This window comes from Notamacropus eugenii, chromosome 4 (genome assembly GCF_028372415.1).
Source record: "Notamacropus eugenii isolate mMacEug1 chromosome 4, mMacEug1.pri_v2, whole genome shotgun sequence".
Classification (NCBI taxonomy): Eukaryota; Metazoa; Chordata; class Mammalia; order Diprotodontia; family Macropodidae; genus Notamacropus; species Notamacropus eugenii.
Genome location: NC_092875.1, coordinates 63,623,012 through 63,726,767, shown reverse-complemented (window position 1 = coordinate 63,726,767; position 103,756 = coordinate 63,623,012). Strand labels below are relative to the sequence as shown.

The 103,756-nt window shown below is 43.4% G+C and overlaps 2 protein-coding genes across 2 annotated transcripts; one reads left to right on the top strand and one right to left on the bottom strand.

Annotated features, from left to right (window-relative positions):
• The first annotated feature begins 36,651 nt into the window (after positions 1-36,651).
• On the top strand, positions 36,652-97,088 carry TMPRSS9 (transmembrane serine protease 9). Its single transcript, XM_072606526.1, is given in 19 exon segments — positions 36,652-36,736; positions 36,909-36,971; positions 45,797-45,952; positions 47,365-47,492; positions 55,456-55,523; positions 55,651-55,826; positions 56,329-56,373; positions 61,892-62,005; positions 66,013-66,184; positions 70,179-70,453; positions 70,562-70,698; positions 75,424-75,751; positions 77,114-77,285; positions 79,851-80,122; positions 80,699-80,835; positions 85,035-85,521; positions 89,109-89,280; positions 95,010-95,275; positions 96,718-97,088. Coding segments are annotated over 19 exon segments (3,624 nt in total).
• A 1,832-nt stretch (positions 97,089-98,920) lies between these two features.
• On the bottom strand, positions 98,921-103,019 carry TIMM13 (translocase of inner mitochondrial membrane 13). The gene is made up of 3 exons (XM_072601454.1): positions 101,633-103,019; positions 101,461-101,529; positions 98,921-99,528 (listed from the first exon to the last, which is right to left on the bottom strand). The coding sequence occupies exons 1-3, from the start codon at positions 101,759-101,761 to the stop codon at positions 99,430-99,432; spliced, it is 297 nt and encodes a 98-aa protein (XP_072457555.1). The 5' UTR covers positions 101,762-103,019; the 3' UTR covers positions 98,921-99,429.
• Positions 103,020-103,756: the final 737 nt, after the last annotated feature.

Below are 103,756 nucleotides of genomic sequence, written 5' to 3'. Positions count from 1 at the left end.
AAAGAAGGTGGGATTTAAGCTGGGACATGGTCAGTGGGGACCTTGTTTTGCATGTTGTTGTAGGCCAGACTTCATTAATTTTGAAAAATGAGTATTTAATAGGTTGGTATGTGAGGGCAGTTGTTGCAAAACATGCCCCCAAAAGTCTTATGTTTTCTCACCAATACAAAAAGAGTCCATAGAAAATGGGTTCAAGCTTAGATAGCACATGTGGCACTCTTGGACATATTTTTGTTAAGTCTTCAAGCTGTTCTCCATAGGGATGGGGTCTCTTTTCTGCTGGGATCCTTGTAGAACCTTGAATCTGCCTTCATCACATAAAGTCTGTACTTGGCTCCCAATACCAATACCTATTGACCACCAACCACTATTGTCCCGGGGAGCTCTGCTAGGATGTTGATGGAAGAGTCAGTATCCTCCGGACCTCCAAAGTTTCCACAGTCCTTTTCTGGCCAAGGAAGTAGGGAGGAAGCTGAGACCAAAGCACTGCTCTCTCTTTCTTGCCCTAGGTGATTCCTTCTGAGGCTTTGCTGGAAATCTTCCACCCTAAGCTTCCAGATACTGTAATTTCTGATTCTAAAATAGCTCCTGGTTTTATATAAGCCTCATGAGATCTACCAGGTCCATCCACCAGTCCTATCATCCATGACTCTCCAGTTCATTTGTGTAAATAGCTTTCCAGGGTTTTTCACACTTGTCTGATACCTTGCTAAGGTTATTTAGGTTAAACCTTAAGTGGTTTGGGGTCATTCAATTCAACCAACTCATTGACTTCCACTCTTACACAGGCAAAGAGGTGACAAGGGCTTGAGCCAGGATGGTGGACTTTTGGGTGGCAAGATGAGGACAGATACAAGATAAAGATGGAAACAGAATCAATAAGATCTCCCCAAGTGAGGAAGAGGGGAAGATTTGAAGGGAACAGAGAAAAAGCACTGCTTTGTGGATGGTGAACTCTCCCCATCACCAGCAGGTTGGATGACCATTTGTTACATATCAGAGTTGCTGCACAGCAATGTTTCCCAAGCAAACTTGGTCCTCAAACATGATTAGACTTGAAATATGTGGACAAGAACTATAAATCCTGACCTGAGAAGTCTGGGAATTTGGAATGCCTCTGGTATAATGTAAGGTTAGAGAGGATTAGAGGCCTTAGAATTAAAATATAAATTATATTTTATTATACATTTTGAATCTAAATTGTGTTGTGAGATTTAGAATTAAAATTATCTAGTCAACCCCTCCTTTTAGAGATGGAGAAATTGAGACTCAGAAAGGGGAAGTGAATTGTCATGGAAATTCAGTCTCTTCTCATACAGAAAAATTACAGCCCATATTGAGTTGATGGCCTATACAATTTCATATTTAATTTTAGAAGAACAGATTATAACAAATCTCAAAATGTTCTCATGGAATCCTGTTCATATTGCATGAAACACAGAGGGTGGGTGGCACCAGAATACAGTTTGGGAAACATGATAGAGGAGGATTCTGGCATGGGGGTGAGGGGAGGGTGCATTTGATGCCCTTGGAAGCTACTACTTTCTTTGAGGTTCTAGAATTCTATCATTTTTACACTTTTTTGGTTGAAAAATCGGTTGAGGGGGTTGAGTGCTGACCTGAGGCAAGGAGTATTGGCCTTTGGTCTGACAATTATTATAATAATTATTGAGAACCCAGGGCTACTTCCATTCCATAATGAATCAAGGGCTTTATGGGAATATAGGGGGAAAAAGCATCAAATCAATTTGTAAGTACTTAAAATGATAGTAATTTCTCAATATGTAGCCCCATAAAAAGCTTCAGGAACCTGATTGTGAATTCATTTGTTTTGTCCTACTGACCTCCCTGTCTTTCTTTAGGTCCTACGTAAAATTCTGTCTTCTGCAGGAAGTGTTTCCCCATCCCTCTTAATTCTGGTGACATCCTTCTGTTAATTATTTCCTCTTTATCCTGTGTATACTTTGTTTGCATATATCCATTTTTTGTCTCCCACTTTAGAATATAAACTCCTTAAGGTCAGGGACTTTCTTTTTGTCTCTTTTTGTATCCCACTCTGCCCTTAGCACTGGGTGCTTAATAAATGTTTACTGATTGACTAAAGATGTAGTTGTTCAGTTGTGTCTGCGCATGGACCATAGCATGCCAATACTCATCCATGGACAGTTCTTGATAAAGATACTGGCAAAGATATGGAGTTTGCCATTTCCTTCTCCAGTGCACCAAGACAAACAGAGGTTACTTGGCCAGGGTCACATTCAGGTCTTTCTGACTCCAAGCCCCAGTGCTCTCCGCATTGAGCTACCTAGTTGCCTTGGTAAAGACATATACAGATAAATAAAATGAAAGCTGTAACTAGGAAGGAGCAAATAGGGAATCTCTCCCAGGGTGTTGACATTTAGGGGAAAGGCTTCCATCACAGTGTCACCATAGTCCTCTATGGTGGCCCAGGATGCCAACCTGGTATATATGCCATCCCCCACGTTCCCCTCTCACAATTTCCATATTCTATTAGTTCTAGAGGGGATGGGGGCTGGATCCCCCGAACTCACTTACCTTTGTCTTCTATGATTCTATGCTCCCCCAACTGCTTTTGTCCTCGGTGAAAAAACTTCTCCTTATAGTTCTACATAGATTTTGTTGTTGTTCAGTCATTTTGTAATCATGTACAACTCTTTGTGACCCTATCTGGGATTTTCTTGGCAAAGATACTGGAGTGCTTTGCCATTTCCTTCTAGCTTATTTTACAAATAAGCAAAAAGAGTTAAATGACTTGCCCAGGCTCACACATCTAGGAAGTGTCTGAGGCCAGATTTAAACTCAGGAAGATGAGACTTTCTGACTTCAGGACCAATATGCTATCCACTGCACCACCTAGCTGCCCCTCTAAATAGAATACAAGTTTAAAATGATATTTGCATAAAAGAAATACAAAGTACTTTGAAGCCAGCTGAGAGTCACGATCGTTTCTGGCTGGGGGCAAGTCGGGGATTGGTTCTTGGATCATAGATTTAGAGTTGGAAGAAACCTTAAAAGCCACTTAGTACAAACCCCCTCATTTGACAGAAAAGGAAACTGAGGCCCAAGAGGTAAAATGACTTGTCCAATAAGGCTAATAAAGTGTCTGAGTCCTCATTTGAACTCTGGTCTTCCCAATTTCAGGCCCAGTACTCCATCTCCTGTGCCTCCTAGCTGCCTTCTATAGAGGGCAATGCATTTCTACATAGAATAATGATGTTGACATACAATTGTATGAGTACTTTATTTTTTTATAGATCTATGTTTTTTAAATTTTATTTTATTATTATTATTTTTTAATGTTTTACAATCACTGCCAAAAAATTAAGGTTTTATCCCCCCCACACCTACCCCTCTCCCTCCCCACGACTGCATACAGTTCTGTATAGGTTCTACATATACTTTCCTATTGAGTACATTTTCACTATAGTCATGCTATGTAGTCGGACTAAAATAAATGGAAGAAATCATATAACAAATCAGAACATGATACACAAAAACACACACACACACACATGATCTGCTACATTATGTGAATGACTTCCATGTATGAGTACTTCAAAGAAAATGTAAAAGCTCTGAGTAGTTTCTTTGGCTTCACTCACAGTGGACATTATTCCTTGGCCCTTCCTACCCTAAATACATCATGGAGCTGAAAGGACCCAAGGCTCTAATGACTACAAATACCATTTCCCCACAAAACCACATTCCCATGAAAATCTAACAATCGGTTATAGAAAAGAGAGCTCAGGCTTCTTCCAGTTCCATTAGGCTTGTTGATTGATTTATTTCATGGAGTTGAGGCAAAGAGAGAGAGAAGGTTTTCACAGCTAGATTATAGCATGATGGGAGAGGAGAAGGGAAGAAACTGGAGAGGCAGATGCTGCAACCTGTACAAAAGACAACTGTTTCCTAAATAGGTTTTGGTTGTGGTGGAATTGAAAGAGTGGAGACAAGTAGGGTAAGTGAAAGAGAAAAAAACAGAAATAGAGAGGAGACACAGGAAAAGGGAGAGAGACAGGAAAAGGAGACAAAGAAAGAGGGAGGAGAAGACAGATCGATGGAGGAAAGGGAGAGAGATGAGAGATAAAAGAGAAATATAAGAGAGAGGGCAAGAGAGAGAGGGAGAGAGAGAGACAGAATCAGAGAGAGGAAGGCACAGAAAGAGGGAGAGAGAGGAGAAGGAGACAAAGAAAGAGGGAGGGAAAGGAAAGAGATTAATGAAGGGGAGGGAGAGAGATGAGAGAGAGAGAGAAATATAAGAGAGAGGGGGAGAGAGAGAAGTGTGTGTGTGTGTGTGTGTGTGTGTGTGAGAGAGAGAGAGAGAGAGAGAGAGAGAGAGAGAGAGAGGAGAGAGAGAGAAAGAGAGAGAGATAGAGACAAACAGATAGACAGACAGACAGAGACAGAACAGAATCCCAGAATCTGAGTTAGAAGGGACCTCAGAGGCCAATTAGTTCAATCTATTACATTTAGAAGGTAACTTCTTTAAGGGCATGTACCATTTTTGTTTTTGATTTGTGTTCCCAGTGCTTAGCAGAGTGCCTGGCACATAGTAGGCACTTAAATGCCTATTCTTAAAGGTAATCCTTGGTCCTATAGGTAAAAGGGAGGCATTGAGGCTTACTGAATAGGGTTCAGACTTGTGCTTTAGGAAGAGTACTTTGGCAACTTCGCAGAGGATGCTTTGGAGCAGGAAGAGATTCCAGTGGAGGGACAAAGGATGTTATAATAGACTAGAGATGAGGGTATGAACTAGGGTGGGGGCTGTGTGAGTGAAGAGAAGGCAGCAGATGTGAGAGAGGCAGAGAGAGAATCAATAAGACTTAGTAATGAATTGTCATGGGAGGGGAGAAAAATTGAGGAGTAGCTGGTGATTTACTGGGAGGGTAGTAGTGCCCTCTACAGAAATAAAGAAGCTTGGAAGAGGGGACAGTCTGGGGAAGGGGGAGGAAGGGGAAGATAACAAGTACAGTGTTGGACATGATGAGTTTGGGATGTCTATGAGTCATCCAGTTTGAGATGTCCAATAAGCAGTTAGTGACGTGGGACAGGAGCTGATGATTTCCAGGTTTATTTGTCCAACCCTAGAGACCCCGAGCTTCAATTCTGCATCATCACCTACCTATTAGACATCTCAAAGTGTATGTCCTTTAAGCATCTCAAACTCAACAAGTCCAAACCAGAACACATTCTCTTCCCCTCGCCCCTAAACCAACCCCTTTTCCAAAGTTCCTTATTCCTATGGAGAGTGCCACCAACCTCCTGGTCACCCAAGTTGTCAACCCCTTTAACTCCTCCCTCTCACACATCCCTAGATTTCCCATCAGTAGCCAAATCTCCTAAATATCACTGCTGTATGTTCCCTTCTTTCTACTCCTAGCCTCAGTCCAGGCCTCCATCAACCCTTGCCTGGATTCTTACAGAACCCTAGTTCTAACTGGTTTCTTTGTCCCAAGTCTATCTCCATGTCAGTCCATCCTCCATGCATAGATCTGACCATGCCACCTTCCTACTCAGTAATCTCTTGGCTCCCTAATACTTGTATGATCAAATTTAAACTCTGTGGTTTGGCATTCAAAGTTTTTCTTCTATGGTTCCATTTGATGTTTCTGGTGTTCTTACCCATTACTTCCCTTGATACATTCAGCCCAGTCCTACTGGCTAACTTACTACTCCTCGCATTGATCTACTGGCTCCTTGCTTTTGTATTGGTTTCTTCTACTATATTTTGTTGCCTTAAATGTCTCTCATCAGGAAATAGGACAGTTTGGTCACCTTTGGTCACCTTCCATCCATTGGCATAAAGATGGTGACATAGGTGACCATCAGTGCTGTCATTTGGACAGAGTGATTAGGGTTTTGCCATAGTGGACAAAATCAGACCTAAGGAGTCAAAGGTACAGAAAGGCAAATTTCAGTCTGATAACGGAAAAACCTTCCCCCAAAATTTTGTTATTGTTGTTCCGTCATTTCTGACTCTTTGTGACCCCATCTGGGATTTTCTTGGCGAAGATACTTGTTTTGTCATTTCCAGGTCATTTTACAGATGAAGAAACTGAGGCAAGCAACATGATGTGACTTGCCCAGGGTCACACAACTAGTGTCTGAGATCAGATTTGAATTCAGGTCCTTCTGACTCTAGGACTGGCACTCTATCCACTGAGCCACTTAGCTACCTAAAAGAGGATGCCTCTGGAGGCAGTGAGCTCCCTATCACTGAAAGCCTTCAAGCAGAGGTTGGCTGACCATTTCTCAGGGATGGACTAAATGGCCTCTTGAGGTCCCTTCCAATTCTGAAATTTCATGATTCTGCATCAATAAGCAGCATTTAGGAAATCTTACCCCCTCATCCCCATTCCCCAATGTGAGCTGAGATATCTAGTTATCCAGTCTTTCAGTGGGGATGTAGCTCAAACACTCAGGTGCTTCATCAGCCACCATCACACCATTCATACCTAAAACCAGTAGTTACAGCAAATGGAGAAGTTTTGAATGCTATGAATAAGTTCACTTACCTTGGCAGTGTACTTTCCAGGGATGTACACATTGATAATGAGGTTGATGCCCGCATTTTTGGGAGGCTCCGAAGGAAGGGTGTGGGAGAGAAGAGATATTAGACTGCCTACCAAACTGAAGGTCTACAGAGCTGTTGTACTGACATCATTGTTGTATGCCTGTGAAACCTGGATAGTCTACCAGAGCCATGCCAGGAAACTGAATCGCTTCCATTTGAATTGTCTTAGGAAGATTCTGAAGATCACCTGGCAGGATAAGGTACCAGACACTGAGGTTCTTACTTGAACTAAACTGTTAAGCATTCACACTCTTCTTCAGAGAGCGCAGTTCCAATGGGTAAGGGCTCACATGGTGGTCAGAAGAAGCGATACAAGGACACTCTCAAAGTCTCTCTTAAGAACTTTGGAATTGATTGTGTGACATGAGAGACACTGGCACAGGACCATAGCGTGCCCGCATCAAAAAAGGTGCTGTGCTCTATGAACAAAGCAGAATTGGAATAGTTCAAAGGAAACATAGGATGCACAAGTCTAGAGAATCCCCCCCCAATGTTCACATGGACCATTTGTGCCCAATCTGTGGTAGAGCATTCTGAGCTTGTATTGATCTGATCAGCCACAATTGGACACATTGAAACTTGACTCTAGCATAGTGATGTCATTTTGGTCCTCTTACAGAAAGAAGGACAACAACCAACCAATCCGCTCAAACACTCAGCAATTCAGCCAGAGATTCCCTGATGGACAGAGAGTGAGTCTATGAGGGTCAGTATTCTCACTAGGCACTGAAGTCTCAGATGGATCAACCTCACTTTGGCCAGGGGTGCTCAGGTGAGGAAGATGTCATTCTCAGAGGGACGAGAGAATGGGAACAGCGAGATGAGACATGGTACCAGGGGTGTTTGCAATCAGGGGACTGGGAACTTTGTAAATAGATCATTGAGTTCAGAAAGCAACCCATGTTGCCTGTTTAACTTTCTTTTATACTCACTTTCGATTTCAGTTGGTTGAAGGAACTGGCGATGTTTTGGTTGGAGAAAAGAACACTTGAAGGAGGGTCATAGTAGTTCTCCAAGTATTTTACTAGTTGTTGGGTGGGAAAATGGTGAGATTTATTCTGTTTGATCCCAGAAGGCAGAACTTGTTGCAAAGGATGGAAGATATAATGCCTGTTGATTGCCTGAAGTTATAACAGGGCTTATGATCCACATTCATAGACTGAGGGAGTTCCCACAGTGATGAAATCCCAGGTTCATAGTGCATCTCTGTTCTGGTCTCAAGTCTGAGGTTTCATGCCTTCTCAGTCGTCTGTTGACTGAACAATGCAAAGGCCAGTGTCTTCTCCTCCCCTTTAAATAAGAGCTCATTCATTTTGAGCACTAATGGTATCCTCCATGGTTTTCTATAAGGAAACATGCTTCATCCTGCCAGGTGCCATCTCTGAGTCCAAGTACTCTGGAAACCAACAATCTGCTATTTCTCATAATGGAGCTAAACAATGAATGATTCCCACTTTTTTTTGTAGTTACTGGCTTCATGTATTATCTTATCCTGTCATCAAAATCTTTGCAACAAAATTCTGGAAAATGTTTTGCTATTGAGTTGTATATCAATAACTCACATTTCTCTAGTGCTGTAAAATTTACAAAATATTTTCTTCAGCGCTGTAGGAAACTGAGTTGCATCCTGAAGGAAACTGGGAATTCTTAGAAGTCGGCTGGGTCCAGTGATCCAGTACAGAGTTGAATAAATGATTTATTTATTTATGGAACTTCACAACCTGGCCTCAGCCTATCTTTCTAAGCTTATTAATGATTTTCTTTCACCTAGCCTAGGTTCTAGCCGAACTATCCTACTCACTCTTCCCCAAAATTGTTACTCCATCTCCTACCTTTGCATAAACTGTTTCCTGTGACTGGCATGCACTCTTAGGCTCACAGAGCACCATCCTCATCTTCTCCTAGAAACCCTCATTCCTTTCAAGGCTCAGCTCATGTTCTGTCTCCTATTGGAAGGCTTTCCCCAACTTTTGGTGTTTAGGGCTCACTCTTCATCTTCAAATGATGCACATCTTCTTCTTATAAATTTCATCCCCCTGTACCCATCAATCGAGGAATGCCTGAACGAGTTGTGGTATATAATTGTAATGGAATATCACTGTGCTATAAAAAATGATGAGCAAGCTGATCTCAGAAAAACCTGGAAAGACTTATATGAACTGATGCAAAGTGAAGTGAGCAGAACCAGGAGAACATTGTTCACAGTAACATCAATACTACATAATGATCAACTGTGAATGCCTTAGCTCTTCTCAGCATTACAATGATCCAAGACAATTCCAAAGGACTCATGATGAAAAAATGCTATCCACCTGCAAAGAAAAAACTGATAGAGTCTGAATGCAGATCAAAGTACACTATTTTTCACTTTCTGTATTTTTTTATGTCTTCCCCTTTTTGGGGGAAATGTCTCTTTTTTGTTTTACAACATGACTAATATGGTAAAATGTTTTGCATGATTGAACATGTATAACCTTTATCAAATTGCTTATTGTCTCAAGAAGGGGGGTGGTGAAGAAGGGAGAGAGAAAATTTGAAACTCAAAAAAACACCCCATTTTAAATTGTTTTTACATGTACCTAGGGAAAAAATAAAATATTATTTTAAAGAACTCCACAAACAAACTGCACTCCCCAATAGAATATAATCTTTCTAAAGGCAAGAGCTATATGTCATTTTATCTTTCTATCCCCCAGATACTAACATAGTCTCCTGAATACAGTAGGTTCTTAATAAATGCATAATGGATTAGGTTAGAAGTACAATTGCTGCAGACATTTTACACATGAGGAAACTGAGGTTGAAAGAAATTAAATGAGTTACCCAAGGTCACATAGCTAGTAAGTTTGGGAAACAGAATTCAAAACTAGGTTCCCAAATTATCCATCAAGCGCTCATTCCACCATGGCACACCACCTCCTGTTATTCTTATAACAGCTCCTAATCACTCATGTTATTTCTGTAGCATGTTATGGTTAACCGAGTACTTTACCCTCGGTTAAGCCTATCTGGGTAGAATACAAATAGGAATATTTCTATTTGTCAGATGAGGAAACTGAGGTACTCTCTTTGCCCATTCCTTAAAGTTCAACTCAATGAATCTCCTACACAAAATCTTTTCTAATATCTAATATTTCTAATATCTCTAATATCTCCAGGTGGTAATAACCTTTCCCCTCTGCCCTCCCATCTCACTGCTTTGTAACTATTATCGTGTAATATTGTGCACTGTATTCTAGTTATCTGAATTAGTGTCTTGATTCTCTATTAAAGACTATGAGATGCACAAGTTTAAAGACAATGTGGCTTATCTTTATGTATCCCACTAACTTCTAGTAGGCAGTTAGGTGGTGCAGTGGCTAGTGCACTGGGTTTGGAATCAGAAAGACTCATCTTCATGAATTCAAATCTGACCTCAGACACTTAATAACTGTGTGATCCTGGGCAAGTCACTTCACCTTGTTCCCTCATCTGTAAAATGAGCTGGAGAGGGAAATGGCAGACCATTCCAGTGTCTTTGCCAAGGAAACCCCCAATGCGGCCTTGGAAAGTCGGATGTGACTGAACAACAACAACAAAAAACTTGTAGCAGAGTGTTTTGCATGCACTAGGTTCCACTGTTTTTTGTATTGTATTACATTGCTGATTCAGCCAAGGTCATATGACAGTAAAAGGCTGAATAAACGAAGGTCATCTGACTCTAAAACCTATACACTGCATGTCACTTACCTCCAATAGAGTTTGTGATGGAACGTTCAATTCCATTCCAGTGGACCAGTGTTTTGTCTGGTTTTGGGTTTTTTTGTCTCTGCAACAACACCTGTTTGGCCAGTTTTAGATCTATAGGGACTCTTCTCTTTGTTTTTCAGAAACTGTGGGAAAGCCCTATAGTCACCCTGGTAAGCTGTAAGACAAACTGTATTTTGGAGATTAGAGATGTACTGCTATAGAATTAGTAAGATGAACTAGTAAGAGCTTTGGGAGGCAGAAAAAGAAGTCGAGTCAAGCCAACAAGCATTTATTAAGCACCTGCTAAGGGTCTGGTACAGTGAGCTGCACTGTTCTCAGTATTACAAATTACAAATACAAGCAAATACAACTCCTTGCCCTCAAGGGGTTTATATTCCAATGAGGGAAGATAACATCAAAAAGGGAGCTGAATTGGGGGGGCAAGGCTGGGAAAGGAAAAAGTACCATAAGAAGGAGAAAAATGTCCAGAGAATCAGGAGCAGAGATTCCAGGGGAATGAAACATGAAGTGATTTCAAAATGGAGGTTCTAGGATGAACTAAACAATCAAAGGGAGGGGAGAGGGAGGGAGGCATCTTCCAGGACAAGGCTTCTGGGGCAATGTTGGAGAGAAAAGTCCAGAGACCTAGGAGCTGGTCCTGGAGAGGGATGAAGGAGGAACATGAGTCCTCCCTCAAAATGGAGGTTACAAGAACTGACCAATTCCAGAATTTGCCAGAATAAGGACTAGACATGTGAGTTCATTATTTTACAAATACGATCTCATTATGTTCCCACAAGAACCCTGGGAGGTAGGTAATATTATTACCCTTATTTTACAGATGAGAAATTAAGTGACTTCCCTAGGGTCACATAGTCAGGATTTGTTGGGAGGGGGCAGGGATTTGAACTCAGATCTTCATGGTTTTTAAGGACCAGGTTCCTAACCACAATACAAAGCTCTGCTAGTTATTATCTGTGTGACTTTGGGCAAGTCTTTGCTCTTTTAGGATGCTGTTTTCTTATCCATAAAATGAGGGATTTGGATTTCCTCCACTAAATTCTAACAAGCAAGAAGCTTATTTATATCAAACCACATTTTACCTTTGACTTTATATTACAGTTTCACAGATGCTTTACTTTCATTTTGTCTGAAAATTAGCCAGTGACTCCTAACACTTTCTTTTTTCTATCCCCGGGTCATTAGTGTAGTTAAGTCAGAACTCCAAACATCCCTCTCGCTCCACCACCTACTACCTCAGCCAACAACTCCCCTCTAGGCTTGGGAGAGGTGCGAGTAACAGGACTTTCCCTAGGAGTACCTCTCTCCGCCTCCTCTCTTTGTATTCACTACATTCACCACATCCGATTACACTGTAGGTAGGGAAGCAGTTGAGACTGGCTTCCTCCTCCCCTTCCAGAGCCACTGTAGAGAGCTAGACTTGGCTTCAGGAAGACCTGAGTTTGAATTCTGCCTCGGACCTTTCCTAGCTGTGTGGCCTTGGGTAAGTCGCTTAACATCTCTATGTCTGTTTCCTCATCTGTAAAATGGGGATAACAATAGCACCTACTTTACAGGGTAGTTGTGAGCCCAGAATGAAATAGTATATGTAAAGCACTTTGAAAACAATATAAATACAAGCTATTAAAATTATTATTCCAAACCAGACCACAGTGGGAACAGAGGGAGGGAAAAAACACTTATATAGCACCTACTATATTCTAGGCACTGGAGTCTTGTAAAGGAGGTGCTATTATTATTCTTATTGTACAGTTGGGGAAATTGAGGCAAACAGGTTAACTAAACACATCTGAGGCTGGATTCGAACTCTGGTCCTCCTGACTCCAGACCCAGCACTTTATCCACCATGCCCCCAAGAATGACAGCTACCTATCTCAATAACAGCCTAGCCAGTCCACCCTTGTAAATGGGAGAAAGCATCTCTTTGCTTTAGAGCTTTGTAAAAAATGAGCCAGTGACTCATTTACAGTTCAGAGCCCCAAGCTAGAATTTATTTAACACAGTATCTAGTTTTAAATCCATCTCCCTTTGCTCCCCTGCATTACCTCTCTACACTGCATTCAGTCCTACCACATACAATGTAGCTATGTGGTTAGAAGCAACTTTATCACTACCACTGGCTTGAGACAAAGTGAAATATTAAACACAAAAGGGTAAACATTTTAAAGTAAAGGACTTGTCCCCTTTCAGACATGCAAAACTGTAGGTCTGTTATACTGTAGGGGCTAGTTATACAAAGAAATGTCTGGGTGAATCCCCCCTCAGATTGCATTTGCCCTTTATAGAAAGCAAACCTATTTTCAGATGTGAGTAGATCATTCTAGCCTCATAAAGAATGTGCAGCTTTGAGTGGATTGTTTGCATATGAAAAAGTCTGCTGAGATTGTTAACTTGCTCCCCAGACATATATTGTTTCCTCCCTTTTTTCCAATCACTCATTTGCACAGATGAATGGGAGAATCTTCTAGTTTAAAACAACTACAACAATGAACTTTGAACCCTAGAGCTATTTGGTGATTATTGGGAAAATGACCATTGCCCGGTGATGGTTTAGTGAAGATTGAGGAAATGCAATCATGGTCACCAAAAATTAGGGAGAAGTCTTTTCCCCAGGGGGAAACCTTGAGCCTGGAAGAGCTGTTCAAAGGAAAGGTTTTGTGATTGGGTACTTTGCCTTCCTACCTCTTTATAGGAGATGGCAAGACTCAGTGCCTGGCCCTGAGGGAGAAAAACTGGGGAGGCCTGGGTAATACCCCAGTACAAGATTGGAACTGAGCGCCAGCCTAAGGTTAGAGATGCTGCCCACTAAGCAGCAAGCTGGGCATCCAACGCAATGCAGAAGCTCAGTAATTAATTTCCTGAGGGTTCTGTGAAGAAAGATACCAATAGAGTTGTTGGTGTTCTTAACTATATGTATTCTTCACTACTATTTCACTTCAAGTTTGTGCTTACTCCCTCTATAGACAGTGTGAATTTGTGGCTGAGTATATCCCAGATTTAGATGGAGAGATGCTTTTGCTATGCCGGTTGAGTGAATGCCTTTGCTAAGAGCTAATTGAGTCTACTGACTGGTTATTACAAGGAAGAACATTGGTGGGGGCTTTTGAGTTATAATTTTAGAAGACAGGTACTACAGGATGCACCCTTGTACTGTGAGTCACTCCTCTGGGGACCCAAACTGCAAACTGTAGGAACATCCCAGGGGGATGAGAAATAAGGATCTGGCATAAGAGAAACATCATATCAGCATCACACATGGGAATGCACCCTGTCAGGAAAAGAGTATTAAAGAAGAATCACTGCCATTGATCTGCCATCTGAATAATTTGCAGTGATGTAGTATCCCCTCTCATAAACACTGGATGTGATTCATCCACACTGCTTTGGCTCTGCCATCCAATATTTGGGACCTTGTGGCTCTAGTTTCTGCTGTCATTTCCATTTCAGTAGTGCCTACATGGGTTCTGCCTCTCTTTTTTCCCATAATTCCAAAGAAGGGCAGTGGGAAGGCAAGTTTATTGGTCAAACTCAGAGCAAGTCTCAAGATCAAGGCAAAAGGTATGGGAGAAGAAGGAGCTGAGGAGGAGGAAAATTCTGGGAGATTTCTGCTAAATATCAACAATGTCTCTAGCATACTGGTGATGTCTTAGGGGGCATTGCCAACTTAGTGGGCATGGTTGTTATAAAACCAGTAAAAGATTAAATGTTTAACTGTGGGGGCAATTGTGCTGTAGGCTGCTGGGAGATTTCAGAAAGAAATTTCTGGCCGAACAGCTTGGTTTAGTCACAAGTATCTATCCGCTTGAAAGAGGTAGGATTTTATTTGGGGCTGGAATTGCAGGTGAAAGGTTGTACCAGGTGCATAAACAATGGTGTGCAAAGAGTCATGGTTTAGGAAAGCAGCATCTTGCAGTGGAAGAGATTACTGAATTTGGAGTCAGAGCCCCTCAGTTGGCAACCCACCTCTGCTTCTAACTATATGATCTGGCTCCTCCCCCTCAGCCCTAGCTTTATATCATCACCTGCAAATCTGCAAGTCAAGTCAAGTAGTGGGAGGGAGGGTGAGGCAATGTGCTTGCTAGGGGGGAAGAGGAGGGGAGGGAAATACACCCACCCCTAACTCCCCTTACTGGAAGTCCAAGACAGAGCTGGTACAGTCCTAGAGTGGACTTCTATTTGAGGAGGAAGAGGGAGTTAGAGATAGTGACGTATATAGAAAAAAAAAGAACAGCAGTAAAGCATTTTTAAATGCCTAAAAGAAAATAGACACTGGGTAATGTTGTTGTGTGTGTATGTGTGGGGGACATATGTTCATATATACACATAGACATGTTGGATACATGTTCACATGATTTGTCTGCTATGAAACTCTAGAATCTTGTTCAACTCTCTCCAAAGGAGAGAGAGATTCATGCCTTTGGGGGAACAAAAATGGGCCATGAAGGTGGCCACTCTTTCTTCTGAGAGGGGTATAGAACGAAAATTTTATCTACTTGCCCCACTACATACTATTGATTCAGGGAAATGATTTTGGTTTAAAACAAAAAGCTACTTTCCCCGATCATTGGTCCTTAGCTAGCACTTTCCAGTTTGACTCCTCATTGGATGCTAATTATACGAAAGCTTGTAAATGGTGAATAGGGAGTCTTGGCTTTAGCGAAGCAAATAAGAAACAGAAATCAGAGAAATTATACATATTAGAATATACCAGAAATCAGAGAAATTATACAGATTAGAACATATCAGAAATATACAGAGTGAATGAGTGAGAGCTGAGATCTCAGCCCAAGAGGCTCTGGTGTCACCCACACAGTAATTCTCCAGGAAGGTAAGTTAGAAATCAAGCACATATTGAGAAGCCTGCTTCCCTTACAAGCCTACGGCTTCTAAAGTCTTTCTTTCCCTCTACAAAGATCCCGAGTCAGTCCTGAATACAGTCTGGCAGCATGTTTGTCCTTTAGAAGGAAAAAAAAAGTCTCTTCTCTTCAAAGAGTCCTCAGGCAGACATGCAGCCTTGTGTCAGAATTCTCTCTTCCAATCTAGAGTCACACCTAAACAATAGTACAGAAAATATACAAGCACAGGCTTGTCTGGCTGGATGGACAGACAGACAGACAGACAGATAGACTGCAGATAGACTTCCCTGCCTTCCTTTAAGTCCCAACTCAAATTCCACCTTCTACAAGAAGCCTTCCCCAATGCCTCTTAATTCCAGCACCTTCGCTTTGTTGATCATTTCCTCTTTATCTAGTATATAGAACTTGCTTTGTATAGATTTGTTTGCATGTTGTCTCCCCCCATTAGCTTGTAAACTCCTCTTTCTGTATCCTTAGCACAGTTCCCAGCACTTAATAAAAACACTTGATAGATAAATTGATGATAGATAGATAGATATCTTTAAAACTATACATAACAGTTTTAAATAATTATTTCATTCATTCTTCATTCTCAGCGTTCTTTTGGTTTAGTCTTAATCTGGGCATCTTACCTTTTGTTATTGTTCAACCATCTTTCAGTCATGTCTGACTCCATTTGGAGTTTTCTTGGCAAAGATACTAGAGTGGTTTGCCATTTCTTTCTCTAGCTCATTTGACAGATGAGGAAACTGAGGCCAGCAGGGCTAAGTGATCTGCGCAGGGTCACACAACTAGTATCTGAGTCTGGATTTGAACTCATGAGGAAGAGTCTTTCTGATTCTAAGACCAATGCTCTATCCACTGCACCTGTAGCACACAGCAAGCATTTCATAACTGACCAGCCACACATCATGAATACCTGCCTTGATTTTTGAACCTATAAAAACAAAGTCTTCAGGCAATCAGATCAGATATTAAGAGACTGTGACATTAAATTTTATAGATGAGATTTTGAAGGTTTTGATTATTATCTCAGGAAGGGAATCATGGAAGGGAATGTCAAGCCACATCATGTCATGATGACGCAACAGCATAGAAAGCTGTGAGTAACAGGAGGCAGCTGGGGAGTGCAGTGGGGAGAGCACTGGACTTAGAGTCAGGAAGACCAGAGTTCAAATCCTACTTCCAACACTTACCCTCTATATGACCCAAGATAAGTCACTTTCCCTCTGTAGACCTCAGTTTCCTCATCTGTAAAACAAAGGGCTTGGACTCAATGGCCTCTAAGGTCCTTCCTAGTTCCAGATTTCTGATCCTATGACACACTGGGGCGTGGGCAGAGTTCTGTTATTCTGGGTGGAAGTGTCAAGCCCAAGCAGCCCCACAATCTTCAGAGGTCCTGAGCCTCTTGTGTGATGAGAAATTACAGTTTGTGATTGTGGAGTTTGGGCCAAATATTGGCCAGTCACTCTTACTTCACCTTTCTGAGCCTCAGTTTCCTTATCTGCAAGATAAAGGGTTTGACTCAATGGCCTCCAGATCCAAACCTACAATCCAATGACTTAGAAGCACTCTAGTGGAGTCCCCTCTTTCTCTCGTGGCAATGTGGTCGGTGCCTGACACGTGAGGGAATGGAACATTTCAGAAGTAGCTCATTTGCATAGTTGCTTATGGACTTATAGAAATTCACAGATTTACAAAAAGAAAATTATTCTGATGAGGAAAAAAACCAGCAGTTGCCTGAAAATAGCCGTGTGGAAGCACTCACAAGTCGACTTTGATTTTTAAAAGCTAGACCAAAAAAGGGCTAGTAAGAAAGGATGACTACAAAAGTATGACATGGTCTTGTAATAGCATCAGAAGGCTAAAGATCAGAATGAGCTTTTCTGGCAAGGAAAGCTAAGGATAAGGAAAAATATTTTTTTCAGCTATATTGAGAAAATGGGTTCAAAAGAAGAGTAGACTGACTGCATGGGATTGGATGGGACAGGGATACCTAAAAACAGAAAGAAAACTAAATCAATCAGTTATTAATTTTGCTGCTGCTTTTTCTGCCAAGGAGACTAGTCAGTGGGCAAAATAAAAATTAGATAATAAGAGAGTTGATATCCCAGAGAAGATAAAGTAAGGAGAAAAAACAGGCAAATATGATTGCTGAACCAACGTCAGTGATATATGAACAACCATGAAGAGTAGGATGGGTATTGCAGGACTGGAGAGAGACAAATATTCTGGTTTCTAAAGAATGAAGTCTTCAAATTAGAAGCCAGTAAGCTCAACTTTGATTTCTGGGGAAATTCTGGAATGGATTTTTTTTTAATTAATTAATTTATTTTTTTGTTTTCAATATTCAGTTGCACAAGATTTTGAGATCCAAATTTTCTTCCCATCTCTCCCTTTTCCCCACCACAAGATAGCAGGTAATTTGAAATAGGTTCTACATATACATTCATATTATTTAAGAAATAGCCCCAGGCTGCTTCTTAAACAGGCCTATTCACTGAATGGGCATTATCTCATCCTAAGTGAATATCCGAATAGACCTTAGCCTAAAGGGCCCAAGGTCTCCCAGGGCATCCTGGGCCATCTCCAGTCATCCTGATGAATATCTGGTCACTGCATTCAGATGGCTCTGGAGGAGAAAGTGAGGCTGGTGACCTGCACAGCCCTCCCTCACTCAAAACGAAGTCAAGTGCAAGTCATGTCATCATTTCTCTGATGGCGTAGTCTTCTTCGGCAACGAAGGACGAACCCAACAATGATTTTCCAATTAGTCATGTTGTAAGGAAGAATTAGAACCAATGGGAGAGACCATGAGAAAGAAGAAACAAACAAAAAAATAAAAACAAAGAGAGAAAATAATGTGCTTCAATATGCATTCAGATGTTTTTGTTTTTTTTTCTGAATGTGGACAGTATTTTCCATCATGAGTCCTTTGGAGTTGTCTTTGATCCTTGTGTTGCTAAAAAGAGATAAATCTATCAAAGTAATCGCACATGGTGACTGTTACTGTGTACAATTTTCTCCTGGTTCTGCTCACTTCACTCACATCAGTTCATTCAAGTCTTTTCAGGTTTTTCTAAAGAAATAGTAAACATCTGGAAAAAATAAAGGAAGAAATTATTACAAAGAGGCAACTTGACTTCATCAACTGTAACAGATCACACCTGGCTAGCCAGATTTCCTTTTTTGATAGGTTTATCAAACAGATCAGAAGCATAGTGTAGCTATCATTTACCTATATTTTAGCCCCCCCAAAACAATTAATATCTCATATTTTTTAAACAAAGTTCATTTCTCTCCCTTCAATCTTCTGCCAATCCCCTCTCCCCAATCCCACCCCCCCAACTAAGCAACACAAATAAAATCCCCTGTTACAAATATGTATAGTTAAACAAAATAAATTCTCATGTTGGTCATGTTAAAAAAATGTTTTCACCTGCACTCTGAGTCTGTCACTTCTCTAAGAGGAAGTAAGCAGGATGTTTCATCATGAGTCTTCAGTAACTGTGACTAGTCATGGTGTTGATCAATATCTTATATTATTCTTGTAGAAGAGATGGAGAGATGTGGACTAAAGAGTATTGTCAGATGAACTTGGAATTAATTGAACGGCCAGACTCAAACAGTAGTGGTAATGTCAATTTGTCAGGAAGTCTTCAGTGGAGTGTGCCCTTAACACTTTTATTGATGATTTGAATTAAGACATCGAAGATACATTGGTACTCTTTACCCAGTGACTTAATTTATGTATGTATGTATAGCATTTTATAAGCCTTAAAGAGCTATATAAATTATATTATTATTATCATTACCATGATTTTGATGCTGAAAGCAAAAAAGGGCCCCCAGCATGGTGGGTAAACCCCTTATGGTATACTTACGGGAGAATTTAGACAAAACAGTCTCACTAGATGTCTGGCCAAGGATGGGTTTCTCTCTGCATTGTTGGACCCAACTTCCACATTGAGAAGATCATAGATCCACCTAAGTAAGTAGGAAGAACTTTCTGACAATTAGGGCTCTATCCCATGGTGGAATGGGCTGTCTGGCGAGTCAGTGAATGAGCCCTCGCTGGAAACTGCTGAATAGCTGTTTGAATAGCCTTCATGACCACTTCTCTGCTCTGCTGTGGCAGGGATTCATTTGGGGCATGGATCAGACTAGGCAACTGCTGAGGACCTTTCAATCCCTCAAACTCTGCAGTTCTGTAAATGAATAAATTACCTTCCATTCACATAATATTTTCAAGTATATAAGTCACTTGACAACAACCCTGTGGGGGCTAAGTAACATAAATATTATAATCCCCATTTCGCAGAGGAGGAAAGTGAGCCTCAGAGAAGGGAGATGACTTTCCCGGAGTCACACAGCTAGTAAGTGACATCTGAGAGGTCTTGTGCCTCTACTTATGTTCCTTGTTCTTTCCATTAGATCACAGCTTAAAGATGCTTAAAGTCATAAAGATCAAGAGCCTGGCATGGATTCTATTTTCACTCTCCATCCATCAATCAACATGTCTTTATTAGCTGCATTAAGTAGGTGCTTAGTAAATGTTTGTCAACTTGATTTATTAAGGGTTTGCTGTGTACCATGGGATGCAAGTACAAAAAAATTAAACTATCTTGACTCACAGTGAGATTAGATTTATGTTATATTACGTTATATTTATTGTATTATATTATATTCTAACGGGAAGACAAGTTTATACTAAAGTATATTCAGAGTAAATAAAAAGTGAATGCATACATATATGTGTGTATTTATGTACATATGTACACGTATGCACATACATACACACAAAGTACTTAAATACAAGGGTATTTTTTTTTGAGACTCGGAGATTTGGGCATGTTCAAAGGCAGTGGAGAAGGAACCAGTTGATTATGGAGATTGTAGATTGGGGCGGGGGAATGATTGAAGATGCAATGTGCCAGAGAAGCTGAGAAGGGATAGGATTGGCAAAGAGAAGGACCACCTCCTTATCAGAGATGGGCTAAAGTAGGAGAGATAGTAGGAGAGGAGGATGGTGAGCTGGAAAGGAGCAAGAGAAGGAGAACTGAGCTTTGATATGCATTTAGGCCATGGAGACAACTTGGAAATAGTCCCTTCGCTTTATCTGTTTCTGAAGACACCTCAAGATATCAGCCAATAAAAGACCCATATGAAAGAAGACTGAAGGTCATTGTCTTTCCTTGGAAGGGAGTTCACAACAAATGAAATCCCCAGTGAAGAGCCTTGTTAGAGGAGCTCGGGTTGTGATCATAGAAGCAATCTCAGGCTGCTTTGATAGAGGAGCATCGTGTCCAGAATGAGGGAGGTGGCAGTCTCACTGTCCTTTGCCCTGCCCAGCTATATCGGCAGTATCAAATTCGGCTCTGGATGTCCCATTTGAGGAAGGGCGCTGACAAGTTGGAGCAGGTCCAGAGGATGGTGGCTGTGTTAGGTGAAAAGGCTGGACACCAGGCCAGATGAAGATTGTTTGGAAGCACCAAGAAAGCTTTGCCCAAAAAAGGGAAGATTCAGGGGAGACATAGCGGTCACCTTTTAATGTAAACATTATTTAATGTAGACATTGTTAACAGTTCATCTCATGGAATATGGATGCCGCTTGTTCTGCGTGGCCTCAGAGGACAGAACTGGGGGCAGTGTGCGTGCATGTGTGTGTGCATGTGTGTGTGTGTGTGTGTGTGTGTGTGTGTGTGTGTGTATGTGGTGGGGAGTTGGTCATTTAACGTTAGAACAAATTTCTTCACTTTCTTGACACTATAGAATTTGATCTAGAAAGGCTCTTGTCCCTCATTTATTAAATTAGGAAACTGAAGCTCAAGGGAGCAAAGTGACCGATTCCAGGTTAAATATCAAACAATCAATTAATAAGCATTTATTAAGCATTTCCATGGGTCTGGTGCTGTGCTAAGCACTTTACAAATATTAACTTGTTGGTCCTGGAAACAACCCTGCAAGGCAGATGCTATTATTATCCTCATTTTACAGTTGAGTAAATAGAGGCAGAAGCCATGAAATGACTTGCCCAGGGTCACACAGCTCATAAGTGTCTGAGGTTAGGTTTGAATTCAAACCTTTCTGATCCCATGTCTAGATCCCTATGCACTGCACCACCCAGCGGCTTCTGATGGCGAACTAGGCTTGGCTGGCTACAGGCTGGTATAAATACTGGCTCTTAGACCTCTGATGGCTCACAGTTCTGACCTTTAGAGGCTCACAAGGTTGTAGATGTCTTCAGAGCTCTTTCAACTAAACGCTTTTGCTGTTCAGTTGAGTCTGGTTTTTTGTGACCCCATTTGGGGTTTTTTTGGCAGAGATACTGTAGTGGTTTGTTATTTCCTTCTCCAGCTCATTTTACAGATGAAGAAACTGAGGCAAACAGGGTTAAGTGACTTGTCCAGGGTCCCATAGCTGCTAAGTTCTAGGTCTAGCATGCTATTAACTACTCCACCTAGCTGAAGCAAGAAAGGACAAATGCAAAGATACTCACATTCATAGGCTGCTAAGTAACAGAGTGGATGAGAGCCCCAGGCCTGGAATCAGAAAGGCCTGAGTTTAAATCCAGTCTCAGTCACTTTCTAGCTGTCTGACCCTGCACTCATCATCCAGCTGAAAAGAATTTTCTGCAAGTAAGCAGACCAGAAACACTCTGAGTACCTGCTTTTTGCCTCTGTCTGCCTCAGTTTCCTCATCTGTAAAATGGGGATAATAGCACCTACCTTCCAAGGTTGTTGTGAGGATCAGTGAGATACTCATTCAAAACATGCCTACCAGGAGTAGGGCCCTACCATTACACATCACAGTTCTTATACAGATGGGCTGACAGCAGGAGGAGCAAACTGGGCAGGTTTGGAGTGTGGGGTTTCATTGGCCAGGCCCCCATTATACCTTAGGTAGAAATTCTAAATTAGAACATTAATTCCTTGAGGGTAGAGCCTGTTTCATTTTTGTCTTTGTAGCTCTAGGGCTTAGCACAGTGCCTGACTCACAGAAAACACCTAATGGATTGATTGATTACCTATTATTAGTCAGGCTAGAGCTTACTAAGTAGCACAGTGGACAGAGTACTGAGCATGGAGTCAGGAAGACTCTGAATTCAAACCCACCCTCACACACTTACTAGCTGTAGGACCCTAGGCAAGTCACTTAACCTCTGTCTGCCTAAGTTTTCTCGTCTGTAAAATGGAATGACAATAGCCCCTACCTCCTGACTAGCAATATAACCCTGGTTAAGTCACTTAACCTCTCTCTGCCTCAGTTTTCTCATCTGTAAAATGGGATGATAACAATAGGCCCCCCCCCCCCCCAGGTTGTCATGAGGATCAAACGAGATATTTGTAAATTTGCTTTGCAAATCTAAAAGTGTTACATAAATGCTACCTATAATTGTTGCTGCTAGAATCTTTAAAAGTACCAAAACTGTAGACCCTTGGTATGCGACCTTGGAGGTCTAAAGCTAAAAGGCTGAGCTGCAGCAAAGAAGCCTGGGCAGGAGGAAGTGGGCAACAATTTCCTGATGACTGACAGGAGCAGAGATTGTCCAGGCAGAGCTGGCTGGGATGTTAAATGTAGAGGAAGAACAAACAGTAGGGAGGTGGGAGGTTCCAGGAATTGTGTGTGATTGACAGTGGTGGAAATGGAAATTTGCTAATGACGGCCAAGGAGACAAGGAGCTGCCCAGAGTGCTAGTCTAACCAGGGGAACAACCAGTCCACTCCAGTTGAAAAAGAGAGCAGGTGAAGAGCCTTAAACCCAAGCTAAGGAATCTGTATTTTGGCTTACAGGTGATTTTTTGTTATTCAGTCATTTCAGCTGTGTCTGACTCTTCCTGAGCCCATTTGGGATTTTCTTGGCAAAGATACTAGAGTGGTCTGCCATCTCCTTCTCTGGCTCATTTTACAAGGGCGGAAACTGAGGCAAACAGGGTGAAGTGACTTGCCCAGGGTCACATAACTATTAAGTTCTGAGGCCAAATTTGAGCTCAGGAAAATGAGTCTTCCTGACTCTAGACCTGGCATTCTATGCACTATGGTGCCACCTAGCTGCCTCTATAGAGGCAATAGGGAGCCACTGAAGGCTTTTGGCAGGAGGGTGACATGATCAGCCCTCTGCTTTATGTATTTTTATGTTTCCCTAGGGTCTTGCATGTAGCTGCCCATAATGGACACTGAATTCAATATCCAATGATCCAAACTTGAAAATATGTATTAAATGCCTGATGCATGAAGGCACTATGCTAGGTTCTGGGGATACGATGACAAAATGAGCAACAATCTGTCTTCAAAGAGATTATTTTCTACTGGGGGTGGGGGTAAACCTAAAAATAGATTGTTTATACATGATAAATTAAAGAGGAAGAAAGCATTTACAGCATAAAAGTCAAGAAGAGTTTCCTGGAGATGGGAGGCGATGAGCTGAGCTTTGAAGAAAGCTAAGCCTTCTACGAGGTGGTGTTAAGCAGGGAGAGCATTCCAGGCATAGGGAATGGCCTATGCAAAGATCTGGAGGCAGGAGATATTTTGGAAATTAACGTTCTTTGTTAAATTGAATTCTCTCACTATATCATTACTACCTTTGTTACTCCTAAGATATCAGCTACACCAAGTCACAATGTACACTTGCCCCTTCCTTAGGTTATTGCTTTGTGCCTCTCTGGGCACCATCACCAAATAAGTACTAGATTTTGTAACTGCAACTTATTATTTTGGGCATCCTTTTCTTTTTAAATTTTGAGTTCCAAATTCTTCAAATTCTTTCCCTCCTTCCCATTACCTCCCTCACCCACCAAGAATGTATGCATGTGAAATCATGTAAAACATGCATGATTATATGTTATATAAATTATATCAGCCATGATTTTTTAAAAAGCAAGAAAAATAAAGAAAGAAAAATTGTACCTCAGTTTGCACTCAGAGTTCATCAGTAGTAGTTATGGCTTCTGTAAAAGTCATTAACCATCAATTGCCCTATGACTCAACTCACCTGTGACTCCTCAAGTCCATCCCCCCAAATTGTCTCCCATTATTAGAATATAAGGTCCTTGCCTCAGCTTTGCCTTTGTATCCCAAGTGTCTCTATGGCAACATATAGTAGGCATCTAATAAATGCTTTTAAATTAATTAAAGTGGGAGAAGCTACATGTGTAGTAAAGAAAATGTTGCATTTGCAGCCAGAGAACTTGAGTTTGCATCCTGACTTTTCTATTTACCATCTTTGTCACCTTAAGCAAGTTACTTAATCATGAGCCTCAGTTTCCTTATTTGTATACTACGGGGAATGAACCTTTTTTAGCTCTAAATCTCTGATCCTTGGAGCCTAAGGGCGTTGCAAACTTTAAATCACTCTAAAAATGGCAACAATTGTTGTTAAGTTGATCTTGGTTCTAAAGGGAAGATTAGTATGATTCAATCTTGCCAGCTCCCAGTCACGGCTCCCCAGCACTACACCCTGGGAATGACACTTCTGAGCCTTTAAGAGAATTGGTCGTGCTGTGACTTTAATGGATCTGGAACGATTTCTACTGAAAAAGCACTCACGCTCAAAGGCAAAGGAGTGGAAGTGGCCTCTCATTTCTCCTTTTGGATCTTCCTCCCTCTTGACTGAGCCTGTTTTACTCACTAATGCATCTGGTTCCCCAACTTCTCAACATTTCTGTATGGAAACATTCACAATCTGCTCAAACTGTGCTGTGAATTACACTCCAGATGGACATCATAAATCCATATGCCACTGTCAACACTTCCAAGCTCGGTTTCTAACCTCCCCTGTATTTTGATGGCACCATGATGTGCCTAGAAATGCATAGAGCTTGGAGTCAGGAGACTTGGGCTCTGTGACTGACTTCTGACTCCTGGGGTGACCTTGGGTAAATCATTCATTTTCTTTCTCTAGACTGATTTTCTCATCTGCAAAATGACAGGGTTGATCTTTTCTTCCAGTTCTCCAGTTCTGAGGTGCTCTGATCTCTCCAAAGGACTGCCCTTTGCTAGATCTTGGTGGGACTCTCCTACCCCCTACAGTGCTTACTTTGACTGATTTTTTTTAATAGCAGTGAATCTGATAACTCTAAGAAACTGTGGGGCCTATTCATTCAACAGTAACATGAAGCTTTATGGAGAAGTTTGGTACGCAGAGAACCAGATAGACCATGTCTTGGGATGCTTACTTTGGGGTTTTTCATTTTGCTTTTTATAATTATCAAATGCATTTTTTATTATCTTTATTTTATTTTCTACTTCACCAGTTAGGGAAGCCATGTAAGGAAACTTTTGGTAGCTCTGGCGGGCCACAACCAAATTCAAATTGGCCCAAATTTGAGTTCTGCTGTTTGAGATAATGATAGCCTGCATTTACATAACACATTTTACAGTCATTATCTTATAACAATCCTGGGAGGTGGGTGCTATGATTATCCCCATTTTAAAGATGGGGAAACTGAGGCTCAGAGAGGCTAAGTGCCTTGTTCAAGATGATACAGGTAGGAAGTGTCTGAGATAGGATTCAAACTTACATCTTCCTAACTCTTAGTCCAGCATTCTTTCCACTGCACCCCCTAGCTGCCTCTGGTCAGAGTGAGACTTCAATGACCAGGACTTGTAGGATTCTGAGTTTTACCCAATGGTGAGTAATTGGGAGAACATGTGAATGTGTTTGCATGTTTGTGTGCCATCCAGAATTTCTCGTATATGTCAACTTAAAATTTGTTTTTTATCACTTTAAATGCCTACTGTGTGCCAGGCATTTTGGAACCAGTTCCATACCATGCCACCTCCATTCTAGCCATCTCCACCTCCTTTCCCTAGAACCTTGGACTGTGGCCCCTGGAACCTCCCTGGTTCCTACACTCTTCTAGTTCCTCACCTACCTATCTGACTGCTTCCTTGTTGGATCATCACCAATGTCCTGCTTCCTAATGGGGTAAACCTCAAGGCTCCAACCTGGCTCCTCTTGTCTTCTCTCTCTGTACTCCCCTTTTGATTACTCTATCACCTCCCTTGGGTTTCATTATTATTACCTCTATGCAGATAAAGGTCAGACTAATGTGATCTAGTCTCTCCTAAGTGCCAGTCCCACATCACCAATAGTTGTGTGGATATTTATAACTCAATATCCCCTGGACAGCTCCTACTCAATGTGTCCAGAACTCAAGCCTCACTCCTCTTCTAAGCATCTCTTTTTCTGTTGAGGATGCCACCATTCTTCTAGTCCCCAAACTCCCAAGTCCAGTGCCATCCTGGTCTCCTCAGCCAACCTCTTCCTGCACTGCTCCACCCTCATACCCCTCCATTCCATTTCCAGTCCTCAGCCTCCTAGCTGGTATTCCTGCCTAAAGTCTTTCTCTACTTCAGTCTTTCCAACATCCAGCTGCCAACGCTCAGGTCTGAGTGCGCCACTCCTCTACTCAAAAAATTCCAGTGGCTACTTCTCACTTCTAGGATCAAATATAACATTTTCAGTTTGGCATCCAAAGCTCTTCTCAACCTGCCTTCAGTTTACCTTACTAGTGATATTACACTTTACTTCTCTTTACACATGCCAAATTGGTCTTCTTACTGTTCCTTGAATATGAAACTACATCGCTTGTCTTTACATCTTTGTACTGCTTGTCCTGTACTGCTTGGCTCAGAATTCCTTCTTTTACTTTTATTTTTACTTTTACTCATGTCTTTCTCTTAGAATCCTTAGTTCCAAAGCTTGGTTCAAGGATCACCTCCTATATGAATACTTTTCCTAATCACTGCAAGTTCTATTACTTCCCCTCCCTCCCACTCCAATTGTCTTACATTGAATTTCAATACATTTTGAAAATGCCTACATGTGCATCAGGGAGGGGGTCCCCCTTCTAACTCAGTTGATGTAGTCACAGGATCAAATCAGAGATGATGAGATATTAATGGGTTAACAATCTATAACCTCTTTATAAAGTATGAACACTGTTCTCTGAGTCAGAAAGGAGGATCTTAACTTTTTAATAAGCATTTATTAAACTCTCATTATGTGCCAAGCCCTGTGCTAAGTGATTTACAAATATTACCTTATATTTGGTCCTTACAACAACCCTGGGAGGTAGGTGCTATTATTATCCTCATTTTACAGACAAGAAAACTTAGACAGAGGTTGACTTGCTCAGGTATCTCTCTCACACACGTACTCACACACACACAGAAGGGGGGAGAGAGAGAGAGAGACAGAGAGAGACAGAGACAGAGGCAGAGAGACAAAGACAGAGACAGAGAGAGACAGAGACAGAGAAAGAGAGAGACAGAAAGAGAGAGACAGAGAGACAGAGACAGAGAGAGTATCTAAGGCTGAATTTGAACTCCCTGGACTAATAAGGATTGGCTACACCCCAGGGTTACCCTAAAAGGGCACAGTCCAGTCTATTTGCGTCACTCAGAGGCAGGAGCTGACAGCTGGACGTCCTTTGAAGGGAGGAGGGGATTTTCTCTCCTCCAGCCTCCATTGTCCATAGTGTCTAGCTTGTAGGCAGAAGGAAAAAAAGCTCTTAGAAGTGAGAGATTAAAGATCAGACAGAAGGAGGTGATGATCCTGGAGGCTATCTGTTGGGCAGCCAAAGGGAAAGGATAGTATCAAGGGCCCAAGTGAATCACAGCCAAAATAGCTAAAGTGATCATGGGCTGCACGGTATTCAGAATGAAGAGATTAAGTTCCCACTGTCCTCTGCCCTGCTCAGACTCCATCTGAAGTATCAGGTTCAGTTCTGGGAGCCACATTTGAGAAAGGACCTTGATAAGCTGGAGAGTGTCCAGAGGAAGGCAGCTAGGCTGGGGAAGGGCCCCCAGATCATGCTGTAGGAGGACTGTTTACTTAGTCCGAAAAAGAGAAACTGAGTCCCTGAGCTGGAAAGTAAATTGCTGAAGGTCAGTTAGCCAGTCAACTGGCATTTACCAAATGTCTACCATGTGCCAGGCACCATGTTAAATGCTGAGGATACAAAGAAGGCAAACCACAACAAAAAACCAGGTCACACAGATAGGGTCACCATTATTTTCTTCCTCTGTGGTATCAATGGCTACTCAAAACTAAGAAGGAAAGGAGGTCCAGGTAAGTAGGAAATGGATTCCCAGGCAGTCCCCACTCTCTGCTATGCCATAGATGTGGCTATTTGGGGCCATTTGTGCCTAAGAGGAGGATTCATATTTCTGAACTTCTACTGGAGGTGCATTTGTTCTCATTCAGTTCTATTGTTTTTGCTTTTATTACAAAATTTTTATTTCTACCTTTATTCTTTTCCAACTTGTTGTTTAGTCTTTTTCAGTCATGTCTGATACTCCATGACCCCATTTGGGTGTTTTCTTGGCAGAGATACTAGAGTGGTTTGCCCTTCCCTTCTCCCGCTCATTTTATAGTTGAGGAAACTGAGGCAAACAGAAGGGTTAAGTGATTTGCCTAAGGTCACACAGCTAGTAAGCATCTGAGACAGGATTTGAATTCAGGTCCTCCTGCCTCCAGGATCAGCACTCTATCCACTGGGCCATCTAGCTGCCCCAGTCTTTTCTGACAAACAAGCATTTATTTTGTCTCTTCTACTCTCTTATCAATTTAACAGTTTAAAAAAATCTCATTGCAAATTGAAGCACTCTTTTTAAACTTTATTTTTCTAGTTTTGTTGTTTTGGTCTATGTCTTCTTTCACAACATGACTACTACGGACATATGCTTTGTACGACTGTTCATGTATAATCTATATCAAATTGTTTGCCTCCTCAGTGAGGGGGGAGAGAATTTGGAACCCAAAAATTTTTCAAATTAATGTTTAAAATTGTTTTTACATGTACCTGGAAAAAATGTTAAAAAAGAAAAAACCCTAATAACATATATGTATAAACAAATAAAACAAATTCCCACATTGGTTATATCCAAAAATATATGTCCTCTTCCTAAATTTTAAGTCCATCACTTCTCTGACAAGAGGCAGGTCCCATATATCATCACTGGTCCTCTGGTTGGTCACTACATTGATCAGAATTCTTAAGTCTTTCAGAGTTGTTTTTATTTATAATGTTGCCATTGTATAATTTATCATCCTGGTTCTGCTCACTTCATCTCGCATCAGTTCAGAAACGTCTTCCCAGTTTCTTCTGAGCTGTCCATTTTGTCATTTTAATGACTAATAATATTTTGTTATAGTTTATATTATTATATATTGTACCATATATTTTACATACTCTAATTTTTTAGCCATTACTCCAACAAGATAGTCCCTTGATTTCCAATTTTTGGCTGCCATGGAAAGAGCCGCTTTCAATATTTTTGTAGCTGAGTCCCTTTCTTCTTTTGTTTCTTTGAGATCTAGGTCTAGTCATTTCACTCAGTTCTCACTCAAGCTTTCTCTTCCATAACTGCTCTTACCTCCTAAAACCACGCAACTTATATGTTACATGCCTAGTAAACAAGGGCAACTCCACCCATGGAAGTTTCCGGTGAAGACTTTCTCCTTGAGGCAGATCATGGAATGGTTGATGCCATACAAGAAGAGTTGAGAATCAGCAAATTGGCTGGTAATGCTTTCCTTTCCCCTTCCACCCTGTTCACTGTCCTGCCTACTGAACAATTTATTCATCTCAGATGGATTATCTATGAACTCTTTTATGCCCTATTCTAGTAAAATGACATTACCTTTACCTAACCTGTGATTCGAGCCAGGGGAATGGGCGACATTGGAGGCAGTCTTTCATATGAAAAGATGATGGTAAGAACCATGAACCACCAAGTTAGCCAACTGGAGTAAAATATAAATTAATACGACAAGTGAAAAACACCTCATTGTGACTAATTGTCAAGGTCCTATGGCCTCTGACTGCCAAGGTCTTGAGAACTTTAACACAGGCATATCTGAAAGAATAAGGAAGAGCTCAGAAGATGTATTCAATGATACATCTCTCCTGGTGACAGTTTTTGACACAGGGTCAATACTTTGGTGTGTGCTTCAGCAACTTACAGAATGCAAAATGGAGGAAAATGGAGGTGTCCTGGGAAATCCTCCCAAAGAGCCAGAGTCCCCAGAACTACACTATTCTGTCACAAAGAGGACTTCCCTAAGTTTTCTTGCTCTCTCTTTTAAAAAAAAATAAAACAACAACAAACCAAACTCGTGAATCCAATCAGATAGGAGCAAATTAACACTGCTCAGCAGCCTGGGCTAGCTCTCCTTTTAGGAGCTACTTTCAGGAATCCTTAGAGGAACTCAGAGGCAGAGGTCCTTTTTAGGGCTAATGTCCTTGGTCTTGGTGAGAATTACTGCCTTCTTGCCCCCAACAAATCACTTGTCCTGCTTTTCTGATGGTGATGACACTGGTAAAGGTTTTAAATTATACTGTTATCTATTTTTGGCCAAACCAGTGGTATTTTACCATGTAAAATACTTGAGTTTCAAGATGCCCTGCGATGATAGTGAACCCTCCTAATGAATGAAGACCTTCATTTGTAGTGAGAATTTCTACAGGAAGGCTTTCCCAATACCTCATAATGCTAGGGCCTTCCTTCAGATGATTATCTCCAATCCATCCAATTTATGGATCTTATTTGCACATAGTTGTTTGCATATTGACTCCCCCTCTAGATTGTGAGCTCTCTGGGGGCAGGGATTGCCTTTTGCCCTTCTTTGTATCCCCAGGTGAACAATGTTCAACACAAAGTGGGTACTTAGTAAATGCTTCTCCAGACATCCTGATCTCTGTCTTGCCACTGGACCCAGGTGGCTCTGAAGGAGAGAGTGAGGCTGGTGACTTTGCACAGCCCTGCCTCACTTAACTCCAACTAACTTGCAAGTCATGACATCCTCTTCCTCATGTCATCGGGCCTCTTTGAGAATGAAGAACAAACGACAATCTGTTGTCTTATTGGCTTGACTTGAGGAAGTGGATTTTCAAAGAGGTTAAATGACCACACAGCCAGTGAGTGTTGGAGCTGGGATTCTAAGCTTCACTTCTCTGTAAACCCAAAGCTCTATTTGCCATACCACTCTGCCCGTTAGCTCAGGACTCTGCACCTAGAAGGCGCTCAATAAATGTTTGATGGATGAGTGAGTGAATAAATGAGCTCGAGTCAAACTAATAACTCATCTTAATGGTTAGGCTTTAATTTTGTTTCCTGTTAGCTTTCTGTGCTTTCCCCTTCATTTTTCAAAATGAAAAACCTTGACATAAGTGTTGCTTTTGTACATTGACATCCTTATTTAAGGGGTTGAATGAGGAGAGGTGGGACAGCAAGGAGGAACAGTGGATAGAGTACTGGACATGAAGTCAGGAAGATTCATTTTCCTGAATTCAAATCTGGCTTTAGATACTTCCTAGTTGTGTGATCCTGGGCAAGTTACTTCATTCACCCTGTTTGCCTCAGTTTCCTCAAGGAGCTGGGGAAGGAAATGGCAAACCACTCTGGTATCTTTGCCAAGAAAACTTTCAACAAGATCTCAGAGTCAGATGTGACTGGAAAATAACAACAACAGCATGAAAAGAAGTTAGCCCTTCAGCCCAGTGAAGTTGTTTATTGTGTATATCACATGGAAGAATTTCACAACTTTGAGAAACACTAGAAAGCATTTTGTCCTAAGTCATCCTTTTCCAGAACAGAAAACAGACCTAGAGGGAGAGAATGACTTATACCACATCGCAGAGTGAGTTAACAGCAGAGATGGGACAGGAACCCTGGATTCTAGAACCATCATTAACCTCCTTGACTCCCTCTACACACTCATGCACATACAATGCACGTACATACTTGGGTGGGTCCAGGATTTCATTAGTGTAGATCTTCTTGTATAGACAAAAATGACAGGGCTCTTTCTCTTTCTGTTCAGTTGTTATCCGTGTCTTTCTATAAATTCTCCATAAAGAGTTCATCCAGTGCCCAAAGGGCTTCCTTTCCCTGGTTCTTTTGATGTTTCACAAATATCAGTATGGTGTTTGACTGTTCGTCTATTGCCCCTCATTCTGAGTACATGACCAGTCATACATGTCTTTGGTGACATCATACATGACATTTCTCATGCATAAGTCATCAGTAACAATATCCTCCTGACACTCTCCTCCCCCATATATCTTTGCCTTCTCTTTTGAGTCACCTGGAAAAGTGATTCCCCTAAGATCTAGTGTTCCAATATTGGCTTGAACATTGGCATGAAAGAGCAGGGTAAATAGATATTCATATTAATGAAGTTTTTAAGTCTGATAAAATGTTTTCCTTACAACAAAACTGTCACAGACATGCTTACTTAGCATGCAGCAGTCAGATAATAAATGCTTGTTGACATGATGGTAAGATAGAGAACATAAGTATTATTATCTTCCCTTTACAAATGAGGAAACTAAGGCACTAAGTTTGAACTTAGTGAACTTAATGAACTAATATCGAACTAAGAAAAGTCCAATGACTTTTGCAGAAGCGCACAGCGAATGTGTCAGAGCCAGAACCTAAACCCAGGTCTTCCCCCTCAAAAATTAGGGCTTATTCCAGTGTTGCCTTTGTTAATCTAGGGTTTTAAAAGCACAATTTGATTAACCAGTCTGAATCATCTCTTGAAATGAGAAGATAATGTTACCGAGTCACACCTCCATCTTGGCCCAAGCACAGATGCCCTTTAAAAAATAATAATAAACATGAAGAAGCAAGTGTTCCCCAGCAGCCGCTTTCTTCTGTTCCCTAGTGTATCTCTTCTTTCTGTCTCATAACCCTTTGATACCCGCATGGAGATGCAGAGAAGTCTTTATCATCCATGACACTCATCCCTGGGAGCCAGAGCCAAGAGAGTGCCCAGGCCAGGCCCCAGCCTCAGCAGCCTCTCTCATCACCTGCTCGGCCTTTAGAAGGAGCTCATCCGGAGGGACTATCTCACCAAGTGGATCTGAGTGCTTCTGCCAAACACAATCTGTGGAAACAGAAGGGAATTGTTCCCTCGCGTCATTCTCAATTTTCTTTTTTTGCAGAGAAAAATGTATCACAGGAGAAGGCATGAATCACTACGCCCACAGATTAAATGGAGCTGCCTTCAGCTGGGAACAATTGAGGTGAAGTCTCTGGTAATGAGATGCACCTTGCACAAAATATAAAAAAAGGCTGATACCCTCCCTGGGGAGCAGGACTCATCTAAAAGCTGATGACATCCATTCGAAGGGAGAAGGTTTACTTGGGGTAGAGAAGAGAAAAGGCGCCTTAAATGGTCCCATGGATGTAAAGGCCATCTCATAATCAGGAAATAAAAATGAAAGATGTTGAAACATGAATCAGAGCAGCAGAGCTAGAAGGGAACTTGGAAATCATTCTAGTTCAATTAATTTTACAAACAAAGAATTTGACATTACATAAAAAGAGATACACAGACAGACAGACAGACCGATAGAGAGAAACAGAGAGGGGGGAACCGAGAAAGACAGACAGAGAGAGAGAGAGAGAGAGAGAGAGAGAGAGAGAGAGAGAGAGAGAGAGAGAGAGAGAGAGAGAGAGAGAGAGAGAGAAAAGCCTGGCATCTCAGATGGGATGTAGTAGGAACCTCAGAGCCCTCTAACCCAACCTGCACCTGAACCCAGAATCCCCTCTGCAACATACTTAACAAATGGTCAGTTGTTCTTGAAGACCTCTGGTAATAGGGAGTCCATCACCTCCAATGCAATCTATTCCACTGTTGTTGTAATTCAGTTGTGTCCGACTCTTCATGACCCCCCAGACCATAGTACACCAGGTCTTTCTATCCTCCACTATCTCTGAAGTCTGTCCAAGTTCATACTCATTGCTTCCATGACACTACCCATCTATGTCATCCTCTGCCAACCCCTTTTCCTGTTGCCGTCAATCTTTTCCACCACAGGGTCTTTTCCAATGAGTCCACTCCACTGGGAGACAGCTTCCATTGTTAGGCATTTTTTCTCTTACATCAAGCCTAAATCCAGTTCTCTGAACTTTTTTCCCTTTGCTTCTAGTTTTAACATGTAGAAAGGGGCAGCTAGGTGGTGCAGTGGATAGAGCACCAGGGAAGGAGTCAGGAGGACCTGCATTCAAATCTCACCTCAGACACTTGACACTCAGTAGCTGTGTGACCTTGGGCAAGTCACTTAACTCCAACTGCCTCACCCTGGGTCATCTCCAGTCATCCTGATGAATATCTGGTCACTGGATTCAGATGGCTCTGGAGGAGAAGTGAGGCTGGTGACCTGCACAGCCCTCCCTCACTCAAAACAAAATCTAGTGCAAGTCATGTCATTATTTCTCTGATGGCATGGTCTTCTTCGTCAACAAAGGATGAACACACACATAACATGTAGGACCAAGGAAAACAAGTTAAAACCATCCAGGGTTGGGCTGGTAAATGTTTAACAACTAGACTCTCCAGAAAGTAGCCCACACTTTTTTAAATTTAACTTCTATTTTATTTTTTTTCAATTACATGTAAAAAACAATTTTAACGTTTAAGTTCAGAGTTCTAAATTCTCTCCTTTTCTCCCCTCCTTGCCTTGAGAAGGCAAGCAATTTGAAATAGATATTACATATAGCATACAAATTTTTTCAATTTAATCTGCATCATTAACACTTTTAAAAGTCTAGCCAATCCACAAAATAATAACTCAAACCCTGATTTGTAGCATTTGCTGATCTCTGAGAAAAAGCTGGTTAGAGCTGACTTCAGCATACCCCTTCCTGTCCTTCTCCCTTTTAATGTGTTGTCTTCCCCCATTAAAATGTCTGATCTTTTAGGGTAGGTCCTGTCTTTGTTTTTCACTATGTCAATAGAACATACACCTTGCTAGGTCCTACAGAGCAGGGAAGGCTTTGAGTATGGGCCTGGTGACTTGTTAGCCTATGACCAAGCCAGCAAAATTCAGACAAGATGATCACTCAAGAGCTGGGCACATTTCTTTTGGTCTCAGGACCTCAAGACCGTCTATTAAGGCACCAAAAAGTTGTAATCAGTATCAGTGAAGGGGTTGCAACATGTGTTAGTACTGGGAACACCAACACTCATGAAACAGATAATGTTTTTGTTTGTTTCCCTTTTAAATAGTATTTTATTTCTTCCAATTACACATAAAGACAGTTTTCAACATTCTTTTTTAAATAAAATTTTGAGTTCCAAATTTTCTCTCTCTGCCCCTTCCTCCCTCTCCTTCCTTCACTTTAAGATGGTAAACAATTTGATAGAGGTTATATACGTGTAATCATGTGAAACATATTTCCATATTAGTCATGTTGTGTAAAAAGAAACAGAACAAAATGAAAAAGCTGCAAAAAAAATAGCGTGAAGATAGTAAGCTTCTATTTACATTCAGGCTCCATCAGTTCTTTCTCTGGATGAAAACACAGATCATTTGAGGCATCAAATAATATATGAAAAATGCTTGATGCTGGTGCAAATGATCCATGGCAACAAGACAACGGAACCTGGGAGATGTTTTGCTTAGGCCTCTAGGTCTCAAGTCCGAACTTAAGAATGTGCTGGAAAACAACTGGCCTAAGAACCATTGGGACAGAACCAGGATCACCAACCAACTGCTTTGTAGAGATCATCAGAGATTCTGCAGCTGGTTGCCTTTGATAGGACAGCAGATGTACTGGCCTTTGCTCCTCTGCCAAGCTTACCCAGGGCTTAGATTAGATGACCTCCAAGGTCCCTTCCATCTCCAAGATGCCATGACTGTCCCCTGCAAACATATATCATAATAACTCATAGTTTGCATTCATATAGAACTCTCAGGTTTGCAAAGTATATGTATGTATGTGTGTATGTGTATATATGTGTATGTGTGTGCATGTGTGTATATGTATATATGTGTACGTGTGTGCATATGTGTGCGTGTGTGTGTGTGTGTGTACAAAGGCAGTGACTAGAGTGCTGGACCTAGAATGAAATAATATTCATAAAGTGTTACAAAATTGCTAGTTATTATCCTCTATTATCTCTTTAGATGCTCACTTTGATGAAATGCCTTGGAGACAAGTGCTATTATTTTTTCCATTTTCCATATGGAACAGCTAGGTGGTGCCATAGTGCACAGAGCACCAGGGACAGAGACTGGACAACTCATCTTCCTGAGTTCAAATCCAGCCTCAGACACTCACTAGCTGTGTAACCCTGGGCAAGTCACTTAATCCTGTTTGCCTCAGTTTCCTCATCTGTAAAATGAGCTGGGGAAAGAAATGACAAACCACTCCAGAATCTTTACCAAGAAAACCCCAAATGGGGTCACAAAGAGTTGGATGTGACTGAAAATGATTGGACAAGAACAATTTATAGGTGAAGAAACTGAGGTAGAGAAAGACTAAATAAATACCTTGCCCAGTGTCACACCATTAGTAAGTATCTGGGACAGGATTTGAACTTGTGGTCTTCCTGACTCTAGATCCAGCACTCTATCCACTGTGTCAACTAATGCCTCTCTCTATTAATGCAGCTCAAGATGGCATTAGCACTTGTGACTTCCACGCCACCATGTTGGCTCTCATTGAGTATACATTCCGCTATAGAAGTCCACCTGTACCTTCTCATGATGGAGAGTTCTCATCCATGGCCTCTGGTAAATCCTCCTTATCTATCTAATGCATTTGGGGCATTTTTCTATCTTTTATTATTTCATCATGGCCTCAGCAGCACTGTGGCTGTTCCCCTGTTGATAACCTCTGCTCTCACTTCCTGCCCTAGGCATACATGTCCTTGAGGACCTCTCTGAGTCTATGTCTGTCCCCCAGGTCACTGTCAGCAATCTGCTGTAGAAAACCCATACCCGCCTACCATCGTGTGGCACCTGCGCAGTCGGGTCTTCCTAGGAATACACATGTCATTCGCACGTCATCTACTTAGAGTTGTTTTGTGTTCTACTCAAGGTGTTCTCGTGTCTTTTTTGTGTAATTGCTTTTTTTTTTTTTTTTGGCCAATCAGATGTTAAGTAGGAGCCTCTTCCATCTGGCAGTTTTCTGTCTTTCTTGCCAGAAACATAAGTAAAATGTGTCACCCAGTGGTTGGTGTAGGAAAAAACCTCTTTCGATCATCTTTTTTTCTCAGTTAGGAATACTGTGTTCCTGCTAAATTCTCCTTTTTTTCTTTGCCTTTCCCTTTTTTAATTCCATTTCCATGTGCTCTACACTTAATTGACTGAATAAGTAACAAGCATTTAGTAAGACACTGTGCTGGGTACATTTTACAGATGAGGAAACTGAGGCACACAAGGTTAAGTGACTTGCCTAGGGTCACACAGCTAGTAAGTGTCTGAGGCTGGATTTTATTTCAGGTCCTCTTGACTCCAGGGTTGGTGCTTTTATCGTATGTGCCATCTAGCTGTCCATGTACATGGATAAGTCTATACAAAATAACCAAAAGGTAATGTTTGGAGGGAAGGGCATTAGTAGCTGGTGGGGGTGGTCAAATGCTAGGTAACCCAGTGGATAGAGTGCTGGGCTTGAAATCAGGAAGACCTGAGTTCACATCCAGCCTGACACTCACTAACTGTGTGACCCTGGGCATGTCACTTCATTCTGTTTGCCTCAGTTTCCTCATCTGTAAAATGAGATGGAGAAGGAAATGGCTAACCACACCAGCATCTCTGTCAAGAAAATCCCAAATGGGGTCATGACTGAAAATGACTGAACAACAACAGGGGTGGTCAAGAAGATGTAGGAAGGAGTGCTTAAGCTGTTTTGAACTCAGGGAGCATAGGGAGGAGGTAGACACTGAGGGTTCCAATGTTGAAGACTGCTTTGACTATACCTGGACTATGGCAATAACTCATTGCTTGGTCTCCCTGCTTCAAGTCTCTCCCCACTACAGCCTACCATTTTGATATTCCTAAATCTCAGGCCTGCCCATGTCACTGTCCCCCCTTCAGTAAACTCCAGGGGCTCCCTATTACCTTCAGGAGCAAATGTTGGCTTTTAAAGCCCTTCATAATCTGGCCCCTCCCTCCTTCCCAGTCTTCTTACATCTTACATACTACATACTCTCCTGTCCATCGACACCAGCTGCCTTCTTTGCCATTCTTTGCACAAGATACTCCATGTCTAGGCTCGGGACATTCTCTCTGCCCACCCCCACCCCCATTGTCGGAATGCTTTCCCTCCTTATCCTGGCTTCTGGCTTCCCTGGCTTCTTTCAAATCCCAACTAAAATCTCCCCTTCTACAAGGAGCTTTTCATAATACCCCTTAATTCTAGTGCCTTCCTTCTGTTGATAATCTCCAATTCATCATACACACACACACACACACACACACACACACACACACACACACACACACACACACATCTCTCGTTTATACATCATTGTTCACACCATATCTCTCCCAGTAGACTGTGATCTCCTGAATAGCAGAGGTTGTCTTTTGTCTTACTTTATATTCCCAGAACTTAGCACAGTGCCTTGCATACAGTAGGTGCTTAATAAATGTTTCTTGATTTGGAATTGGAAAAGTATCACACATCTTATTCTTCCATAAATAGCTTGACATTCCAAAGTATCCCAACTTTACATATAAGTTAGGGGTTGCTGAGCACAAGGAAGGCTGGTCATCAACAATATGAACTCTCCTGAGGACTGCCGGTGAATCTGAGTGAGACCCAACCGGTCAGTAAGGAGGAGTCTTGTCTCTCTCTCTGATCTTTTAGCCCTGATCCTGATAAGGAACAAAAGAGCCTCTTCCCCCTTCTTTTCCAAACCAGGAAAGTGTGCTTGGGAACCTTCTCCTATCTTCCTAGAATATCTCATCCTTCCTGCAGGTTCTCAAGTGCAACCCTTTGAATCTAAACTTAAGGACCTAGAAGGCCACGTGTGGCCTTGAGGCTGCAGGATCCCCATCTCTGTCCTATGAGGTCCTGGACAGAAGCAAGAATGACAAGGAAAGACGGTCAATCATGAATATGTTTGCTCAAGTAGAATAGACTTTTGTCTGTTTATTTCCTTTTAATTCCATGTTAAAGATAAAGCAATCATATTTTTTAAAAAATAAGGGGTGTTCTGAGGGTTCCTTTACTTGGGGTGAAAGGTCAGTTATTTTGGAACTCAGAATGACTTTTCCCCACTGAAATGATGTTTTCAGCAGGAGTTGGTTTCTTTGACTGGTGCCAAAAGGCTTAACCCCGCCCCAACAAAGTGAAATCTGATACAGTTTCCATTTCCAGAAACAGTCAAAAGTAGTACTTTGCTAGTGTTATTTATAGGTTTCTATTGCTCCCAAATGCTGGGGTTTCAGGAAAAGCAGGTTTCATTAAAGGAGAGTGGATAAAGAGACTGATGCAGACTCATGAAGATCCTCAAGGAGCCTTTGGATGCTGAGAAGACTCGAGAGGCTGATAACTCTGGTCTGGGATTACGGTCAATTTCAGTTCAAACCTTAAGGCAGTATGGTATAATGGGGAGAGTGCTGGACTTGGAGCCAGGAGACCTAGATTTAAATCCCAAATTGGAGATATTCCCATGGCTTATAAAGGAAAAGAGGAGAGGCTCTTGGTCCTCATCTGAGCCAGGGATAAAAGTTTGGGGGAGAGGAAAGATTCCTCCATCCTGGGTCCCAAAGAGGACTCAGATTCACTGGCGGTCCTCAGGAGATTTTCCATGGCTGATGGGCAGCCTTCCTTGTGCTTAGCATCCCTGGGTGCAGAGTCCAACCTGACTTATTGGTGAGGCTGGCACATCTTGCTACATCAAACTCTTTACGGAAGAATCAATATTCTGTTATTTTATTTTGACACTCAGATGACTGTTATCCTAAAATCATGGAATTTCATATTTGGGAGGGAATTTTGAGATGAGCTAGTTCCACCCACCCCCACCCATGGTCACAGCTGAGCAAACTCAAAATGATCAAGGAAAGCACAGTGTGACGCTCTTCCTAGTCCCACTCTGAACGTCAGTCTTCATAGTTGAAACAGGAGGGTAGAAATTCTTGCATTGTTTTATTTCATAAGGATGCTGTGGGAAAAGTATCTTGTAAACCTGAAAGTGCTATAGAATGGGAGCTCTTATCATTTTGTGATGGCAAAGAACTAGAAACTGAGGGGATGCTCATCAAGTGAGGGATGGCTAGACAAGCCATGGTATATGAAGGCTATTGTTCTATGAGAAATGACAAAGGGGATGGTTTCAGAGAGACCTGGGAAGACTTAGATGAACTGATGCAGAGTGAAGTGAAAAGAACGAGGAGAATAAAACCAGTGGTGGGGAAACCTGCCTTGAGGTTGCAGGTTCCACATCCCTAAAGTATAGACAACGGCACCATTGTAAAAGCGCTTAACTTTGAAAGACTTAAGAATTCTGATCGACACAATGACCAACCACAATTCTAGAGGAATGACACACTAGCATTTAGAAAGAAATCTGGGATTCCAAGACACAGAGGTGATGAGGGAGAGCATTCCAGATAAAGGCAAGAGATGAGAGATGTGTGAGGAACAGCAGGGAGGCCCGGATGGCCAGACTTTAGAGTTCATGGAGGGGATGGGTGGGGAATGTATATGGAAAAGATATTTCCTTCAAGGTCAGCTTGGCTGCTACTTTGGCCATGAAGTCTTTCCTCATCCTCCCATGTATTAGCGTCATTTCCCTTTTCAAATTCTCCTAGAGCTTTGTCTGACTCCTCTTTGCCCCTATGCTATCTCCCTGTGATGATATATGTGTGTGTATGTACATATATATGTACACAAAAATACATACTCATATACATGTGTGTATAGGCATGCATGTATACATATATCTTTACATTTACATATTTCTATATTTGTACATTTATGTGTGTACACACATATATACATATCTCTATCTATCTTTGTACATGTTGTACTCACCTCCTCTCTCCCTCCCACTTAATAGAATGTAAACTTTGTGAAGGCTTTTACGTTTGTATGCCTACTACTTTGCCCTTTGCCCCTTCTCCATCACCAGGGTTGCCCTGCCTCACTTTCCCCTTTAACCGCTAGGCCCCCTGGATCAGTGCTGCCCATAACTCATCCAGGCTACTGGACAGCTCCCATGCTCGGATGAGATGGGAGTCAGTGTCTCCTTCAGGTGAGATAAAGAAGCACCGGTCCTTATAACCTAAGCCTGCCTCTATATGCCTCAGACCCCCAGTACTGTCCCCTCACCTACTGACATAGCCTGACTATCCCCAGGCCTTGCCATCTGCCCTGTGGCTCAATTCTTGGGGCTTCTGGGTCTCTCCACCAGCCCTATAGTTGAGCTTTCTTGTATGTGGCATCTCTCCCCAGTCAGTGTTCAAGTTGTTTAAAACATGGCCTGTCTGGCTTTTTATTATTATTATTTGTATCCCTAGAGCTTAGCACAGAGCTTGGCTCATAATAAGTACTTAATAAATGCTTTTTCATTCATTCATTTGCACTTAGTAGGAGCTTACGATACACCTGTGGAATTGAGTGGACACTTCCCAGTTATTGATGTCAGCTGGCCCCATAACCACTCTAAGCTTCAGTTTTCTCACCTTGGAAATTGTGAAATAAAATTCCTTTCAGTGCCTCACTCACAGGGTTACTGTGAGGAAAACAATGTCCACCTGAAAGAGCTGTGGAAACGGGAGGTATCGTCACAAATTAGCCTGAGAGCTCTATGAAGCTGTGACTTACCGTTACTATTTCTGGGCCACAATGGATGGGTTTGTTCCACTCTCATGGAATGGAGCAGTATTATAACCTAGTAATAATAATGATAGTAATATGCATTTATATGGTGCCTACTGTGTACCAAGAACTGTGCTAAGCACTTCACAATTATCATCTCATTTAATCTTCATTACAAACCTGAGAGGTAGTTACCATTATGATTCCCCACCCTACAGGTGAGGAAACTGAGGCAAACAGGGGTTAAATGACTTTGCCCAAGGTCATACAGCTAGCAAGTATCTGAGGACAAATTTGAACTCAGGTCTTTCTGACTCCAGTGCCAGCATTATATTCACTGTACCACCTAACTGCCCCCAAAAGAATGGCAGATGAGAAAACTGAAGCTTAGAGTGGTTATGGGGCCAGCTGACATCACGTAACTGGGTCCACTTAATTCCACAGGTGTATCGTAAGCTCCTACTAAGTGCAAATGAATGAATGAAAAAGCATTTATTAAGTACTTACTATGAGCCAAGCACTGTGCTAAGCTCTAGGGATGTAAATAATAATAATAAAAAGCCAGTGAGGCTAGGGAATAAGGAGGAAGGCAGACCCTATGTGAGGGGTGCCATAGTGATGGGTGCCCTGGAGGGGTGGGGGTCACATAGAATTTGAACTCAGATCTTCTGATTTCCAAGTTCTGTTTCTTCTCAGCAATTCAGTTGAAGTAACATTTATCCAGCAAAAGGGCAGCAAGGTAGCATAGTGCATACAGTGCCAGACCTGGAATAGGGAAGACTCATCTTTGTGAGTTCAAATCTGGTTTCAGACACTTATTGGCTGTGTGACCCCGGACAAGTCACTTAACCCTTTTTACCTCACTTTCTGCTTTGGTAAAATGAGTTGGAGAAGGAGATGGCAAACCACTCCAGGATCTTTACCAAGAAAACACCAGATGGGGTCACAGAGAGTCGGACACTACTGAAACAACAACAAAATGTCCAAGAGACCCATGCTAGGTGCCGCTGAGATAAAAACAAAACAAAATTTTAAAAATAGTCTCTGCCTTTCCAGAGTTTACAGTCTAATATCCACTTAATGCTTTGCCCTCTGAGCTTTTGCTCCCTACAGCCCTAAGCTGTCTTCCAAACATGAAGCATGAATTAGCTGTGTGAGTTTGGACAAATTACTGAACCTCTCTGAGCCTCCAGTTTCCTCATATATAAAACTGGAGAATTGGGCTGAGTCAAAGTTTCTCAGTCTGGGGTCCACAGACCTCCAAGATTTCTGTGGATAAATTTCAGGGCGTTCTGGGAACTTGGATGGGGAAGAAAAAAAGCCTTTATTTCACTAACTTTGACTTCTTTTTATAATTCTATGTATTTCATTTTATTCATTTAAAAATGTGATTCTGCTAAGGGGTTCATAGACTTCAGAAGCCCGACTGGCAAAGGGATCCAGGAGATAAACAAGGTTAAAATCCCCTGGAATAGATGATCTCTCAAGTTTCTTCTATTTCTATAGTCCTATAGGAGGCAGCAAAAGGCAGTGTTGTAGAAAGGGCAGGAAACTAGGATCAGGAGTTCTGGGTTAGAGTCTTATTTCCTAGCTATGTGGTATTGTGTGGGTCTCAGTATTGCCAACAATCAAATGAGATGGCTAGACTAGATTATTTCTAATGTCCCTTCTAGCCTTAAATCTATTGTTTTAAGGTCACAAACCACTTCCCAAAACTGGAGGCTTTTCAACTGAATGGCCACTCGACAGAAGTTTCCTAGTTCATAGGTTGGACCTCAAAGGTTAGAGTCCTTGTTCAGTTACATCATTTTACAGATGAGGAAACTGAGGGTAAGGGGGAGGAAAGGAAAATGAGACTTGCTCAAGGTCATACCCATGCTTCAGACAAGGGCTGGTATGGTGACTTGCTCTAAAGCCTACAATGCTGTAATGTTGTGCTCTATGCTCCCTTTGAGATCTTTCTCAATTCTCAGATTCGGTTTTGGCTTACACACTCAGTTATGTACAAGGACAGTTGTACACACAGACAGCTAAGGATAAAAAACTAGAAATCATCTTCACTCATCTTCAACCAACCCCTGTCTACTGGCTGCTTCCCTATTGCCTACAAACATACCCAGGTCTTGCCCATCCTCAAAAAATCATCCATCCCTCAGCTATTATCCCATAGCTCTCTTCCCTTTTTTGGCCAGTCTCCTTGAGAAGACCATCTACAATAGGTGCCTTTATTTTCTTTCTTCTCATTCTCTTAACTCTTTGCAGTCTGGCTTCCAACCTTATCATTCAGTAGAAACTCCTCACTCTAAAGTTGTCAGTGATCTCTGAGCTACCCATTCCAGTGGCCTTTTCGATTCAATTTCTCTATTCCCAACCTCTCTGCAGTCTTTGATATGGCGGATCACTCTCTTCTCTTTGATACTCTCTTCCTTTAGGTGTCTGTGACATGGATCTCTGTATTCTCCTCCCATCTTTCTGACTGCTCCTCCATCTCCTTTGCTAGATCTTTATCCAGGTTACTCCCTCTAATAGTGGGGGGTCCCCCTGAGGCTACATTCTGAACCCTTTTTTTCCTCTTCTCCCACTATATTGCTTCATTTGATGATCTCTCTAGCTCCCATAGTTTCAATGATCATCCCTGCGCTGATGACTCTCAGACCTACTTGTCCTGTGCTGACATCTCTCCTGACCTGCAGTCTCACATGCTCAACTGCTTATTGGATATCTCAAGCTAGACATCCCATAGACATCTTAAACTTAGTATGTCCAAGACTGAATTTATCATCTTTGTCTCCATACTCTCTCCTCTTCCTTCCCAGGCATCCAGGTTCCCAACATAGAGGTCATTCTCAACTCACTCATCCCCCCACATCTGTTCTGCTTTTCTAACATCCCTTGGGTACACCCTTTCTGTCTCTGATGCTGCTACCATCTTGGGGGTACAGGCTCTCCTTGTCTCACATCTAGAATTGCAACAGCCTACTGGCTGTTCTGCCTGCCTCAAGTCTTCCCCCACACCAGTCCATCCTCCCACTCAGCTATCAAAATGATCTTCCTAAAATGCAAGTCTGACCCTGTCACCCCACCCCCATTCAACCAATTCCAGGAGTTCCCCATTGCCTCCAGGAGCAAATATAAACTCTTCTGTTTGACTATTCATAACCCTCCCCACCTCACTCACACCTTCCCCATCTTCTTACACCTTAGTCCCATTCATGTACTCCAGGATGCAGGGGCACTGGTCTCCTTGCTGTTCATTACCCATGACACTCCATGTCTCCTGGATTCCAGGCGTTTTCACTGGCTGTCTCCCATGCCTGGAACTCCTCTGTCTCCTCATCTCTGCTTCCAGGCTTCCTTCAGGTCCCAGCCAAAATCCCACCTTCTATGAAAAGCCTTTCTGGATCCCCCTCAGTGCTAGTGCCTTCCCTCTGTGGATTATTTATACTTTATCCCTTATAGAGCTTATTTGTACATAGCTGTTTGCATATTTTCTCGCATTAGATTGTGGGCTACATGAGAGCAGGGACTAGGTTTTGCCTTTCTTTGCATCCATTAGCACAGTGCCTGGCACATAGTAGTTACTAAATGCCAGTTGACTGACTGACTAACCAACTACAGGGACAGAGAGAGAAGAAGAGGACAAAAAATGTCTGAGAAATGAAAGTAGAATGGGAACTCAAAATAGGTCAGGCAGAACTCTTCAGGCTCCTCAGTGGTTTGAGCATATCTCTCCTCATCAGTTTATTCATGGCTATTCTCATAACTCACTGGAGCAGCAAATGGGGGCAGCTGCTTGGCCATCCCACACGGCCCCGTTGAGCATCAGCTTCTCTCTGATGAAACATCACTGACTCCTAAAGGTCCATCGGTGTGGTTGCAGCAGCTCCCAACACCCAAACAGCTCCAGCACCTGCTTGCTTGGCAGAGGCGGTCCCGATAGCATCTGTCTGATGGTCTAACCTAGTTTCCCTTTCTGTTTTTCTGTCCACACTCAGGCTGGCTCGTAGGCTGACCTTGAGTGCTTCAAAGAACCATGGAAGCAGGGGTTGCCAGCTTGGATCCCACCCCTAGTAGCACAAAGGTACAGCTGACTGCAGATACGACCTACTGGAAGGTGACCGTGGCCACCGTCCTAGCCAGTGCCATTGCTATCACTTTCTTTGGTCTCCTTCTGGGTGAGTGGGTGTGGATTTTCATGGTCTATATGATGACAGCAATGTTATAGACTGGAGAAAGGGCCAGAGTTGGACAGAGACTTGCATTCATCTTCATCCTCAGATACTTAATAGCTCTGTGACTACAGGCAAATTCCTTGACCTCCCTGTCCCTCAGTTTCCCCATGTCTGAAATGGGACTTTCACCTCCTACTCAGAAAGACATTGTGGTACAGAGGATAGAGTGATGGACCCCAGGATCAGGGAGACCTGGGCTCAAAATAGGCTGGTTTGGATCTCTGAGTAGAAAGCACACGACCTTGACATATTTACCACTGACCTTACAAGGTTGTTATGAGAAAAGTGCTTTGTAAACCTCGTTTGTTGTTGTTGTTCATTTGTTTCAGTTGTGTCTGACTCTACACGATCCCATCCAGTGCTTTCTTAGCAAAGATGCTGGAGTGGTTTGCCATTTCCTTCTCCAATCAATTAAGCCAAACAAAGGTTTAGGGACTTGTCCAGAGTCCTATAGTCAGTGAATGTCTGAGGTCGGATTTGAATTCAGGTCTTCCTGACTCCAGGTCCAGTGCTCTACCCACTGAGCCACCTAGCTGCCTTGTTGTAAAGCTTATAGGACTCAATAAGTTTCAGTTCAAGTCCTGACTCTGCTACCAATAAATTATGTGACCAAAATGCTTTATGATTTATATATAAGGCGTTTTCCTCACAACAAGCCTCTGAGGTTGGTAGTGCTGAGTACCTCCATTTTATGGAGGAAGAAACTGAGGCTTTGAGAGGTGAGTAAGTGTAGCCTCTCCCAAGATTAAACACTAGAGAGCAGGAGAACCAGGATTCCAACCCTATGTCTCTCTTGATACCAAGTGCAGCCATCTTGCCCCTATTTCACCCCACCTCTCCCACAACTCAATTCTCATCTCCAGGACTCAGTTTGCCCTTTGATAAATGAAAACCCCTTATGACTTTATAATCCTCTGGACAAGTCTCTTCACTGTTCTGGGCCCTAGTTATTTCAAATGTAAAATGTGGGGTTCAAGTAGATAAATTCTAAGGTTTTCTTCGGATCTAAATCTGATGATGTCTAAGGCTTATGAGACATTACGATTTTCTCTAACTTGAGGAAACAAAGAACCCTCTCCCAGACCATGGTACTCTTCTGAGTTTTAGTTTCTTATCTATAAAATGGGTTCATAATATGTCTATACCTGTTTCCTAGGATTGTTGGAAGGATCAATCTTTTTTAGGTAAAGGGCTTTGCAAACTTTAAAGTGTTTTATAAAAATAACTTCTTGTGTTATTATTATTAATCAAATAGGTTGTACCAAGCCTGAAATTGGGCCCAGGGTCCCAGGCTTAGCCAAGCAATGAGTCCCTAGAGTTGGGCTCTCTCATGGGGCCCTGGTCTCTGCCCACAGCCTCCCTCTACACACAGGACATCAGTTTTGAGCACTCGGCGGAACTCAAAGGAATCCTATATGACAACAGCCTGCAGCAGGAGACTTCCAGCTATTATAGGGCTTTGACTCCAGCTCTGGAAATGCTGGTAAGTTGTAGTTTTCACTCTGAGGCAGATGAGCCATGAATGGACAGGAGTATTCCAGAAAGCAGTTGGGCCCTGGGATGACGTGTCTAGGTGAAGGGACTGTGGAGACTAGGAGAAAGGAGGGGTTTTTGAGAGAGAGACGAGATGGATGGGGTTAAATCGCAGGATCCATGATCTAAGATTGAAATCTACCCTCTCTCTTCATCTCAAGATCTTGAAACTGGACAAGCAAATGACAGCACACAGTAGCATCCCCTGGTGCGTCATATTGGGCGGAAGGGAGAACTCTGGCCCTGGTCCAGACAAGGGTGGTGGTGAATTTGGGGAAGTTTGGGGGAGTATTCTTGAATCTCCATAGTAGAGGGGGAAAAGATGAGAGATCAGAGAGAAAATACTTCTTTCCCTTGTCCTCCCTCCCTCCTCTCCCCATTTCTTTCTTTTCATCCTCTTTCTTCTTCTCCTATCCTCCCTCTTGCCTCCCTCTTCCTTCCTCCAGTAGTTTCCCTCCTACCTATTTCCCATTGTCTTTTCCTTTGCCACAGTCTCAAAGGATGAGCTAACCCTTCCCTTTGCCAATGCCCTCTTCTCTACTACTCTCTACTTTGGGCTGTCCCTTCTACTCTTTCAGTCAATCACCAGCTCCTTCGTTTTCAGTCTCTGCTCATTCACTGGCCTCTTCCCTACTGCCCAGATCCCAGTCATCCTTAATGTACATCTTATGTCTCTTCTTCCTCTTACAGTCAGACTTCTCCACTCATTGTTTTGGCTTTCTCAGTTGGCGAGGGGTTGATCCTTGTAATTCGGCTTTGGTCTCCACCTTTCCATTGTAAGACCTTTCTCCAAGGTCACTGAAGAATTTTTTTTGCTAGATCCATGCCATTTGTCAATGCTTCTCCTCCTCCTCTTTCTTCTCCTTCTCCTCCTTCTCCTTCTTCTTTTTCTTCTTCTCCTTCTCCTTCTCCTCCTCCTCTTTCTTCTTCTCCATCTCCTTCTCTTTCTCTTTTTCCTTCTTCTCCTTGTCCTTCTCCTTCTTCTCCTTCTCTTTCTTTTTTGTGGCAGTTAGACATTGTTAGAATGTTAGAACAGCACTCCAAACTTAGAATTAGAAACAGATGAGTTCCTTTCTTTTGCAATATGATAATATGAAAATGTGTTTTGCATGCCTTCACATGCATGATCAATATTGCCTACTCAAGGGGGAGGGGAGAGCAGGGAGGGAGAAAATTTGGAACTCAAAACTTTTTAAAAATAAATGTTAAAAATTTTGACATGTAATTAGGAAATATTTAACAAAATAAATAAAAAAAAATTTCAAAAAGATGTGAGTTCAAATCCTACCTCAGATACTTACTTCGCTGTGTAAACCTAAGCAAACCTTTTTCAACTTTCTGAGTCTCAGTTTCCTCATCTGTAAAATGAGGGCAATAATAGCCCCTACTTTACAGGGTTATCTTGAGGATCAAATGACCTGACATATAAAACATCATTTGAATGTTGGCTTTAGCATTATTGACCTCTTTTATGAGTTTGAAACCACTGACATCTCAGCTGTGTCTGGTGAATCCTTCTCTATCTTCTCTGCACGATCATCATTCGAGTCATATACCCTATGTATGGGGATACTCCAGGGTTCTCCTCTTCTCTCTCTAGTCTCTTTCTATCAGCTCCCGTGGATCAAAAAGACAATAAGCATTCATTAAGTATCTACTAGGTGCCAGGCACTGTGCAGAGTTCTGAGGATTCAAATATAAAAATACGACCAGCCCTACTATCAAGGTGCTTATAAACTCTTAAGGGGATAGAATATATCTTAATGACCAGAGCAGGAGCCTTGGGTGAGCCCAGAGGTTCTTGCGTGTCCAGGACTCCTCTGGTGGTCTGGTGAAGTCTATGGAGCTCCTCTCAAAATGATATTTTTAAATGCACAAAATAAAATGTATAGCATTATAAAGGAAATCAATTTAACTGAAATATATAGCTATCAGAATTTTTTAAAGTCAGTTTACAGCCCCCAGATTAAGAACACTATTTGACCAATCACTGGAATTGTGAGTGAAGCCAGAGGTGCGTTCATTGTTACATCCTTTCCAGTAGCAATGGTAAAAGTGATTTGGTTATTGTTCCCTAAACAAAAGCTGAAAGGGGAGGAGGGGAGTTGGAGATGGGTATACAGGATGAAGTATGGTAAGGGAGGAAAGGGTCTGAGACTGGCTAGAAATAGAAGGTTGATGTTAGGATCAACTCCCCCACCCTCCAATGTAAAGCAGCTTTAGCTCTGGGTGATTTCCAAAACTGAATGGATTAATACCCCATGGGGTAGGAGTAGAGGAGGAGGCTGAGGGAAAGGGGTCTATGCAGATAATTCACAAATGTACTTTTCCGGCTATCTCCCTGAGCCCCAGTTCCCAATCTTCAGCTGCCTTCCAGACATCTCCATCTGGTCTCCCATAGGTATCTCAAACACAATAGGACCAAAATAGAACTCATTATCCTTCTCTCTAAACCCAGCCCTCCTCCCAACTTCCCCATTTCAATCAAAGGCACCACCATTCTTAGTCATCCAGGGTTAGACCACGACCCTTCCCACTCGCCCTGGACTTGTTTTCTTGTTCTCAGCCATCCTCGTTTCTCTACTGTCTGTATCTGTACTTTCCCCACGTGCCAAGTTAAGCATGTATTAAGTGCCTCCTATATGCCAAACACGTTGTCAAGGGCTGAGGCTATAAAGAAAGGCAAAACAAAACAAAAAATTCCCTTCTATCAATGAACTTACAGTCTAAGAAGGGGTGTGACTATAAATGACTAAGTCCAAACAAGATATATTCAGGATAAATCGGGGATAATCTCAGGGCAAGGCACAAGCATTCAGGAGGACAGGGAGCGGGTTCTTGCAGAAGGCAGGATTTCCTCTGAGACTATAAAGAAGCCAGGGAAACCAGGAGGTGGAGACAAGAAGAACCAGTTCTTTATTGTCCCTCCCAAGCCTTCTCCTCTCCATACTAAGCATTCTAGGTCTCTATCCCTGCTCCCCACATGACAAAACCTTCAGTCTTTTTGCCACCCTGGGTACATGCCAGGGGCCTTTCCCAAGTTCTTCTGCATGTATTTATGTGGAAGGGGCTAAAATTATTTGCACAGGAGTGGCAGCTTTACATGAGCTCTAGAGGTAAAGGGCCACTGGGGAGCGCACTACCAAAGCCTCTCCAGCCCTACCCCCCCACAGTGACTCTGACACGTACTGCAGGACCCTGGTTGGATCCCTACATCTTCTGGTCTGAGTCCCCTGCCTACCTTTCTGGACTTCTGAGAACAGCCTAGCTTGGGTTCCATTCAGTTCTGAGCCTCCTAGTGCCTTGAAAAAAAAACCACCTAAGGCTCTACCCTTAATCATTTCGTGTAGGGGTTGAAAACATCAAGAAAGTATGCCACAATTTTCCCCAAATGGCACAAGGAGATGGTATAGCTTGGTGGAGAGAGAGTTAGTTGGCCTTGGAGGCAGGAGGACCTGGGTTTAAATCTCCTGGTCTTGTGACCCTAGGCAAGTCATTTTTTCTTCAGCATCCCAGGAGACACTCTAACCTACCAATAAGCACTGATGAATACATAGCTAAATAAAACATTTATTAAGCACTCATCTACTTGTTCAGGGAATACAGATCAAAGCAAATAAGACAGTGCCTGGCTCCAGGGAGATTTCATTCTAATCAGGGGAATTAATATAATCACTAAAAAGAGAAAGAGGGGAGAGCAAGGGGGAGAAGAAGGCTGAAGAATCCAGTCTTAAGTGAAGTGAAGCATAGTTGAGGCCTGTCCTTGAATAGTGGTTGGACAGGCAGTCACTTGTCAGGAGAGAAAGGCCTTGGAGTGGAGGTATCGCCAGCATGGTACAAGTGTGGCATAGAGGAGTGGAAGGAGAAGGGTCTACCATATGCCAAGTGCTGTACATGTTACATACAAGGTAAATAAGGAACAGGCAAAACAGTCCCTCCACAACTTTAATTATTGGGCAAAGCAACATGTACCCATGCAAATATGCAAAAGATAAATAAACTTTTTGGAGAGAAGACACTAGCAGCTGGCAGGATCAGGAGAGACGCCATGTAGGAGGTGGCACTTGAGCTGAGCTCTGAAGGCAACTAAGGTTCTAAAAGTAGGTGATGAGAAGAAAATCATTTTGTACTGGCCAGCCAGTACAAAAGCTTGGCGATGTGACGTGGGATGCCATGTGTGAAGAAGAGTAGGCAGGTCAGTTTGGCCAGACTGTATACTGAAAAGGCAAATGGCTTACGATACACGAATAGTATATAATATAGCATAGTATACAATAGAACAAATAAATAGGATATAACAAGGCTAGAAAAGTAAGTTAGAGCCCAGGAGTAAATGACTCCAAATGCCAAAGTAATAGGGAGGTCATTGACCAGGAGAATGGTATAGCCTGACTCGTATTTAGGAGTGTCATCTCAACAGCTGTGCAGAGAATGGATTAGAAGGTTGGGAAGACTGGAAATAGGGAGACTAATTAGGAAAACTATTGCAACAATTCACTTGAGAGATTGGAAGGGTTGGCATCTGTGTGAGTAGAGAAGGGGACACATGCAAGCAGTGTCGTCGAGATAATGCCAACAAGACTTGGTAACTGTGGAGGCGTGGGGGGTGAATGAGCTTGAGGAATGAAGGATAACTCTAAGGTTGCAAACCCGGGTGATCAACAGAATGGCGGTGCCTTCAACAATAAATGAGAAATTCAGAGAAAGCAGGAGTTAGGGGAAGAAAGAATGGATTCTGCTTTGGCCATTTTGTGTCTGAGTTGCCAATGAGATGTCTAGTTGGAAATGTCTAATAGGACCTCAGGAGACAGGTTAGGGCTAAATATATAGATCTGGGACTCACCTGCACGGAGATGATATTTGAACCTTTGAGGCAAGTTGTCTTGACCTTTGTTTTGCCACAGGAATGATGAATCTGGAGGAAAGACTGAGACTGACAACTTTGTGGAGCTCGGCCTCATTTAAATATAATTCAAGCACAAGTCAAGGGTGATAATTCTCGTGATGTCACTGGTTCTCTTTGAGAAGGAAGCACAAACCTTCTGGAGTTGATGAGGACATTGAGAGTGTAGAGAAAGAAGAGAAGGCCCTAGGATGCTGGACCCTATAAGAACTGAACAAAGAAAACTGAAGCAGTGGTAAGATAGGAGTAGGAGAACCAAGAGAGATCAGTGTCAGGAAAACCTAGGGAGAAGAGAGTAGGCAAGTGGACAAGGTGGTACCCAGTGTCAAATGCTTCAATGATGTCAAAGCAGATGAAGAGCGAGAAAAAATGAGTGGATTTGGCAACAGACTGAGAGCTCCTCAAGAGCAGAAAGTAGGTCTGATGCCAAACATTTTCTCATATTTTTAAAGCACTTTGTGACTAGGGTAGGGGAGATCCCACAACATTTTAAACATTGTCAATCTTAAAACAACTTTTTTAGGCACTTTTTAAAATTTATGCTTTCTGCTTCTTACATCGCCATAGTATCCCACCTATTCCTCCCCCACCCCTCCCTGATAGCCATCTCATATGACAGTATTTTTTAGAGAGAAAAAAAGGTCAGCACAACTGATCAGTACATAGATAAAGTCTGAAAACTGCAATGTGTAAAAGCAATTTACATTTAATGGTTTTCTCTACTGCTACAGGAGCTCTTTCCTCTGTTGACCGTTTTTTTCTTTGTAGTTCATTTCCTGTGGTTTTCCATTTCCTCTTCCAATATCTTCATCAACTCCAAAAAGTTTGTTGTTGGCACATATGGGCTCCTTTCAGCTGACACTTGAAAGAGGCAGGATATGGGGATGAGAAAAGAAAGAGTAAATGAAAGGGAATCTCAGAGGCACTAGCAGTGAGGGGCACTGGGGAATGCATATGCTGGGATTTGAGCTGAGTCTTCAGGAAAGTCAACATGAGGAGGGAAAGAATTCCAGGCCTGGGAGACAGCAGAGAAAAGACCTGGCATTGAACAGGGTCTTGTGTGGGGAACTGTGAGGAGACCAGAGTCACTGGATCCCAGAGGACATGGAGGGGAGTAAGGTTAAAGAAGACTGAGAAGGCAGCTGGAATGAGGGCAGGTTGTGAAGAGTTGTTAAAAACCAAAGGATTTTTATGTTTGATCCTTGAGGTAATAGGGAGCCAGTGGAATTTATACAGGGGAGTGACATGGTCAGATCTGTATTTTTAAAAAGATCCTTTTGACAGTTGAATGAGGAATAGACTGGAGTGGGGAGAGACTTAAGGCGGGGAGACCACTCAGAAGGCTGCTGAAATAACCTAGAACCCCAATCTCCAACTCTAGCATTTTTGCTAACTACTCTACGATGCCTCAACACCTCAGCATGTTGGTTTCATCACCTAAACCACCAGTTCTCCCTAAGCCCCAGAAAGATGAATAACACAGGAGTTGGCAGAACTGACTATACCTAGGTTAGATAATCTGGTACCCAAAAACCAGGCATGGACTGATCTCTCCCATGAAATATTTTCATTCTTGTCAATGTTGATGCCAACCATCTTTTACATATTTTTAAAGAACTTTCTGAATAGGATAAGGGAGACCCTTTTAAACTCTGTCATGTTAAAGCAACTTTTTACATCACCATAGTGTCCTACCTATCCCTCCCCCACCCTTTCCTGAAAGCCATCTCATACGACAAATAGCATTTTTTTAGAGACAAAAAAACCCAGCACAACTGATCAGTACATTAATAAAGTCTGAAAACTGCAATGTGTAAAAACAACTTATATTTAATGGCTCCTCTATTGTTATAGTTTAAACCTTAGGCCTAAGGATTTTCTTCATTTCTAGAATGTGTGTCTGTATACATGAGCACATGTGTATTTTTAGGTATATGTGTTCCCTAGATGTGTTCATGTGTTATATATGTCGTGAAGTATGTATGTAAGTCTGAATTTTATATTGAGAAAGGGCTTATAAGAGAGTGGGGGTGGGGTGGGGGTGTTACACAGAATTCTTAGAATTTGCACTCATGCTAAGTAGGAACACTTCCGAGCACTCGGTGGCTTTTGGGGTCAGGGATAAACATGTTGTCTTGACCCTTGCTGCCTCTTCTACATTTGGCTCTCTGGGAAAGGTTTTTCCTACTTTTCCTTCTTCCGAGGGCAAAGAGTTTTTTGATTTGGGAGGCAGCAAATTGTAGGAGAAAGAATGCCAACATGGGAACCAAGACTCGCTGGGTTCTGGTCCTAGCTCTGACCCTACCATGTTGTGGGATTTCAGGCACATCACTTCTCTCAATATCTTCATCTATAAGAAGAAATAGTCTGTGCCTTTGATAGGTTTATGCTCAGTAATGCAACAGCCTAAAACAATTCCAAAGGACTCATGATGGAAAATGCCATCCACATCTACAGAAAGAACTATGGAGTCTGAACGCAAATCGGAGCATACTATCTTCTTTTTTGTTGCTATTTTGTTTTGTTTTTTTCTCTCTCATGGTTCTTCCCATTCATTCTAATTCTTCTATAAAACATGAGTAATCTGAAAATATATTTAATAGGAATGTATATGTAGAACCTATATCAGCTGGCATGCCATCTAGAGGAGAGTGGAGGGGAAGAAAATCTAAAACTTAAGAAAGTGAATGTTGAAAACTAAAAATAAATAAATTAAAATTTTAAAAAAGAAGAAGAAGAAATAATCTGGCGTCAGTGACAGAATAATATCTATTCCAGCTCTTCTAGTCCATGTTCTAATATTTGAAGACTTCTGAAGAAAACAATGAACTAGAAATGATGTGTTCTATTCTCCCAACTTTCAAAAGATTTAGAAAATCTCCCCAGTAGCCCTTCTATATACTATATTCATCAGGGGTGCTGCCCCCTGCTGCAGGGATGAAGGTAAAATATAGCAAGCAGAAGGAAAGTGGGACCATTCTTACAATCTTCCCATTTTTTTCTTTTGTAGTTTGTAAGTAGCTTTCAGAAGACAAAGTTAGAGGAGAGTTGTGTTGGCTGCACCGTGCTGAGTTACAGGTGAGTGTCCCCCCCCTCCCATTTCTCCTCCTCTGGCATAGATAACAGCCAGAAAAAAGGGGGTGTGGAGGCTTGGCAACATCTTCCTCTGTGTGTCTGTTTCTGATGTTTCTTTCTTTAACCTTAGGGATGGGAACTCTAGCGTCTTGGTCCGTTTCCGCCTACACTTTGTGTCCCAAGCCCTCTGGTCCCTGACCTCTGGACTGGAGGAGGAAACTCTCCGGCAAGGTCTGACCATGAGGTTCCGCGAGCATAGCATCCCCCTGCCCACCTATGGGACCATCTATTCTGCTGCACTCACAGGTGAACCCTCGTAGCCTGGGCCAAGAAGGTTGCAGGCCCAAGAAAAGCTTCAAAAGTGGGAACACTTCTAAGGACTTAGTGCTTTTGTTATGTTTTCAAGTGGAGCTTGTGCAGAGAGAGGGAATCAGCAGTTTTCTGATGTTTTAAAAAGTTTGTATTCAATTTTGCTTTTTAAATTCTATCCTCCCTGTTTGCCAAGAATAAGATAAAAGCGCTCATACACTCAAGGGAAGCTATCCTAAAAGATGACTGAATTGCTGTGGTGCTCTTCTAGGCCTCTTATATTTGAGAGCAGGATGCCATCAATACAGCCACATTGTCAAATACCACTTTTAAATGTTCCAAAACCTCCCATTATGTTCCCACATTTCCATTATTTTTTCTTCCCTAGTTAGTCTCCTTTCCGTCTCTGTGCTCTTCACTACCATACAGTGCATCATGGGCTAAGATGGATTTCATAGCTAACTGACTTTTGTTTTGTGCCCTCTCCTTGTCATTGCAGGGAGCAGGGAGCTGCCGCCTGCCCCAGAAATCGATCTGAAGTCAGGTGAGCCTCATTCCTTCAACTAGGAGCTCATTGCTCTGTGGACAGCTTTTTTCTTTGTAGTTCATTTCCTGTGGTTTTCCATTTCCTCTTCCAAATGAGCAAACTGAACTCAATGTTGTTGTTCTGTACAATTATTCATGACCCCATTGGAGGTTTTCTTGACAAAGGTATTGGAATGGATTACCATTTTCGTCTCATTTTACATGGGGTAAATGGGGTAAAGTAACTTACTCGGGGTCACATAGATAGTGTCTGAAGTCAGACTTGAATTCAGGAATATGAGCCTTCTTGACACCAGGCTTCCTCTATCCACTCCACCAACTAGCTGTCCCTGAACTCCTTAGAGCCAGGCATATGCTTCTCTTGAGGTTACCAAATCACTGAGGAAATGGATTTGCCAGGCTAGAAAAAGTGGGGGGAAGGCTAATTTAATAAGATGAACTCTAATGAGAATCAACGTAAAGTCTCACACTTGGGTTCAAAAAGTCAACTGCAAAAGTCGACATTGGAGAAGGCATAACTAACAAGTATTTGTATAAAAAAGATATAAGGGAGTTTATTGGACCAAAAACTCTGCAGTGTCCATGGCATGAAAGTGGCATCAGAGGGATGGCAGACGTCATCTAGTTCAACTCTTATTGAGTAAGCCAAGAAGGGATGGAAGGAAAGGGAATAAGCATTTATATAGCACCTACTATGTGCTATGTACAGGGCTAAACACTTTACATATATTATCTCACTGAATCTTCACAAGCCCAGCAGATGGACACTATTATTCCCATTTTGTTGTCATTTGTTCTGATGCTTCATGATACCATTTAGGATTTTTTTTTGGCAAAGATAGTAGAGTGGTTTGCCATTTCCTTCTCCAGCTCATTTTACAGATGAGGAAACTAAGGTTAAATGACTTGCCCAGGTTCACACAGCTAGTAAGTGTCTGAGGCCAGATTTGAACTCAGGAAGATGAGTCTTCTTGACTTCAGGCCCAATGCTCTATCCACTATGTCACCTAGCTGCCCCAATCCCCATTTTACAGATGAGGAAATTGAGGCAGACAAAAGTTAAATGATTTGCCCAGAATTGCATAGGTAGTAAGTATCTGGGGCTGTATTTGAACTCAGATCTTCCAGATTTCAGGCCCAGCACTCTATACACTACACCACCTAGGCTTATTCATCATCTACTATGTGCCAAGAAGAGTGGTAAACAAGAATTCTGTCTATAGCATAGCCCCCAAATTGATCTATAGCCTCTCTTCAAAAGCTCTGGAGAAGGGGAAGACCCTACCTCCCAAGGCAGACTATTTCTATTTTGGATAGCTCTCATTTTTAAGTTTGGGTTTTTTCCCCTGATGTTCGCCTCTCTGCAAATTCTACCCGTCATTTCTAGTCCTGCCCTTTGGGTCTTGGCAGAACTTCATCCTTATGACAACCTTTCAAATACTTGACTATGGTTTTCATGGTCTGCCTTGGTCAGCTCTTCTCCATTCTAAACATCCCCAGGTTCTTTAAAAGGTCCTCATATGGGCAGGACTTCAAAGCCCTTCATCATCCTAGTTGAGCGTTCTCCATTTTGTCAATGTCCTTCCTAAAATGGCCCCCAGAACAGAAACCAACTTTCTAGAGGTGGTTGGACCAGAACAGAAAAAAGCAGAACCATTACCAAGTTAACTCAGGTTGCCCTGATGCACTCACATCTAGAGTGCTACAGGCCATGTTTTAGGAAGTACGTTAACAAGATGGACCCCTTTGACAGCCAATCTGGTGAAGCCTGTAGACCCCTTCTAATAACTAAAAAAAAGATAATAACTAGCATTTATATAACACTTTAAGATGTAGATAGTGCTTTACAAATATCTTATTTTTCAGAATAATGAAGTTTTTTAAATTCATAGTTGAAACTGCTTCTAGGACTGCATCCTAAAGAGATCATAAAATTGGGGAAAAGATCCCACATGTACAAAAATATTTATAGCAGCACTCTTTGTGGTGGCCAAGAACTGGAAATTGAGGAGATGCCCATCAATTGGGGAATGGCTGAACAAGTTGTGGTAAATGAATGTAATGGAGTACTATTGTGCTATAAGAATACTATTGGGCAAGCAGATTTCAGAAAAACCTGGAAAGCTTTACATGAACTGATGCTGAGTGAAGTGAACAGAACCAGGAGAACACTGTACACAGTAACAGCCACAGTGCTGGATGACTAACTTTGATAGACTTAGCTCTTCTCAGCAATGCAGGAACCTAAAACAATTCCAAAGGACTCATGACAGAAAATGCCATCCACATCCAGAGAAAGAATGAATGAATGAATGAAATGAATGAATGAATGAAAAAATGAAATCTGAATGTTGAATGAAGCAGCCTATTTTCTTTTTTTGTTTTGTTACATTTTTTCTTTCTTGTGATTTCTCCCATTCATTATTAGTCTTCTATAGAACATGACTAATGTAAAAATATGTTTAATAGGAAAGTACATGTAAAGCCTACATCAGATTTCAGTTCATCTTGGGGAGAGAAGGGGAAAAAGTTTAAAAGTTATGCAAATAAATGTTGAAAACTAAAAAAAAAAACATAATTGAGGAAACACTAAATTTCAGAGAGAGGTTAATGAAAATAAAGTTATAATTTTTTCCCATACAACTTCACAGATCCCCAAAATCAATCCAGAGACTATGAACCATAGGTGCATAAGGACCCCTGAGTCCTTACACCTTACTCACCCTCATATCGCCTGTAGTCAACACAAGCCTCCTTGCCCTTCCTTCCGTACAACATTCCTCCCAACTCTGGGGCATTTTCACTGTCTCCCAAAGCTGGAATTTTCTCCCTCCTCATGTCTGCCTCCTGGCTTCCTGGGTTTCCTTCAAGTCAGCTAAAATCCCATCTTCTGCAAGAAGTCTTTCCCAGTCCCCCTTATTCTAGTGCCTTCCCTCTGTTCATTATCTCTAAATTTATCCTGCACAAAGCTTGATCATACATAGCTGCTTACATGTTGTGTCCCCGTTAGACTGTGAGTTTCTTGGGAACATAGATTATTTTTTTCTTTTTCTTTGTATCTCAGTGCCTGGTACATAGTTGATGCTTAACAAATGCTTGGAGATGGACTGACTGATTCAGAGATTTAGAGCATGTTCAGGGTGACACAAGGTTGGAGAGGTGAATTGGAGACTATGAGGTCCAAGTATTAGTCAAAGGAATTAGGAATGTTTATCCTATGGAAGAGAAAGTTTAGGGGAACATGACAACTGTCTTCAAGTATCTGAGGATTGTTGTATGAAATAGGGATTAGATTTGCTCTTCTAGTTTCCAGAGTGATGGATGGAATTTAGATGCATTTCAGTTAGAGAGAAGCAAAATTTCCCAAGTATGAAGCTGTGCAAAAGTGAACTGGCAGCTGGCACAGTGGATAAAGCACCAGCTCGGGAGTCAGGAGAACTTGAGTTCAAATCCAGGCTCAGACACTAAGTAGTTGTGTGTTACCCTGGGCAGGTCACTTAACCCCTATTGCCACACACACACACACACACACACACACACACACACACACGAAGTGGAATGAGTTGCCATGGGAAGGAAAGGGTTTTTCATCACTAGAGATCTTCAAATAGAGAGGCTGAAGGACTGCTTTTGGAAATTCTTCTTCAGGTGGAATTAGATGCCCTCTGAGCTCCTTTCCAACTCTGTAATCCAGAGTAATATATATTAACAAGAACAAATAATGTATAAATAAACCTCATTTCTTTCTTAGAGAATGAATGAGTAGGTACCTAAACAGTAAGACCAAATCCAACAGAGTAATAACTAAATGAAAACTTAAATGCTATGAGGGTTAGAATGGAGGAGGTCATCTTGGGAGGCCAACATTGTCATGCCAACCTCATATGGACACTGCCAGCTCCCCACCTGGGGGATGAGGCTACTGCCTCTGGATAAGAGGGAAGGCCCTAGGACGCCTACTGCTCAATGGATTTGCTTAGATACATCCAAGAGTGTATGGGATGGAAACAATGGATGTTCAGACATCTGAGTAACCCATAATATTGCCTCTGGGAAATGAAACACTCAAATGTTGTAGTATCCATCTGTGTATAAGTCATATGCATCCTGGGAAGGATATAAATTCTTTGAGGCCTGAAGAACTTGGTAATTTTTCATTTTTGTGTCTCAGCTGCATTTAATACATTTGTTGAATTGAGTTGAATTGAATTAGCTAGGGTTGGTCTTGGATAACAATCAATCAATAAACATTTATTAAATGCCTACTATATGCCAAAGCTGGAGAAGGAAATGGAAAACCAATCCATATCTCTGCCAAAAAACCAACCAAACAAAAGGGATCATGGAGTCAGACATGACTGAAAAAATGACTCAACAACAACACATGCTGGATGTTAGCTTGGTGGTGCAATGGATAGGGCACTAGGCCTGGGCTCAGGAAGACCTGAGTTTAAATCCAACCTCACACACTTACTACCTGTGTGACTCTAAGCAAGTCACTTACCCTTGTTTGCTGCAGTATCATCATCTATAAATGAGCTGGAGAAGGAAATAGAAAACCACTCCAGGATCTCTTCCAAGAAAACCCCAAATGGGGTCACAGAGAGTTGGACTTGACTGAACAACAACAGCAGTATGCCAGGCACCGTGCCAAGCACCAAGGATACAAAAAAAGACAAAAGACAGTCCTTGTCTTCAAGAAGCTCACAGTCTAATGTGGGGGAATACACCATGCAAATAACTCTAAACAAACAAGCTTATATAATAATCAACAAAGGGAAATCACTAACAGTAAGGAGGACTGGGAAAGGCTTCCTGTAGAAACTGACATTTTAGTGGGGATTTAAAGGAAACCAGAAAAGCCAGGAAGATGGAGATAATGAGGGAAAGCATTCCAAGCATGGAATGCTCTCTCTGAAAGGAGAACAGCTTAACTACATCAGAGTACATTGGGAGGGGGAAAGCATAAGGTGCAAAAAGACTGGGAAATTGGGGGTGGGGTGGGCTGCACACTTGAAAATTCCTTATCATCTCCTGGCAAAGCTTTTGGAAACTTTTGGAAACTAACTTTCACGCCATCATAAGGCATCAGTGCAGGACATTAGCGGGAAAACAACAAATTATCTCAGTAATAGCTAAAAAGAAGCAAAAAGATGTCCAAAGCATTTCATGTTTTAGGTTCAGGAAGGGTTCTAGATCCTAGAAACTGGGGTTCTAGGTTCAAGAAAGACTTAGTGTTTAAGTTCTTTGGAACAAAAAGTTCTAGGAAGTCTAATAGCACATTTTTAATTCAATTTAATTCAACAAACATTTATTAAGTACCTGGCCTACTCCTCTACTCCAGCTGTTGGTGCCCTCCCTCTCAATCTACCTTGAATTTCATTACTGTGTCTGCATTTACTCACTTTAAGTTACATCTTACAGGAAGAGAGACACCCTATGGGACAGAGTGCTCAGCAGTCCTGGATGACAGGCCAGTGATTAAAGAATGTGATGATTGAGTTCTCTATCCCCAGGGCGCTGTCCAGGGAACGCATTTGCCTGCCAGAGTAACCAATGTGTGTCCAAAGTGAACCCTGAATGTGACGGCAAAGTGGACTGTTCCGATGGTTCTGATGAAGCCCACTGTGGTCAGTCGATCCCACCACCTTTTTCTCTGACAGGGGACTGAGCAGGGGAGAGGGCCACAACTTCAAGGCATCGCCCCACTCGGACACATCCTGGCCTGGGACAGGGCTTGACCCTTGGGGAAATGATGAGGACATGGGGATACAAGGGACTGAACCTCAGGTTGATCACAGATAGCTAGATATCAAAATTGGCTGCATAAAGCTGATGTTTAGAGCTGGAGAAAACATCAAGAGGAAAGGGAAAAGGAATCAAAATTTAATCTTAGGAAATACCGCCAGAACAGAAAGAATCATCACAATAGGTGGCATGTACATGGTACTTATTGCAAAACACTTTGCAAATATTATCTAATTTGATCCTCACACAGCCCATGGAGGCAGGGGCTGTTATTAATATCCCCATTTTAGGGAGGAGAAAACTGAGGCAGACTGAGATTAAGTGACTTGCCCAGGATCACACAAGCAGTGAGTGTCTGAGGTAAGATCTGAACTAGGTCTTCTTGATTCTAGGCCCAGAGCTCTACCCACGGTGCCTACAAAGGAGAAAGAAAAGCAAGACTTGGAGAGGCCAGAATACTGGCACGTGGACTTAGCATGGTGTCATGGAGACGGCTCTGTATTTGAACACTGGACAACTAGGTTCAGTTCTCGTTTCGTCACTTAGAAGCTGCGTAGGCTTGATCAAGTCATTTCAGAGGATCTTCTTAGAGCTGAAAGGCACTTTAGAGGTCAATCAATAATCATTTAGCATTTAGTCAGCATCTATGAGGCATGTGCTAGGCGTCGGGAAGACAAAAATGAAAGAATCTCTGTTCTGAAAGAGCTTACCTTCTAATGGGGGAGACAAGTAACTATAAAAATAGAAACAAGTATCATACACAGGGTATTCCAAAAGTCTTAGTTCAGTTTTAATCTGTTTAAGCCTAAAATTGAGTAAGACTTGGGGATACACTGTATACATATTTATAAATAAATGCTATATAAAAAAAGTGCATAATAAGTACAAAGTAGCTAAATGCAAGTAGATAAAGTTATAGATAAATGCTACATAAAATATACATTTAATAGATACAAAGTAGCTAGATGCAAGTATATAAATTTACAAATAAATGTTACATAAAATATACATTTAATAGATACAAAGTAGCTAGATGCAAGTATATAAATTTACAAATAAATGTTACATAAAATATATACTTAAATACAAAGTAGCTAGATATAAGTATATAAATTTATAAATAAATGTTACATAAAAATAGACACTTAATAAATACAAAGTATTTAAATGCAAAGTATTTTACAGAAGAGAAAAGTGAGGTCAAAGTGTTGAGGAGACCTGTTCAAGGTCACACAGACAGTAAGTAGCAGAGCTGAGATTCGAATCCAGGTTTCTGACTCCAAATCCTGTGCTTTTTACACCAATATACCCTGCCTCAGTTTCTTCATCTGTACAATGGGGATAATAATGCCTGTACTACCTACCTCACAGGGTTTTTGTGAGCAAAGTGCTATAGAAGTAGCAGAGAATATTAAAATGTCATCTCACAGAAACACAGAGCACCAATGTGGAGTAGCAGACTGAGTGTTGGTCTTGGAATCAGAAAGATCTGAGTTCCCATCCCAAATCTGACACTTAATAGCTGTGTAGACCTACTTCATGTTACCTCTCTAAGCTTCAAGACTTCTCAGCTTGCGATCTGCATCAGTGAAGGGAGTTCCCACACTGAGAGTTCTCACATGTAAAATCACAGGTCTTTCATATGTTGGCTTATCCAAGAAGCCACAGGAAGGGGAGACATTTCAGTAATGTCAGATGCTGCCGCAAGATCAAGAAACGTGTAGTCTGTGAAAAGACTATTGGATTGTTGTACCTTTCTTTGGGAGCTCAGTTGTGAAAAAGAAGGAAAAATGCATTCCGGTACTACAACCAAGTGAGGGCTTGTCATGAAAGTCAAGGCATTCCTGGGTCTTCAGAGAAGTTGGAGAAATTGAGAAGGAAGGGATTAGTATGGGAGCTCAGTCTCTTGGGAAATAGGAAGGAATGGGGACCAAAATCTACAGGGAAGAATTGGGATTAGGGAGGACAGGCACTTACTTCTCTCTCTGTGAGGGGAAGTGAAATGAGAAGAGAGATAGAGACAGAGATTTCTTTGAGGTAAAGAGGATCCTAGTAGGGGATGGGATTCATACAATTAGCTATAGGTTTTATATTAAAGCTTCTCATATTATCTTGATGAAATGTAATAAGGATAAATGTGAATTCATGCTTGCATTAAAAAAAATATACTTCATAAGTACAAGTGGAGGAGGTATGGTTACAGACCAGTTGGTATGAAAACCATCTAGGGGTTTTAGTGCACCATAAGCTTAATAGATGTCAACAGTGGGATATAGAAGCCCCCCAAGAAACAACAACACAACCAGTGCTTCAGTGAGAGATGTAATTTAAGGAGACAATAGCCCCACTGTATTCTACTCAAAGTTACACAGATAGTAAATGGCAGGGCTAAGATTCAAATCCAGATGAACTGACTCTAAATTCTGTGCTTTTTACCCCAATGTACCCTGCCTCAGTTTTGTGTTCAATTCTGAATGACACAGTTTAGGAAGGATATTGATAACATAAAGATTGTCCAGAGAGGGGCAAACAGTATCGTGAAGGACCTGGAGTCCATATCATATGATGATTGGTTGAAGAAGCAAAGATTGCTTACTCCAGAGAAGAGACAACTCAGAGGTATACATGAGAGCAGTCATCAAGTATTGGAAGAACTGTCATGGAAGAGGGGCTTAATTTGTCCTGTTTGGCTCCAGGAGGCAGAACTAGGAACAATGGGTGGAAATTGAAAAGAGGCAGATCTAGGCTGGATCTCAGGGAAAAACCCCCTAATACTTAGAACTATCCAAAGGTGAAATGGGCTGCCATTGAGAGAGTGGACTTCCCCTCATCAAAGGTCTTCATACAGAGGCTTGATGATCGCTTCTCAAATCTGCAGTCATGGGCATTCTTCTTGGGGTATGGGTTGGCCTTAGATAGACAACAAGGGCCTTTTCAGTTCTACCATTTTGTGATTCTGTGATTCTCATGGACAAGATAGGGAGATGTGAATCAAATATTAGCACATTTGATTGGACTTAGAATTAGTTGCCCAACTGTACCCCCAAAATTAATGAATTGGTGTCAACTAAGAGATCTCTAACGATGTACCCAAAACACATCTATGCTATACCCAGGGCTGTTCCACATCTTAATCAATAACTTAGGTAAAGGCATGACTGAAACATTTATTGAAGCAATATAGCTAATATGCTGAATGTCACAGTAGATAGAGTACTAGACCTAGAGTCAAGAAGACTTGTCTTCCTGAGTTCAAATCTGGCCTCAGACACTTACTAGCTATGTGATCCTGGGCAAGCCATTTAACCATGTTTGCCTCAATTTCCTCATCTATAAATAAGCTAGAGAAGGAAATGAAAAACCTATTAGTATCTCTGTCAAGAAAACCCCAAATAGGGTCACAAAGAGTTGGACACAACTGAACAAGAATAACAAAATGGTAGAAATATTTATTGAAGCAATGCAGCTAGTATACTGAATGTTAGACTTAGTATCTTTAAAAAAATCTTAGACTAGAATGAAGGATTAATTCTAATAAAATGGAATATAATAGGGTTAAATGTAAAGTCTTATACTTGGGTTCAAAGAATCAAGTACAAGTATAGGATGGGAGTGAAATGACTAGATGAGAGTTTAGCTGAAAAAGACTTGGAGGTATCAGGTATCAGTGAGGACTGTAAAGACAATATGAGTCACAGTAGTGGCACAGCAATAGAAGAAGCTAGAGTTCTGCAAAGCTAGATTTGTTGGGAAGGTCAATTCCTTCTCAGAGATGGGTGACACCACATGGCCTCTAAGATTTCTTCCAAATCTGCGATTTTGTGGGGTCTTCTCAGTAACAGATTATCAGGTTCCTGATGGTAAAAGTCCAAGGTCTTGTCTCTTTCAGATTGTGGAGGCCGACCTGCCTTGAAATCAGCCAACAGGATTGTGGGAGGAATGGAGGCTACCAGAGGGGAGTTTCCATGGCAAATCAGTCTTCGAGAAAACAATGAGCACTTCTGTGGGGCAGCTATCCTCAGTGCCAAATGGCTAGTATCTGCAGCTCACTGCTTCAATGAGTAAGCTCCCTAATTTCTCATCCATCCACCTCTCAAATGGGTTCAGAATGGCCACCACTTCCCACTAAAGGCAAACTGAAAAAAAATTCTTTCTACTGCATTGAATCAAGGCGTGGCACCAGAAGGTGAGGAGGTATTGAGAAAGATGCATCAAATTTATAGTCAGGAGATATGGGTTCAGATTCCGATGGCTATGCTCCTAGCTGTGTGACCTTCACCTCAGTTTCCTCATCTCCAAAATGAGATTGTTGAATTAGATAATCTCTGCAGACCCTTCTACCATTAACACTCTATGAATACTATGTTTATTATGTTGCCTTACAGTGTGTAGGTCTGTGTCATATGTGCCATTCTATATTGTGATGAAGGAGAAAGAGTGCTGCATAGAATCAGAAGAACAGGCTTGGACTTTGGGTTCCATCACTTACAACATGTAGAACCTAGAGAGGTGGTATGGTATAGTGCGAAATAGGTCAGTTCTAGATTCAGAAGACCTGAGTTTGAGTCCTGGATCCTACACTTTCTAGCTGTGGGACCAAATCCCTCTGATTCTATTTTCTCATCTGTAAAAATAGGGATACAAATTCAACAAATATTTAATAAGTCCCTACTGTGTGCAGAGTAATGTGTGAGGTTCTGGGGGAGGAGGGAAATAAGGTTTAGACAAGGCTTAATTTCTACTTTTACGGAGCTTACAATAGTGTAGGAGATAACAATGCCTTTACTACTGACCTCAGAGTGTTCTCTATACCTTAAAGCACCATAAAAATGTGCATTGTAATCATTGTTATTGTGTTTTTGTTTTTATTGTTATACCTCTCTGAGCTTCTGTTTCCTCACCTGTGCAATGAGGATCATAATGCTTATACATCTGTAACTGAAAGGGATTAAGGACTGTGCAGTACTTTTACTTTAGGTTTGGATCTTAAGATACAATGACAAGTACTAAAACAAGCTTAGTAGGCAATTAAGTTTTATTACTACAAATAATATGTTAGAAAATGTATACAAATAAACAGTAGATAATAGTTAAGACAGAATAGAAAAAGAGAAAGTATACCAACCAAGTCTGAGCTTCATCACTTTGGCGACCAGGGAAGCTGAAAGGGGGGAAGCAGTCGACAATGGTCCTCACTGGAAAAGCAGAAGCAGGTGTCCCCACTTCTGTAGCAAAGACCTCCAAAGATCCTTCTCCCACTCAGTCCTTTATACATGTAGCTTCAGGGAAAAGAGGACCGTTAGAGCAGAGAGATCAAAGAAGGAAACTTGGCTGAAGTTCCAGTTCTCCACTTTGATGAATGTGCCCAAGGACTTACTAGATCCCTGAACATAGACACTTCCTCCCTTAAGGAGTTTTATGACTTTTAAGATAAGGATCTCTTCACCTTGGCTACATGGTTCATTAATTCTTCCAATATTTATGTGTTGCTTCCTGTGGCATGTCACAGGTTACACATATCAGCTTTAAGTTACATTCCTTATGTCAGGTCATGGGGTGGTCATGCAAGGGGCTGCGGAGAATCTCCTCAGTTTCTCCACAACTTCCTATCTCACAGGGTTGGTTGTGACAAATGCAAATCTCAAAATATTCAGTGAATCTTAAAGCTATATAAATGCTAGCTGTTATTATAAATAGTATTATTATGATCATCATTCCCTCCACTGTTCCTCTCTGCTTTTTGAGGCAATATAGTAAAGGTAAAAATTTGTTTAAAAGGTTTTGCCAAGAGATCCATCTACACAAAGTCATTCCAAGGACATAAAGAATGAAAATGAAAGGACAACATACAAAAGAAAAATGGAAAAGATCTGCAAAGACTTTTTTTATAACAATCTGTTTACAGGTGCAATTGGTTTCACCACATTTGAACTTTAACATGACAGTCTTAGACATGCTTATGAGATAAGTAGAACTATCAATAAGCAGAACAAAGATAGGAAAAGCAGCCAGATCATACCAAGCATATGTAGAGGAGATTCATCTGTGCTGCAGTGGTACAATTGTGAGGGCATCAATGTACAAGGTATCTGCAGGAAGGGAAGATAGGAAAGACATGGAAACAAGTCTTGAACCTTACTAATACCATCCCTCAAAGTACCTGGTACAACACCAATAACTACTCATAAAGATTGTGTAAAATACATATCTATTTTCATCTACACACAAATTGAGGGCACCCTTGATGAGGGCATCTGTAAGAAATAGGTAGGCTTTCACAAGGGATATTTTATAGTTACTACAACTTTGCCCTTTTTCAACTGACTAAGAGATGAAAAAGAATGCAAGAGTCAACCATGCTTATTGTTGATTGATTAAGAAAAAGCCTTTGATTGGGAAGAACAAAATGCCACTTTAAAAGATTCCCTCCAACAAGGTATCTCCCTTCGATAAAGGAGAATAGAAAGAACCCTGTTCAAGGAACCTCTGACCATAAACATTAGGTAAGACATAAAATTGGCAGCTAGGTGGCGCCATAGTGCATAGAATGCAAGGCCTGGAGTCAGGAAGACTCATCTTCCTAAGTTCAAATCTGGCTTCAGACACTGACTAGCTGTGTGACCCTGGGCAAGTCACTTCACTCATGTAACACAGGTACCCAGGCCAGATGGCTACATGCCTGTTCATTTTGACTAAGGGGGAAGGGGGATAAAATCACAATAGAGGACAGATCAGAAGTAATGAGTCAGAGAAAGAGAGAAGGAAAGTGAAGTTCAGAGAAAGGGAGAAAAGGAAGTAAAATGGATTTTTTTTTAAAAAGAAGCTTTTGCACTCAGTACTTGAAGTGGGATGGGGTAGGGTGGAATTATAGGGACTCAGGGAAATGCAGATTCAAAGTCCTAATTCTGACATTTATTGTTATGTGACCTGGGTCAAATCGCTTAACTTGTCTGAGCTTCTGCTCATCTGCAAAATGAGGACAATAATACTTTCACTCATTTTGCCAACAATTGTGAAAAAAACACCTTATAGACTTTAGAGCACCTTAGAACCATCATCTCCCTCTTCCTCCTCCTCCTCACTTCATTACTAAATCAAATTAGGTGAAATGAATGGAGATTGGGGAAGTGCTTAAATCTGAAAAGAAACCAAAAGAAAATATCCTATTACCTCCTTGATTTATGTGAATGTCTTCATTATATCCTGGTGTAGGTAACACAGTAGATAGAGTGCCAGGTCTAGAGTCAGAAAGACTCATCTTCCTGAGTTCAGATCTGGCCTCAGATACTTACTAGCTGTGTGACCCTAGGCAAGTCACTTCACCCTTTTTTGCCTCAGTTTCTTCATCTGTAAAATGAGCTGGAGAAGAAAATGGCCAACCACTCCAGTAACTTTGCCAAGAACACCTCAAATGGGACCACTAAGAATTTGACAGGACTGAACATGACTGTATACAACATTCTATCACTCCACTGAAAAGTACATCAACCTTCATCTCATTAAAACTTTCTCCAGCAATCTATGTAATTTGGATTTGACAAGTGTAAAATTCTTAGGAAAGAAAAGAGTCTGAAGGCTTTGAGTGAATCTGGGAATTAAACTGCATGCACAGATACAGACCACTCAGAGTTGTTTAGCTTTACAGTGTGGTTGTTCTTGTATAAATTGTTCTCTTGGTTTTACTCACTTCACTTTGCATCAGTTCCTACAATCTTCTCAGGTTTCTCTGAAACCCTTCATTGTTTCTTACAGCACAAAAGTATTCCATTACATGCATGTACCCTAACAGACCTTCCCCACTTGAGAGGCATCCCCCCCTCCCCCAGTTTCCAGTTCTTCACTATAATAAAAAAAGAGCTGCTATAAAAAATTTTTGTGCACATAGGGCCCTTTCTTCTTTCTTTGGTCTCTTTGGGGGTACAGGCATAAGGTAAGAGAGGAATCATGGTGTAATAGCTTTGGGGGAACAGTTCCAAATGTGAGAAGAGCATTTCTCCAAAGCTGTAAAGTGATGGGAGCATCCAGAGGGAGCCTGATTGTGGTTTGCTTCCCTAGATTCCAGGACCCCACAGTCTGGATGGCCTATGCTGGTACCACCTTTCTCAGCGGCTCTGACAGTGGCACCGTGAAGGCCCGTGTCACCCAGATCATCAAGCACCCCTTCTACAATTCAGACACCGCAGACTTTGACGTAGCCGTCCTGCAGCTGGGCAGCCCCCTGTCTTTTACCAGCCACATTCAGCCGGTGTGCCTCCCCTCTGCCACTCACATTTTCCCTCCCAGGAAGAAATGTCTTATCTCCGGCTGGGGCTACCTGAAGGAGGACTTCTGTAAGCATTTTGGGGAATGGCTAAAGAACTTGGGGCCCAGACAGAAGGCTAAATGAGGTTGGGAGGGTGCTTCTAACACCATTTGTCTGCTTTTTCTTTCCTCCATAGTGGTGAAACCTGAAGTCCTCCAGAAGGCAACCGTGGAACTCCTAGACCAGGCACTGTGTGCCAGCCTCTACAGCAACTCACTCACGGACCGCATGGTGTGTGCTGGCTACCTGGATGGGAAGGTGGATTCATGCCAGGTGAGGGGCCAGTCTCTGGGTGCAGAACCTAGCCCTTCTCATTGAGCATCATGTTTTTGCTTCATCAATCCCAAGAGATAGGCTAGTGACTCCTATAAACTACCTACTCCCATTACGAGACAGTAACTGGTGGGTGAACCTCTATACTAATCGGTCAATAAACGCTTATTAAACACCTACTATGTGCCAGGTATTGTGGAGCAAGAACCTGATGGAGATACAAAAAAGAAGCAAGAGATATTCCTATCCTCAAGGAGGTCACAGTGACAGTAAAACTGATAACAGAACTACCACTCGTATTGTGTTTTTAAGATATGCCAATGCTTTCTTTCCATAGGTTAGCTCATTGGATCTTCACAATAACCCAGAGAGGGAGGTGCTGTTATTATCCTTATGTTACAGATAAGGAAACTGAGTAAGACAGAAGTTAAATAACTTACCCAGGGTCACACAGGTAGGCAGATTTGAACTCAAGGTCTTCCTGATTCTAAGTTCACCCATCTGCCTCTGTGTTCACTCTATGTTAGGGGACCTGTTGAAATGCCTAATGCATCTGCACTGAAAGGCAGTGTGGAGTAGTAGAAACAGACTTGGAAGGCTGGGTTTGAATTTTGGCTGACATTAAATAGCTGAGTGACCTTAGGCAGATGGCATCATGAACTTTGGTGTCCTCATCTGTAAAATACAGATAATATTATCTGCAATGCTGACCTCAGAGGGACATTTTAAGGAAAATACTGTGTTATCTGTAAAACACTGCAGAAATGAGAAGTACACTTCAAAAAAAATTGGTCTGGACTTAATTTCATTGATTAATGAACTCCTACTGTGGAAATTCCCTCCACCAAAACAGACAGGCAACTAATCTCTAATGTAAAGCTTTCAAATGTTGTCTGGGAACAGGACAGAGTGAGTGAGTTGTCCGGATAGGTCAGAGGTAATACTTGAATCCAAGTCTCCTTTGGGGCTGCTAGGTGGCTCAACGGATAGAAACCTGGGCCTGGAGTTGAGGAGATCTGAGTTCAAATGTGACCTTAGACACTTACTAGCTATGTTACCCTGGGCAAGTCACTTAACCCTTTGGTTCGTCTATAAAATAAAGATGACAATGGCCCTTATCTTACTCGGTTGTTGTGAAAATAAAATGAGATAATATTTGTCAAGTGCCTGACACATAGTAAGTCCTATAGAAATGCTTATTCTGTTCTTGACTCCAAGGCTGGCCCTTTATCCACTGGGTCACACTGCCTCTTATAATAATCATGATCATCTGCTTCCTGGGGCCCGCGCCACTCCCTGACAGGAAGCTGGAGACTCCCTCTTGCAGGCCAGTGTTTTGCCATTTAAGGTGCTGCAGTGCTGAACATAGGACACAGAAATGTCAGAGCCTGGATGGACAGAAAATGAAGAATTTCAGAGACAGGAAAGACCTAAGGAACCACTTTGTCCAGTCCCTTCCTTTGATAAAGAGGAAAACGGATCTAGAAAAGGGAAGGTATTTGTCCAGCCCATCAGAACCAGGCAAAGGAACCAAAAACAGTCTGTTTGCTGTTTTTATTTTTAATGAAAAAAAAAATGCTCCCCTGGCCATGTCTTGAGGGCCTTTAAGTGAAGTATAGCTCTTCTGTAGCCCCAGCCTCCTGGGATCACAGATTTAGAGCTACAGGAAATTTTAGGGGCCATCTACTTCAACCCCATCATTTTACAGGAGATTTTTCCTTGTAGTGACTATAAGGTTGCCAGGAATAGTACTGACAGCTCATCTTTCCAACAGTCCATCAAGGTTTGTAAAACCTTTAGAGGCACAGGCTCATCTAAGACTCTCAGCCTCACTTAGGAGTCAAGGCACTGGGAGGAGGAACCATTTCTTTTTCTCATTTTTGTTTTCCATACTTCAGACTGTCCTCAGGTTTTATCTCATCCAAAAGGGGAGAAGGAAAAAAAAAAGTGTTTTCTGACATGATCTACCTGGAATAGGTAGAGAATGAATTGGCATCATGACACTTTGACCCTGGAGTCAGAGTACCTGGGTTCAAATTCCCCCCTTGACCTTTGTGATCCTGAGTAAATCCCTTTACCTTTCTGGGCCTCAGTTTTCCCATCTGGAGAGTGAGAGGGTTCAATTAGACAGTCTCCGAGGTCCCTTGTAGCTCCAGAACTATGATCAGCTCTGGTCACAGCCAGTAAAAGCTCAGATATAGACCACCTGCCCTCCACAGGTTTATTCCCATTTTATAGAAAAGACAGGCTGTGAAAGGTTAAATGACAGCTAGTGTCAGAGGCAGGATCTGAAACCAGATGCTGGTTTCAAGAAAACTTAGTTCCTAGTGACTGGCACATAGTAGGTACTTAACAAATACCTGCTGCTTGCTTTCCTCTTCATACAAATGGGGTTGGGTGGTGAATGAGCAACCCGGGTCTGGGAAACCTTGAATGAGTGGTTCTTAGCATCCTGCCCCATCCTGGAGGGGGTCATGAGACTTTTTTAAGTTGGAAGGCTCAATTGTTCAGGTTCTGACACAATAGTACTCCTTGACTCTTTGCCACTGGACACCTCTCAGACCTTGTCTCCTTCAGTTCCCCTGGTTGATGAGTAGCTGGCCTGATTTCGAATTCTGTGAGCCTGTGGTTTCTGTGGAAACACAGCAACTTGCTAAAAATAGTATCTAACCAAGGAATGGAAGCCATGTCTCCTGGTTAGAGTTTCTCAGGGAGGGATGATTGGGGAACAATCTGTTTTGAAATTATGGGCCCACTGAGATCCAGCTTCCTTTTGAGCTGAACTAGAAAGCTATGTCTCAAAGTCTTCCCTACTCTGCAATTTTTTTTAAATTCAATTTAACAATCATCATTCAGTCATTTCAGTCATATCTGACATTTGAGTTTTCTTAGCAAAGTTACTTAAGGAGTTTGCCTTTTCCTTCTCCAGCTCATCTTACTTTTGATGAAATGGAGGCAAATAGGGTTAAGTGACTTGCCCAGGGTCACACAGTTAGTAAATATCTGAGGCTGGATTTGCATTTATATCTGACTCCATGTCCCAGCGCTCTATCCATTGCACTACCTAGCTGCCCTTCAAATATGTACAATCACGCAAAACAAATTCCTGCATTGGCCATGTCCAAAAGCATATGTGTCTTTCTCAAAGAGGACTGTGACATGGCATCACCTTCCTGAAGTCATGGTCCTCTTTGAGAACAAAGAACAAACCATGACCTGTGAGTGGCATGAGTTGCCCCAATGGCTACCCAACTGGCCATTTCTGGCTAGGCAATACAGCTTTTTCTTTCCTTTCTTCCTTCCTTCATACCTCCTCCCTTCCCTTGTCCTCCCCTCCCCTCTACTCCTCTCCTCTCCCTCTGTCCACATAGGGTATCATATCCTAACCTGCTGTGCTCTGCCCAAAGGAATGTAAATTTTGAAGGATGAAACCTTGAAAGATATCTTGGGGCTTACAGGCTAGATTTCTTTCTTAAAATGACTATGCCTTACATCTAAATCACTCTGGCTCTCATTGACTGGCCAACAATAGGTCCCAGTCCAAGCCCACCAGTTATTGTTTGGGCCCTGATGGCTCAGAGTCAGTGTAAATAGCAGTAGTTTCTATTTTGACCAAAAACCCTAAAGGTCTTCCCCTCTCAGACTGATTTTTTTTTTTTTGACTAGGTAATAGAGGTCATTCCTTGCCTATTTCTAACCTAGCCTTAATCACTGAATGGGTATTATCTTAATCAAACTGAGGTCTGGGAAGGAGCTTACCTTAAAAACGCCAGGGTCTCCCACTGCATCCAGGGTCATCTCCAGTCATCCTGGTTTATATCTGGCCGCTGGACCCAGATGGCTCTGGAGGAGAAAGTGAGGTTGGTGACCTTGCATAGCCCTCCCTCACTTAAACCCAGTTCACTTGTGTGTCATGGCATCACCTCCCTGATGTCACGGTCCTCTTCGAGAATGAAGGACGAACAACAACAAAATAAGCCCAGTGGGTCAGTGATTTTGAGGCAGCTAGGTGGTGCCATACTGCACAGACTGGGCCCAGAGTCCAGAAGATGATCCACTATGATAGACTTAGCTCTTCTCCAAGACAATTCCAAAAGACTCAGGATGGAAAATGCTCTCCACACCAGAGAAAGAACTATGGAGTCTGAAGGCAGATGGAAACGTGCTATTTTCATTTTTTTGGTGGTTTTTCCCTTTTGTTCCATTCATTCTTTCACAACATGACTAATGTGGAAATATGTTTGACATGGTTGCACGTGTATAACCTATATTGGATTGCTTGCTGTCTTGGGGAGAGGAGAGGGAGAAAAATTTGAAACTCAAAACCTTATTTTAAAAAAAGGTATGTTGAAAATGACCTTTACATGTAAAGGGGAAAAATACTATTTACAAAAAAATACAGAAAATTACTAAAAAAAATAAAAATAAAAAAGATGTCCACTGGATATTCAGTTCAAGATGGTGGACATCATCTCCAGTTGTCCTGATTTATATCTTGCCACTGAACCCATACACACACACTCCACCACCCATCCCCAAAATGGTCCTTTCTCTTTGTGATGGATGATGCCTCTTATCCAACGTAAGTACTTCCATAGGACCTCTACATGGGGAAACCCAAAGTGGGGAGTGGAAGGTGATTTCTTTATCAGGGTTCAACCAAGCTGAGTTTTGAGCTGATCACAGAAATCATTTGGGACCCAAATCTGTGGCTTTTGCCCACAGGGTGACTCAGGAGGACCACTAGTCTGTGATGAGCCCTCAGGGAGGTTCTTCCTTGCTGGCATCGTAAGCTGGGGCATCGGCTGTGCAGAAGCTCGGAGGCCGGGGGTCTATGTCCGTGTGACCAGGGTTCGAGACTGGATTTTGGAGACCATCTCAACAGCACCCACTGTCAGTACACCAGCTCTCTTTCCTGATTCCTTCACCACCAGCAATGACTGGCTCTTGACTACAGAGAGGCTTGTGACCAGCATCACCACCAAGCCCAAGCTGGTCACCAGCACAGAGCTGGACATGTCTCTCTACCCAGGCACCACCTCCAGGCCACAAGGTAATCACAAGACCTGGGGCTCTATATCAGCAGCTCAGAGCAGTGTTAGGATCCCTCACAGCCACTCCCCAAGAGAGGGGTGTATCCACAATAAAAATAATAATTAAGGATGGATAAGAACTGGACTTCCACTGGTAGAGGGACCTTCCAGAGGGGGAAACTCTCTTTACCAATGTAGGTCAGCACCTCTCTGCAACTTTAAGAGTTGTCGTGAGGCCCAGGAGCTCATTTTAAAAAAAATATTTAAAAACTGTATTTCAATATAATCAATTTCCTATGTATTTTATTTTATGCATTTAAAAACTATTCTGAGGAGTCCACTGGCTTCACCAGACTGACTACCAAGGTGGTCCATGATGCACAAAACAGTTAAGGACTTCTGGTGACTTAGCCAGGGCCTACACAGACCCTATGAGTCAGAAGCAAGATTTAACCCAAGCTTTCCCTGGCTCCAAGGTCAGCTCTTTAACCACTATGCCAAGGGAGGGAGTAAAGGAGGGAGAAAGGGAAGGAGGAGGGAGGGAGAAAGAGAGGAAGGAAGGAAGGAAGGAAGGAAGGAAGGAAGGAAGGAAAAAAGGAAGGAAGGAACGGAGGGAAGGAGGGAGGAAGGGAGAGAGGGAGGGAGGATCTGTTAAGTGCTTACTAAAACCAGGCCCTATGCTAAGCTTGGGATACAACTAAAAGGGGACAAAAAGATAATCCCTGACCTCAAGGTGCTTACATTCTCATGGGGGAAGAGAGAAAAGGGAGCTGAAAATGGAAGGACAGTTTCAAGGTTCAAAAGCCAAGAACAGGTCTGGGAAGGGAAAAAAGGCTGACCTGGGTTCCTCCATAAAATGGGGACCCCAGTGCTCACCATAGGGAGAAGGGGGTGGCCCCTACAGATATATTCCCTATTGAGAACACCCATGGGGGTGTTTGTATATTCTAGGCCAAGGAAGCTCTGGGTACTGAGGGAAATTTCAGAATGAGAAGCATGGTTTAGAAACCTGGGAGGCAGGAGTGGGGCCAGGGTGGGAATGAAGGCCTGTCTGGGCTGCTGCAGTTGATGGATCAGTCAATGGATTGATTTCTTGCATTCAGATTATAAATCTAAGTTAGAAGAGACTTCAGAAATGATCTGGTTCAACAACTTTACCTTAAAGGAGAGGAGAGATTCAGAGGCACTGATTTCCCCAAAGTTGCACAGCTGGACAGAGCTAGGCCTGGGCCTCTGCCAGGCCCTGGGCCTCTAAGACACCCACTCCATCTCAAATTCAGGAATCAACCTGGATGGATCGAAAGATCTACTCATCCTTCTCCCCTCTGGTTTTTGAAAAAGTCTCTGACAAGTAGGGCACTTTCTTCTTTGCCTCTCTGCAGAGTGTGGGGGGAGACCTGGCATGCCAAAACCCAGCAAAATCATTGGGGGATTTGACGCTGCCAAGGGTGAGGTTCCGTGGCAGGTCAGCCTGAAGGAAGGGTCTCGGCACTTCTGTGGAGCCACCGTGGTGGGGGAGAGATGGCTGGTGTCGGCAGCCCACTGCTTCAATCAGTAAGAACATGCCTTACCCACTTGGGAAATGCAGTGGGGATCTGGCTCCTCCGATGGCCCCATGGTTATCTCCTATCAATATAGCTTCACCCATATTCATGTTAAAATTCGGTTAGTGAGGGTGTGTACCCTCAACCCAATCTCACGTATCCATCCATCCATCCAACAAACATTTGTTAAATGCCAACTGTGTTCAGAGCCCAATTCTAGGTGGGCACTAAGAGAAAAGAGACAAATTTTAAACATCACAAAATCATAGAATGAAAGGCCCTCAGGGGCCATCTCATACCTCAACCAGAACCCCATTAGGACACACATCGAACCACACTGCTCAGGGTCCTCCAGGGAAAGGGAACTTGTTACCCCTGAGGCAGCTCCTCTTACTTAGGGATAGATCATATTAACAAGTTTTTTAGTTGTTTTTCAGTTGTGTCCAATTTGGGGGTTTTCTTGGCAGAAATACCAGAGTGGTTTGCCATTTCCTTCTCCAATTTATTTTACAGATGAAGAACAGGGTTAAGTGACTTGCCCAGGGTCATACAGCTAGTACATGTCTGAGGCTGGATTTGAACTTAGGAAGAAGAGTCCTCCTGACTCCAGGCCTGCCACTTTATTCACTGAACCCCCTAGCTGCCCTAAGATTGCTGAATTCATGCTATTGGTTAAGATTTGGTCAAGATTGGTCAATAACATGATAGTGTAACAACATAATAGTAATTATACTGGCCAATCTTAGCCCCAGAGAAGAGATAATAAAATGTATTCTTCAGTGGAGAGATAGGGGTTCTGTGAATGTGGAACATTATACATGCTATCAGATGCCATTGCTGGATCGGCTTTCCTTAATTGCTTTTCTTTGTAATAATGAAGAAGTCACCGGGTTCAAGGATAAGGAAGAAATATCTGAAAATGACTGATTAAAAAAAAGACCTTAAACAAATCAAAAAGATTAACTAAAAAATCAATAACAATAATACATAAGAGAATTCCATTAGAAATCAAATTCAAGCTCATGTCTGTCCTCTTCTCTTTTTTGAAAATCAGGACTTTGCCCTTTTCAACCTGCGGCATTTCTCCCATTTGCCAAGATCTTCCAGAGATTACAGGCATTCAGCAGCCACTGCTGGCATTTCTTTTGGCATGATGCCTCCATGTGCTTCACACAGTGCCTGCCATGTTATATTGGAGGTGCTTAATAAAAGTTTATTGATTGATTAATTGCATGTATCTCATCTGGGCGTGAACTCATCAAAGGCAGAGATAAGCTGCTGTCTTCCCATGCACCTTCTTCTCCCTAGTAGCACTTTTTATTTTGTCTTTTCTAGTCTATTGAAGGAACATTCTCCTTGTCCCAGAAAACAAAACCCAAAAGAGTACTGTGTAGCACCACCTTCTCTCCTTGAATGCTTAGCAGTATCCTTTCCACCCTGACGACTTGTCCATCCCTTCTATGAATCTCCTCCTTTTCCTATTTTTGCTTCAAAAACAAAACCAAACCCTTTGGGGTGTCGTTGACTTTTCTTGCCAGCCCTGGCTCATTCTGAACTTTAGCCTGCCAAGATATTTGGGGATCTTGACTCTCTCTCTCTCTCTCTCTCTCTCTCTCTCTCTCTCTCTCTCTCTCTCTCTCTCTCTCTCTCTCTCTCTCTTTGTAGGGTGTTAGCTCCACTGGAGAGCCTTTACAGTGTAAGTGCCTTGAGAGCAAGGAGGGTTTCCATTTGTCATTTGCATCATCCCCAATCCCTGGTACACAGTAGACATTTAATAAATGCTTTTTGAATCAGGTTGAATTTAGGACTCCCAACATTCTTGTACCAAGACTATGCCATGCCAGAATGTTCATCCTTTGCTGCCAGCTCTTGCTTTCATCTTTAGCATGTGTCTTTTTAAAAATCTAATGTGGTGATGTCCTTGTCTATGATCCCTGCCCTCCAGCAGCTAATAGTAAGGGGGAAACACACACACACACATACAAACACACACACACACACACACACACACACACACTATTCTGCATAGTGTGATGACAAGTTCCGCAGAGAAATTCCCGCAAAGCCCACAGGGACTGGAGGTCCAAGAGAAAAGAGGCAAGAAGATAAAGGAAGGCTCTGTGGAGGAGATAGCAATGGAGTTAGGCTTTGAAAAGTGGGTAGGAATTCAGCTGTCTCTCTAGGGAGAGGGCATGGTGTGAGCAGGGAGGTGGTAAAGTGCAGGATGTCTTTGAGGGGAGAGATTCACAGGTTGATACATGGGAAGAGTTTCTTAACTATCTCTAGGCAATCATCACATATTATAAGCCAGGGTTCAAACCAGAGTATTTGCATAGAATAATCATTCTCTCCATCAATGAGGAGTCTTTTGCAAATAGCCAGGCTCGAACCCTGGATCACACAATGGTGGCCTTCCTAGAAGAGCCTCCTGGTTTTTTACCCTACTACTTCTTATCCCAGGAGATGATGGGTTAAGCTACTGGATACCTTCCCTTTCTTCCAGTCTAACCTTTTCCCAAGCCCCTGTCGATGACAGTGGGTTGGGGGATGTCTATGTGGACTTCTATTTCCACAGTACAAAGGTGGACTTTGTGAAAGCGTATTTGGGGACGACGTCCCTCACCGGGACAGACGGCAGTGCTGTAAAGGTCAGCATCAAGAGCGTGGTGCTCCACCCTTCCTACAACCCCGTCATACTAGACTTTGATGTAGCCGTGCTAGAGCTGGCCAGCCCGCTGCTCTTCAACAATTATATCCAGCCTGTCTGCCTCCCCCTGGCCATCCAAAAGTTCCCTGTGGGCCAGAAGTGCATGATTTCTGGATGGGGAAACACTCATGAAGGCAACGGTGAGTTCAGCCAGGACCTCCGAGGTCATCTCATCCTGTTACCTGCTTACTGGCCTCCCCATGGCATCACGTCAGTGAATTCTACATCATTTTCACCCTTTGGGACTCTGGGGGTTCTAACAAAAAAAGGGCATGACAGTGCTTCCAACAGGGATGGGTGAAGGATCATAGATTTGTAGTGTTTAGAGCTGGAAGGAATCTTAGGGAGCATCTATTCTAGGCCCCTCATTATACTCTGTAAGAATCAGAGAGGGGAAGGGATTTCTCTGGGGTCACACAGGCAGTAAGTAAAAGGGTCACGGTTCAAGTCTCAGTCTTCTGACTTCAAATCCAGTCCCACTCCCATATATCATGGGATATTTCATCTGTCTGGAGGGGGATGAAAACATAGACACTGGTCTCTGGTGTCCTTTCTAAGAGTGAAATTCTACGATTCAATAAAATCTCATCCGTCTCCCTCCAAGGTTTCCCTCTTAGGGCTTAGTGGACATGTCCTTTCCTGGAATTGTAGGTAACTTGTCTAACTGATTAACATGATCACCAGTCTCAACTCATACTTTTTTGTTGTTGTTGCAGCAACTAAGCCCGAGATCCTGCAGAAGGCATCTGTGGGTATCATTGATCAAGAGACATGTAACATGCTCTACAATTTCTCCCTCACTGATCGTATGATATGTGCTGGTTTTCTGGAGGGGAAAACAGATTCCTGTCAGGTAAACATAGGCAAGTCCTACTACCATCTTAACTAGCAGAAATCCCATCTCATGGTGGAGCAAGGTAAGGGCCAATCATGAAGTCCGAGAAAGCGATGGGCCACTGAAGGAATGGGTCCCATCCAAAGACAAGATGGAGGTCATTCAATGATGTTTCCTGAGCTTTATCCCACTTCTGAACCTTTGTGCATGCTTGGAGCCAACTCCCTCCACGGGATCAAAAGATTGGAGAGTTTAGATATCTCAATCTGTTGAAACTTTCCCGTTCCTTCAAGGACCGACTCAGGTGTCACCTTCCCCCGATACCTTCCATGAATCTGCTCCTCAGGCCTCTGTTTCACCTTTTCTATGTTTTTATTTCATTCTCCTTTGTACTTATTTGTGTACACAACTTACTTCTCTAATAGGATATAAGTCCTTGAAGGCAGAGACTGTGTCATTTTTCACCTGTTTCCCTAGGACCTTGTAGCATAGTAAGGGCTGAACCGAACTGTTGAATTAAGTGAATATTGTCCACAGGCTCTTTTAATCTCAAAATTTAGACTGACTCTAGCCTAGGTCCAAGGGTAAGAATGAAGGTGAGTTCTACATGTAATTAGGGAAAAAATAAAATATTATTTAAAAAAAAGAATGAGGGTGGACTGAGGGGGCTTCAGGACCAGTCTAAAATACTAATAGTGATAGTAATATCTCACATTTATACAACACTCTGAGGTTTACAAAGAAATTTTTTCACAAGAACTCTGCATGGGAGATAGTACAAATGCTATTATCCCCATTTTACAGATGAGAAAAGTGAGACTTGCTTACAGTCACTGTCAGAGCCAGAATTCAAATCCAGCTCTGACTCCAAATCCAATGTTTCTTCCACTCCAGGGGTGGAGGGTGGGGACAGAGCATGGGGACCTAATGATTGCTAACATTCTCTTTAAGGTCCACCTTCTTACCTTCAAACAGGACTGCCTGCTTCTAAACTCTCCTGGACAGATGGGTTCCAAAGGCCTACGAGGCAGGAGGAGTTAACATAGCCTCCTCCTCTGTTAGCCCTGCCAGGACGTAACCACTCTTACCTTCCTCACTGTGGTCAGTGTCATTCAACATAAAGCTGAAGAGGCCACATTCAGAGCTACCAGTTCAAATGAAGACAGAGAGGGAGAATCCCGGTGAGTGAGGGAAGAGGCACCACAGTTCGGCCTGACTACCCATCCAGCTTTGCACTACTCACATTGGCAGGGTTCTTTCTGGCCTGGTAAGCAAAGCCTGCCATTCAGAGGGTAGAGCCTACTATCTGGAAAATAGCCCTTCTCACTCATGTATGGTCATGACAGGACCCGTTAGGGTTAGCCATAGCTGGGATCCCGTCATGAAACATCATGGAGGAAAAGATGAGCACTAAAGGGAGACACCACCCACCCCATCTTGGAGCATTCCTGTCCATTAGAACTGATGGGACACCAGGACACTTATGAGGCAAAATGTAGCTGGAGAATGCAAACACAGAAATTGCAAAATGTCCTAACGTCCTTTTTCCACCATGGCTGAATCCATCTATGTAGAATGGGAACAGTGCTCAGAGCAATCTGACTCTATCTTCCCTCATATTAAACAAGTAAAATTTTTGAGTTTATGTGACTGGTGCTTAGATCCTGAATTGAGCTCTTGGGTTTTTAAAGGCTAGCTCACACATGGGCCTCCCCATGTTAGGGAGCTGGCTGTTGGCTCACATAGGGACCAGCATAGCACAAGCCCTGGGAGACTCTCCCAAGCTAGAATGGCAGGAAAGGACCCACTGGCTAACCAACTCTACAGCTGGCTTCGTCCAAGGACCAACTGAGATAAGTTCAGAGAAGCTGTCACCAGGTTGGCCACAGGGGGATGCATTTTTTGACTACACTGACACAGGAAAACCATATGACTGAAGCCTGGAGGGGTTGCTAGCGGAATCATAGATGTATTAACAGGATCAGAGACAATACAACCACGAAATAAGAAAATAATTATATCAGTGTAACAACGTACAGAATAGACTCATTCAGTTCACCAAAGTTACCGAACATCTCCTCCATACAAAGCCCTGAAACTGATGCTGGAGCCACAGAGATGAAAAAAATGACACAGTCCTAGCCTCAAGGAGCTTATGGGAATAGGGGTGGAGATGAGGAGGGTAAATATGACATTTCCCCAGTGAGGTGTAACACAGAAGAGTGTCCTGGGGGACAAAAGAGAGAGCCAGAAAAGGTGATCCAGGAACATTTGAGGAAGGGGAAAGAACTTTTCCATCTTGGGTGGGGGAAATCAGGGAGAACTTCATGAAAGGTAGAGTATTTGTACAAAGCCTTGAAGGAAGAGAAGGACTTTGATAATTTCTGAAGAGTTGTGTCTATATTGAATCTTCTTGCATGGATTCATTTAACATTTGGGGACAGGCAAGGTTTTGTGCTATTTAAGGGAAACAGTAAATCCCTTTGTAATCGGGATGGATTTTTGACAAGGCAAAAGCTCCACCCTTTCTGTCTGACTCCTGCCACTCTACCATCTGGACAGGCACAATTCCTCCTTTTAGCAAATATGTATGTGTATATATATGTTATAAAATAGGTCAGCTGGTTTGGGCCTGGCTCTCAGGAGGGTGTCACAGACCAGTCTGGGTGTCCACATCTTTAGGGGGCTGTGAAATCATGGGTGAGAGTCCAGAGAAAAGCTGCCAAAATGAGCCAGGGATGGACTCTGCATCCCTGAAGGGCAAAGGGAAAGCAGGAAGGAGCCTCAGTTTCCCCTGCATGCTTTTCCTTTTCCCCCACAAAGAACGATAAAGAAGTGATGGGCATAACTGCTTCAAACTGCAACAACACCTGTGCGTAGGTGAGCTTAAAAAGAGTTATCAGAGGAAAGGCTGCAAGGACTGCAGACCTCTGGAACAAGCCTCCAGGAGGAGAGGCAGCAGCATCTCCATCTGGGGGCGGCTTGGAAAGATCCAAGTCCCAGAGTGTCAGCCGATCAAGGATGTAGTCAGAAGGGATCTTTAAGGTTAGCTCCATCTCTTATTTTACGTGATGATGTAAACTGAGGCACAGAGAGGTTTAAGACCTTCCCACATTCAATAACTGGGGCAGAATTTGAACCCAGGTCTCATGGACTTCAAATCCACTGTGCTGCACCATCTGGTCCAACCCTTTTATTTGACTGTTGGAGAAATCGTGGTCTAAAAAGAACAACTAAGTAGTGAAAAATTATATAGGCCCTAAATGATGGAGCTGAGGCCTTCTGATGCCTTTCAAGGAAACAGAAGTCACTGTGCAAGGCAGGGAGTGAACTCCTCAAGTTTGGTGCCTTTGTCAGCTCTAGGAAAGCAGTTTGAACCTCAGCTCTGTCACTACTGCCCAGATGCTCTTGGGACAATCACTTACTTTTCTGGGCCTGATTATTCATCTGTCAAATGAAAGGATTGAACTATGTTAATATTCTGTGTTATAAAGTATTTTCTAGCTCTGACATTCCCTGTTCTAAGGGACCTCCCAGCTCTGAGATCCTGGGTTCTAAGGGCCCTCCCACCTCTGACAGCCTGTGTTCTAAGGACCCTCCCAGCTCTGACATCCTGAGTTCTAAGGGCCCTCCCAGCTCTGAGATCCTACGTTCTAAGGCCCTCCCAGCTCTAAATTCCATGCTCCTATGAATGTCTGCATCAAGCACCCTATTCTTGATCTGTTTAACTGAGTGGTCCTCCAAAATTATAGACAGGCTGAGAGAAGGTCCCAATCATTACCACTATTTTTCCAAGTACTTTCCCTGAAGCACTCTGTGAAATGAGCATAGTTAAGCATTATCCGCATTTCATATGTGAGGAAACTAGGCCTCCTAGAAGTAAAGAGATTGGTACAAGGTCACCCAGTCAAAACCAGTAAACACTTATTAAGCACCTACTATGTACCAGGCACCATGCAGAATGCTAGAGATGCAAAGAAAGGCAGAAACAGCCCCTGTCCTCAAGGGCTCACAGTCTAATACAGCTAAGTGTCAGACCATCAATTCAAATCTTGGTGCCATCAAATCAAGCTGCTTCCTGTAAAAACAGACCCAAAAGAAGGGCAGGAAGGTGTAGAATTAAATGAGGATGCCAGGGAAATCCCTCCCCCAGTTAGGTACGATCCTCCCTCTGGATAGTGCTTTGGGATCCTCAGCTGCCTATGTTTCTCTCCTAGGGAGACTCTGGGGGGCCACTGGCCTGTGAAGAGACCCCAGGCGTGTTTTATCTGGCAGGGGTTGTGAGCTGGGGGATTGGATGTGCTCAAGCTAAAAAGCCAGGAGTGTACTCCCGGATGACCAGGCTCAAAGACTGGATTGTGGACACCATCTCACCTGGCCTGCAGACTGGCTCCACCCTCTCACCAGAGAAAACACCTGTCATCACCAGTCATCCCCTAGGAGCGACCTCAAGCATAACAACCACATGGGTGACCCCCAAACCGAGCAGCACAACCACCCTCAAGCCCACTAGCACACCTACCAGCCAGCCTACCAGTGAGACTACTAATGGAGCCATGACGAGCAGAACTACCCCACAGCCTACCAGCGAAACTACGACCAGGAGGTCTACCAGTATGGTCATCCCAACGCTCAGGACCACCAGTAGCAAGTTGCCCCCTCCACCACAAACCCACCAACCAGCCACACCCATTCAGCTTCCAGGTACAGTAATAATGTGAAAAAGTTAGCTTGGGTGGCACGGGCTTCTTGACTACTACCATTCTCCAACTGTGTTAAGTAGCACCAGTTAGAGATCACCTCTCAGGAGTTACACCCTAACAAGGCACTTGTATTCTGTGCTTACAAATCATGGTGGCCCAGTTTTTAGGGGCCCAGATTTAGAGTTGGAATGGACCTTAGAGGTCATCTGATCTCTCCGTTTGGAGATGAGAGACTGAGGCACTGATAGGCTCAGTTACTCGCATAGGGTCACATAGGTTTACAGAACAGCGTTTAAATGTGATTCCAAGTTATCTTATCTTATCCCACATGCTTCCCATGACAACAGGCAAGCTGCCTGCCTTCAATCATCTACTGAAAAAGAGATTGAACCCCAATTTGAAAACATTGACTGTATAAAACCCAGACCAACTGGGAGGCTTGCTTGGAACCCCCAAAGTACAGGTGGCCTGGGCTGGGGAAGGGAAAGCCACCTGTGATCCTGTGCTGGCCAACAGTTTCCTCATTCTTGAGTCACACTTGCCCCTGTTTTGTTGACCAATTTTCTGACCAACTTTAATCTAAAGCTCTTTAAGCTTTACCAAGCATCTTACATGTGTTATCTCATTGGATCCTCACAAAGATTCTGGCAAGGTAGAGGCTGTTTTCATCCCCATGTTATAGAAGAAGAAACTGAGGCAGGCAGAGAGAGGTAAAATGATGTGCTCAATGTGTGTGATCACACAGCTAGTAAGTGTTCAAGGCAGGATTTGAACTCAGGTCATCAACATCATCAGAGCTAACATTCATATGTGCCAGGCATTGTGTGATCTCACTTGATCCTCACAAAAACCCTGGGAAGTAGGTGCTGTTATTTTCCCCATTTTTACAAGTGAGAAATCTGAGATAGACAGAGGTTGAGTGACTTGCCCAGGGTCACCCAGCTAGTAAGTGTCAGAGGCTGGATTTGAACTCAGGTCTTCCTCACTCCGGGTCCAGCACTCTCTCTACTGTGCCTTCTTGGTCACCTTATCCACGGCATTGCTTACCGCATTTGCAGTTGACGGCTGGAGGGACGACTAACACACCAGAGCCAAAATGAGTCTGATGGTCTAGCACAATGAGCCAAATCTAGTGAGACTAAATTTAACGGGAACAAATGTCAAGTCTTACCCTTGACTTCAAAAGCCTGACTCTACAAGTATAAATGAGAGAAACGTGGTTAGATGAGTTTTTCTGAAGATCTCTGGGTTTTAGGGGGCTGCAAGCTCGACATGAGGGCAGCTGGGAGGTACCATAGTACACGGAGTGCCCCACCTGGAGTCAGGAAGACTCATCTTCCTGAGTTTAAATCTGGCCTTGTGCTTACTAGCTGTGTGACCCTGGGCAAGTCACTTAACCCTGTTTGCCACAATTTCCTCATCTGTCAAATGAGCTAGAAAAGGAAATGGCCATCCACCCCCGTATCTTTGCCAAGAAAACCCCAAATGGGGTCATGAAGAGTCAGATATGATGGAACAAGGACCGAATGACACCACAGCTCAGGAGGAGGCAGCCGTGGGACCCGGCAGCCCAGAAATCCCTTCCAGAATGAGGAAGTGAGAGTCCAACTTTACTCTGCCCGAGTCAGACCAAAGTGGAGGGTTAACGTTTAGGCCTGAGCACCACAGCTTAGACAAGATGGAACACTTCTGGAAGAGGATAAAAATGACCACATAAAAAAGAGGGCTCAGATTCCACCTCTGATTCCTACCTGTGTGCCCTTGGGCAAGTCGTTTGACCTCCTTGGGCCTCAATTTCCTCAACTGTCAAATGAGGAAATTGGATGAGAGGACATTTAAAGGTCTAATACTTTCACAGGGTTGTTGTGAGGATGAAATGAGATATTTGTAAAGCACTTGGCACAGTGCCTGGCACATAGTAGACACTCCATAAGCACTTATTCCTGGACTCTTCCTTCCACTTTCCAGCTCCATATCTGTGACCCCAGGACAGCGAAGGGTCTTGAGCCCAGGTCATCAATGATTAGTTGAAAGAACAGGGGATATTTGGCCTGGAAAAGACTCAGGAGCAGCATGACTGTTGCTCTTAGTATTTGAAGGGCTGTTATGTCCAAGAGGGATTAGATTTGTTTGGTTCAACCATATGGGTAGAACAAGGAGCCATGGGTGGATGTGACAGTCACATTTGGCTGTGATATAAGGAAAAACTTCCTACTAATTAGAGGTATCCCAAAGTGAAATGGTCTGTCTTGGGAGGTAGCGAGCTCCCCCTTCTTAGTACTTCTTCTAATAGGAGCCAGATGACTATTTGCTGGGTATGTTGTAGGGGAGATAAGTCTTTTGGGCATTTTGGACTAGATCCAACTCTAAAATGATATGATTCTAGCTAGGACTGCTAGTGCACCCTACACCTGAACAGGAATTCCTTCTGTAATGTCTCTGACAAATGGTCATTCCCCCCTCCACTCGAAGACCACCAGTGGTGAGAAACTCACTACCTCTGGAGGCAGCCTAGTTCCCTTTGGGCTGCTCCAATGGTCAGGCAGTTTTCCTTTGCACTGAGACTAATTCTGCCTCTCTACACACTGCCCACAATGATTCTAACAGCAAAATAAGCCTAATCCTTCTCCCATACATGATAACCCAGTAGGTTCTAGAGTAATTAATGTTATCACAACTGACAAAATATTTACATAGTGACGGGAAGCTTGAAAAGCATTTACATACATTGATAATGTCTACCCTAAGTCTCTCTTCCAAGCTATACATCCCCAGAACCTACTATTGAACTTTCCCACTGGACGGTTTTACAGTCCTGTCTTGTTCCTGGCTGCCTTTTTCCCTGGATGCCTTCCATCTTGTCCAGTAAATCATTCCTGTCTGACTTTGCATTCCTTCCACAAGTCAGATGGAGAAAATAAATATGTCCATTTAGGGAACCCTCAGAGGCCCCCACCAAACTCAGGCAGCAATTTTGCCAAGTACTTTATAAACATCTCATTTGACCCCCACAACCACTCTAGGATGTAGGTGCTTTTTTTCATCTCCATTTTACAAATGAGGAAACTGAGACTGGAAACACTTAAGTGACTTGCCTGTGGTCACATAGTTAGTAAGTGTATGAGGCAGGATCTGTACTCTGGTCTCCCTGACTCTAAGTCTGAGACTACCACCTTATACCACCTCAATACCAAAAAGATGTACTCTGAGGTTTCTTCCAGATCGGATATTGGGCGATTCTATGAATATTCCTGACAAATAACTGTTCTGCTGATGACAGGTGTCGCTGTCTCCCCAGGCAGCCCCTTCCACTTTAAGAGAAACTCGTTCAGTTCTCCCTTGGGTTAAGCCCGAATTTAGCCTTCCCGTGACTTCCAATAACCCAATGGTGCACCTGCTCTCTCCTGGAGCTACACAGAGCCAGTGTGACCCTTGTTCCTGATGGCAGCCTGGAATCACTCTCTCTGTGGGAAGCTTGGCTCTTTTCTCTGCTTCCCTATGGGGTGGGGAGAAGGTGGGAGGGCTAGGATGGCCACTGGCTGCCAGGGTCTCCTTGCATTCTGTCTCTGCCCTCTCCCTTCTCTCCAGACTGTGGTGTCTCTCCAGTGGGCACCCTCACCAAGATTGTGGGTGGCAGCGCCGCCAGCCGTGGGGAGTGGCCCTGGCAGGTCAGTCTCTGGCTGAGGAGGAAGGAGCACAAGTGTGGGGCGGTGCTGATTGCGGACAGGTGGCTGCTCACTGCCGCTCACTGCTTTGACGTGTAAGTCCATTTGATGGGACCAAGAGCAGTTTGGGGGAAGGGGAATGGAGGGGGAACTTGAACCCAGTTTCCTCATCTGTAAAATGAGCAGGTAAGGCTAAATGAGGGTGGCAGGATGAGTTCACAGTTCACAGTTTCCTGACTTCTTCAACCCTCTGCCTCTCTGGTAGAATCTAGCAGCTCTGGTCTAGCAGCAATATCCCGACCCCTTTGAAGGTCAGTTCCATGGACAAGCACAGAAACAAACCAGCAGCTCAATGGCCTCAGTTCCATCATGGGAGAGGGAAGTGAGGAGACCCTGGGAAAGTTCTGAGGTATCTCCATACCAGCTTCCCAGGCTGACTCTGGGGGCATCTCTCTCCTCCCTCTCACCTAGATCTGTCTGGTAGGTCTGCACCTTCCCCCATCATCTCTGGTATCTGTTTTCCCCTTTGATTCAATTCAATAAACATTTATAGGAATATCAAGCTAGGTAAGACATTGGACACACTCTGGGCCTCAGTTCTTTATCTGTAAAATGAAGGAATTGGAGTCAATGATCCCATAGGTCCCTTTCATCTCTGTTCCTATGTATCTTACCCCCAAAAAAGGCAATGAATTTAGCCTGGAATGACCTATGTTTGATGAAGCCCTTCTAAATGTTGGGCAACCATCTCTCTAAGGACCCTTTCTAGAATTTCCCCAAGAATCAACGTCAAACTCATAGCCAAGAGTTTGCAGATTTCATTCTCTTCTAGGCCCTGACATTTGCCCTTCTCCACACTCATGGTACTTGTCCCAGCCTCCATGATCTTTCCCAGGTTGCTGATAATGGCCTGGCTCTTTCCATGCCCAAGGATACCAGTCTTTCTAGTCCTGGTGACTTGAATTCATCAAGAGCCACCAAGTGCTCTACTCCCACCTCCTCACTAATCTAAGGTATGCTACGTCATTTGTCTTTTCAGCCATCTTTGCTCTCTCCTTCCTGGGACGAAGGTCCTTCTTCTTGTCAGAGAAAATGGAAGCAAAATAAAGAAATAAGCAAGTCCAGCATCTCTATTGTTAGTTCTCATTGTTCTGGCCATCCAAGGGCAAAGGTCTTATCCTTTCTTGGATCCTACTCTGTCTCCTAATATATCTTAAAAAACAAAACAAGTAGAAAATGAGCCCACAACCCTTTTTACTATTCTTAGCTTCCCTGGCCCATCTCAGCTCATTCTGATTGTTAGCATTCCTGACACTATTTTTGTAGGACTTCATGCCAAGCTATTATATTCATTTTCTATGATGGCCTCCTGGGCATTTCTTTTTCAAATATAAATAGGTTAGTGAGTTCCCTTTACATCTATATCAATTTCTTCAGACACATTCTATTTTTCTTCCTGTAAGTCTTGAAGGAAACCAGGAAAACCAAAGAACTGCCAGGAGGCACTTTCCTGTAGGAAAAGGATTAGCAGTCATCAGGAAGAGTCTTCGTGAAAGAGGACACCTTTCCAGCCAAACTGGACCAGTCTCTATTCTGTATGTGTCCTTCAATCTTCCACAGCCTGTTATTCTCTGTGCCTTGATTACCCTCTTCCAACTCCCATCTCTGTTTGTTGAAGTCAGAGTAGTACTTAGCACAAGGCCTGGCACAAAGTAGGTGCTCAATAAATATTTATTGATTGGTGTGAAGAAGGAAGCTATGAGTTAGCACCTTGGTCAGTGCGATGCAGCTGGTCTTAAGAGTCAAGGAAACAATGGGGTGGCCCAAGGTTTGGGGATATCCCTTCTCTAAAATCGTGATGATCAGCTTGATATAGAGAACATTCAAACATATGGCCCTCCTTCACAAAAAGGCAAGAAACATCAAAGCAAATCAGATATGCCAATACCCCACCCACCAGAAAGGCTGCTGTGCAGATGGTGCTGCCAGCTAAGGCAAGTAAGTCCCAAGGGCACAGAAAATGGGCTGATGACATCATGCTTTCATCAGTCGATGATGGTACCATAACAAAACAAAACCATGTCTTCAGTTATACAAGAACTTCAGCCCACTTTTTGTCAACGGGGCTCTCAACTCCGAGTCTCAAAAAATGTACTGCAGACCTGTGAAGAGCAGCTGCATAAAATAACTTCATCCCTAAGCTCAGATGAGGGGAAATAAGAGCTAAAATGGGGAAGCTCCTCATGACTGAAGAAGGAAAAGATGAAGAGCCTGAAGTCTTTGAAAAACTTCCCTTTATACAAACTCCTGAAATGGGAGGGAGAAACAGCACCTACAGTTCAGTGCTTTGGGTTTCTCTTCCTCATCTTTCTTTTTCCTTAATGTCTTTTGTTTCTACATCACCTGCATTTTCCAACATGTCTTTCTCCCCACCTCTGCCCAGAGAGCCTTGAGTGGCAATCTCAGCCTAACAAGACAAACACACACACACACACACACACACACACACATACACACACACACATACACCACAGTCTCATGGGCAAGCACCCATCCCTGCAGTAGGGAGGGAGGGGAAGAGGACAGTCTCTCTGGCAGGTTCAAAGGAGAGCCACACATCCAGAAGAAGGAAGGCAGAGAGGATGAAAAAATTGTCTCTCCCTTTGAAAGATGGAGTGGGCAACACTTGCTGCTTGTTGGCCAGTCCTCTTTGCCACAGGCCCCAGATCACAATGGGGTCAGGACACGGTCCATTTGGAGCCAAGCTGGAAGACCCTGATGGCAGAACAGGCAAAATCACACATGCTGCTGGAAGTAACCGAGCGTAGGTTCGGCATCACAGGAGCTCCAAGCACATTCCATAGAATGAACTTTGATCGCACGCTAGCAAAGCACTTCACCAGCTTCCTTTCGGACATGAACCTAATCTCACGTTTTTTTAAAAAAATAAATTTGTGTTGATATCTTCTATTTCCGTTGCTGACATTTCCCCCTCTATTTCTTCCCCACCCCCTTCCGACAGAGCCATCCCATATAGAAAAGAATATTTTTTAAAGAAAAAAAGTTTCCACCTTTCTTAATTAAAGGCGACTTGCTATCAAATGTTGAGAATGCCAAGCCTCCAAATATGTGTTTATCTATTTTACACAAACTACTCACAGTTTATATCAATCAGCATGTTATTAAGGGCCTCCCATGTGCCAGGCACTGTGCTGGCTTCTGTGATATATGTGCCATACAAAGACTAAAACAAGCCCTACGCACTATCACAGAAGAGATGGTCCCAAAAGGGGCCATGATTCCAGAAGATCAATGATGAAGCAGCTTAAACACCTCCTGAGAGAGAGGTGGTAGACTGAGGGTGCATTTTTGGACCTGGCAAGTGCAGAGATTGTTTTGCCTGACTATGCTTCCTTATTTGTTAAAAGGGTTTCTTTTTCCAATGGGGGGAGGGGGAGCGAGAGAAAATTAATACTTAATTTTTTAAAAAAAGCAAAATAAGTGAAAATTTAAAAGAAAATGAAAAGCTGGAATGGATTTTATATTTTAGAAACAGGGAAATGACTTGTCCAAGATGATACAGCTATTGAAGGCTCAGACCCAGACTTGAAATGCAGATAACACTATACTCTTTTCCTTTGTCCCTCCTCCCAAGGGACGGGAGACTCTGGACTTGCTAACATGGACATTCCTTTATCTCTGGCTCCCCCTGCTGCTCCTGAGGATGCCGACAAAACACTACAGTTTCTGGACTGAAATGCACCCTCTTCCTCTGTCATCTTCACTGTCCCCCTTCTGAGATCTGGCTTGGTGACAGAGTGGATGGAACATGCTGGATTTGGAATCAGAAAGACCTGAGCTTGAATATTGTCTCAAGCTCTTACTAGTTTGCCGGAGCAAATCACAAAAACTCTCAGCTTCAGTTTCCTCATCTGTAAAATGAGGATAATGCGCAAAAGAGGATAAACCTACCTCTTGAGGTTGTTCTGAGGAGCAAATGAAATTTTATATATATATATATATATGGCTTTGCATATCTTAAAACTGACATAAACATTAGCTACTAGCAGTAGTAATAACTTTTAAAATAACAGGTGAGGGTGAAAAGTCACCCCGAAACGAAAACATTTTAGTGACTCCCTATAGTTTCCCAAAAGAATATTATGTTACAATCTAAAGGAAAAGTGTTTTCACCAAAGCTCAGTATACAACACCAGAAGCTGGTGTATATTTCCTTAGAATCACAGAATCATAGATTTAGAGGGGGGAAAGAGCTTAGAATCATCGACCTGGAGCGAAGGGGGCCTCCAGAGAACAACCCCCTCATTTCACAGGAAGAGACAGAAGCCAGGGAAGTAAACGACTTTCGAGGCAGAATCGAACCCAGGTCCTCTGACTTGATCTGTCTTACCACACAGTCTCTCAAATTTTGACATACTATAAAGCCTCTTCTATCAGGAATTCAAAGGCTTGACTTGGGGACCTGGTTCAGCCTCGGAAGCTTTGTGACTCTGGACAAGTCTTCAGAGAGCAATGCTTACAGCAAGTCCTTCAGGGGGCTGCAGTGCAGTGCTTGGAGTGGTACAGAGCTGGGATTAACTCTGAGCCTCCAGTTTCTGCTAACTCCTATCCCTCACCCGCCTCGAAGTCATCTGCTTTATTGGCTTCTTGGTGGACCCTTTGACCTAGACCCTCAGAAATGCTCCTCCTGCTGGTTCTCTCTAGATCAGGTGGTTTACCTTTGTTGGGTTTGCCAGATATTGTGAAAATGGGGCCCTTAGTTCTACTGGAAGGAGAAGTAGCATTTGATTAAGTGCCTTATGTGTAGTATCTCATCTGAGCCTCGGACACACCTCTGTGAGGTAGGGAACACAAAGATGACGTTTATTGTTATTGTTTTTACTTCATTCTTGAAGAGGACCATGACATCAGGGAGGTGATGCCATGACATGCAAATGAATTGGATTTCAGTGAGGCAGGTTGTGCAAAGTCACCAGCCTCATTTTCTCCTTCCAGCCATCTGGGTCCAGTGGCTGAGATAGAAATCAGGACGAACTGAAATGGCCCTCATGATTATGATACCCATTTTATAAATGAGGAAACTGAAGCTCAAATGAGTGATAAATCTAAGACTTGGACTCAGGTCTTCTAGCTGTTCATACATTCTTTCTATTGCACTGTCCTGCCTCTCATAAGATGATAATGTGATTACTGAATGTCCTTTACAGGAAACAGGAATCAGTTCATATATAGCATTGAAAACTGGACTTCTACCTCTACAGTTACCTGAAAGTGCTTAGCTATGGCTGGTCCACTGGAGACCATGAAATTCTAGGGCTGCTGCTCTCCTTTCAGTTCCATGGCGTGTTTGGGATCCAACCCAACTGTCATCTCCTCAAAGAAGTCTTTCCTGTCTGCCCTGTGAACTATGGGAAAAGAGCAGACTTTGACCCTAGATTTAAGCCCTGGCTCTGCCACTTGGCATCTTGGGCAAGTCATTTCATCTGTCTGATGAGGAGGTTGGATCAGATTATCTCTAAAATCCCTTCTGGCTCTAAATCCTAGCCTTTTCTCCCTCGATTAAATTCCTTGAGGGTAGGTATTTATTGGGGGTGGGGGGAGAAAGCTTCTGTGCCCTGAAAATTAGGAGACTGGGCATTGGTAGGAAGACCATGAGCCAGTCACTTTAACCTGCACCTCAGTTTTCTCCACTGTAAAATGAAGATAATACTTGCAGTCCACTTCACAGGGTAGGAAAATGCTTTAAGGTTGGGAGCTATTAGAGACTGAATGAAACCAGTGAAATTCTCCTCCATGGCTTCAGTTACAGTGACCCCAACCTGTGGGTGGCCTTCCTGGGGACAGCCTCCCTAAGTGGCATGGATGGGAAGGTTGAGAAGGTGTACCGCATCTACAAGCACCCATTCTACAACGTCTACACTCTGGACTACGACGTGGCCCTCCTGGAACTCTCGGCTCCTGTGAAATACACCAGTTTCATCAAGCCCATCTGTCTCCCGGACCACTCTCACCTCTTCACTGAAGGCACAAAGTGTTTCATCACTGGCTGGGGCTCCATCCGAGAAGGAGGTAGGTAAATCACCTACAGCTTCCCCATGCACTTCCACTGCCTGATAACCCCACCCACTCTAATCCAAGGCTCAGGGATAGGTAGAACCTAGTGTTGCCTCTAAGCAAAGGCCGGAGGCACAGATTCATCAGATCACTTTACAGATGAGCTCTACAAAGTGACTGGGTTATAGTCCCACAGGGAGAGTTGGCATTTCTGCCTAGGCCCTCTGACTTTAAACCCAACACATCTAGGAAAGGGGGAAAAATATGAAACAGGGAGCAGTTACAGGAAGAGAATAAACATTTATTAAACACCTACTACATTCTAGGGTGGGGCAGAGTGGCAGCATGTGGATAGAGCACTGGATCTGGAGTCATGAAGACTCATCTTCCTGAATTCAAATCCAGCCTCAGACACTTAGTAGCTGTGTGACCCTGGGCAAGTCATCTAACCCTGTTTGCCAAAGTTTCCCATCTGTAAAATGGGCCGGAGCAGAAAATGGCAAACCACTCCAGTCTCTGCCAAGAAAACCCCAACTGGGGTCACAAACTAGACACGACTGAACAAGACATTATTCCAGCACTGTACTAAGTACTCATCGCATCATTTGGTGATGAGCAGGGTAGATCATCTAGGTCTCCAACAGCGTTGTGTTACCATATTACCTAATACCCAATAAACCATATGAGGTGTGTGGTACCACAGGAGAACTCTGAATTTGGAGTCAGACTATTTGGGTTTGAGTCCTAGCTTGGGGACATCACTTCCCTTCCCCAGGTCTCTCCTCATCGGCACAGGGAGGCTGCCTCCAAAGCCCTTCCCCATCTGATCCACCTCATTAACCCCAACCCCTCCTTCATACCCCAGTGAACCCCACCCCTCACCAGCAGAGGCTTCTTCTTTTGCTCACTGTCCCACAGGGTTATGTAGCTGGAACTGGCTATCAACACAACAGCCACTTCATACTCGTCTCTTAGGCACCTCTGCCCATGGCAGACACCATAGTAACTGGCTCTATCTGATCCAGATCCAAGCACATTTTAGAAAGGTGAGAAGCTGCATCATGTCTACAAAGCAACCATGAGGGTAAAGGGTCTCCAGAGTTTTGTAAGGATGTCTAACCTGGAGAACTTCAAAGGGCCAGAAGGCTTAGGCAGAACATGCCAAATCCTTCAAGGACATGAAGGATTGTCACCGGGAAGAGAGACTGCACTCATTCTGCATGGCCCCAGAAGTAGAAGCCATGTGGAGAGGCAAACTGAGGGTGGTGTAAAGAAAAACTAACCAGTTGTCCCAAAGAGCACAAGGCCTGGGTCACTCATGGGAGGCCTAGAGATCCTCTGGCAGAAGGCGGGCTACCTCCCGGGGATGTTGTAAGGAGTCCTAAGATTCTCCCCTTTGCTCCTCACCCACCACCTGGCCCTCATCCAGGCCACTAACTCCCATTTGTGCTGCACAGGGCTGATGGCCAGACACCTGCAGAAAGCAGTGGTGAACATCATTGGAGAAGAGACCTGCAGGAAGTTCTACCCCGTCCAGATCAGCAGCAGGATGCTGTGTGCCGGCTTCGCCCAGGGGGGCGTAGACAGTTGCTCGGTGAGGTTGTAGCCCAGGTCCTTGCTGTACCATCCCCAGGCTCCCCAGGACAGTCTGAAGCCTCCAGGCTTTTCTTCTATTGGGAACCAGGTGCAGCCAGCACACCAGGGGGACAGACTAGCCCACTAAACTTTAGATTCAGACCACTTTTAATTTGTTTGTAAAATGGGAATATTTGTGCTTACACACACTGGCTTACAGTTCTTATGGGAAAAGTGCTTTATAAGCCTTTAAAGCCATTTTAATCAACCTGTGAGGAAAGCAAGACAGAAATGATCATTCTCATTTTACAGACTGGGAAACTGAGGCCCAAACAGGTGACATGACTTGCAATTTGACAGCCAGTTAGAGGTAGAGCTGGGACTGCTGCGTACTTCTTCCATGGATCTCACTAGCAATGAAGTCACTTCTTCTCAGGAGCTGCAGCAGGGACGGGGGGGGGCACCTATCTTCTCCCCCCCAGTTCAGCTGACCATCTTGCTTCTCCTTCCTTCCAGGGTGATGCCGGGGGTCCACTGGCTTGTAAGGAGCCTGCTGGGAAGTGGTTTCTGGCTGGGGTTACCAGCTGGGGGTATGGCTGTGCTAGGCCATACTTCCCAGGTGTCTACTCCAAAGTGACAGCTGTAAGGGGCTGGATCAGGCAGCACATCAGACTGTGACTGGCCAGAAGATCAGGAGGCATGTGGCCAGGCCAAAGTTCCCCCAGCTTTAGGAATCAACCTGAAGCAGGCAGTGGCTGCTGACCCTAAGGAGCTGTGCATCTCCTTATGTTGGATAGCAGTGAGCCAAGAACCATCCCATGTGGTACCTGATTGAAGGGTGGTCTCTACCACCTGGGGTGGGTGGTAGAGCAGGGGAGGGTGTGGGGAGTTGCATTTAACATGATGCAATTGTATTAGGCTCTTTTGTACATGTAAACATGACCTATTTCAGACTCTAGCTTGTCAGGGAAGAACAACTCAGCCCTTCCCCAACAGGCCACCCTTAGTCCTGGAGTAAGACAGCTGGGACCAAGAACCGTTACTAGCACTAGTCACAGGCAGCGAATGTTGTAATTCTGTGTCTTTGTATCCCCAGGGCTGAGCACAGGGCATCTGAGACATATTAGTTGGCACTGAATAAATGTTTGCTGAATTTTACTCCAGTAGTTGGGTGACCAAGGTCTAATCATCTAATTTCTTGGAAACAGTTTATTCATTTGTAAAGTGGGGATAATTCTTTTAATACTTACACTACCAGCCCAGAAGAGAAGCAGTGTAAGCCTTAAAATGCTACGTATGTGAATTATTTCTGTCATTATTCCTTCCCCATATCCAGAGATGACCCTCACAGGATGAGGTAACTGCTGGCATCTCAGCATTCAGATCAAGTCTCCCCTGAATCCTTGTGGCACCGGCCAAAGTGGACCCCCAGACCAAAGGGAAGTCAAATGGCCAGGAGGACGCCTACCCCACCCTTAACACGCACAACAGCATCCTTGGTGGCTAGGTGGTACAGTAGATAGGGCACTGGGCCTAGAATAGGAAAGACCCAAGTTTGAATCCAGCCACAGGCACCATGAGATCCTGGGCAATTCATTTAACCTGTTTGTTTCCTCAACTATACAATGGGAACACCTGCTTCCCAGGGTTGTTGTGAGATATTCATAAAGCACTTAGCACAGTGCCAGGAACATAGTAGGTGCTTTATAAATGCTATTTATTATTCTTCTTCCTTATCCTGGAGGCAGCTCCAGCTGGAGGTTTCACAAAGGCTGTCATCTTCATGATCATCTGGGTCACCACAGCCCCATTAAACAAGGGAAGTGGAAGGGAGGAAACAGCAGAGGAGACAGTCTAACTCACACTATCATGCTAAGGTCTGAGTAGAGACCTGGCAGTCAGTCTCAGATCTTCACTGCCCAAGGTCACAGAGGCCCCTCCCCCAACAGCCCGGCCAGGCAGGGAAGGGCAGGACATCACATCCCATCTAGCCCCTTCCCAACCAGCAGGACACATTTTGCCTCAAAAGCACAAACATTTGAAAGAAAAATCCATACACGTGTCACTGCTCAGAAGATGGAGAAGTTTCTCTGGTGTCACAGATAGCAATTTACTGTTTTTGGATAAATGACAGGGAGTGACAACATCGTCCCTTGCCCCCAAGGCTCATGAGCTGCACATCCCCCACTCAGGCCAAACCTGGCTCCGAAGCAGCGCATGCCTGGTGCTGGGCACGGTCAAGGACCTCCTGGAGATGGCCAGAAGCTTCTGCAGCCTGCAAGAGGGCCATCCTTTGGCGAAAGGCTGAGACCACAGCAGAGATGGGGAGAACTGGGCCCTTAGAGAAGGGCAGAGATCCAGGCTCCACAAACAGGGCTTTTATTAGTGTGCTGAGAAGGGGCTGGGGAGTCACCAAGAAATCAAGTCAAACTTCAGGAATCACCCCCCTGCCCCTGCCTTATTCCTTTCGTTCTCAAAGCAACCTGTCAGAAGGGAGGGTGGGAGGAACATGAGCTCCCTGGCTGTATCCAAGGCTGGCCCACTCTGGACCACCCAGCTAGAGTTCCTGCATGTCCAGGAGAAGAGCACACGCCTCACATGTTGGCTCGCTCCCGCTGCAACCTAGAGTTGTAGGCTCGGGACACTGTATTCCAGGCGTCCATGTACCGATCCATGCACATTGCAATGCACTTCTGAAGAGGAAAGAAATGAGACACATAGAGAGGGAGCTCAGTGCTCTGTTCAACTGTTCCTAGATCCTACAAGGGGCAGCTTAGTGGAGTCAGGAAGACCTGAGTTCAAATTCAGCCTCAGACACTCTAACTGTGTGGCCCTGGCCAAGTCACCTAACCCTGTTTGCCTCAGTTTCCTCATCTGTAAGAGGAGCTGGAGAAGGAAATGGCAAAACCACGCTGGTGTCTTTGCCAAGAAAACCTCAAATGGGGTCACAGAGTGGGAAACACCTGAAAAACAAATTAATCTTCCTCTTCATCTTCAGAAGAGGCTGCCAAGCATGGCCAATGCCCACAGAACCCCAGAGCCAACAGACAGGCTTTCTCCTGTCTCCACAGAAGAGTTCCTGCTGGACTCCTCCTGGTCCTGTACAGCCCTGTGTGTGGGTCCTCCCCTCTGGTCACCAGAAGAGTACAATGAAGTGGCTAAATGGCCAGGTTCTCCATTTTGGAACCCCCTTGTGTTGCTACAGTGTCTAGCAGAGGGAATACAGACCAATAGAGAAGGAGCAATGATTCAGAGTTTAAAGGGCAGCCAGGTAGTGCCACAGTGCATAGAAGGTCAGGCCTGGAGTCGGGAAGACTATTCCCCAGCTATGTGTGACCCTGGGCAAGTCATTTAATCCTGTTTGCCTCAGTTTCCACATCTGTAAGATGAACTGGAGAAGGAGATGGTCAACCTCTCCAGTATCTTTGCCAAGAAAACCCCAAATGAGGTCATAGGGAGTCGAATGTAACTGAACAACAAAACCTACACATGCAAGGTCTGAATCCTGATTCTGCAAATGATTCCACTTCTCAGGCCCACAAGTGCCTCATCTGTAGGGGCTATGCCTAGATGTCTCAAAGGTCTCTTCCAGCTTTAAATCCCTACACCTATAGCCTATGGCCAAGCATGAATCCTCACTATTCTACTTACTTCAGCAATTGGAATGCCCTCTAACTTCAGAGAGCTTTACTTCCATTATTGTTGTATAATTCAGACTGTTGGGACAGTCTTCTTTCCAACAAGCCTGAATCTATCCATTGGTCCTAGTTCTGCCTTCTGGGTTGACCTCACACTAATCAAACCCCTCTTCCCCAAGACATCCATTTACATAGCCAAACAGAGACTTTAAGTCTTCTGGCTCCTCTCACAACCCAACTGAAAACAATAAGCATTTACTAAGCACCTCTAACTAGCTAGTTGTTTGTTCTTTGATCTCAAAGAGGACCATGATGTGCAAGTGAATTGGATTTCAGTGAGGCAGGGCTGTGCACTTTCTCCTGGAGCACGTGGGTCCAGTGGCCAGAGAGATCAGGAAGACGAGAACGGCCCCCATGCAGGAGGAGACCTTGGCCTTAACTAAGCCCTTTCTCGTCTCAGTTATACTGAGGCAACACCCATTCTGCGATGAAGGCTTCAGTGAACACTTATTAAGCACCTACAAAGTACCAGACATTTAAAGAAAGGCAAAAAGCCAGGCTCCACCCTCCAGAGCTCATACCGGGGTCAAGGTTAAGTGATAGAACCAGGCCTCCAAGTCAGGTGTGGTGTTCCGCCTCGGATTCCTCTGGTCCCGCTGCACTGGACACAACGCCTCCCACACGTGCCCTGGGTGCCTGGTCCCTAAACCCCGGCGGCCTCCTCCAGACCCCCAGGGAGTCCCCAGTGCTTGCCCCTCCCCCCCAGCGCCCCGGGAGGTCACGTGCTCCTCCAGGCTCCCTAACTGTCCTGATGACTGGCCTCAACTTCGGGGGGCACGTGCCACCCCCACCCCAGTCCTGGAGGGGCAAGAGGAGGGGTTCATCCTTGTCCCCCAGCTCGGGATCCCTCCCCCGGCCCACGTCCCGACGTCCCCGCCTGGTGGGGTGGGGGCGGAGGGGGTCCGCCCCGCCTCGAGGCTCCCTCACCTGCTCGGAGTTATCCAAGGAGCTGCCAGGCTTCCCGATGCACTTCCGGAAACACTTGTTGGTCATCCTCTGGAGGGCACAGGGAGACACAGTGACCCGCGGGTCAGGGGACCCTCGGCCGGGCCCCGGGCCCCGGCCCCCCGCCCCCCGCCCCCGCGCCCCGGCCCCGCACCTGCAGCAGCTCCTGCGCGTTGGCCACGGCGATCTGCACCTTCACCTGCTCCATGATCAGCCCTGGGTCCAGCTTCCCGCCCCCGGCCCCCGCCGCACCCCCGAACTCTGAGCCGAAGCTGCCCTCCATGGCCCCAAAGCAAAGTCACCCGGGTGCCGCCGCCGCTGCAGCCGCGTGAGCCGACCCGTACCTGCGCCGGAAGTCGACTCCGGCGCACCACGGGAAATGGAGTCCCAGGGGAACCAAGATCGGAAGAGGCGGGAAAAAGCCAGAGAGAAAAGGGAAAACTACGATGCCCACAAGGCTATGCGCCGTGAGTTCCCGTAGGCAGAACTGAGGGCCGTTAGGTGACCCTGCCCAGCGCGCTTGCGCGGTGCGTTAACCGCCTAGAGCCGGTTAAAGGGGATTGTGATGTCACTAAGACCTCCGGGCTCCGCCTCACCCTTACAGGGCGCTCCTAGGTGAGCAGCGCCGGTCCCGGCTGTCCGCACCCCTCCCCTTCTGCGAGAAGTTTCGGCGAGGAGGGCCCCTCCCCCCACAACACCGCTGCCGCGCAATGCAAGCCGGGCAACCCCCATCTCCCCATCAAAGCACAACGGACTTCGTAGCCCTCCTGCCCCGCGCGCAGGCGCCCTGCCTAACCGGGACCAGATCCTGAACGCGCAGGCGCCCTGAGCTCCCCTCCCTGCCTCACATCCAGCCGCCCTCTCCAGGTCCCCACGCTCTAGCGGGAGACTTGGAAGGAAGCGCAGGTGGGGAAACTGAGGCCCGGGGAGGGGACGCACCCCCTCCAGAACTGAGACTTGAACCCAGACCCTTTGACTTCCTTCTCTGCCAGGGCAGTAGATGGAGGAGACGCTACAGCTGGACTTTACCTGGGTTTTAGCAAACGGTCATCGTCAGCTCTGGGCAGCGAAGTGGTAACGGGGTACAGCGCCCACCTCAAACCCAGCCTCAGACACTTGCCAGCTGTGAACCCTGCCTCAGTTTCCTCACCTGTAAAACGGGGATTCATGGTTGTCGTGAGGATAAAATGACATTTTTTAAAAATTATGCTTTTAACATTCAAAAATTTGGAGGGGTTCAAATTCACTTCCTCCAGTCCCTCCCCTACTCATTGAGAAGGCAAGCAATTATACTCATACATGGGGTCATGCAAAACATATTTCCATAGTAGCCACGTTTCAAAAACAGGAAAAAGTGGGAAAAGAAATATGCTTCAATCCGCACTCGGGAGTTCATCAGGTCTCAGAGGTGGGGGAGTATTTTTCACTGAGTCCTTTGGAATTAAAAATGACTCTGGGAAACACTTTGCAAACCGTTATATAAATGCTAGCCATTACCATAAATGGCATGCTTATCAAATTCGCAGAGGGCACAAAGATAGGAGGGGCAGCTAACATCAGCATCCCGAAAGATATTGGTAGAAGGCTGTTATCTGGCTTGGCACAGTTGCTGCCATTTGCTTAAGAAAGCAAGTCACGTTGCAAGCTAGACAGGGCTTTCAAAATTTGGCTGACACCAAATGAACTCAGGTGATTGATTAACTGGTTAGTGATAGGATCATTTCTGGCTCAGCTTGATTACTTCTATACTACTTAAAATGAGTATGTCAGGTAAAAGCTCCAAGGTTAATCATTCTGGTTAGTCTACAAATTCCAGCTGTATCTCTAGGATTTACTGACTAAGTTTATTCTAACTGACGCAGATCTTTCCTTTCTGTTCTTTACCTTTCCCTTCTGCTAGCTACAAAATGTGATTGTATCCTTTCTGCTGATGTAACCGATTTGGATGGCCAGAGGATACCCAGTTAACTTGGGGTTTATTGGCTAGTTCCTTTCCCTTCCCCTTAAACTTACTGTACCCTGAAGCTCAGAGATTGTACCACACTAGACCCCTGCCCAAGCTCCACTTAAGGGTTGTTTTCTGGACCTTCCTTTCTTAAGATTGATTATCAATAGTAACTTGCTGTTTCCCTCCCATCCTGATTTAGTTATTTTTCTTTGCCTCATTAAAGTGGTCATCCCTTACTACTTCTTCAATAGGCCTATTCACTGAATGGGCATTACCTTACCCTAAGTGAGTACCTGACTAGGCCTTGGCCTAAAGGGGCTAAGGTCTCCC

Excerpts from the sequence above, each read along its gene's own strand:
- TIMM13 (XM_072601454.1), bottom strand. The coding sequence starts at position 101,761 with ATGGAGGGCAGCTTCGGCTCAGAGTTCGGGGGTGCGGCGGGGGCCGGG. Across the intron at positions 101,530-101,632 it reads ACGCGCAGGAGCTGCTGCAG|AGGATGACCAACAAGTGTTT; the intron begins GTGCGGGGCCGG and ends TGTGCCCTCCAG. Across the intron at positions 99,529-101,460 it reads CCTTGGATAACTCCGAGCAG|AAGTGCATTGCAATGTGCAT; the intron begins GTGAGGGAGCCT and ends TTTCCTCTTCAG.